The sequence below is a fragment of the Pinus tabuliformis genome, chromosome 7 (genome assembly GCF_031772625.1).
Source record: "Pinus tabuliformis cultivar Carrire ecotype Pingquan chromosome 7, CPIR1, whole genome shotgun sequence".
NCBI classification, from domain to species: Eukaryota; Viridiplantae; Streptophyta; class Pinopsida; order Pinales; family Pinaceae; genus Pinus; species Pinus tabuliformis.
This window is the reverse complement of record NC_142293.1, coordinates 1315228440-1315372618: the sequence shown is the minus strand read 5'-3', so window position 1 is coordinate 1315372618 and position 144179 is coordinate 1315228440. Positions and strand designations below refer to the sequence as shown.

Genomic DNA, 144179 nt, shown 5'->3' with positions numbered 1-144179 from the left:
TGCCAGTGGATAAGAGTGGATGGCTAGAGTAATCTACGAGTTGGCCATCATTATCATCATCAAAAGCTGACAGGATGCATGACAAGTTTAAGGAGATATTTAGTATCTCAAGTTCCATTCCTTCTGTTTCCATGCATAACAACTCTTTTGAAGCGTTCGAGCAACCTACTAAGGGAATATGTATGAAGTTGCTTTCCAAATGGGATATGAAGGTGGAGGTCTTGGAAAAAATGGTCAAGGTATTACCAATCCAATTATGGTTGAGGAAAAACCGAAGTAACAGAGAATGGGACATAACCAAAAGGAGTTTGGAGAGTGCTCCAAACAACTTGAGGTACATCAAACATCTGAGCATGAGATGTCACCACCTTGTGACAACCGTCGAAGCTGTAACTCTAGAGACAAGTATAACTCTTAAGAGTGTTTTCCAATGAATGAATGTTTTGAATACTTGTGGAATCGATACCCTTGTACATTTTGTGATGCTTTTGACCATTGTGTGGTTGTATGTGAACAACGTATTATAATGGTTAAACAAATGAACCAAAATTTTGGCATCAAGCATAATGACTTTCTTTGGCATGAAAAAACTTCTATGTCAGCAAACTAGAAGAAGTTTTTTTGTGCTCATTGCAAAGTGCATGGCCATGACACTAAACGATGTTGGAAGTTGCATATGGAACTTCGTTCAAAGAAAGGTAAAGAGATTATGCTGCATAATGCAAGGGAAATACAAGGTGGCAAATAGAACTCTCCACAATCCTAAGCGACTTTCAAAACAAAGATGGTGCAAGAAGAGAACCCACAAGCCTAGGAGAGGCAAAGTTTGGGTACACTTATTGTAAAGTTGTTTTGTAATATTTTGTAAATACTTGTTGTCATTACCTGTTTAGGTACTTTTGTAAAGTGAACATTATTTTCACTATGTTCAACAAGTAGATGATTTTCATTAATGTATGTATTGACTTGTTATTAGTCCACATGTTAAGGACTTTTATGAATGTACAAGATTGTCATTCAAAGTTGTCTACACATTTTCATATGTTCACTGATACAAGTATTCGATTTGAAACTTGTGTGAACTGAATCTTAGTTTTTAAGATTGCATAAGATGAGTAAGTATTGTAGGCAAGGTCATCATATCATGGAAAATTTTGCAGCAGTGTACTTTTTATTTACAAGCTCAGCTTGAAGACGTTAAAACAAATTTACTTTGTTTATAATTTCTAAGATGGAGTCAAGTTTGTCTTCAACAGTTTAAACTTCAAGATTAAGTGTTTTTGGAGCCATGCAAATATGAAGGTAGATAGAATGTTCATATTCCACTCATCTGTATTTTGTTCCTGCAACAGCGATAAGAATGTGGCTCAATTCTTAACAAGGCAACAAGTCTTCGCGAGGATGATAAGTGAAGTGCCTTGATTGCAGCATGAAGGGAACCAATTGAAAATTTTACATTTTGGATTTAGTTTCTAGGTATTTTTGAGTTCCAGCCTCTTTATATTGACTAGGGAAGTAGACTTTTGGAGTCCTAAAGTTCCTAGTGGGGAGGTGTGATCAGGTGATCAAATTTATGCTCGTAAATGAAAGTGCCCAAAACTTCTTGAAACTAGCGCTAAATCGAAGTTCCAGTTGTTCTGAATCCAATGACGTTCGTTTCACCTCGATCCGACGCCAGATGCTCAAGTTATCGTCCGCTGACCATTTTCTCAAACATGTAAAAAAATGGCAAATTGGGTGTTTGACTATGTTTTTTTGGGTTTTTATGGGCCAATGGCAGGCTACCACTTGGCCTCTCTCCATTGGTTGAATTTTTCCTGTGTTTTGATTGGTGGATTTGTAGCCCAATAACTGGGAGCCACGTGGGCCAATGGATGGCTACAATGTGGCCTCTCAAGGGCATACCAAAATTATGGTCAAGGGTCGGGTGGGCAACATAGGAATCAAACATGAGATCTCCCACTCAACAGTTAAGAGCCTTACCACTAGGCGATGCCATGTTCCTTGTAAACCATAGTGCTAATGCACTATATAATGTTTTTGCACATTACAATAGGGGGAAGGGGCATGGACTAAGCCCTAGCCCCCGACCACCCCACGCCCATGGGACTACAGGAAAGGGGTTCCAAGGGATAGGGCTTAGCCCTGGCCCAAGGTCTCAGGACCCATGACAATACGCCACCAGACCATAAGTCAATGCCCAAGCGTTAAGGAGATGGGTAGAGAAACGAGCCATAACCTCAGGTGTCAGGTACCGCATATCACCAAAGGCAGAGGTCGCAGGTGCTAGGCGGAAGGGGGCCAACCCTTGGTTGTTGAACATGTCACGTGACCACAACATGAAGCTTGGGGCGCTTATGGGCGGTGGCAAGGAAGGGGGCTAGCCCCATGGTCTTATGACCACCAACGAGACCACGTGAGCAGGAGTTTTGGAGCTCTGATGGGTAGGGCGGGTGTTAAGACCTAACCCATGGACCTGTGACCCAATGTAACTGTTCGCTCAGAGTTTAAGGGCTAGGTCGGCTAGGGCGAGCATTAAGGCCCAAACCGTGGCCATATGTGGCTATATGGCCAAAATTTTCAGTCTCAAGGCGTTAGAGGACGGATTAATGGCTCAACAAAATGCACCTACAGAAGATAAAATTGTCGCTCCGTTAGCAATTTTTGGGGTGGATTTGTAGGACAGTTAACGAGAAGGTCCAATTTGTAGGATGGTTAACACTCAAGTTCATGAGAGAGCTTGGAAGCTCATAATTTTTGGATTTTTTAAATCCAAATTGAGCTTAGAAAGAGGTTGCTTAGGGGGTTTTGGATGTTCTAAATCCATTGGTAACCTTTAATTTCTGATTTGAGCACATCGTCAGAGTATTTTTTCAGGTTTGAGACTAAACCTGTATGGATCAGTCATGGTTTGGAAGCAGTTCTGGGAGGTATTTGGGCATGGCAAAGACCTTGTAGGGGTATTCTCACTTCCAGAAGGCTACTACAATAGTTGTAACTTGCAGGGTTCAGTTCAAGTTCAACTTCTCTTATCATGAAGTTTTGATTATATGTTTCAATGTGGAATTGAAGCATGCACATGATGTTTTTAGCTCATTTCAGTTGAAGTATGTCATATTTGAAGGAGATGTTTTGAGTTGTTTCTGTTGTGAGAGTTCTTTGTAGGAGAACATTACCTTGTAGGGGTAATATCCACATATTTCCCTGCAACAAATATTTATGTACTTCATTGATACTGAATATATGAGTGGTCTAGTCATGTTCATAGGCTCATAGATGTAGCCCAAGAGGGGTGAACTCCCTCAACAAACCTTTGTCTTACTCTTCTTCATGCCTTCATGGATTATGTGTGTTGTGTTCATTATGTTAAGTTACATATGAATATTGACTCATGATTTGAAGAGTCATTATTAAACATGTTGTATCAAGACCCTTTTTAAAACTTGCAAAGTGTTGACACAGTCCAAAGTTTTGTTTTATTAGATTTTGGAAAAGAGGAAGAAATCACCTATTCCAATTTTAGATAAATAACCATAATGGAATTAAGTTGTTTCGATGTCCTTGGAAAACTTGTAATGAAATCCATGGAAATGGCCTCCCATTTCCACTTTGAAATCAGAATTAGCTGTAGCAAACCATCTGGGTTCTTACACTCGGCTTTCACCTGCGGAAAATCTAGACATCTAGCAATAAACTCTGTCACTACCTTCTTCAAATTCAGCCAATAGTAGAAGTTCTTAACCATTGTCAATGCCTTCTGATATCCCGGGTGGCCACAATATGGCTTGACATGAAACTCCCTTAAGATAAGCTTCTTGAGCTCATTGTCATTCAACACATAGATCTTGTCCCTAAATCTCACCAAGCCATCTGCCATGAGATGATAATCCACATCCTATTCACTTGTACCGTGTTGTAATATGTGCTTAAGATGTTGGTACCTATCATCCTGTTGTCCTACCTATAAGATATGATCATGTAAATCTGTCCCATAAGAACTCACAGCTGCAACATGGTTTACTTGCACTCTCTCGCTAAGAGCATTTGCAACCCTCTTCACCTTTCATTTAATGTATCTGATCTCGAAGTCAAACTCACCAAGTGTGGCCAACCATCTAGATTTCCTAACATTCATATTAGGTTGGTCAAAGAAATACCTCTATCCACTATGGTCAATCATCAATAAAAACCTCTAGCCAAGAAGATAATGCCTCCACATCTTCAAGGCATCAATGATGGTTGTTAACTCAATATCATGAGTCACATAGTTCTCCTCGTGCTAATTCAATTTTCTTGACTCATCAGGACTACACTGAGTCCTCTCTTGAAAGAATTCACGCACACCACAGACTCTTTATCTGGATCTGCAATCTTTAACATTGGAATATTTGTAAGCAACTACTTCAACTGCTCAAAACTTGTTGCACATTCCTTTATCCATTAAAAATTTCTTTCCTTTCATCTGCAATGATGTATAGAATATGCAATCTATGAGAAGCTCTTGATGAATCACCCGTAGTAATCTGCTAGCCCCATGAATGATCTGATCTCATCCACATTCTTAGGAGTTGCCCACTCCATGATAGCCCTTATCTTTTCTGGATCCATTTTTATGCCTTCCTTGGAAACAACATGTCCCAAGTAATGTACCTCTATCTGAAAGAAGTTGCACTTACTAAGCTTGGCATAAAACTAATTCTCTCTTAGCAATCTCAATACTGCTGCTAAGTGTTTTGCATGCTCTTCCTTATTCTTAGAATATATCAATATATCATCAATGGATACAATCTCAAACTTGTCTATATAAGGACACAACACATTATTAATCAAACACATGAAAGTAGTTGGAGCATTAGTCAAATCGAAAGGAACCACAACAAACTCATAATGTCCATACCTGGTTCAAAAAGTAGTCTTGTAGATGTCCTCTTATTTGATTCGTACTTGATGGTATCCTAATCTCATATCAATCTTCGAGAACACTCTTTCTCCCTTACACGGATCAAACAAATCATTAGTCATTGGCAATGTATACCTATTCTTGATTGTCACCTTGTTCAGTTATCTATAATGAATGCACAACTTGAGAGTACCATCCTTCTTCTTCACAAACAATATCGGTGCACCCCAAGGCGATACACTTGGTCTAATGTATCCCTTATAAAGCATTTACTTCAACTGCAACTTCAATTCCACCAACTCTGGAGTGCTCATCTTGTAATGTGCCTTTGATGTTGGTGTTGTTCTAGGTACCAACTCAATAGAAAATTCCACTTCCCTGTGGGGAGGCAACTCTAAAATCTCTGCTGGAAACACATCTTGAAATTGCTGTAAGACATGGTACCTCTTGAGGATTTCCACATCCTTACCCTTGTCACTAGAAATGTGGACTACAAATAGTACACACCCCTTCCTGCGACTGTGCTTAGCCTGCATAGTTGTAACCATTCCAATTGATGTTGACTTCTTCTTTCCCTGCAAGATTCTCTTTTCCCCATTATTATCCAAGCACTCAATAGCCTTGTCATAACACTCTATTTTGGTCCTAAGGAGGTACAATTAATCCATACCCAAAAGCATACTGTTTTATCCCAATGGAAACACATTTAGATGTGTTGATGTAGGCATACCATTTAGCTCAAATGCATAAGCTCTTACCCAATGATGAGCTCCGTTTTTAGTACCTGTAGCCAACTGCACCAACTAAGACTTTGAATGCACTTCTTTTCTCAAGCCACACTTATCCACCAAGTCAGGATTAACATAATTATAATTCAATCCATGGTCAATCAAAATAGAAACAACTTGATCACAGAGCTTACCTTCCATCTCAATAATGGATGCCTGGTGATATGCCTGCTTGTTTTCCACAACTGCATAAATATGAGGAATGGTATGACTAACATCCCCCACTATTTGCGCCTCCTTAGCACTATAGATCCGAGGCCTTCCACCATGGTGTAATAGACAATCCTTATTGCAATGATATTTGCCATAAATCCAACATTGCAATAGTCCCCTACCATCACCTCTATTTTGTTGCTCTCCAGGTTGCGACCCATGTCCCTTCTCAACTACCTTAAACTTCTTGTAAGGAACAACATTTTCTTTCTCATGTGCAACTTGAGGTCTTCCCTGCATCGGTGGCCACTTCCCTTTAACTTTATCATTCCCCTTTAATTCATGCTTAGGCTCAAGTTTATGCTTTGATTGCTCATAACAATTCTTAAGTTTCCTGATGGCTTCCTCCAATGATCGAGGCTCATTAAACTGAATCCAGCCTCTATATTCTACTAGTATAACAACCCTGGTGAAAATTTCATGTAATAAAATTTAATGAAGGAAAAATAAAACCATGGTTAAGGGACACTTATTCCAAGTTGAATGTTGGGAAAAGATATCCTATTGGGAATCACTCGATGTGGTTTTTGGCTAAGGAAATTGGCAAAGGATAAGGGAAAGGCATTGAAAGGAAAATGACATTTTTTGGTACAATTATTTATGAAAATAAAGGAAATTAGAAGAAAAGTAAGGTGAAAGATCACATGTTGCATGTGAGGAGGAAAATCAAGGAAAATAATGGAAAATGAAGAAAATAGAGGCCTCATTCATAAAAAGGATTTTGAGGATCAGTTGGTAACCTTTTGTTAGCTCAAATTTTGGGAGCTCTCTCATTATTCTCTCACTCACTCTTGGTCACTTAGAGTTTTCTTGGAGCAGTTTAAATTTGGATCAAGGAAGGAAAAGCAAGCAAAGGGAAAGGAAGGAAAGAAAGGATCAAGGAAGGAAGAGCAGGATCAGGCAACTTCAGCAAGAATACTTGCAAGTAACACATTGCATGTGTGATTTCCTCACTAGTTTTGACATGCATGGCTTTACATGTTGGTGTATGGTTCTCTTATTGTCGATGGCATGGTTTTGTCGAGTTAGGACAGTGGTTGTCAGCGTAGCCTTGCATTTTTCTGAATGTCATGGTATGTTGGGATGTTTATCTTGGTCTTGAGCTTTGGTTTAATAGATGGATTTTGGAATCGGGGGCGGAGGTGATCTCAAGGTTAATTCCCAAAGGCCTAGGAATCCCTTGACCAGTTTTGGCGGGATACACGGTAAATCTCGAGGGAGAAGTCTCGGTTTGGGGCCTAGTGATCTCGATTCAGATTGCGGTAAACCCTGAGAGACTGGTCTCTATTTAGGGCCTAGTGATCTGGGTTTGGATTGCGGTAAAGCCTGAGAGACTGGTCTCGGTTTAGGGCCTCGTGATCTGAGATTGGATTGCGGTAAAGCCTGAGAGACTGGTCTCGGTTTAGGGCCTCGTGATCTGAGATTGGATTGCGGTAAAGCCCAAGATACAAGGAGATGGAAAACTCCTCAAGGATGGTGATGGATTACGGATGGCATTCCAAGTTTGGTTCGGTTGTGATTAGAGCACCAGTTTTGGTGTGATCACGGTTTCGTGCGGGTGGAGGTGGTTTAGCATTTGGATTCCCTTGGTTGTTTTTGGATTGGCTTATCCATGAGATCCCACATTCATGCTTGGAATATGGCACGAGGGTGACTGGATTAAAGAAAGATTTGATTCAGCCATGTCTATGGTCGGGTGGTACGTGGAAGTCCCGAACCTAGTCGGATTTGCCTATGATTATTGAAAGTTAATTTCTCTTGCTTTTGCACTTGTTTATATGTGGATTTAATGGATCTTATATCTCTGTTATTTACATGGTTTTATGTTGGTTATAATCATGGTTAATTGACTGGTTCATGTCATGGTTATCTCATGTATTTACTTGTAATTGTTAAATTGATGGATGCAAGACCTAATTGATGTTATAACAATTCAATGGAGAAGGTGGTGATCCTTCTTGTCATGTTTCATAAGTGTTTTTAGTCATTCATGCTCTATCTTGTATCCTAGACCTATAGGTTGCATTGATGCCAAGTGTTTGACAGAATGTCAATCCCGGTTGGGGATGGTCAGGCTTAGTCCTGAGGTTGATTTATGGTTTATTAGCTTTTTCATCATGTCTTTGATGGATTCTGGAAGTTATAACAAGTTCTGGGCAGTGGCTGGAATTTTGGGCTAGAAAAGTGCCATGAATTCAATAGATGCTTGCATAGGTCTACTGGGAAAAGTCCTTGGACATTGGCTTGCAACCCAATGAGAGCGTCTAGAGGTCCCTGGACATTGGCATGCCTATAGCATGAGAGTGTCCAGAGGTTAAGATGCATAAAAGATCAGTGGGACCTAGGGGCAGGATGTTTGAGTGGCTGAGATGTCTCCTGGGGTTGTTGTTGCTGATGTGTAAGGTCTGGTTGATGTGTTTTGTCGATTCCATTTCCTTAAGGTCACCAAGGAGGTTGAATCCCTTGTATTGGCCTCTCTCATCACATGTTCACCTCAGTTGGTCAGTTACTTGGGTAGATGTGGGAGGAGGGTGGTTACAAATTGGTATCAGAGTGTGGTTGAGCTCTCCTTGGGTGAATGTGTTTGTCATGCATTCAAGTCGGTTGCACATGTGTCAGTGATCCTTGAATGTTTGTTGCATATGCATGGTGTTAGTCACGGCTGTAGTGATTTTTCCATGGGGATAAGGATGTCGTTGTGTAAAGCATGTTGTCATGAGTATATGACGGGTTACATGGTGTTATATGTGGCTTACATGTATCATTTTGTATGCTTGGATTACATTCTCGTTTGGTTACATGCTTGCATGCTTGGTTACATGTATCATTCTTGTAGGTTTGGTTACAAGTATCGTCGTTTATGCTTGATTATATGTGTTCATGTGTGTGTGTGGTCGATTACGTATTGCTTATGCATGTTAATGTTTGTATGTGGTCAAGTATACAATGGTGTTATGGGTGTGGTTGTCATGCATGTAGTCATGGTATATGTGTAGTTGATATGTTCATGCATTGATAAATAGTCCCTAGCTAGAGTGATAGACATATGGTTACATGCCTATGTGCTATATTTTATATGTGTTGATAGTGTTGGACCCGCCAACATGTCAAGGGATCTCCCTGGTAAGAAGTCCCAACTAGACCTCAGATCGTTTGGTGTAGGATTCCCAATAGTGGGTCGTACGGTATCGCCTTGACCGCGGTTGCATGCAAAGGCAAGTAAGATTTCCTTGTTGGTAGCAAGGGTGTGACATGCATAGCAAGCCAAGGAAGGAGCATGAATGGTTCTAACACATGGAAGGTGGAATGAGTGTGCCCCTTGGAAACTTGTGTAAACATGCAGCTTGGAAGGGACACACGAGCAAACTTGATACATCACAAACTAGAAGGAAAGTGAACCAACAATCGACAGTGATGGTTAAACCAACAACACATCTCAGTAAGATTCATACATGCATATACAAAAAGAGTCTATACATACATGCGTAAGCAAACAAATACATATATCATTAGAGTAAACAAGTTAACTGAAATAAAATAACAACATATGCATGAAACGTGCTAGCTCTATTATATTAAGAAGTGAAAGCTCCAATCATACAGTACGACCATGTCCAACCACAAGTCCCGATAACAGAACGTTACAGTCACTGCCGCCTGCTCCTCCAAAGAGATGTACTAGCTCTGCACTGTGGAGAAGCCAAAGCTTGTTACAATACTCTCCAAGCTTTCTCTAAGATACTCCTATCAGAAGCTTAGCTGACCAAAAGCCTCTACAATGAGTTATGATGTTCTATAAATAGCAAAGGGTGGGGTGACCCTTGGCATTCCCCTTTGTGACTCTTCACCTACCCTCGTGACTCTTCACCTACTACATGACTGTTACATTCAACTATCGACACTTGGACTTTATCTTTACAAGATGTTACATAAAATTCACACATGTACCCATGTGAGACAAAATAGGCTTGAGCAAGCCATGTAAGCTATCACTAACACTTAGACAGTTGTGGTAAGACCAACTCTTCGACATCCTTGAGATGATCAACAATGGCGAACTGATGCCAAGCTTGGTCATCCATGATGGTGTTCGTGCGCTCAATGGTGACATCCTATAGAAAGCAAACTCTTGCCTCTGTTGCATCCATGTACACTGATATGGCTCCTCTATCCAACTTGTTTGATAACATGCGCATCATCGTATTGAGTGCAGCTAGACCAACAGCATACTGATGCATAGTGTCTGTGCTGATCCCTAAGTGTGTGTCAGTGACCATGCACATAAACTTATCGAAATACATGTTCAATTCCAGTTGGAATTGCTTCTTGTCTTTGCCTCAGTGAGTGTGCCAAATGGGTGGAATCACATGCGTGCGCACAATGTCATCCATGCTCCTGAACACCCTTGCATGCAATCGAAAGCACTGCTCACACTGTCTGCTCCATTCCAGCTGTTGGATGGGTCCATAATGGGTATGGGCGCAGTTTCATCAATCTATGCATGTTGCGCCTCCTGTTGTACCTGTTCCTGCTGCAACTCCTTCTTTCGTTTGTGCAGCTCCTGTTCTTCCTTTAGTTGCCATTTTAGCACGTGCAACTCCTTCTCTGTTTCTCTCTCTGCCTTCGCACGATCCTCTTGACGTGACGTCACCTCATAGCCTCAATCTCCAAAGCTACTTTCATCACAAGTGGATATGCTTGAACTTGAAACTTTGCTCCTTCTCTACGTTGTCAATAACCTTCCTCTTACCTTTGCTGCGCGCAAGTCTGCTACCTTCTGCTACTGCTCATTATGGTGTCGTTGCCATTTCATCTTGATATCCTTGTCTATGAACAGCTTGATGTCTTCGTATATAGGCAAGTTCATAGACACTTGATCGACTACATCCCCAATTGTGCTCTCAACAGTGTCTTTGACTCTGCTCTCCTGGAAGCCAATGTACCTGTGCTACTGTGTGATTGTCTGTGAAGATTAAGTAATTTTCACTGGGAGGCTAGGAGAATGACTACCAAAGCTGCGCAAGGCACAGTCTGGCTAGCCAGGAGGCTAACTAACTGTTGGAACTGCGCAATGCATAGTCCAGCCCGACCTGTTGAGGACTGGAACTGCACAATGTGCCATTTCAGTTAGCAGTGACATGCAAACTAGCAAACTGCATTGCGTAATTTTTGGGGCTAGCAAGGCACTGCCTCCCAAAATTGCAGAATGCAAGCATGGAGGTCAGTGTTGGGCCAGACTTGCACAATTTATGGAGGGAAGGCAGAGCCTTCACTTCCAGAAATATGCAATGCTAGTTGGGCAAGGCAAGGTCCAGGCCAAGACATCCCAAACCCGCTGACGGGCAACTGAAAACATGAGAAGTTTGAATGCATGGTGAAACTAAGTGTAAACAAGAGTGAATGATCATGCATGCCAACAGTAAGTGAAATATATAGAAAACGGTAAAGCATGCATGTGTGTGAAGTGGGTCGCTGCAACGGCAACTGTTGGTGCAAAAACAGTGTGATGCATGTGACAGTAGTGAGATGCAAATGAAAACTAAAACGATCCTTCTACAAGCTAACATACATCAAAATGACAACAAGCGCTCATTGAAATCAAGCAGACAACACTTACACAAAGCGAAACACAAAAAGTGACAGAAACGCAACGAAAGACAAGAGAAGCAGACTTACCCTGAAACAACTAAGTTGAAAGTGCCAAAGACTCTTGTATGCGATGTGGGATGTCAAAGCTGCAAGGTTGATGTGAGGAATGAGCTCTGCAGTGTTTGGTTCATAATTTTTTATAAGATTGAGGTTATGAAGCACATGCCACAAATCTAGGAAAAAACGACACTTGGCGATAGGTTTCTAAAACGATCTTTGAATGTAACCTCCAATTGCTAAAAATAGATCCTTAAATCTAGGAATGCCTTTTGCATCCTGCCCTTTTCTATTTCGAGAAAATCAACCCAAGCATGCAAATCAGTTTTGTTCTATCCTAAAGGGAAACGATCAACCTGAAGGCACATGTAATAGCCTGCAAGACTGGGGGAGGGATTTACGCAGTTTTTGGGTTGAGCTGGGCTGGCTGTCCCTGAGGGATTGTGCAATTTCTGGGGTCAGCAGGTGACTGCTACCCAAAATTGCGCAAATTTTGGGTTGACTTGTAGCGTTGGGCTAGATTGCGCAGTTTTCTCAAGGAAGCTTGTCTGACTGCATTGTGCAATTTTTAAGCTCAACAGACTTCCCAACATATTTGTACAATTTCTGGAGGGAAGGTTGGTTCCCCTCCAAAATTGCACAATTTTATGAGGGAGCTACTCAGCCAACAACTAACTTAAGTTCGAAATGGAAACTTGTGAAGGGAGTGAAGCAAACTGACATGCATAGGCTAGCAAGCCACTGAAAAACTGATAAAGCTTATGTACTTGACAATGCAAGAAAAGTTGCTAGGATGGTTGGTAAGGAGGCTCCAAAACGAAGCTAAGACAAAATTTTGGAGGGTGGTTGTAGTCACTACAACACTATGCTATCATGATTATGTTGTACATGTATCACACTAATCTGATAATCTTACAGATGAGATATCCTCCCCAAACTATGCTAAGGTACATTGATGTATGGTGATTTGGTTTAGCTGACATAGTATGCCTTGCAGTGAAGAGATCAAATGGCTAGCAAGATGGTAGACTACAAAGACTCTCCCTATGAATCGAATGAGCAACGTGGTGTTGGGCTCTCTTCTAATTTGGAATATATCTTGAGAAGCTTGAAGGAAGAAATAAGGAGTTGTAAGGCGGACAATGACAAAATCATGCAGACACGAGAGAAACAAGTAGAGGTTATTGCAATATTACTTCAGAGTTTGTTATAATTGCAACGATAGGGACCACTTCGGATCAACCATGAGTAGGAGGATAGAACTAATGGGGCATATGGCAGCAGGTCTTATGGTGGTCACATGTCGAACATAGATGACACGATCAGAGATGGCATTTTGTTGGACACTCCAGATAGGAGAGGTGATGGACACAGGTATTATTCTAGTCCTGGTTAAGACACACATCATGATCGTCATCGTTATCATCTTTATAGGAGGAGTGATATGGGATACTTACCAGATGAATTTAAGAAAGAAAAACCACCTACCTTTGATGGAGAGATGAAGAACTCACAAGATGCAGAGGCATGGTTGCTTGGTATAAGGAAATTCTTCAGATTGCATGACTATTCAAAAAATATGAAAGCAAAGATAGCCATTTTCAGTCTTAAAGGTAAAGAAAATATTTGGTGGGAATATGTGAAGAATGTTAAAGATATACATGAGGATGATTTGGCTTGACATGAGTTTGAGAGGCTCTTCAAGAAGAAGTATTTGTCAGAGAGATACTTTGATGACAAAGCTAAGGAGTTTTATGAGTTGTAAATGGGTTCCATGACAGATGATGAGTGTACTAGCAAGTTCTTGGAGTTGTTGAGATATGTGCCTTACCTCAAGGAGGAGAAGGCCAAGTTTTAGAGATTCATTAGTGGGCTTCCAGTAGCATACAGAGACCAGATTGAGTTCAATGAGCCTAGATTGTTGGAGGAGGCCATCCGAAAGTTGAAACATTGTTATGAGCAGTTGAAGCACAAATTTGAGCCTACACATGACTTGAAAATAAATGTGAAAGTTAAAGGAAAATGGCCACCAAATCGAGGAAGACCTCAAGATGCAAGTGAGAAAGAAAATGTAGTTCCTCACAAGAGGTTCAATACAACTGAGAAAGGACATGGAGAGAAGTAGGCTAGAGGCGATGGTAAGGAACCATTGCAGTGTTGGATATGTGGTAAGGGTCATAGGAAGAGGGATTGTCCGCGGTATTAGAGTGGTGGTAGACCAAAAATCTATAGTGCTCAGGAGGCGCATGTAGTTGGCTATGTTGGTCATAGCATTCCTCGGATCTATGCAGCTGTGGATAACAGGCAGGCGAATCATCAGGCATCTATCATTGAGATGGACGGTAAGCTTTGTGATCAAGTTGTTTCTATTTTGATTGATCCTGGATCTAACTATAGTTATATTAATCCTGACCTGGTGGATAAGTGTGGTTTGAGAAAAGAAGTGCATGTAGAATCTTGGTTGGTGCAGTTGGCTACAGGTACAAAGAAGAGAGTTCACCATTGGGTGAGAGCTTGTGCATTTGAGTTAAATGGTATGCCTACAATAACACATTTGAATGTATCGCCATTAGGTTTGTATAATATGCTTTTGGGTATGGATTGGTTGTACCTTCACAGGACCAAAGTGGATTGTTTCGACAAGGCCATTGAAAAGAGAACTTTGCAGGGGAAGAAGAAGCCTACATCAATGAGGATGGTTACCACTATGAAGGCTAAGCATAGTTGCATAAAAGGTTGTGTTATGTTTGTAGTGCACATTTCTAGTGACAAAGGTAAGGAAGTTGAGGATGCAGATGTTTTGAGCAGATACCTAATTCTACAACAGTTTTAGGATGTATTTTCTGAGGATATTATAGAGTTGTCACCTCACAGGGAGGTAGAGTTCTCTATTGAGTTTATGCCAAGGGCAGCTCCAGCATCAAAGGCACCTTACCGAATGAGCACACCTGAGTTTGTAGAGTTGAATTTGCAATTAAAGGAGATGCTTAACAAGGGATACATTAGGTTAAATGTATTGCCTTGGGGTGCACCAGTGTTGTTCATAAAGAAGAAAGATGGTACTCTCAGATTGTGTATTGACTATAGGTAACTGAATAAGGTAACGATCAAGAATAGGTACCCATTGTCAAGGATTGATGATTTGTTTGATCAGTTGAAGGGAGCAATAGTGTTCTCTAAGATCGACTTGAGATGGGGATACCATCAGGTACACATCAAAGAAGAGGATATCTTCAATACTGCGTTCAAGACTAGGTATGGGCATTGTGATTTTGTTGTAGTTCCATTCGGTTTGACTAATGATCCAGCTACATTTACATGGATGATGAATAGTATTTTGTTTCCTTATCTGTACAAGTTTGTTATTGTATTCAATGATGACATACTGGTATATTCTAAAAATGAGGAAGAATATGCCGAGCATTTAGCAGCAGTGTTGAGATTGCTAAGAGAGCATCAGTTGTGTGCTAAGCTTAGCAAGTGCAAATTCTTTTAGATTGAGGTACATTACTCAGGGAATGTTGTCTCCAAGGAAGGCATAACAGTATATATAGAAAAGACAAGGGCCATCATGGAGTGGTTAGCTCCTAAGAATGTGGATGAGGTTAGGTCATTTATGGGATTGGCGAGTTAATACAATATGTTCATCAGGAACTTCTCACACATTGCATATCATATCACATCATTGCAGAAGAAAGGTGAGAAGTTCGAATGGACAGAAGAATGTGCAGCTCAAGCAGTTGTTGACACATGGACCAGTACTAAAGATTGCAGATCCGGACAAGGAGTTGCAATGTGTATAGATGTTTGTAAGACAGGACTTGGTGGAGTTCTCATGCAAGAAGGATAGGTATTGTGTTATGAGTCATAGAAACTAAATGAGCATGAGCATAACTATCCGATGCGTGATCTTGAGCTAGCAGCGATCATATATGCATTGAAGATGTGGAGGCACTATCTTCTTAGCAGGACGTTTGTATTGATGAGCGACCATAGTGAGTTGAGGTATTTGTTTAACCAGTCGAAGCTGAATGCCAAGCAAGCTAGATGGTTAGCCACTCTCAGTGAGTTCGACTTCAAGATGAGATACATCAAAGAGAAGGAGTACCAGGTTGCAGATGCTCTCAGAAAGAAGGTATAGGTAAATCATATAGCAGCTATGAGCTCTTATGGGGAAGAGCTACATGATAAGATATTGCAGGCAAGACAACGGGATGACAAGTACATGGAGATCATGCACATGTTACAACAGAGTATAGGTACGTGTGGAGGTACATGTACAGGCATAGGTGTGGGTGTAGACACAAGTACAGGTACAGGTATCGGTGATCAGGATGCAAACTATTGTCTCACGGCAGATGGTTTGGTGAGATTTAGGGACATGATCTATGTGTTGAATTGCAGGAAGCTCAAGAAGCTTAATTACGAGGGAGTTTTATGCCAAGCCATACTTGGGTCCATTGTTGGAAATAACACTAAGAGGGGGGGTGAATCAGTATTATCAGATCAATAATTTAATTTCCCAAACAGATTTGTATACGCTACTTCAGCTAAGTGAACTAGCGTGTATACGCGATTGTACCAGCATATATGTAGAGAACTTTTCATTTACCCAATTTATCATGCATTGAACTTTAACTAATATATCAGAGATTTATTAGAAAGTGCAGTAAAATCAGAATAAAGCATCACACATAAGCAACACACATGAACACCAAGATATAAGGTGGAAACCCAATGTGGGTGAAAACCACTTGCTGTTGTCGTCTTTGTATTCTTTTAATAATAAGAAAATATGTTTACAATCTTGTACTGGTGCAGACCTATACCAGTACGCAGGCTTCTACCTGTAAAAGGTTACAACCTTCTCTCGCTCTCCAGCTTCTACTGGAAGGGAGCTACAACCCCCTAACTCTTGTACTAGCCGATATGTTTACTAGTACGTAGGTGGTGACCTACAGAAGGCTACGACCTTCTTTCTTCCTCCAAGGACCACATTTCATAAATTTTCAGACTTGATCCATCAACAACATCATAACTGCAATTAAATCATCAAATACATCTCCATCAACCAATCTTTGAGACTCAATCATCACTTTCTGAATCAACCACAATCGAATTAGTCAATCACTTTGACAACCCATAAATCTGATCATTCAGAATACTGTCACCAGAATACAGTAACCAGAACCCAAACCACAACCCAGAACTCTGCAACAGCAAACATAAACAACTGAAACATACTTTATAAGGTATATGCTACTTCCATGTGTCGAACCTGCATGTATACGTGCTTTTATCAAAGACAACCAACATATACATCTACAAATATTAATTCACAATTCTACAACCATTCCAAACTTCAGTTATACCCAGATCATAATATTTACAGAATAACACATGCGTCAGTATTCAGATCTAGACTATACATGATCAAACCACATAAAGATAATTCATTTCAAGCCTTAATATCTTGATCCATCATTAGATCTTATCCTTCATCAACCGCTAATCATCCTTGGTTTAGATCAAGCACAACACCATAAGCCAATAACCTGCATACTAGATCTCACACTTCATCAAATATTCGATACTTGCACACTTGGCCCAATGATCTTCTCCTAATTTTATAGTTTTATGCCTTTCTCAATACCATGGACCAAAACCACTTAGGACCAATTCCTTGGACCAAATACCTAGGGCCAATACCTCGAACCAGATACCTTGGGCCAATACCATGGATCAAAATACCATGGACCAAATACCTCTGACTAAAAACTTAGTTTTCCAAGGTATACACGCTTTTCCTTCTGTGAAAGTGCATGTGTACGTATACGTTACTTGTGGTCAGTGAACTTGCTTGTATACGTAGCTTGGTCAAAGTGAACCTGTGTATACCTCTCTTTCTTCATTCTGTGTAGTCTGATCTGTAATTCTTTGTTGTTAACCTGCTGTACTGCGATCTGTCATCTGAGTGAGTTGCCATCAAGGACAACACCTATATTATAATGCCAACAATCTCCCCCTTTGGACTTGATGGAAACAACAACACCAAGTCACTCTCCCCCTTTGACATCAAGGGCAAAGGGTCATGCTCCCCCTTTGACATACATTATGCTGGTCATGCTCCCCCTAAGTACATGCTAAAGTGTACTGATTGAGTCCATGCTCCCCCTGAGCACAAGCAAAGTCTGCAAAAAGATTTTCTAAAAGAATAACATGACTCTATATATACATCACCAATGATCTTCCTATCACCAATGGCTCGTACATACAAACATCTCCCAACCAAGTGGGGATATACCAAATTTGACTCATCCACCCAACCAAGTGGGGATATACCAATTGTTTATACATGACAAAAACAAGAAACATTACATCATCCATCCCGTGTAAAGTGGGGATATAAATTACATCATTTGTCCAAGAGGACCCATTCAAATGTACGAGAAGACATATCACACCCTAGACTTTTACATGACTTGAGCAGCAAATGATATAAATATCTGAAGCCATAGCTAGACTCAGCAACCATAATGCCAACAATGTTGAATGTACGTGAAGGCTAATGCTCCCCCTGAACCAGTGCTACATGTGCATTGTTAACAAGTCAAAGATCAAGGCATCTTTGTTAGTCAGATAAAATTAATGAACAAAGCATATCATCAATATTAGTCAGAGCACCCATATCAGAACTGCCCATTGTTTTTCTTCCCTAAAAAACATATACGCTCCTTGACCCACAGAAACCCGTGTGTGTATGCGACTTCACTTTAGGAAACATGCGTATAATCACCTTCCTCTGAAAAGTTTGATTTAACATGAGGATGATGCAGCAACTACTCCCAGCTTTTGTTTGAGATATTCAAATGTCTCTCTAGGCAATGGTTTAGTGAATATATCAGTAACCTGTTCTTTGGAGGGAACATATTCCAATTTGACCTTTTGTTTGAGCACTTGTTCACGTAGAAAATGGTATTTGATGGGTATGTTCTTGGTATTGGAGTGCATGACTGGATTCTTTGAAATACTTATGGCACTTGTATTATCACATAAAATGGAGATGGGTGGAATGCATGTGATCTGAATGTATTGCAATGTTTGCATCATTCAAAGTAGTTGTGTGCAACAAGATGCGGAAGCCACATATTATGCTTCAGTTGTAGATAACGCAATGGAAAATTATTTCTTGTTGAACCAAGACACTAACCTGGAACCCATATAGAATGCACCACCATTAGTGCTTATTCTGTCATCAACACTTCCTGCCCAATCTGCATCTGTATATGCATGAAGAGTAAGATCTGTATCTCTAGGATACCATAAACCAAAGTTCTGTGTTCCTTGAAGATATTTGAAAATCCTTTTGACTGCCTGAAGGTGTGATTCTTTTGGATTTGCTTGGAATATTCCAACTATTCCTACTGCATGCATGATGTCAGGTCGGGTACCTGTTAGATAAAGCACACTGCCAATCATGGATTTGTAAGTTGGTTGATGTAGTGTTGTTGATTCATCATTTGAGCTGAGATTGCATCCTGTTACCATTGGGGTACATACAGGTTTAGAATCTTCCATGTCGTACTTTTTCAAGATATGTTTGAGATATTTGGTTTGTGAAATAAAAATACCGTCTTTATTTTATTGAACTTGTAGACCAAGAAAATAGGTAAGTTCACCAAGCAAGGACATTTCAAATTCTTACTGCATTACTGAAGCAAAATTCTAACTCATGGATTCTTCATTGCTACCAAAAATGATATCATCAACATAAACAACAATTATTAGCAATTTATCAGTGTCAATCTTTGTATATAGATTGCTATTTGCTGACCCTTTTGAAAAACCCTGTTGGTGTAGATGTTTGTCAAGGCGGTAATACCAGGCCCTTGGAGCTTGTTTTAGACCATAGAGAGCCTTTATAAGTCTACATACAAGTTTTGCATCATTTCCAAGAATGAATCCTTCTGGTTGTTCAATAAAGACTTCTTCTTCTAAATCTCCATTGAGGAAAGCAGATTTTACATCCATTTGGTATACTTTGAATTTCTGAAAGCTAGAAAGAGCAAGAAACGTCCTTATGGCTTCAAGTCTAGCAACAGGTGCAAAAGTTTCTTCAAAATCTATACCTTCTTGTTGAGCATACCCTTTACAAACAAGTCTGGCCTTATTTCTAATAACTTCTCCATTTTCATTCAGCTTGTTTTTGAATATCCATTTAGTTCCTATGATATTTTTATCATGAGGTCTAGGAACTAATTCCCAAGTATTATTCTTTTCAATTTTCTCAAGTTCTTCATTCATGGCCTTGATCCAACATTCATCTTTGCATGCTTCATTTACATTTTGAGGTTCGGTGGAGGATAGTAATGCTAGATAGCTTGAGGTTTCTGTAATAGTTCTTCTTGTCTGTACACCTGCCTCTTTTTCCCCTAAAATTTGAGTTTCTGGATGATTTTTCTGAACATACATGGACGGAGTCTTTTCTTCTACTGTTATCTCTCCTTCTGGTGCTTCATTGGTTTCTTCTTCAGAATCATTGTGTTTTGATGTGGGAAAATAATTCCCATCTTCTTCATTGTCATAATCTTCGATTTTTATCTGTTTTGGATTTTCGCAAGCTTCATCAACTACAACATCAATACTTTCAACAATTTTCCCAAGTCTTTTATTATAACATTTATATCCTTTACTTCGGGAAGAGTAACCAACAAGAATACCTTCGTCTGCCCTGGGCTCAAACTTACCAAGTTTTTCATCAGTCCTTTTGATATAACATTTGCTTCCAAAAACTTTAAAGTGTTTTACAGTAGGAGCCTTACCATAGCAAAGTTCATGTGGAGTTTGAGTGTTGTTTACCAAAACATTTGCTTGGTTGAGAATAGTTATAGTTGCGAATGCAGCTTCACCCCAGAAGGTTGCAAGAGTTCCAGATTCATCTAGCATAGCTCGAGCCATTTGTTGAACAATTATGTTCATTCTTTCTACCACTCCATTTTACTGTGGGGTCCTTGCGGTGGAGAACTGCCTTTTTATTCCATGTTGCTCACAAAAGTCAAAGAATTCATCCGAGGTAAATTCCCCTCCTCAATCAGATCTTAGGCATTTGATTTTGCGATCTGATTCATTTTCAACCAAAGCTTTGAAGGCTTTGAACTTTTCAAATGCTTCATCTTTATGCTTTAGAAGACCTATCCAACACATTCTGGAAAAATCATCAATGAACAAAATAAAGTATTCTTCTCCACGAGGTGACTTTTTCCTTGATGGTCCACATAAATCAGTATGAACAAGTTCAAGAGGCTTACTAGCTGACCCTTCTTTTTCAATGAAGTGAGATCTAGTTTGCTTACTGAATTGACATGGTTTGCATATTGTATTTTTAGGAATGCTGATATCTGGAAGATCACGAACAACCTGGAATCTGCATGCTTTTCTTATTTGAGAAAAGCTTAGATGTCCCAATCTTCTATGCCATAGCCAGTTTTCATCATTTTTGCTTATATATCATTGTTGTTGTCCTCCCTTGAGTATTTATAATTTGTTTGGAGTTCTTGTACCTTTGATCACGGTTTCTCCTGTAGCAAGCTCATGAATAACACATCTGTTTGATCGAAACACCAATTCATTTCCTTGATCACACATTTGACTGGCACTCAACAGGTTATGCTTTAGATCGTCTACATACATAACATTCACAGCTTTAACCTTTTCTTTCGAGAAAACAAAGCCTTTACCTTTAATGACAGCAGGAGTTTCGTTTCCAAATGAGACATTATTTTCCTTTTCTAAGGCATTATATGAGTGAAGTTTTTCTTTGTCACAATCAACAGTGGATGCTCAAAACACATGACAAGTGACAAAGAAAAACTTCACTCATATAGCAAAAATCAAAAGAAGCGAAAATCATAAAGCAACCATGAGATCAAAGGCACACAAACGATTTGATTTCGGAGTTCACCCAATGTGGGCTACATCTCTAGGCCCTGCTCAAAGTGGGGAAGCCTTCTTTCATTAAATGGCAATAAAAATGAATTACAATCAACTTTACATAAATGACCCTTATACCTTCAATCTCGATCATGGACGAAAAATGCAGAGCTAAGATGTAGAAAAAGACATCACCATTGAATTTGTGGTGTGAAATCGTGTAAAAATGACTATAAATTTACCCCGTTCTGACACTAGCACTTATGGACCCCAAAGGAATCTTTTCAACATCAAAAGATACCCCTCTCTAGGATTCCGCCCTCCTGGACTGCTCCTGGTTCTGCTCCACAGACTTCCACTTTGCCCTCCGCCACCCGAATGGATGAAGTTCTGGGTTTAAATAAGAAAATGTCGGTGGACCTACCAATGTTGGGTCATTGGCCCATTGGTGGTGGTGGCAAATATTATGGGAGCGAATCGGGTTCAAAACCCGCCTACCCCAAACTTGGTGTGGAACTGTTTTTTAATACGCGACATACCTTTTAAAATAGTGTTTGCGATTTGGGATTTGATTAGCGGTGTTAAGTTTTGGAGCTACCTGTTGGCAGGTCAGCCCACATGAGTTGGGCGGGTTCGAACCCCACCGACTATAACTTTAAAATATGAAGTTGGATTTGAGTGTCGTTCACATCGTTGGGATCATACGATGAGCACTACGATCTAGTTCTAGTTTCATTTCAATCCGATGACTTTGATTTTTGAGATTTTTCAAGGCCACTTCTATTTCTGGAGCCACCTGGATCAATCATCAAGAAGGTCTAATGCCCTCTCGTAATAGTTATAATAACATATGTTAGGTCATGCATTCATTAACCATTCAATTACCAACCAAAACACGATAAGAGCCATAACTTGAATTTGTCATAAAACTGTGCTTGTAACCAACATATAACCAGAATAATAACAATGATTGAACAACCATTAAAGTCACATCATAACAAGTACATTTACTCATAAAATACAAGAGGAACTTAACTCTTATTAACATATGCAAAAGCCAACCAAGTTAGGGACTTCCACATACCACCTAACCATAGATTGGGTTGAACCAAATCTTTCTTTCAGCCAATCACCCCCATGCCATATTCTGAGCATGAATGAGGGATCTCATGGGATAAATTAATCCATAAACAACCAAGGGAATACATAGGTTAAACCACCTCTACCCTCACCCTACCGTGGTGTCACTTAAACTAGTCTTGAGATCACAAAACCAAACCGAGCTTGGATGCCTCAGTATTCCTTCACCATCCCTTGAGGAATTTTCTAGTCTCCACCCACCTGTTGAGGGCTTCCCGAGAAAACCATCTCCACCCTCAACCCTTGGGATTTTCCTGAGACCACCTCACCCAGATCCAAAACCTTTCGACAATCCAAAGCTCAACCAAGAATGAATCCCATCACACCATGACTATCTGGAAATGGCAAGGCAAGGTTGAAACCACTGTCAAACCAGGAAAAACCCATGTCAGTGACAACAAATGAACCAAATACACACATGCATATACCATGCATGCTAAAACTAGCTAGGAAATCATACATGCAACCTGTTACTTGCAAGTATTCCCGTTGAAATTGCTTGATTATCGCTTTCCTTTGTTTTCCTTTACTTTTATTGTCCTTCCTTTGCTTGCTTGCTTGCTTTCTCCTCTTGGTGCTCTCCTCCTCTATGAAACAAAATCCAAAACTCCATTGAAAAAATAAAAATAAATAAATAAAAATAATAAAATGGAAATAAATAAAACAAAATAAAATAAAACAAAAAAATAAAAATAAAAATAAAAAATAATACATACATATATATAATAAAATAAAAAAAATATAAAATATAAAAGGGCCCCAAACTAATGCTTTGATGTATTTTTATTACTGATGCCTCTAATTTCTTCATTTTTCCTTTAATTTCCTCCTTCACATGCAACCTATGGCCTTTCACCTCCTTTTCTCCCAATTTCCTTTATTTTCATAAAATAAATGTCAATAATGTCTTCTTGCCTTTTCAAAGTCTTTGTCAATGCCTTTGCTAGTTTCCTTAGCCATAATAAACATCAAGTGATGCCCACTAGGATGCTTTCCAAAACATTCAAATTGGAATACATGTCCCATGACCTTGGTCTTAATAAACATCAAGTGATGCCCACTAGGATGCTTTCCCAAACATTCAAATTGGAATACATGTCCCATGACCTTGGTCTTATTTTGCCTTTATTAACTTTTATTACATGAACTTTTAACCCACGATTATTACACTCACGTGCTAGACTCCCTTGACGCTCAAAATCCTTAATTCCTTTTGTAAGGTCTTAAGAATAATCTACAATTATTTGTCCTCCATCCTCCTCTCCTCGATCTAATTTACCGATTTATACTTGCATGCTTGAGGTTGTCTTTAATATTTTTATTCTTCTTAGACAATGTTGGGAATATAAAAAATTAACATTTTTCTTCTTTCTTACACTTTGTTCGGGACACAGACACATAATGCATGTGTATGTGTGTGTAGCGAGAGAGAGAGAGAGAGAGAGAGAGAATTGGTTGAACAATGCCATATAAAACATTAAATTATATTAACAAACTATATTTATAACAAGACTCAATAATAATGGTTCTTAACTTATCTTTAACGTTAAGAACATACAATCTAGAGCGAGTTAAAAGTTTGTCAAACTAAACTTTTTCAATGAGTTTGTTATACACACACAATTTTAATTTTATTTTCTATTTTGAGCCAGGCATAATTCCATCTTGATCCACTATTTTTTTTTAAATTTCGATGATTTGAGTCTTCGCAGATTGAGTTAAAAATCTCCAAGGTAAAGTTCTCATTAATCAAGTTGTTGTATCGACTACAACCACCCTCCAAAAGTTTGCCTATGCTTCGATTTTGGAGCCTTCCTTCTTATCCACAGGAGCTCATCTTTCGCTGATCCAGGTATTCATGCTTCGACTGAGACTTATATTTTTCATTTGTGCTTGCTTGTTTTCATGTTTAGTTGATTCTTCTAAGTCACAAGTTGATCTCCCAACTTTGTATCACAACAGTTTTGGGCTAGCCTCCAAAAAACCATGCAATCCTTGAGGGTAGGCAACCTTTATGATAGGAATTGCGCAGTCCTGACTAGTAGTCAACCTTGAGTTCAGAAACTACATAGTCATGGAAGGAAGCCCAAAAACTACACAACCCTCATTAAACTCAAAAACTACGCAATGCACTGAGCGGAAAAGTTGCCCAGTTCCCCAGAACTATGCAATCTTTCCCAACAGCGTGCATGGCAAGTTCCCTAGGAAAGGAAAGAAAACTAAATGACAAAAAGCATCCCTAAGAAGTAGGCATCTATTATTAGTTTCCCGAAGATGGCACATTGCTATTTTTATAAGTTTTTGCCAAGTGTCACTTTTGTCCTTGATCTCAGGGATGCACGTCATAAAACCTCATTTGATCAAATCTAGTTAATCGACGCCTCTGGAGCTCATTTGAGCATTCGATCTTGGATCTCTAACATTCCCAAAGAGATCATCAAACCTTCGGTGGGGTTATCATCGCTTTTCCGAGTGAGTTTTGCTTTTATCGCCTTTGTTACCTTTTTCTGTCATTTTGCTTTTGTGAGTGTTGTTTGGAATGTTTCTCTACATGGTTGTTGGTTTTTCAACTTGTTTTAACTTGTAGAAGTGTTGTTTCAAGTTGTTGCTTGCCGTGTCGCATCGGTTTTTTTGTTTTTGCACTAATGGTCATCGTTGCGGTGAATCTCCTCACATACTTGATTTTCCTTCTGTTTGATCAGTTTCCGCACTTGATCTATCATGATTCATTCACACTTAGTCAGATCTGTGCTCAAGCTCGCACCATCACTTAGATTTGCTTGTTTTTTACACTTCCGCCAGGCAGATTTGTACTTCCCTTGGCCAAGTGTCGCTTTTGTCCTTGATCTCAGGGATGCGCGTCATAAAACCTCATTTGATCAAATCTAGTTAATCGACGCCTTTGGAGCTCATTTGAGCATTTGATATTGGATATCTAACATTCCCAAAGAGATCAAGAAACCTTCGGTGGGATCATCATCGCTTTTTCAGGTGAGTTTTGCTTTTATCGCCTTTGTCACCTTTTTCTATCATTTTGCTTTTGTGAGTGTTGTTTGGCTTGTTTCTCTACATGGTTGTTGGCATTTCAACTTGTTTTAGCTTGTAGAAGTGTTGTTTCAAGTTATTGATTGCCTTTCACAAGTGTCGCATTGGTTTTTCCGTTTTTGCACTAATGGTCATTATTGCGGTGAATCTCATGACATACTGTATTTTCCTTCTGTTTGATCAGTTTTTGCACTTGATCTATCATGATTCATTCACACTTAGTCAGATCTGTGCTCAAGCTCCCACCATCACTTAGATCTGCTCGTTTTTTACACTTCCACTAGGCAAATTTGTACTTCCCTTGCCTAGATTTTGCCTTGCCCAACTGGGCACTGCGCAATCCTAAGGCTTAAGCCACAAGCTTGGCCTCTGACACTGCACAGTGCACAGTACAAGCTGGCCCCAACTGTGCACAACGCAGTTCCATGGGTTAGCCTATCACCTTGGCCATTGAGACTACAAAACGTGCAGTCTCTCCCAGTCTCTGCCCAGGCTGGGACTGCGCAAGCCTCAAGCTCCATATTTGGTTGCTGAGACTGTGTAGTTACCGCAGGCAACTAGTTCCTCTCACTAATCAAAATTGTGCAATCCTTCCCATCAGATGCCCGACTTGCTGCTTGATCATGCTTTGAAGGTAGATTTGTTGAAGCTAATGTTTGCTTGCCATGATTGTCCCTTTTGTCCTACAGGTACCACACTTGTCAAGCACTTCTCTCCACTAGTCATTGTTACCATGGCACCTAAGAGAGCTGCTTCAAAAGAAACCACTAAAAGCAATACTCGAGAAGAAGTTGAACAAGTGCCAGTTAACTTGCCAATATATGCGGACACTCAATTGTTTATAGAAAAGGAGTCAACACTAACATGGCAGCAAGTCCAACAACAGTAGCAGAAAGCAACAATCCAGTACAATATCAGGGAAAGAGAAAGGCTACTTATATAATATAGGGAGAACAAAGTTGTATAGTGAAAGTGCATTCAATCCTTATGCAAGCAACTTTGGCAACAAAAGTAAAGAGGAAGCAGAGGATACAAATAGCCGAGCGGAGAAAGAGAGAAAAGCGAAGCTTGGAGGGAGCAAAAAGTAGAACAAGAATTTAGGGAAGAATGGGAACAAAGGAGGAAAGAATAGGAGGAGAGGCAGAAGCAAGAAGAAGAATAAAGGTAAGTCGTAGTGTTAGGATAAATAATGTTGATTCAAGTTGAAGAGCAAGAACAAAACCAACGAGCAACAGAGGGGGAGAGCGAATAGATGCAGGATCGAGAGCTTGCTCAACAGATTGAAGACTTGATTGACATTGCGAACATGGAGTTGGAATCAGAACCGCAGGATGAAGATGTTGACCTGATGCCCAGTGCACCACAAGTTACTGTTCAGTCTCCACCAGCCACAGAGTTAGCCTCGAGTGAGGCGGGGGACATAGTTCCTCTTGATGATGATCTGGTAATGGATGTGTAAAATTTGTCATATAATGAACTTTAGAAGAGGATTGTACAAGAATGGAGAGAGCATTTTCTGGATGGTCATGCATCACCTGCATTCATTAGAGAAAGGGTGATAGTGGCAAACACCAACAGGAATATAAATGCCATTGTCGAAGCCAACTTGGCCTTCGTGGGTGCACCAAGATCAAACAATCAGTATTTGATGAGAGAGAGTAAGCAATTGATACAGAATCTACAGGTTGCCCGAAAAGAGATAGAACAGCTATGCAGAGTAGTGCAAAATGCAGCTCCCACGCAAGTCTGCTTGGGGGGAATGAGAGCAATGATACTTGGTGGGGTATCAACACTTGAACAGACCACGCGGGACCTCTATGAGGAGCTCATGACCATACATAAGGCATTTGTCCACTTGCATAGCTTACAACAACATAGCAAGGAATTTGTAAAGGCTCATACGAATGTGCAAAGTGCCATCACTGCCATGTAGGAATGGACAATGATATATAAAGGGGCACCACTTTCTTTGGTAAAGAAGATGAAGCCGTAGGCAGAGTTGGAGAAAGCAAGAGTTCGAATGTTGATTCAAAACAACAAACAACTCGCCTCGTTCATTGGAAACATTTAGGCACCATATGTATGGTTGTACAACAGTTTGAACTTCATGGTGAGAACCCACAAAATCCCATTAGTCAACTCACTCATCGAAGATAAACGCAAACACCAAGTCAAGTAGGAGATTGAAGAGTACTTGGAGCAACTGAGATAGGTTGCCACTAGGAAGGATTTAGAGTTGAACATACAAATCATGCAAAACTACATTGGTGGTCCTGCCCAAATCAGAACCATGTTGCTCCTGCTCGAGAAAGAAGTTAAGATTGGTTCCAAATCATTGTACCCGGATAGTATGGAGGCTAAAGTTCACTTCCAGTGTGACACCATCATGCAATTTGGGGATGTCGTCGCACAATATCAAGCTTGGCATTGATATGTGAACGAGAAGCATCAAGTGGAAGTTGTCAAGCTAGAGTGTTCCTAAACTCAAGCATCATAGTGTCTTGTCTTGTTAGGATTTCAAGTTGTCTCTACCCTATTTTGTCCTATATGGGTATGAGTGTAAAATGTAATATTATTTGTAATTATGTTGTAAGTGAAATTCCAAGTGCCAATATTGGAATATGAAGAGTCATCATGTAATGTAATGTGTCATTTTGTAAATAAGTTGAAGAGTCATGAGGGGAGTCCAAAGGTCACAAAGGGGAGTTGAAGAGTCACCCCTCTTGTTATAAATAGAACCCCATAACTCATGTAAAGTGCTTTTGGGAGCAAAGCTTTTGGCTAGGCTTAGCATAGAAAGAGATTGGGAGTATTGTGAAGAGCCTTGGCTTCTCCGTAGTGTAGAGCGAGTATACTTATTTGGAAGAGAATGTGTTCTTGACTGTAATGTTCCACTATTGGGGATAATGGTCGTCAATGGTGTATTTATAAACGAAACTTTCACTTATTATAATAAAATCAGAGCCAACACGCTTTCATGCATATGTTGTGAATATAGTAGGACTGCTCTTGTTGTATTTGCAATGTATGTTATTTAACTTATGCTTGTGATTATGAACTATTTCGTTTGCATTTGTATGAATCTTGTTGAATGTGTGTTGTTGTATTAGCTCATCACTTTAACTAGTGGACTATTCCGCATCTTAGCTTGTGATGTAATTTCGCTCGTGTGTTCCTTGCAAGCTGCGTACTATTACAGGCTTGTAAGGGGCACACTTCCTTTTTTCCTTCGTGTGTTCGAACCTTCATGCATCGCACTTGACTCTTCGCATGGTCACACACTTGCTCTCACCCAAAGTTATTATACTTCCTTTTGCGTGTTTTCGTAGTCAATAACATTACCACCCACTGCTGGGACTCCTACTGTTATGAACCAGATCACAAAAAGATAGAAAAGATAGATCTATGACTTCAAAATCAGCCTCTTCGAGGGGGCAACCTCCTTTACATTTCATAAATGAACAATTCTTGGATGATACAAATGACTAAACCTCCTTTCTATATATAGGAGTCTAATGAGTCATAATATAATCAAAGATGACATAAGAATAATAATATAAAGGCACAACAATAACAATAGTGGGCTTCTATGGGGCACACTAATAACAATATGGGGACAGTAGGGGCACAATAATAACAATAAGGGCCACAATGACAATAGTAATGGGGGAATCGTTAGTATTATAGGGACCTAACTTGCCCCTCTCCTTCAAAAAAGTGTTGTCCTCAATGCTTGAGTAGTTCTGGATGCTTTTGTATAAAATTCTCATCCTCCCATGTGGAATCTTTAGCTGGTAAGTTCTTCCACTTGATGATATACTCTGAAATTGATCAATTTCATTGTTGCCGAGTTCTTGTTTTTGTGGCTGCTTCAGGTTCCAATATGATTTTTCCTTCCTCGTCAAGATCTGGCAAAATTGTTTGAACTAGGAGCTTGTCACCAATAACCTTCTTTGAACATGAAACATGGAAAATTGGGTGGACTTGGGAAGCTGCAGGAAGCTCCAATTTGTATGCCATAGTACCAAGCTTTTGCAACACCTTGTATGGACCATAATGCTTTGGTGATAATTTATTATCCTTCTTGGCTTGCTTGAGGGACATTTGTTTATATGGTTGTAACCGTAGGAATACCCAGTCACCTACATCAAAACTTATTTCATTGTGATGTGATCATCCACTGCTTGAACCTTAGAATTTTCTCTTAAATGTGATGTGATGGATGGTGGAGATATCCATAAAGTGCCATAAATGGGGACATTTTTGTTGCAGTATGGAAAGAAGTGTTATACCACCATTCAGCCAGAGGCAACCATTTGACCCGTTGTGTCTGTTTATCAAAGACAAAGCAACAAAGATATCCTTCCAAACATTTGTTTTCTATCTCAGTTTGCCCATCAGATTGAGGATGATAAGATGAGCTATGAGCTAACTGAGTATCGAGACAAGAAAATAATTTTGTCCAAAATTTCCGAACGAAAATGGGATCTCTGTCGCTTACAATAATCTTTGGGTTTCCATGTAGCTTTTGAATTGTTTCCACAAATGCAATAGAAACTGTACTGGCTTTAAATGGATGAGATAAGGAACAAAAGTGTGCATACTTGGTAGGTCTGTCAACTGCCACCATGATTCCTTCGGACTTGGGTAAACTTGTGATAAAATCCATTGAAACCTCCTCCCAACATTGGCTTGGAATGGATAAAGGTTGTAATTGACTTGGGATCTTAACTGTTTCAACTTTATTTTGTTGGCAAATCAAACATTCTGCCACAAACTTTTGAATATTCAATTTAAGGTCATCCCAAAAAAATTCCTTCTTAACCTTATGGTAAGTTTTTAAAAATCCTAAGTGCCCTCCTAAGGGAGAAGTGTGCAATTCCATAAGAATCTTTTGTTTGAGTTGGGAATTCTTACATAGGTATAAGCGATCTTTGTACCATAATGAATCATTTTTCCAGTTAAATGTATCATATGTACTGGGATCTTGTTGTATATTTTGAATGAGTGCCCACAGTTCTTCGTCATCCACTCATCCCTTGCTTCGTTTATCCAATCTGGTTGGATAATAGAAATGGCGCAAAACAATGCTTCCACATCCTCATCCTTTCTTGAGAGTGCATCTGCCACAACATTTTGCTTCCCTTTTTTGTAGATGATTTCAAAGTCATAACCCAACATTTTTGTGACCCATTTTTGCTGCTCTTCTGAAGATAATCTTTGTTCTAACAAATATTTAAGAGTATCACGACCCGTTTTTACCTTGAAGTGTCTTCCCATTAGGTAGGGTCACCATTTCTCAAGTGCATGTAGTATTGCCAACATTTCCTTCTCATAAATAGCTTTTTGTAAATACTTTCCTTTGATTGGACGACTTTCGAAAGCAGTGGGTCTTTCTTCTTGCATTAAAACAACACCAATTCCATTTCCTAAGGCATCACATTCCACAATAAAGGTTTTTGTGAAGTTCGACGTAGCTAAGACCGGTGCTTGGCACATTGCCTCTTTAAGATGTTCAAAGGCCTTTGTTGCTTCTATAGTCCATGAAAATGCATCTTTCTTCAATAATGTTGTTAGAGGTGCTGCTATTCTCCCATAATTCTTAACAAACTTGTGATAATACCTTGTCAACCCGAGAAATCCTCGTAGATGCTTTATGGATGTGGGGATTTTCCATTCCTTAATGGCTTTAATTTTGCGAGGGTCTACCTTAACACCTTCATGAGATACAATATGACCCAGATATTCCACCTATTGTACTCCAAAGAAACATTTGGAGCTTTTTGCATATAAATGTTTCTCCTCCAATAGTTTGAGCACCCTGTCAACATGTTGAACATGATCCTTCCAAGACTTGTTGTAGATTAGTATATCATAAAAAAATACTAACAAGTTTTTTCTAAGGAAGGGTTTGAAAATGGAATTCATCAAACCTTGAAATTTAGAAGGTGCATTGGTAAGGCCAAAATGCATGACCAAAAATTCATAATGACCCTCATGAGTTCTAAATTTTATTTTTGTAATGCCTTCAATCTTCATTCTGATTTGATGATATCCTGAACGAAGATTCAACTTGGTGAAGTAAATTGATCCATGCAATTCATGCAATAATTCATCAATGGCAGGAATGAGAATTTTTTCTTTAATAGTGAGCTTGTTGATCTCCCTATAATTCGGACACATGTGCCATGATCCATCCTTCTTGTGCACCAATACTACTGGAGCAAAGAAAGAACTTTGACTAGGTTGAATTATACCATCCTCTAGCATTTCTGCAACCATACGTTCAATTTCACTCTTTTGGGCATAGGGGTATCTATAAGGCTGGATGTTTGGAGGAACACTTCCTGGAATCAAATGTATAGCATGATCATGATCACGAATAGGTGGGAGGCCTTTGGGAGTCTCAAATACCTTGGAATGATTGTCCAAGACTGTTTGGAGATCTGGAGAAATAGATGATTTTGATGTGGGAACCTCTAGCGAACATAATTGTGCAATTACACCGTGTTGTTCTTTCTTTAGAAGATTTATCATTCCGTTAGAGCTGATTATCTTTCCCAGTTTCCTTGCGATACCCCTTAATTCAACTTCCTTTCCTTTTGAACAAAATTTCGTGAAAAGTTCTTGAAAATTAAGAGCTATTGTACCCAAGGACTGTAGCCATTGGACTCCTTGTACAACATCAACACCACCCATTGGAATGGAAAGCATTGGGCTATTCAATACATATTCTCCCATGGATAGCTTGATATTGTGGCACTTCCAGAGCAATTTATGGTTCCAGCACTTGCAACCATCACTTGACACTCTGGTGCTGGATATAGGAAGCAATTCAATTCCTTGGTTATCTTACAATGAATAAAATTATGGGTACTGCCCGAATCAATCAACACTATTACCTTTCTCTTCTTGATATGTCCTTCCATCTTGATAGTTTGAGGAGTGGTAATTCCAGCCAATGTAATACAAGATATGGTCGGATTCATTTATTCTTTCTATAGGGTTTGTTCCTGGTGTATATCCTCTTCTTTTGACGTTTCTTGTTCCTTTTCTTCCTCCTCTTCACAATCTATGTAAAATAATTTATTCTCAACACACTTATAACCTTTAGCGTATTTGCTATCACAACTGTAACAAAGCCTTTTTGCTTTTTTTCCTTCCAATTGTTGTGGTGTCAACCTTGTAGGTTGTGGAAGGCTAGGGGCAACAACACTTCCATCTTTATAGTTGTGAGTGGTAGACTTCCTTATTGCCATAATTTTGCTTTCTAACCTAAATGCCTTCTCCAATGAATTAGGTTCCCAAAGGTGAACCTCATGTTGGATGTTATCCTTTAAAATCCCTATGAACACATCAATCCTATGCTCCTATGGAATATCTTTTACCCTTATATTCAATTTTTGGAAGTCCTGAATGTGCTCCAGCATTGAACCCTTTTGTTTGAGATTTATCAATTGGCTAAAAAAGGTGTTGCTTTTTGTATCCTCATAATGTGCTATCATTTCTTCCGTAAAAATTGCCCAAGTGACAATTTGTTTACGAGAGAAAAGCCATCGATACCATACAAACTGATTTGGTTCCAAATATAAAGTTGCAATGTGTAAATTTTGTGTATTTGCACATTATGGAGATCGAAATATTGCTCCATCAGTAGTATCCATGTTACAGGATCCTTGCCATCAAACTTCCTCATATCGATCTTTGGAACATGGTGGGTCTTCAATCCAACGTTAGAGTCTATGAAATCATGATTAACATTTATTTTGTTCTCATCATGAGTTTCCTTTACTACCCTTTCACCATTAGTAAACATTTATTGTAGCAACTTTGTCAAATCTGTCTTCAAATCTTCCATTTTGCCTTCCATCTTAGCTTCCACGTCATTCATCTTAGCTTCCACGCCTTTCTTTAAACCATCCATCTTAGCTTCTATTACTTTTTGTGAGAGTGAAATTTGTTGCACTTGGTCTCGTAATTTTGATATATCATGTTGCATTTCTTCCTCTTCTTCATGAGTCATGCTAGAGCTTTCAGGTTGCTTCCTAGGTGTTTCCATTTTCTTTCTTCGGGGCATCAATTAATGACAATTACGTTTCACTATTCCCTTAGAATTCCTTCAAACTAAATTTTCAAACCAAACTTATGCAAAATTTAACAAAAAACTACACACCTTTTTTCACTTTGTAGGAGCTTGATATTGAATCTTATTTATCTCTGAAATTTTGGATCTCCAAGTTCTGAAGTTGCGAACTATGGTAGCCCTCTAAGTCTTCTTTCCAACGCTACCAGTTTGATCGAAATTGGATTCTTCAAGAAGGAGTTATGACCAATCTCCCAAGATGACCTGATTATACACTCTTTCAATAGAGCGAACTTGTACGAAGTGCCATGTGTCACCGTTTCAACCTTCGGACCTGAAAATGATGCACAAAACACTACAGTCCGTCCTCTTTCTATAACGTCTTACCAAATTTCAATCTGATACTCAGAGAGAAAGTTATGACGATTTTCCCAAGGTCACCTGTTTGGGATGTAATTCGGGAGCCTCCAGAAACCCTAACTTCCTTAGATTATATATTCGAAAACATAGCGAGACAAGATCTGAAATTTGAAACCGAGATTCATCGAAATTTCGACTCAAATGGGTTTTTGTTTTAGCTTCTGAAACGTTGTAGAAAAAAAGTTATAGACTTGTTTGGAGTAGCGAAACCCTAGAATCCAAAGCTCTGATACCAAATGTTATGAACCAACTCACAGAAAGATAGAAAATATAGATCAAAGACTTCAAAATCAGCCTCTTCGAGGGGGAAACCTCCTTTACATTACACAAATGAACAATTCTTGGATGATACAAATGACTAAACCTCCTTTCTATCTGTAGGGGTCTAAGGGGTCACCATATAATCAAAGCCGACATAACAATAATAATACAAGGGCACAACAATAACAATAGTGGGCTTCTATGGGGCACACTTATAACAATATGGGGACAATAGGGGCACAATAATAACAATAAGGGCTATAATGACAATAGTAATGTGGGAATCACTAGTATTATAGGGACCTAACACCTACTCCAAACGGTGTGAGGTCTAGTTGGGACTTCATATCAGGGAGAGCCCCTGAATGTTGGCAGGTCCAACACCATCAACACAAGTGTAATTATAACTTTACACGGAATTCCTACTAGATTCAAAAAATATTTTCATGAGAAAAGTGGTTGAGTTTGTCAACTATTTAACTTATTTCATACAAGAATCCCCAAAAACCAAGTGTAACTATAACTTTTAGAAAAATTCCTACTAGATTGAAGAATGTATTTCATAAGAAAAGTAGTTGAGTTTGTCAAATTTTGAATTTATTGCATATAATATTATTGTAAAACCCACCAATTCTTATTGTCATGCGACTTTAAACTTCCATAATTACAATTGAAATGAATATTTATGTAGTCTAATTTCTAAGTTAAGAGTTGAGTTAGACACCAAATTGGTGTATGAAACCCTCTTGCTTGTGGGACAAAAGACCCCTCCACACAATGATTTGATTAAATCTTATGGAGGTGTACATACCCTCCATCCCTTATAGTTTTGAATCTATGACCTTGTAAGAAGGAACACATTGTCATAACCATTACCCTTACTCATGATATAAGACTACCTCTTCCATATATACATTAAACCAAAAAAAAAAATTCTTATACACGATATCTACTATATTTTAAATAAACAATATTTAAAAAAACAAAATAATATTTCGAGAGAGAAATATGGATTATTTTTGTTGGGCCTTGGAGTATGACCTAAAATTGTGCCTTCGTGGCTAAGAACTCATCTTTCGAGAGAGAAATATGGATTATTTTTGTTCGGCGTAGTCTAACTTATAGACGAAACGACCTTCTTCACGACATCTTTTCCTGTTAATTTTAACAAAAGTCCAATAGAGATTTTAAAAAACTTGAATTTAAGTTGTTTAATCAGTACAATTCAAGTGCCCCAGGGGTTTTTTCAAGGTGCTGAATCCATTTATGCATTCAAAAATGCACTTTCAACAACAAAAATTCACATTTTTGCTTGAAATTGTTTTGTTCGATTCCGGTGGAAAAGCCTATTTCATCTATAAGTTAGACTACACCTTTTGTTGGGTCTTAGAGTATGACCTAACATTGTATTTGCTTGACTAAAAACTCGTCTTTCTCAAACCCAAAACCTAAAAATGTCAAAAAAAAATAGAAACTTACCCCCTTATAACATTAAATAATTATTCCAAATAATATGATTTCCTTAAATAACTAATCAACTACATTACATAAATAATTAATGATAATTATTTATATTACTAATTTAACAATTAAAATATAATATTTTTTCACTCTTTAAAAGAAATATAATAATTATAAATTTATTAAATTTCAAATTCCTTTTTCATATATCATTATAATATTTTTATTTCAGATTTGGTTCATAATATACATTATGATTTTCTAAATTCAAATTCTTTTCATATATTATTAATTTAAATTCATAATAAGCCCAAAAATCAACAATTTCATACCTCGAATCCGACACAAAATTTCATTTCATCAAACAACCACCACGGGAATTGACAGAACGCTCTCGGTAACCACAAAACCTAACAAAAAAATATCACACTCATCCCAATCGTTCATACTCAAAACTCCAAGAGGGTTTTAGTGACTAAACCCTTTTCCTCAAAGCGTACATTGAGCGTGTCCTTAAAGCCCAGCGGCAGTAGCAGGGTGTGCCCATTTTTGCTCACTGCTTGCTACTGAGCACCATTTTTATTCGTCTCTGAAGCTTTTCAACGCCTTGTTAACAAATGGCCTCAGCTGCGCACGAGGGTGAGAACGGCTTAGGACAGCATTCGGGAGGAGGAGGGCAGTTCAGTTCCAGCCCCAACGCTCCGAGCGGCAACCCTTCAGTGGGCCAAAAGCGAGGTCGCGAGGTCGAGCTCGGGGACGCTCCGGCCGACAAGAAATGGCCCGGATGGCCCGGGGAGACGGTGTTCAGGCTGATTGTTCAGGTGCAAAAGGTGGGGAGTATCATTGGGCGGAAAGGAGAGCTCGTGAAGAAAATGTGCGAGGAGACCAGGGCGCGCATAAAGATTCTCGAGGGTGTTGCAGGGACGACGGATCGTGTGGTATGTATATAACCAGTGGAAAAGGGAAACCAACTCTAGGGTTTATTTTTGTCAGAATAAACACGAAGAATAGTTAGGGTTTATGCTTTTTTCTTTTCTTTTAGCATTGTTGTGTTAGTGGGAAGTTCGGAATACTACATTTGCATTTGAAAACCCCAAGCACGATGCTGTTCGATACTTCTGGTAGAAAAATCCAAATGAGTGGCATCTAGCACGAGTAGCTTTATTTAATCTACTTCGACGTATGGGATAATAGGCAACCTCTGAGAGCTCTGGAGACTGAATTCTGTTGCTGGGCAGATTGGGTGTGGGTGCTTGCGTCTTTTTCCGCCAGAAGCAGTAACCGCAAAGTTGTCTGCATTGGTCTGGAAGCTTCAAGTCTACTGCTTGTCCTAGTAGACCATGTGTTCCATGTTCCATGTCACTTGGACACTTGGGACACGCGTGACCAGAATGTCAGACCTTGCTAGCCTCTTGCAGGTTCCCCCATTTTCTTCCTGGGCCTTTTGGATGGAGAATGGTAGTAACTGCCAATGGAAATATGGACTTGTAACCATAAGTTAGTTAATGAAATTTGATCCCAAGACCGTTGCTAAGTTTTGCACAAAGGCATCTCTCAATCAAGCTGACCCTTAAGGCTTATAGATATACATATTCCAAGGAAGGCCTTCCAGGGAAACCAAAGGAATGCTTCCCCACATTTGTGGATGGCATCTCTAGTAAATCGGTTGGCATATTAAACCTCTTGAGGAAACCGAGAGAAGTGTATTTTAGTTGGGATTTATATTCCAAGGAATACCTTGCAGGGAAACCAAAATGATTCTTCCCCACATTTGTGGATGGCATCCCTATTAAACTCATTGACATAGATTAGTACAACTAGCCCAGGGGATTTGAATTGGCACTTGTCAACACAGAACTGGCCAAATGCCCCACAACATTGACTATTTAGCTAATTCCCTGGTATTTTTTACATAGCCCTACATACTGCAAGCACATATACACTGTGTGCGCATGCATGGATACACACATAACATATTTTTTCAACTATACATACATAATGCATTCACTTCCTTGCATTGGAGAACTATGTCCTTGTGTCACAATGTCAATTGACTTATATTTGAACTTTGGGACAATTTTTTAACTATGCATACATACGACATTTGTGCCTTTGCATTGGTGAACGATGTCCTTGTAGAAAAAAATTGCGAGTCTGGTAGCCTTCCCAGTTTCAAGATTTTTGCATAGTATTTACTATTTAATGCCCACAGTCCAAACAAGTTAGTTGATATGTAAACATTTTAATACAAATTATTTCGAAACATTTTTAGGCCACTTCTACACTTTTTCTTTTCCAGCTGATAAGTGACAATGACAAGCGCACACAGAGAATTTACACAGTGATTTTGGTCAATTTTGACCTGGAAAAACCCACAAGGGGAAAACCAGTGATAAGGACAATTTTAATTTTTGCTTTTCTCAGGAAAATAATTACAGCATAAAATACAGTGTACTTATCTCCCTTGAAAAATGTGCCACAGTCCACTGATATCAGCCTTGGAATGTGTGCCTCAGTCAAACCTTCTCTTCCTCAAATTCTGGGCCACAGTCTGTACTCTGCCTAAATTTTTGGGCCTCTGTACAGCATTAACTTTCTAGAATTTCGATCCACAGATCTGACTGCTTCTTCTTGGGGAATCATGCCACAAATTGACTCTCACTGCCTTGAAACTCAGGCCAGTCAACACAGCAATAAATGCTCTAAATTCCCTTGATTTAAATGATGTGAAACCAGCATTAAATTCCTAGAATTTTGTGCTGCCAATATGACCGTACACCCTCAAAAATTGTGCTGGGAGAAACCCTGACAGATCTGGAAATGTGTCCCTCTGTTTGGAGTTTCTCTGCCATGAAAAGCGTGCTGACAACCTCCCCTTCCTGCATTGAAAACAGTGCTGAAATTTGCTGCCTGCAAATTCTGGAAATTCGTGCCCCTTTTCTCGGCTTGTACTTGGTCTCCTTGGAATTCGAGTTGCTGCTCTCTGCTGTAGGTTCTCTTCTCCTTGGCTTTTCTCCCCCTCTCCTCTTTTCTCTCCTCTCCAACTATTCACAAGTAGAATGAATGAGAGCAACTTCCTTTTTCCCTTTTTGTCTTCTCAAAATGAAAAGAACCCTAACCCTTGAGATCTAATCCCTGAGATTAAATCTCAACACATTAGATCAAGGGTGGAGATCATTCTCTCTCTTGACTCCTTACCTGTGTCCCCTTCGATTAATGAGACTCCTAGCCACTTCTAATGGTTTTGTACCATGTGCACTTTTTCTCTCATAAAGTCATTTTTAAAATATAAAAGCTACTGACAGATCTGGAAATGTGTGCCTCCATTTGGAGTTTCTCTGCCATGAAAAGCGTGCTGACAACCTCCTCTTCCTGCGTTGAAAACTGTGCTGAAGTTTGCTGACTGGAAATTCGTGCCCCTTCTCTCAGCTTGTACTTGGTCTCCTTGGAATTCGAGCTGCTGCTCTCTGCTGTACGTTCTCTTCTCCCTCGCTTTTCTCCCCCTCTCCTCTTTTCTCTCCTTTCCAACTTTTCACAAGTAGAATGAATGAGAGCAACTTCCTTTTTCCCTTTTTGTCTTCTCAAAATGAAAAGAACCCTAACCCTTGAGATCTAATTGCTGAGATTAAATCTCAACTCATTAGATCAAGGGTGGAGATCATTCTCTCTCTTGATTTCTTCTTACACGTGTCTCCTTCAATTAATGAGACTCCTAGCCACTTTTAACGGTTTGTACCATGTGCACTTTTTCTCTCATAAAGTCATTTTTAAAATATAAAAGTCACTTTAATAATAAAGTGTATGTTGTACTCTTCTAATAAAGTCACTTTATGAAAATAGTGACATTAATATTAAAGTACATAGTACATAGCTCACCAAAAGTAACATTCCTCCATGACATTAATATAACTCATAGTGTCACATGACAAAAAGACATTAATGTGTCTTTCTAGGCCAAAAGGATAAATGCACTAAGAAACACCTCCTTGGAACCATCCTAATGTCTATTGACATAGGTTAGAACTTTGAGTCTTAGTGACTAAATACACTTAATCTTTGTGTGCTCACATGCTTGCACACATCCTTGTGGGGTTGGGTGGATGTAGGTTTCATGTATGTATGCATGTGCATGATTCTACCATTTGGTGGAGCTTCATTGGTTTCAGAGTTATTTTTTGAGATACATTTCATAATTTTCCATGAATATTATGTACATTAAGGTCATATAACAAGAAAATAGGTGATAGAGAGGGCATCACCATGGGGTCAAAAAGGGGGTATTAAATCCCTTTAATCTACTGATTTCATTTAAAACCAAAAGGGAGCATTGGATAATAAATCCCTAGCCCTTTGTAAATGTTTGAAACTTTAGTGGATACATATTAGGTATAGTGGTAAGTTACAACCTAAGTCACCTGACACGGGGATTCGGGACACGTAGGATTCGGGATTCGTGGTGTCAGATTCGGGACACGCTGACCCCCGAAACATGACACGTTAGGACACGTTATATATTATTTTATTAAAAAATATATATATATATATATATATATATATATATATATATATATATATATATATATATATATATATATATATATATATATATATATATTAAAAATTAGTTATTAGCATATTTCTTACACAAATTTTAATTAATGATACAAATTTATTGATTTCAAACATAGATCTTCATCTATAGCTATTAGCATGCATAGTACATACAAAAGTCAAATAAATGTCAGTGGTACTGGTCACATAAATGATAAATAGAACTCAAGACAGAGTTTGGATAAGTAGGGAATTTGGATCCCTCTACAGTTCGTATTACAGTGGCAGCAAAGGATATGACAGTTTGGATTGCATCACACTGCACAGTCATACATTTCAGTACTATAAAGGTAACCAGTCCACAGATTCGTTACTATCTCAGGGATTTTGATTCGGTCCTCACAGTGGTAGGAACTATCTCAGATTTGATGATTACAGTATTGTTGTGATAAGGGTTCTATACACTTATAGCAATAGGAATACAGTTAAAACTTACAAGTCATTACATCTATTACAGTGGCATCGTGGCATCAAATGTATACAGTAGCATCGCACAACAGCATCGCTCTATAGTAAAAATAAGTCTCGACTCTCAGCAATGTAGAAGTCTATTGTATAAATGAGTTCTTGTTTCTGCTGCTACAGGGCCGTGATTCGGTGAATGAAACCTTTGCGTCTTTGCCAAATCGCTGTTTCCTTTGCAATTGCCGTCAAATGGGAGAGACAACAACGCATTTAAACCTAGCAGCAGCCCGAAAAACGAATCCGAAACCAGGACTCGATTCCAAAATTCGTGACACGTTATTCATTTTTTGAACACGCCCAGGACACGACGTACCAGAATATGACACGACGAGTCCTTGCAACATGACACGTGTCAGGACAGAATCGTGTCCGATTCGTCCGATTCGGGATTCGTCCAGGGGTTTGGACGAATCCGGTTTCATAGGTTACAACACTTCATACAATAACTTTAATGACAACAAAATTACAATTGCAAGTATAGGCATAGGAACACTTAAGTAAGTAAATGGTGCTTTACAACTTCCCAGTTCCCATCAATAGAGAAGTGTACAAAGCAATAGCCTTGGTATTTGTGCAGATGCGTTGAAGGCACAACTAAGAGCAACACCATCATGGCACAACAATGATGGCAAAGTTCACCTTGAGTTATATGCACAGTCATGGAAGGTTTGAGGCCCACTGTTTATGGGCAACAATAGTAGCAGGAGGTGTAATAGTGGCAGACATGTTGGTAATGTCAGAAGGTGTATTCATGCTTGAGGATGTGTGTGCCATCCTTAGGCTCATTCCAATTTTAATTCGGAGCATCACATTCTTTTCTTTTTCTAAAATAGGTTCTATTTGTGTAATTTCCTTAAAATTCTGATTTGCTAATATGAACAATCTGAAAACAATTTTTCTTTTCACATAGACTTGAAATTTCTCTACCAAATAGTAGCAGAATAGAACAGAAATAAAAGACACAATTTCACACAATAAACAACAAAATTTTTCTAGGGAAGCCAACTGGGAAAACCCTCGCTTACTTTAGAACTTTATTGAGGAAAACCAAGCAATATATCTCATACAAATACAAGCTTGTTTCAATCTGAAAATACAATGATTCTGTTAAAATTGGCAACTAGGGCCAAACTCCAAACGGGTCATCTTATTTATGACAACTGATATTTTTCTCGGATTCCTCTCTCCAAGAGGTGTAGGATTGATCTAGAGATCATCTGATTTCGACATGTACAAATGAAGTTTTGAATTTATTTTGATTATGGACAAATTGTCAAGTTCGGCCAACAAACTTATGTAGGCTCAAATGCCCAACAATCACATCTATTCATCCGCAACGTTTGCTCTAAATACATGATGCCTTAGCCTCATTTGGACGCACTCATCTTCACACTTCTCTCTCTCTCTCCTCATTGATTGGGTGCGGATTTCTGGGCCTCTCCCTCTCCACATGTCCGAAATTTTAGGAGCGAAATTTTAGGAGGTCAAAATTTCAGGAGGCCGAAATTTCAGGAGATCGAATTTTTGGACAGTTGACTTGCGTTGACCAACAATGTTGACATGTTTGACTGCGTTTTTGGGTGAGATATTTCTATTTGGGCACACCGCATTTTTGGGCACAAAAATCAAGGTTAAACATTGACTTTGACCAGCGTTGACTGTAGCCAGGGTTGAGCTTGTTTGACCAAGTTTGTTTGGATTGTTTTGGGTTGTTTTGAGGGCTGATTCATCTTGTTGTTTGGAGGTTGAAGTTGACTGAAGTTGACCAAATTATTGAGGGTCAAATCTGCCCTATTGACCAACGTTGACTTTTTTGGTTAGGGCTCTTTTACCGCTGTTACAAAATATCAGATTTGTAAATTGTACTATCTCTCTCTGCTGAACTATTGAAGACTAAGAAGATTTGATCAAGGGTTCCCCACATTGGGGTTTGTCCTTGGCTAGTGCCACATCTTGTGTCCTCTTGTCTTGGCTTGTCTTCTACTGTTTATATGTATGTTCTATTTGCATTTTACTATCATGTTGATGTGTTTGCTAATTTGAATATTGATACTGGGCTATTAAAGAAATTGCGGTAAAAATTGCTCTAAAGCATAAAACATACCATTTTTGCCTAAAAATAACAGATTCTCATGCCTGTCCTAGGCTTGAAACCCTTGCTTGATCCTTGATCTTCTTCCTCCTTGTATGCGTACTAGAGGCTCCGATTTCCTTGCGCAATTCCTTAGGAAATAGCCTCCTATTTCTTAGTGCAACCCTAGTTCGTATTAAATAGGGAATTTCCCTATTTCTATGAGCACTCCAAGAGGAAATTGGTCTCCAAAATAACTCGCACAAGAAAACTCCTTGGAACCTTTCTTCACAAGCTCACACGAAAATTATATCCAATTGTGTGCCTTCAATCTCCTTATAAGCTCTTCAATTAGCCTATTGTTAGTGAGTTTCTAAATTAGGAAGTCGAACTTGAGCTTTTTAGTTAACTAAAGTCAACACAACTAGTTAATTGGATCCTCCTAAAATTTAGGAGGTTAACTCCACTTGTTCCTTCATTTCCTAATTTAACTCACACTAAAGGATAAATAACTCGATCCTCCACAAATTCACACTAGTCAAATTGCTTCTTGAACGCATCCACATCGCTTGAACTCGTGGATGATTAAGAAGATCAGAAAATCGATTCCTTGAATTAAGGCGCAAATCAAGGAATCCATTCTTACGCTACTTTTCAACACTATTTTTATCGAATTCAAGCTTCTGTGATCCATATCATTGTATATAAAGAGTTTTTCGGAAGAAGTCACATTGAAGATTTGGGTCGACGCGTTTCGAACCAACAAGTGGATGGTAGTTTGGTTTTGGTTAGGGTGTTTTGCGTGTGGAAATGTTCCTAGAATAGATTGGATGTAGATCCTTGGCAGAGATAGATGCATGCATGCATACTTGCACTCTCATTTAGTGTGCACACTTTCTTAGGAATAATTCTTTATGTAGGTTGAGGGTGTTAACCCAAGGTAAAAAATATCTAGTGTTTATTTTGGAAATGGATCTAGTTTTTGATCAAGGTAATTTTTGTAAACCTGAAAGTCTCTTTTTTAGCTCTATAAGAGTGCTTAGGGTAGGGTTTAACCATTTGATTTTTCATTTAGTTCAATATAGAGCAGCGAGTGATTAGAATTAGAATTTGAAGCTTCCAGTATTTCGTGTTGCTTAGAGTAGTAAAATAGTGATATGATATGAGTTTCAAACTGTGTACTTGTTGGGCCAAGAGATGCTCTACAACCCAATATAGGTTAGATGTGTGGGAGTTAGATGTTAGACATTAGACATTAGGTGTTATATGTTAATACTTTTTAAATTCAATTTTTATATTGTAATTTTGTTCTTGTTAATAAAATCAAAATCTTTTTTTAGATAAAAGAAAATATAATATACATATCACATTAAAATATAATAGTAGTTATAAATCAACATTCATTTTACCATATAAATTAAAATAATGATTCTGTAATCATATTTAAATTTAAGCACATAAAAAGTTTAATATTTACCATATTACAAATTAGCCATGAATATTCACCCCATTTTACCATGGACATTATTAACTTCGAAATAGACTTTTTTACAATACCATGGCTTATTAATACCACATACCAAAAAACCATAACCTATTAAAAAAATTATAAATATATTATTTTGATTTTAATTTATAACAATTTTTAAATTAAAACTTAATACTTACAATAAACATTTTACCATGGATATTATTAGCTTGTAAATAGCCTTTGTTATAATACCATGGGTCAATTCCATGGCTTATCAATACCACTTGCCCAAAAACCATAACTCATTTTAAAATCAAAATATTTATAAATATTTTATTTTATTTTTATTTTATAACATATCTGTAACTTAAATCTAAAAGAAAAACGTTACGGGGAGATGTTGTAGTGGTGGGCTCAATTAAAAAATAATAAAAGGCTAAAAAGTGATTGCCTAGAGAGATGCTCTTGAGCCTAGTATGTAGATATATGTAATGTTTTGTAGACATTTTGACTTAGTTAATGTAAAATAAAAATTAAATTTAAATTTAAAAAAATTTAAAAATTAATAATGATAATTATCAATAAAACTAAAAGCAAAATAAAATATAAAATTAATAATTATAATTATAATTAAATATATACCTAATAATAAAATTAGTCTAGATCCTTCTTATGTCTGGATCTACGAAGAGCCCAAAGAGATCAAATCTCTTGAGATGCAAACCTCTTTTAGAGTGGAAAAAAGATTTGATCGCTCTCGGCACTTGCTAGATCCAGAGTTAAGATGGATCTAAGCTGGTCATAATTTTTAGTTTGATGTGTTTTAGTGTTAAGTAAAAATGATATTGTAGTTTTGATAATATTTTTAGTTTTCTATTCATAATTAATATTTTAACTATTGATGTATTTGAAATAATAAATAAGGCATGTTCTTCGTGACCTTGTTAAAAGAGAAAATAGATGACATGTTCTTCATGTCAGTTCTTTAAAATCGAAAATTTGAATCTTTGATGTTTGAATTTTTGGCTACAAAGAAGCCAAGTTGGCCCTTCTCCCATTCAAGTTGGCCCCAGTGTAGAGGCACCCATTCAGCTAGCATGGTCACTATATACATGTGCGATTCGACCTCCTCTTCAAGCAAGGAGCTCCAACCTTTTGAGGCTAAATAAGAAGTCAAATCTAAGGCTAAGAATAAGATGGATTTGAGGCTGAAAAGAAGCTTATATGAGGCACAATTTTTGTTGAAGAAGAAGGACATATCTCTCGTAAAGCATGATTTGTAGGACCAAACTTTTGAAGTATAACCAGGTTGGAGGATCGAAACTTTGGGTGCAGAAGGACGAGTTGGTGGATCGAAACTTTGGGTGTAGAAGGACGAGTTGGAAGACCGAAACTTTGGGTGTAGAAGAAGGTTGAAATTCAGCCCTAGTAGGCAGACCAGATCGAGTTTCTTGTGTAGATGGTTGACTTGACTAGGAAGGAGTTGGACCAGGTTTGACCAAGTCTCTTTGTTGGTTAGTTTGACCATATGGTTGACAAGATGATTTAGGTGTGTCTCTTGTTGAACTAAAGAATTTCTCTTAGGAAAAGGTTGCTAGGTTTTTCCCCTATGTGGGTATTCCCAAGGTACATGTTTGTGTTCTTTTGTAGCTATCTCTTTATGATCCAACTGGAATTTTTGTTCTATTGTTAATATCCTCTATGTAATTGCTTTATGATGAATAAGAATGTATTAACCTAAGAAGAAATCATAAGAAGTAATTATCAGTTTAGAGGATACTTGAAAAATCAACATGGTATCAGAGCTAAGTTCAAGAGTAGCCCTAAAAGAAGCAATCTACTTCGAGGTATTCTCTAGGGTTTATCTTTTCATCAACCCTAGAATCTCCTAGTTCCATTATGAATGTAAGGAGGATGAAAAACATTAATCTGCCCCGTTGCTCACCTAAGGTCAAATTTAAGATCTATTTGAGTTCATGATTGCATCTCTGTTAAAGGGATGAAGAAGACATTAGTCTGTTCTAGGCCAAGGGAGCTTTAGAATTGTTGTAGAGGAGTGAAAAGGTTGCAGGGTCTATTGCAAGGGAGCCGAAATTAATTTTAGAAAAGGAGACCTTAGTCTAAGTTCAGAAGGTCGAATAGTCTTAGAGCTTGTTATAGAAGCCTCAGGAAAATCACAGACAGTAACGAAGGGTTGCCTCAGCCAATGAAAAAAGCTAGTCTACATTTTTTTTTTTGATTATTGAAACATACCTTGTTTATCAAAGAGAAGTCATGAAACATGAGCTTGTCTTGTCCTGACATGATCATAATCTAAGCCTTAGTTCGTATTGCAATAGGGCTGAAGTTACCTCAGAGAATTACAGAGGACTAAGAGCCTCAGAAAGTAAGCGAAGGAGCCTCTGACAACTGCTTCAGAAGGCCAAGGTTGCCTCTGTTTTTGTTGCAAAAAGACCGAAGAGCTAAAGACAAATGGTAAAAGGCCAAAAGGCCTCATAAAGGACCTCAAAGAATCCGAAATATCTAAGGTAAGCTTACAACATGTTTTGCTTTCCTTCATGTGGTTCAATTAGGTATCATATTCGATTGTAATATTGATGAAAGATGCTGAAGTAATCGTGAGTCTGAGTCTCCATGAAGTTCAAGAAGATAAGCCAACAAAGACATCCCTTTTGCACTTGACATGTCTACCAGAACTGATGCTTTAGCATAAATGGTAAGGTTGAAGTGTTAAAGACCTATTATGACCTCCAAGCAAGCATAACTTTGTTTCCATGCAAGCACACTATAGTGAGGTGTTAAACGTTGAAAGAAATCAACGAAATTATAAGTTTGTAGCCTAGTGCTTGGAATGAAAGGCATGCATTTGTCTAAAATGATCTCTTATGGACCACAACTAGACAATGATTTCATTTAGATCAAAGCTCTTGTAGATCGCATCTAGAGGAATTGATCATCTATATGCTTGATAAAAGTCTGTATCAAGATTGGTCATGAAAAATCTGAATAAAATTGTGATCTACCATTTAGACTTGTATCAAAGTTGTTTTTCATGAGAAAGTAGATGGGACTGTGCACTGTTATTCAGTCAGATCATAGGACTATGTATGATCTGTTGATGAGAAATCCTTGAAGAATTCATTGAGGGCAGTTACAAAGAGGTTTCCTCACCTTACAAGTTTATTGATGAGATACACTCTAATTTGTAGCATGAATGCCATATTGATATTTGAAGAAGCTATGACAATTTTTATTATGGCTCAAACCAAGACTTAGACACATAAGGGAAATATGTGACGTTTAGTCATGTACTAAAAGGTTGAGCTATGATTGAACCTGTGCTCCTTTGAGATATATTTATTCAAAAGCAAGATAGGTCATGAACCCTGCGTTGCATATGATTGCTAATAGGATATTTGAAGAATGGTATTATGGATGCTTAGTCTCGAAATATATTCCTTGCACATCAAGGCAAGAAAGGAAAAGGATCTTTGACATGCCTATGCTCAATCTGATATCAAGTGAAAAAGAGGCAGAGTCCCTCTTCAAGTTTAAAAGCTCTCTTAGTAGGTCAAGAACATAAACAAATTAGATTGAAGTTCTTAAATGGATCTATTGTTGCAAAGATCTAATGTCATATATATTGTTGTGGAAAATCTTGCATCTACTGTTATGGGCATTTAAGTGCTGAGATCTATTTTGTGAATGATGAAAGTCTATTATTTGCACAATGAAATAAAGATCAAGCCTCTAAGGACAAAACATTGCTAATTGTGAGAAAGCCAGATTACTTGGTTTGGAGAAATCAAGGATAATTATTGGACTAAAGATCCTTTGATTGATTGATGCCAATAATGGAGTTCATCTTATGTGTAAAAACCATATCGAATCTAGGGTTTTGACATATGGACATTGGAAATATAGGGTTTGAAAACCTTAGCTGGCTAAAAGGGCTTGGATAAGAAAGTCTTATGGTTTATGAACAAAACCCTAGGACTAGACCTAGATTAACGTTTCTATTGAAAGAGGAAACCCTAACTCTAGCAAGGAAGGAATGACATCATGCTGATGATGGAAACGAGGATGATAAAGTTGCATGATGAATGTAAGAAGGCTAAGATCAAAATAAAGTGTTATATAGCTCTCTTCTTTGATTGTTATTGTTGTTATTCTATTATTAGTTAATTTCTTGTCCTTTTATCCTTTGCTGATTGTAATTATTCTTCCATGGCCTCATAATGAGGGTTGCAGGTACATAGTAACAACTTCCAAGGCTCTAGCAATAGATGGAAGAAGTGGAAGAACGAAACAAACCATGTGACAAGAGGACTTTCCCAAAATCGTGATTTGTGTTGAGAGATATTGTACTAGATGAGATCTGAGCTCAGAGGGAGCAGATAGATCAACAAGTTTGAAGTATACTCTAACTGTGCCAAAGAGAAGTCAATGGTGACTTCCCAATGTATCCACAAGATCTAGCATACAACATTTAACAACACAGACAAGTAAAAAGCGAGAGTTGAGAATAAAAGGTTCTCTCTGAAAGAGGGAGAGAATCATGACAAGATGTTTTCCCCAGTCCTAAGGTATACTTATGTTAGAACTATTATCATTTCCTTGAAATTGCACTAGGTGGATGCAGAGATCGTTTTTTCTCAATGAAATAATTGAAGATGAAGAAGTGCACATAGAAGGCTTGGAGGTACATGAGAAGAAGTCTCATGATTGAAGAACGCTTTGTACGATCACAAACAAACATGTTAGGCTTGATATTCTTGGATGGGTGAATATTTGATGAGTCTTGGTTGCTCTTATTATATGATTTGACAAAAGCAGTAGGACTCATAGGGAGCAACTATGGCAGAAATAATTGCTTCTGTAACAGAGGGAGCAATCAAAAAGCTTTGCTTTAGCTTAGAGGGAGTTGACCTCTGAGTTTGAGATAATGGATTGTCATTGACATTGTCTGGTTGGTTAGCTTATATGTTGAAAGGCAACAGTGGCAGAGGGTGTAGACAGGGTTGCTAAAGTAGAATTTGTTTAAGAAAGAACACCTAGTTAGGGTAACCAGAAAACTAGCCTTAGTGATGGTTCCAAGAAAATGGAAGTCGATCAATTTATGGTTGAGCCAACGCATGTGGCCCAAGACGTGTTGAAGTCATAGTTTTAAAACTAGGTCGGTTTGACTATGAATCGACCTGGTTGACCAAAGCATAATCTTGCCAGGACTGACTAGGTCAATTATTTGGTTCGGCGGCCGGTCTGTTACTGTGCCGACTGAGTTGGTCACCGATTTGGTCGGTTCGGTAATAGATTGGGCAAACCAACCGAGCTCGACTTAAACGGTTGGTCTCGGCAGCGGGAAAAAGGATGGGCTGGGCGAACTTGAAATCATTTTTTTTTTTGTTTGTTTAAACTTTTTCTTGGCCACTCTACTCTTCTCCCACACCTATAAAGGTGACCCAACCCCCTCATATTTCCTGACAACAATCTCATTGCATTTTATGTGAGCAGTTGCAGTTGATTTTTGGAGTAGCATTGAGGAGGTTCTTGGGCAATATTTGGAGCAACACTTAGGAGTTGGTTGTTGGAGCAGCATAGGTTATGTGTTTTTGTTATGATCTCTATATATTATATGTATTGGACAATGCACTCAGTGCTATTTTGATATAATAGATATATTCATGAGCATGCTTTGATCAAGTGGTGTCTTCTCTCTATTATTCTAATGCTTTGAGTTTGGAAACATGAATGAAAATCTTTAAAAACATGATTTTTCATTAAAATTAAATATTTAATGTACTTTTTACAAAGACCCAGTCGATATCGAGTCAGAGTTGACCCTCAGCCAGTTTCGAGTTCGAGTTCGAGTTTTAAAACTATGGTTGAAGTACTAGTAACTAGCATGATACAATTAAGACACAATCAATTATGGTTTGAGAGATGTCTCAAACTGTGAAGTACATCTGTAGGGATTCACAAATTCAATTTGGGCAGAGAATGTGGTAGACAGAAAGAGTTCATTAGGATATTGCTTTAGTTTGAGCTCCGTTATGATTTCTTGGATGAGCAGGAAGCAGACATCTGTTGCACCCAATATTGCAAAAGCGGAGTATAATTGCAGCTAGATTGGCAAGTTGAGAAGCAATATGGCTTCAAAGACTACTTGTAGGACTATCTTGATTAGGTGCAAATGATGACCATGATGACAGGTCGAAGGACAATGAGATCTAACATCGAGACATGGCATAAAGGGAAGCAATGTGGCTTCAAGGAGATTGTTGACAAAGCCTTTGTCCCAGGATGAAGTCCATATACTTTAGGGACAAGTTTGGACTTATTGAGAATGTCTCTCAGTGAAAGGGAGTGTTGATAAGATAGCATCATGGATTGACATGGAAACTGCAAGGATAAATTACAAGCTTGAGTTGTGACATGAAGGTATGAGTTTGAACTTTGATCTATGGACTTGGTTAATGACTATGAGGTTTGAGGTTCGATGAGTTTCGCCGAACCTCAATTTTTTTTAAGGTTCACCAAAATTCACTTCAAGGTTAAAGTTCGACAAACCTTGTGACATAGCTCCTAAATATCATTGAAGTGTTAATACACTCCAGCAAACCCCCTTAACAGGAAAATAATATCTAAGATTTTGCCCCCACCCCTAGCAAATGCAAAAGTTCGAATATTACAACTCTTAGTTTTACAGAGAAGTAATTTGACTAAAAATTTAAGACCACATATGGGCCTAGCACTATCCACAAAGGCAGTCTGACAGCTGCTGTGCTTGCTGGTTCTCTAGGATGTTAACCTGGTTATGCGTCATAGCTTGGCTTATCTTGAAGCCAAGATCTGGATCTTCCTCGTTTTGCTAGTAGAAATCCACCAAATCCATCTTGACAATCATTCAACTTTATGTGATTGCTATAACCTTACAATAAAGGCAGGATTCAGTTGGATTCTCCATGATAATATTTCAAATTGAGCATTCCAACTCCTGTAGTCTTTAGTTGATGCCTTTTAGCAGCTACACAAAGCATGTACTCTGTTTTTGGTTCCAGCATATTCAGTTTTATGACATACCACCTCCTTTTTTCTGTCTTACGTTAGATATAACGGAACTATGCAGGTAAACTGAGAGTGTTTCTTGCAGATCTTCTAAAACATTGTGATTATATTTTGGATAAGAAGTATGTTTCAAATGTTCTGACCAACTGTTATCCTGATTTGGGGTTTTTATTGATGTCCTAATTTTATTTCAATTTAGATCTCTATTTCACAGAAAAATTTACAAGAAATGAATACCTCTGAAATCTGGCAAAAACCAGATCTGTGGATTTTTTTTTCAATGGATGTTAGTTAAATTTCCACGAATATTCTGCAATTGCGTAGATGAACAATCTGAAACTTTCTTTCACCGAGACACAGAATTTATTAACATTTATAAGCAGGGGAATTAAACACACATAAAGACAGTCACACCAATTCAACACAATTATTTTTCTTGGGAAACCCAACTGGAAAAACCCTCTTCTTTGTTTTCAGTATTTATTGATAGACTTGAGCAATTGATTCAAATACAAAACAATCTGCTCAACTGAAAATACACTTTTTCTCTGCTATACTAGCCTGAACCACTCTGCAATCACGCTGATCCCTGCTCCTACCTCCTTTGCGCACTTGCTGCCCTATTTACTAGCGCACTAGGACGTCCCTGTGCGCACTTGGGCATCCTATTATTTAGGATGCACCTCCTATTTCTGTGCGCAAATCAGTTCAATAACCTGTGCGTTCTTGCTCCTCAAGCCCACACACACCACAAGCAAAGGGCTCTCACACAAGCATTTGTGCTCTCTTTCACAATCTCATGAGCTTTGTCTTGTCAAAGTCCTTTGTGCACAAAACAACTATGAAACTTTGTGCCTTCGTCCTCCTTTTATTGATTCAATCCATGATAAAATTGGACAAGTTACAAATTTAGAAAATGAGTTGTGATTGACTAGTTAACTGAGTCTAACTGGTTCTCTAATTCGTCCCTGCTTCAATCAAGGACTGAAGTTCACAACTCGTCCTCTTCTAAATTTATAATTGCCATCCGAACCTGTAGTCGATCTGAAGAAGGTCCACCTGATTAGCCCTCCAACACTAATGAATATGCCATCTCCATGAACTCGTCCATGGTCAAAGGAGGACAAATCATGGTCTTTCTGGGTAAAGCACGCACCAGAGAAGACTTTCTTTTGCTACACTTTTCAACAATGTTTGTTCATGCCCAAGCCAATTCTACTGTTTGTTGCACATCGGAAACTTGTGCTATAAGGCCTCTGTCTGATCTGGGTTTCATGATTAGTACTCTGGGTGGTTTAATGGGGTGTGACTGACATTTTAATTTCTTGACAAATCACTCTGAATGCACACTTCTAGTATTAACAACAATTATTTATATTCATGTCTTTAACAGTCTGGAAATGAGATTCCTACATCCATGCTAATTGCAGCAGCATTTGATATTACAATAGTGTTTTCAATCATTATTTTTCAGCAATTATAGCAGCATTTTCTAAGTGTCGCTGTACCCTTAAAACTTGTAAACCCCAGTCAATCCGTGAAATCAAGAATTTCTGATAACCCATGAAATTCTGGAATTTATTCTGATAATTTGCAATCCACGTTTGCAATTTCTGCAACAACTGATAAATTTGTATTTACTAAAGCACGTATCTGCACAAACAGAATAACAAGCCGAATCTGCTGTAAATGCACGCCCAATGTTTTTATATTGCACAAAACAGCATTTTTGTTATGACATATTTCAGCACTAAAAACAACATTTTTTTTTCTCCATTTTTTCATGTCAGGTTTATCAGTTTAACATATTTTAATATCATGTTAAGTTTTTCGATCCTTCAATTGTGGGCACCAAGATATTTCCTGGACATGTTGATGCCTTCCTTTCTTGCTGTTTGGCAAGTTCATGTGGTCTAAAAACCATCTTCTATCGGTCTATAATGACTCATGAGTGTCCTGAAATTCTGTTGTGTGTACAAACAGGCGGCTCATTGTGCACTACGTATAAAATTTATGCACTTACGTTTAATGCCGTTGTCTGTTTCTGTAAGGATGTTGATTTGGTTGGGCAATATCTAGATTAATTGTGAGTGAAATCTTCCCCAAGTCTGTTGAGGGCTCATGTTGCTGTGGAGACTGCTGCCTAGATGTTATGTTGGTCTGTCTACAGTGGCATTTGTCAATCAGAATTCATAATTTTCAGTCAATCCCTTCTTCCATATGATGTTGCGGGCTCTTTACATGCAGTTAGCTCTTCAAATGCAGGTTTTAATTTGTTTTGACAATATGCCCTTTTATTAAATTTTTCAAATAAACCTTTTAAACTTTATAAAGAATAATCTGCTGCTCTAAAATAAATTAAGCAATTAAAGTTCAACTAGATTTTCTAAAATTTACTCACAAAACCTCCCTCTTGTCAACTGTTGAGATTCACTCCTTTATTGGACTTCAAGATTACAGTCACGGGTGTGATATTGCTCTGATGCCATGTCAGAATTAAGGAATGGAGGTGCTGGAAAGAAGATAAAAATTTGACTTTATTCTTAATGCCGCAGCATCAACACATTTTTGCATCATGTCTTATTATAATTTATAGCAACCGTAAGTGATCTAGGTGATTTAGCCACCTCACCTTAATCACAATTTTTAAATGTTACAATGGTCACCTGTCACTAATAAAATGACCCTCACAAACTTTAGTACTCCTAAATATTATTGGAGTGGTGTTTGATTCTATGTTGGAATCTAGTTCAAAATTTAATAGAGTTCCTTAAAACATTCATGCTACTATGCAGATGGCATTAATTTGGGGATTTCGAAGCTTGCGTTTCTTGAAATTATGCATGCAAAGCCTAATTTAATCTCTATGTATACATGCAAAATATATATTTTTAACAGCCTTGTCCATAGATCTGTATTGACAAGGTTGCAGTTATCTTCATAATATAATTGTTAATATCTATCTGTGTAGTCTTCTGCCCACTAATTTACCTTTTGAAATTCTGGTGGACCTTAGTTTCTTAACAAAGGACAGTCAATGAAATGTTTCTTCTTATGGTCCGCTAGTTTGATGGTGTCATTAACTTCATTTTTGTTATTAATAGGGTTTTAGTTAGTCTAAAAGAAATATGCCAAGCTTATTGTGTAGTTTTTTTCTTTTGATATTGAAAGTTTCAGAAAGCGGATGTTGCTAATATGAATTGCTATTGCAATTTTATTTGTTGCTTTAAACTAAAAGGTCAAGGTACTCATGATTTAGCTATAAAAGATGTCTCATGGTTGCATTTAATTTTTGCAGGTTTTGATAACTGCAAGAGAGGAACCAGATGCACCTATATCTCCTGCTATGGATGCTATACTAAGAGTGCACAAGCGTGTCGCAGGAATTCAGGATTCCGAAGGTGATGGTGCCAATCAACCATTAGCAGGCTCTGGAGTAATTACAACTAGACTCCTGGTTGCAGCATCACAAGCAGGAAGTCTAATTGGAAAACAAGGATCAACAATAAAATCGATTCAAGAAGCATCTGCTGCCACTGTGCGGGTGCTACCGGCAGGTTGGTAACTAGTGTCTCTTTTATGAATCTGATTTGATCTGACAGAAATAGCATAATAAATTCAGGCTTGGACTACAATAATAACTTCAACAGTTGCAGTGCCACATATTTTAGATAACGAGTCTGGAACTACAACACAGTATATATGTGAATCCAGATTCAGAACAACAGATAAAATTTAGACACAACAGAAGTACTAGGGTTTCAGCAACACAGATAAGATGACATCAGATAAGTTAATTTTATTATTGTCTAACAAATGACCACAACAGTAGGTCAATGGGATTGAAGCATTCAAGCAGTATGGATACAATGTGGGAGTGCAAGTGCAGCTCCTAAGAATGCCGAAAAGAACATGAAGGAACAAAGAAACCTGCAGTAATACAGCCTCAAAACACATGTATAAACTGTGCCAAAGGTTATGGTGATACAAAATACAAAGTGGACACCACAAGGGCCTGTCGAGAGAGAGAGAGAACCCAATGATGTCATGGTCTTCTGTGTCTTTCCTGAGAAGGTATGGATTTCCTATGCAATACCTGCAAGACCCAAAAATCTACACATCTCATTCTCATTGTACACTCCTATAAACACAAAGGGATATGAGAAACCACTGATGCATAATCTGTTGTTGCTTCTAAAGGAGCCATAACCAGGTTTTTGGTCAACAAGGCTTATCCACGAAATATATAAGATATTTCATATTTGCCTTGAAGGGTAGGTGGTCTTAGATAGGTGGCCATTAATTCTAACAATGCTATCTTATTCTAAGGCAACCTTATGTTTTGCCTATCCAATTTAGCAAAGAATTAGGATTTTGAACTTAATTTCTTCACTGGCGAGCATGATAACATTATTTCTTCTGAGCTGGAAACATAACAACTTCACTTTAAAGTTTATAGTATATACCTTAACATGGACAAAGCACTATAAAAGAGAGTGAAGATTAAATGGCAACAAAATATACCTGTATGTCTGATTGAGTATTACTGCAGTTGCTTTGCTATTCATGGAAAAATTTTAAGAACCCCCCCTAAATTTATAAATATAATAAATGGGCGAATCTCTATGGTATATAGGAAAAATGGAAGGCGATTTTATCAATAACATAATATGTATATATAATTTTTTGGCGAATCTCTCACCAGGCATGGCGAATATTTTACTCAATTATAAAATCTTCTAAGATCTTGGCGAGTCTTTCACTAAATAATAAAACTTTGTAAAGTCCTAGTGAATCTTAGCATAGACTACATATGCTGGTTTAATTCCCCCATTTAAATAGGCTACATTCCAGGTGAATACCATGGGTGAATACCATGTGCCATTTTGGTGAATACCATGGGTCAATACCATGTGCCATTTTTATTTTTATTAATTCTAATATTAGGGTTAATAATGGTTTTTTGCATGGTATTAATAACAATCTAGTCCATGGTATTTGTCCCCTAGTATTTTGGCCATAGGTTTCACCTAAATATAACCCATTTTTTGAGTGTTCGTAAATATAAGGTGACTTATGGAGTAAATATAAAAAAATGTTTTATTTGTTTACCATACCTCTTGTTTATTTATATTTTTATTAATTTACCATACCTCTTTTACAAATATGGTATTTGGCCCATAGGATTTACTTAAATAAAACCTCTTTCTTGAGCCTTCTAAATAGAACGAGGTTTAGGGACTAAATATAAAAAGAGGCTTTATTTATTTTTATTAATTTACCATACCTCTTTTACAAATATGGTATTTGGCCCATAGGATTTACTTAAATAAAACCTCTTTCTTGAGCCTTCTAAATAGAACGAGGTTTATGGACTAAATATAAAAAGAGGTTTTATTTATTTACGATACGTCTAGTTTATTTATATTTTTATTTATTTACCATATCTCCACTTTACTTATATTTTTATTTGTTTACACCCTTACATGTATATAAGGTGACTTATGGAGTAAATATAAAAAATGTTTTATTTATTTACCATACCTCTCATTTATTTATATTTTTATTAATTTACCATACTTCTTTTATAAATATGGTATTTGGCCCATAGGATTCACTTAAATAAAACCTATTCTTGAAAATGGGCGAATGGATTCACTTAAATAAAACCTATTCTTGAAAATAGTCGAATGGAAGGTTGTAAGTCCTAATTTCAAGGGCTAAATTTACCTTTTTTACCCTCCCCTTAAAATAAGGTGGGCTATTTGAGGTGATTTGTAAAAATGTACTATGATACAAAATATTCGCCCACTAAAAATTTAAAATCCCTTAATTTCGCCAAAGGGCGAACATTCGCCCCTAAAATTATCCTTATACCGCATTTCTGATACAATTTTTCTGAAATCTGTTTCTCAAATCTCCATTGTTGTAGAATAAATGGGAATAGTTTGATGGTCATTAGTTAATGTAATGATGACCAGTAATGCTCTTACAAACACGCACACACACTATTCGTGGGTTACTGTGGTGCAATCTGTTCATAAAGAAATCACCTAATTACCAACAAAAGTCATTGTACTGCATTCCTGATACTTTTTCCTGAAATCTGTTTTCTCAAAACTCCATTGTTGTGGAATAATGGGGAATAGTTTGTGACTGTAACTAGTTAATTTTATGATGACCAGTAATGCTTCATCTATATATACCAGTGTTTTACAACCCGGCCGAGTCAACTCGGAAACGGCCGTTTTGAACCGAGCCGGCACCCAGAACTATGACTCGGCCAGCAACCCGGCTCGGTTGACCGAGTCAGCGATGACTCGGCCGAGTCATCCAATGATTCGGCCGAGTCATAGCTGACTTGGTCAACCCGGCCGGGTCCGTATTGACTCGGCCGAGTCAATGAAACCACGGCTGGGCAGCGTAAAACATGATTTTAATTCACTTTTTTGGTGTTTTTTGGTAAAGTTAAATAGGGTTTGTGGATTCCAAAGGGTAATGGTAAATTGTTAAATGCTTTTGGGGTCCATTTCCCCCTCCCAAACTCTATTTAAGACAACCAAATGCTCTCATTTCACTCACAGTAGTCTTATGCATTTGAGTGAGAGTCTTCTTTGAGAGTTAGTGAGCAGTTCTTGAGCTTGTTTTGGAGCAGCAGTGAGGAGTCTTGGAGGAGCATTGTAGCTGGAGTGAGGAGCTTCTTGGGCAGCCATTTGGAGCAGCATTGAGGAGCTGATTCTTGGAGCAAGCTTGAGGAGGTAGTTTGTGCCTGGAGGTATTTTTTTCCACCTCTATAAATCTGTTTTTACTTAGTAAATTTTAGGTGCATATCAAGAAAGGTTAGAGAGTGTTTTTAGTCAAATAAAAACATTGAATCAATTTTTTTATTTTTTTATTTTTTTTTTTTTTTTTTTTTTTTTTTTTTTTTTCATTTTCAGATTGTTTTCCTAGTCAAAAAATGGCACCTAGAGCAATGTTGCACGAAGCGGGAGCGAAGCGGAAGCGCGGAGCGCGGAAGCGTCATTTTCCAAAAATCTAGGGAGCGAAGCGTCCGCGGAAGCGTCTGCTATATATATATATTTTTATATATTTTTTTGCATTTATACTCAAAACAAACATCCCAAATACCAAATTAATTGTAGAAGATTTGGTTATATATAAGCGATCTTATTATTTTCATCATGGTCTATTTTATATAGTTGCAATAAATCAGAAAAGTAAATAATGTTCTTATTATTTTCATCCTGGTCTATTTTATATAGTTGCAATAAATCAGAAAAGTAAATAATGTGATGTTTGAATTTTAATATGCATGAGAACATCATAAGAACAAAGTAAATACTTATATAATTATTTAGAAAAAATGAAATGACTTCCATTTATATTTATACTATAAAATTTAAATAGCTATAATATAATATGATTTTTTTTAAATATTATAAATTAAATATAAAAAAGAGAAGATACAACTTGTAAATTTTATTAATCAAATTATTATATGAAAAAGAAATTTATTATTATTATTTATATAAAAACAAATTATTATTATAACTTATAATTTAAAAATAATCAAAACTTAAATTATTATTATTTATAATTTAATAAAAACATTATAATATAACTTATTTTTATGAAATTAGCTTAATAATTATTTGATATGTTTTTTAATTGATATCTAATAGCCCTTGTCCTCTCATGCAGAAAGTTATTTCTTAGCTTTCTTATTTAAATATGGTACTTTCAACACTCACAATTTACAATTTTATATATCACTACCTTACCCAATAAACTAAAAAGATATAGGATTTAAATTACATTAATATATTTTAAAAACGAGTTTAAGAAATAAATACTTTCTCTAATTTATTATAATTATCTACGTTTTTATTTCATCAATCTTTCGAGCACGAGTATGTCATGATTTTTTTTCGGATGGCAATGGTTCTACATGGCGGACATGTTGAACTACTGGTCAGAATGAAAAGCATCCACTGCACTCTGAAGATTTTCTGATGAAAATAAGCAATCCACGCTGACAGCATTTTCTTCATGAACATTTCACGTCTCATGAAATTTCATGAGATAATAGTGGTAACACGAGTATCTCATGAAATTTTTTAATCTGGCAATGGGGTTACATGGCGGACATGTTCAACTGTTACTCTCATTTAAAAGCATCCAGGAAGCTTTTGGCGATGAAAATAAGCACCCATTCTGACAGGATTTTGTTGATGAACCTATCATTTGAAGGCGTTCACGTGTCAACCGTTCTATTTCTCGATTACGATTTGCATAATTAAAGCTCTACTTCTGCTTTTTAATTATCCATGATAGTGACTTGTATGGCGAGCATATCGGAATAATAAGTTCTTTATATATTACTAAAGCGCGATTCCGGGGGCAACGCAACCGTAATGGCAGGAATCGTCTTTTTAACCCGGAATCGCGCCACCTCAAAAACGGAATCGCGCTTCTTGTGGGGATTCCGGATCGATTCCGTACGATTCGCGATTCTGCCTTTGGATCCGGGGGGGGGCGATTCCTGCAACACTGACCTAGAGCAAAAGATCCTGCTTGGGCATATGTTGAAATGGTTGATAGTCAGATGTGTTGCAAGTTTTGCCATAGGAAAATTAAGGCAGGTCCTGGGGGGATTCATAGGCTGAAACAACACTTGGCAGGGATTAAAGGCCAAATTACCGCATGTCCCTCTGATGAAATTGAGGAGATTAGAAAGAATTTGGTGGAAAGCTTTGAAAAATTTAAAGAAGAAAAGGCTAGGCAAAAAGAGATACAGGCTGAAATTGGGAGGAAGAGGGAGATACAAAGAATGATGGCTACCAACCCCCAATATGATTTTGAGGGTTCTTCCTCTATCCCTCAAACTGATGCATCAAACCCTTTCCGTTATGTTCCTCCCTCTTTTGCTTCCCTTCAAGATAAGGGAAAGGGTAGAATGAAGGGTGATGTGACTATCAAAAGTTATTTCACTCCCTCAGGCTCCTCTCCATCAGATGCACATGGTCCTGAAGTTAGTAAAGGTCTTGCTCAGCCCACTTTAGATGACCATTGGAAGAAAGAATTGAGGGAGACTGCTTGTGACTACATAGCTAGATGGTGGTATGATGCTGATATCCCCTTTAATGCTGCTCGTTCACCATATTATGAGCCTATGTTTGAGGCCATACATGCTGCTGGAAAAGGCTTCAAAGGCCCTACTATGCAAGAGCTAAGGGGGTTTCGTTTGCAGAAAGAAATTCAATCCATTAATGAGTATTTGCAAGAGTTCAAGGAATCATGGGCAAGAACAGGGTGTACCATCATGTTAGATGGATGGACTGATCAAAGAAACCGTACCATCATAAACTTTCTTGTCTTCTGCCCACAGGGAACCATGTTTTTAAAATCAGTTGATGCATCTGATAAGGTAAAAGATGGCCACTTGTTGTTTCAGCTATTGGATGAGGTTATTGAGGATGTGGGGGTGGCTAATGTTGTTCAAATCATCACAGACAATGCCTCTAACTATGTTCTTGCTGGTAAATTGTTAGAGGAAAAACACAAGACCATCTTTTGGACCCCATGCGCTGCACATTGCATAGACCTCATGCTTGAGGATATTGGAAAATTAGATTGGGTCAGAAACATTGTAGATAATGCCAAAAGCATAACAAAATTTATCTACAATCATACACTGGTTTTGAGTCTCATGAGGAAACACACTGGAGGCAAGGATATTATTAGGCCTGCCATCACTAGATTTGCTACACATTTTTTGGCATTGCAATCTATGCTTTCCCAACATAGAAACTTGCAAAAGATGTTTTCCAGTGATGAATGGAATCAAAGCAATTGGTCTAACAAACCAGAAGGCAGATAATTGAAAAGGAAAGTCCATGATGAAACTTTTTGGAGAAAGGCAGCAGAGATTGTGAAGCTTGCTGAGCCACTAGTTAAGGTGTTGCGGTTGGTGGATGGGGAAAGGTTGGCTATGGGCTTCATTTATGAGGCTATGGATCAAGCAAAGGAGCAAGTAAAGACAGCATACAAGGATAGAGTGGCAAAGTATGGGCCCATTTGGGCAATCATTGATGAAAGATGGAACAATCAACTCCATCGCCCTATACATGCAGCTAGGTATTTTTTGAACCCACGATATCATTATAAAGCTAAGGAGTCAGGAGCTTTGAGGGGGGAGGTCAGAGATGGACTGGTTGATTGCATTGAGCGCATGATCCCATCGGAGTCTAATCAGCTGCAGATACATCAACAGGTCACATCCTTCAGCAATGCAACAGGTACCTTTGGGAAGAACCTAGCAAAGATTGCAAGAGAAGCAGATGAGCCAGGTAAACAAAAATTTCAATTTTCAATTTCTTAATGGTTTTACAGTTTTACTTTTTTTATTAAAGACTAAAGTTTGTTAAATCATTTATAATTTGAAAGTTAGATATAATTTGTAATTTTGTTGAGCTTCAGCCTTCATCTAACTCATAATTCTTTACACTCCTATGTTTTTTGCAGCACAATGGTGGGAGGCCTTTGGTGGCCAGTGCCCTGAATTGCAAAGGTTTGCAATTCGTATTTTGAGTCAAACTTGCAGTGCATCTGGGTGTGAGCGCAATTGGTCTGTCTTTGAGAGGATTCACACAAAGAAGAGAAACCGTTTGGAGCAAAAACGGTTGAATGATCTAGTTTTTGTCCAATACAACCTTCGGCTCAGACGGAACCAATTGCTGAACAAAAGACCTGATTCAGATCCCATTGTGTTGGAAGACATTGATCCAACATCAAATTGGGTAGTGGAGAGTCGTCTACTAGAGTTTGATCTTGATGAGGATCTTGATGAACTTGATGTTGAACATCCACTGCAGCCTGTTCAGTTGAATGCAGATCCCAATCCACCAGCCTCAGTCTCACAGCCAGCTAGTAGGACTCCAGTTGTAGGTGCTTCCTCTGCTCAGCCACGACAGAAGCGCAGCCGCCTTTCTACTCTATCTCAGCTTGCATCTGCTGCACAGCCTAGTGGTACTGGCACCACTTCTACAGTTGCAGTTGGAGACGATGATGATGAGGAGGAGCCATGGGGCCCCTTGTCTGACTCTGATGATGATGATCCAGAGATTGGTCGAGATGATCTTGGCTCCTCTGGCAGTAGCTACTAGCCTCCTTGGTTATTTGTATTTTGTTTTGACTCTTGAGTCTTTGATCATGTATGACAGACTACAGTTGACTATGTATTGCCATTGGGTACCATTTTGATATAATGGATTGGTTCATGAGCCTACTTTGATCATATGTTGTCTTCCATCTATATTATAATGCTGTGTGTTTGGAAACATGAATGAAAATCTTTAAAATTATGTTTAAAATATTTAAAATTATGTTTTTTTATAAAATAAATAAATATTTAATGTATTTTTTACAACGACCGAGTCATTGAAATCGAGCCGGCCGAGTCATTACCGAGTCGGAGTCGATCCTCGGCCGAGTCGGAGTCGGAGTCGGAGTTGTAAAACATTGATATATACATATATACCGTCCATCCTATCAATATAAACAAAAGGGAAGTTCCACAATCCAGAGTTTTCCATAGAGATAAAAAAAACTAAGGGCTGATAGCTAATCCCTTGTAAAGGCACTGGCGCCTATAGGCTGTGAGTTGATAACACAAATTCCCCTGTTACTGTTGGATGTAGAATGCATAGTGTTTTCCCTGTTATCTGATTTGTTTTGGATGGCTTTATGTTTTAAGCAGTCTGACGGTTTTCACTAGCCAGTTATGTGTTTGAACTTTGCACATATACAATTCTGGCGCAATTTTCTCACAACACAAAAATGCTGGACAGACAGACAAAAACTAAACTTATTTGCCATAATGTTACCAAGGGAAAAGGATGCCTGTTACAGTCTGGTCTGTGAAGCTGCTAATATGGTCTGGGTGCAAATATAATTTCTCCTCTGTCAGAATCCTGCTTGAGTGATTTGTGAGAACTGTGGGCACAAGAATGTATTCTGGCATGCAATTGTCATGCCCCCTCCTTTAACCTGGCCTAATACTCCTGAATGCTGATCGATCCCACACTGCCTCTCCAGTCTTCTGTTGCACACTGCTGATGTTGTTTCTTTTCGCAGTTGTTACATCAACCTCACACAGCGACTAGGTTGGGCCGACTTGGGTGTCCCAACTCCCTGCGTGTGCATGCAGTCACGTTGATGGGCAATGATGCCTGCACTATCCTCCCAATGGAGAAAAAATTTAAGTGCTGTAGCCCTCCCAGTTTCAATTTATTTTGCGTAAGTTTAATGGCCACAGTCCCAAACTAGTATGGCCTGATATAAAACTCTTGCAAATTCTAAAGGAAACATTTTAGAGCTACCTCTACCATTTTGTTTTCAGTTGATATGAGAAATAAAACAAGCTCACATAAAATTTTCACAGTATTTTTTGGTCCAATGACCCTGGAAAAACCCACAAGGGGAAAACCTGTGAAAGGAGGATTTTTATTGCTTCTTAGGAAAATAAGTACACAGCAAATACTACCATACTGATCTGTATTTTTCTTGCTGATGTCACTGCCCAGGTTTACTTAGGAGTTTGAGACCTAGACAGTCATATAATTCAGCCTGTGATTTGTCTCAATTTCTGTGCATCATGTTACCCAACAGTGCCTCGAGCTCTGTCTGAGACTGAGCAGAACTTTCCATTAAATTTGCGGCTCAGTCCTCTCCTTGCTTGGTGTTCTCGCTGTAGGAACACAAATCTATGTGAGACTGAGCTCCCATGTTCTCGGCCCAGCTGCTGTGGCTTTGACAGATTTGAGCAGCTCCTCTGCTCCATGAAACAAATGCTGAGATCCTCACTCAGCCACCCAACAAGTCAATGCAGACTTCCTCCTAGAGCTTAGGCCTGCTCTCGCTTAAATCTTGGCCTGCTGTAGATCAAACTCGAACTGCTGTAACCTCTCGAAATTCTCGGGCTGTGTGTAGGTGATCTCCAGCTGAAAACTCGGACTGTCTTCTAGCTGTACGCTGCTTCTCCTTCCTTGCAATCTCAACATTCTTCCTTCTCTCCTCTCCTCCTCAATAGCACACATCAGAAATAATGAGAGCCTCTCTCTTTTCCTCTATGCTCTCCTCAGATCCTCATGAGAAGAATCATGCCAATACCCTTTCCTTTTCCTTTTTGTCTTCTAATTAGAAGAGAACCCTAACCATAAAAAGCTAATGTCTGAAATTAAATACAAGGGTAGAGATCATTTCCCTTTCATAAACGCTTTTGTCATGTGGTCCTCCTCACTTAATGAACTCCTGGTGACTTTTTAATGTTTTGTACCATGTGCACTTTTTATCTCATAAAGTCACTTTTAGAATATAAAGGTCACTTTAATATTAAAAGGCAGCTTGTACCTTTTCTACTTAAAGTCACTTTTAGAATATAAAGGTCACTTTAATATTAAAAGGCAGCTTGTACCTTTTCTACTTAAAGTCACATTTAAAACATAAAGTGACCTTATTAAAAGGGTACCTAACACATATACCCATGAAAGTGACTTTGTTCCTGGACATTGATAAAACTCATAATGTCACATGACGAAAAAGTTATTAATGTGTCTTCCTAGGCCAAAAGGATAAAATGCCTAGGAAACACTTGCTACTATTTTCCTCAACACTACCTCTTACAAAGGAAGTTGTTTCTCACCACTCCAACTTTATCTCTAAAGTGGATATGCTCACTCCTTGGCACCATACTGTCACCTATTACTATCGCCACATCACCATCCAACCTCTTTGGTGGTTTACTCTTTCCTCACTCAATCGTGTTTCCTTCAAGGTACCATAAATCTTTATAGTCTTCCTCATCCTCGACGAAGTCTCCTGCACAAGGGTGGGAACGTCATCTCCATTCCTTGACACACGTGGCCTTGATGAAGAAGTCCCTATGGCCTGTAGTGAGCTTGAATTTTGAGATTCTGCTCTTGGTAATCTCGCACTCGGTGATACTAGACTCTGTGAACCTATCACCCTTGAAGTAGGTGATCCTCCTTATGGGAACCTATAACAGTGGACCCTGAAACCTGAAACCTGTAGTGTGCTCCCCCTTGCCCAGGAGCCTGCTCTGTTCTACACGATCAACCTTTTGTGACCTCCTCATGGTCTTGGTCAGCTGAAACATGAGCTTGTAAAGTCTCCCATCATAGACACCTATCACTCTAGTAGATGCCATGCTAGATCCCACAAGATACATCAACACCTGTACATCCCGGAACACCACAACATATCCCCTATCTAATACATAAAAATGATATCAGGTTCCTTCTCAACCTTGGTACATATATGATCGCTTTCACTCTCAAAGGTGGCAATGAATCCCTTTGAAAGGATAGAATCCCCACTCTTGCAGCTTTGACCTTGGTGTTATCTCCAAACACCACATCCTAGTCTACACTCTCTGTAAGAGTTTTAAAGTGCTCCCTCACTCTAGTCATATGGCAAGATACTCCACTGCCTATAAGCTAGACACTCATGGATATAACACTAGTGGGTAAGCTTCTCCACCTCAATTGATGCTGTTGAAACGAACAAGGTTCCTTATAGCAGGTTAAACACTCCAAAAGACTTGGAATATGTAGATTTCCATTAAGGATACAATAATATATATTAAAATATATGAATGAGAATGAGGGCCTGCTCATATTCCCTAGGTAGGTGTCCCTTTATAAATGGTCATGTATTTAAGGACATACCTCTTCATTAACTAATTACTAATTAATCATTTTTTATATTGTGTTATTATTATTTATATTTACATTATTAATATCTATATTTTATTCATAACGTTGCCTTCCTCCTCAAAGCTTGTTGATGAAGAAACTTGATCTCTTTTTCTATTTCAAATGTCTTCTTGTCTCAGAACTGTCATCTTCATTGATACAAGTTGATATGATCATTGGAGAGATATATAAAATTGTCGCACGAAGGAGGGATCTGAGTCATCTGACCATCCTAAATTAATCTTTTGTGGAATCTTTCGATTACTAGAAACTTGTAATGAATTGTTATCACTGGATTGATTTGTGCGCACTTCAGTGTCTTTCTGAACATAAGTTTGTTGTTTATGTTCCTAGTTATATGGATTAATAGATTTATTGAGATGTCTATTCTTGTGATTCAGATGTAGATTATGATTTCTTTTAGTCAGACTTTCCCTTATCAAGTGTGTAGCAATTCCTGATTTACTTCAGGTACTATTGTTGTTGAGTTGGTTGCACAATCATCATTTGGAATGTTCATTATTTGAATTGCAACATGTGAGTGTGTTTTTCCTTCAATTGATTTATCATCTTCTTAAGTTGTGGTATTGACTCGTTCAGTATTCGTTCCTTTATCTTCAACTGGAGTTGTTACGACTAGCGACTTCGATACCTCCTCTTGAATACAATGCTCTAACTTGTGTTTTAACGACTTCTTGTCCTTCTTAAGCTTCTTAGTTTGTGTTAGTAATTTTTCGCTATGGTCTTTAAGTTGAAAGACTTCTTCTTTTCTATCAACAATGATTTTGTCAATTTCACTTCGCATATTTTGTAGTGCTTTTTTACCTTCTCGAAAAATTGTTTTGAAATATCTTGTATGTCTTTTGGTGTTACTAAATTCGACTTTAAGTAACATCTTCTAGTATTATTTTTTTTGCATGAAAATGTCAAAAACTTCTTTTTTGTATTCAAAATGAAGGAACCTGGGTTTCCATCCAGGGTGAACCTAAAATAATGTCACCTTGATTGCTCCATAGGGCTTGAACTGAGAATTGTGATATGAATGTATAATCTCTAATGTTTAATTGTAAAATGGTTGTCATAAGTTTTTGTTGTCATAACAGTCTAATTTTTCAATTATATTTGACTCGGGAATCACTAATTGGTTTGCGATTTTAGGTTTTACATCTTTTCCCACAAAAGACCCTTTAAATTAAATAGCACTGAGACATAGTTATATGAAGTTTCTGGAAATCTTCCTTTTTGCATTTTTGTCTTGGATTCCATTGTGTTTAATTTTTGGAGATGAGCTTAGGGTTATAAAAGTAGCCCCTTTTCTTGGTAAATGACTATCTTAAAACTTCATGTACATACCTCTTCATTAACTAATTACTAATTAATCAATTTTTATATTGTGTTATTATTATTTATATTTACATTATTTATATCTATATTTTATTCATAACATTGCCTTCCTCCTCAAAGCTTGTTGATGAAGAAACTTGATCTCTTTTTCTATTTCAAATGTCTTCTTGTCTCGGAACTGTCATCTTCATTGATACAAGTTGATATGATCATTGGAGAGATATTTAAAATTGTCGCACGAAAGAGGGATCTGACCATCCTAAATTAATCTTTTGTGGAATCTTTCGATTACTAGAAGCTTGTAATGAAATGTTATCACTGGATTGATTTGTGCGCACTTCAGTATCTTTCTGAACATAAGTTTGTTGTTTATGTTCTGAGTTATATGGATTAATAGATTTATTGAGATGTCTATTCTTGTGATTGAGATGTAGATTATGATTTCTTTTAGTCAGACTTTCCCTTATCAAGTGTGTAGCAATTCCTGATTTACTTCAGGTACTGTTGTTGTTGAGTTGGTTACACAATCATCATTTGGAATGTTCATTATTTGAATTGCAACATGTGAGTGTGTTTTTCCGTCAATTGATTTATCATCTTCTTAAGTTGTGGTATTGACTCGTTTAGTATTCGTTCCTTTATCTTCAACTGGAGTTGTGACGACTAGCGACTTCGATATCTCCTCTTGAATACAATGCTCTAACTTGTGTTTTAATGAATTCTTGTCCTTCTTAACCTTCTTAGTTTGTTAGTAATTTTTCGCTATGGTCTTTAAGTTGAAAGACTTCTTCTTTTCTATCAACAATGATTTTGTCAATTTCACTTTGCATATTTTGTAGTGCTTTTTTACCTTGTCGAAAAATTACTTTTGAAATATCTTGTATGTCTTTTGGTGTTACTAAATTCGGCTTTAATGTAACATCTTCTAGTGTTATTTTTTTCTTTTTGCACGAAAATGTCGAAAACTTCTTTTTTGTATTCAAAATGAAAGAACCTGGGTTTCCATCCAGGGTGAACCTAAAATAATGTCACCTTGATTGCTCCATAGGGCTTGAACTGAGAATTGTGATATGAATGTATAATCTCTAATGTTTAATTGTAAAATGGTTGTCATAATTTTTTGTTGTCATAACAATCTAATTTTTCAATTATATTTGACTCGGGAATCACTAATTGGTTTGCGATTTTAGGTTTTACATCTTTTCCCACAAAAAACCCTTTAATTTAAATAGCACTGAGACATAGTTATATGAAGTTTCTGGAAATCTTCCTTTTTGCATTTTTGTCTTGGATTCCATCATGTTTAATTTTTGGAGATGAGCTTAGGGTTATAAAAGTAGCCTCTTTTCTTGGTAAATGACTATCTTAAAACTTCAAATACCTTCTTTTTGTAAATTTTTCATTTTCTTAGAATACCTTGCCACCCTTTAGACCTTCCGTAGTTGGTAATAAAATAATATTTATTAAATAATACTTTTTTTATTCCTTCTTTTAATATACTTGCAATTTTTTTAAATACCTTTTATTTTATTTTTTTATTTATATTTTTTTTTCTTATATATATAGCCTAAAGGCTTGAATGACGACCGCAACAGATTGGAGAACTCCAAAAGTTGTGTAGCGAAATGCTTCAATGACAACAAAGTTGATGAATTTCGATGGCCAAAGACCTGGATTGGAGAACAAGGCTCTATGCAGCGGGTGAACGGCCATAGGATCGAACTACTCTGATACCAATGTAACGAACAAGGTTCGTTATACTCAGAGGAATGCTTTGATACCATTGTAACGAACAAGGTTCGTTATAGCAGGTTAGACACTCCAAAAGACTTGGAATATGTAGATCTCCATTGAGGGTAAAATAATATATATTAAAATGTATGAAAGAAAATGATGTTACAATTGAGAATAAGGGCTTGCATATATACCCTAGGTAGGTGCCCATTTATGAATTGTCTGTTGAAGAATGTAATTACGTTCGGTCTTCATTATTGTATTTGAGTCAAATGTAATATATTTGTAAAGAAAAAATAATTTTATTATTATTAAATTGACTTGTTAAATCATGGGTTTCATGCTTGGGTCAATTATAGGTCAAGCCTCTGTTGTAGGCTTCAGGTTGTTCTCAAAGTAATTTATTGTTTGGTCAAAGACTCTTTCATAAAGTCATCCTCTTCAGCAAAGTCATCAACTTGGCCTCTTCATCAAAGTTTTCAAATAAATTATCCTCATGTCAGTGTTATACAGTTACACATCTATTCATATGGTCATGTCGGCTCATTGAGGACGAAAAATTACTATATATACCAAGCTGAGGTTTTCACATTACATCACCCACACAAGTTCGCATAAAATCATAGTCAAGTAGCTCGCATAAAATCTCTGAAGAAGGTTCAGTGGAATCTTTGTAATTGAAGTTTGAATATCACAGTAAAGTAATGCAGGTTTCGGTGAAATACAGTGAGAAGAATTTGGTGTTACACTAGCGAGAATTTGGTGTTTCATAAAGGATGTTTCAGTATCACAGTAAGGAGCTCGGATTAGGCATGTGGATGATCTCAGTGTTACAACAGTAACCACTGTTCATTGCTATTAGAAGATGGTTTTGATACTGCTACAATGACAAGGCCTAGATGCAGTGAAGAAGGATTTGGTGGTGCTAAAGTGACAAGGAGATGATTTGATTGCTCTCACAAAGATAAGGACCCGATGGTCTCACAATTATAAGGATGATTTGATGAAGGATGTCTTGGGTCTAGATTGTAAAGGTCTTGGTCGTTTCATCTTGAATCTACTGAAGATAGAATTTTGATTGGGTTTTCCCCAAAGAGTGGGGTTTTGCCCTGGCAGAGTGGCTACACGTTGTGTCCTCTTCTATTTGTTGTTTGGCATTAGCCTTGATGATAACAAAAGATAAATCAAAATATTTAATAATAATAAGGAAAAACATCACAAGATAATGTCATAATAAGAGAAATCGTTTAACTCTCTTCGTGGATTTCTCAACATGGTATCAAAGCTATGGTCAAGGTGAAAGGCAGTTTAAAGAAGGGCAATTTTGGGCTAATGAAACCAAAGCATATTAAAAGACACCAAGAAGGAGAAGGAAAAAGCTCGGATTTTTCTGAAGTAAGTTTGAAGATCTCAATTATACACTCGATGCTATTACAAGAGTGAGGACTTCGCATCACCTACGCAGAGGTTTTGTTAAAATTGGCAACTAGCGCCAAACTCCACATGGGTCATCTTATTTATGACAACTGATATTTTTCTAGGATTCTTCTCTCCGAGAGGTGTAGGATTGATCGAAAGATCCTCTGATTCTGACATGTACAAATGAAGTTATGAATTTATTTTGATTATGGTCAAATTGTCAAGGTCAGCGAACAAACTTATGTAGGCTCAGAAGCCCAATAGTCACGTTTATTCATCCTCAATGTTGCATATAAATAGAAGGTGACTTAGCCTCATTTGGACACACTCATCTTCACACTTCTCTCTCTCTTCTCATTGATTGGGTATGGATTTCTTGGCCTCTCTCTCTCCACACGTTCGAAATTTTAGGAGAGCGAAATTTCAGGAGAGCGAATTTCAAGAGGCCGAGAGTGAAATCGCAGGAGACCAAATTTCTGGACAGTTTGACCAAGCGTTGACTGGCATGCGTTGACCTCCTTTGACAACATTTTTGTGAAGGCTATCTTTGATTGGGCAGTTGGCATTTTTGGGCACATAAATCGAGGCTAAATGTTGACTATTGATTGCAGCGAGGGTTGACCGCAGGTGGGTTGTTTGACCAATCTTTGACTAGGTTGAATTTGACTGTTTTGAGGGCTGTTTTATCTTCTTATTTGGAGGCCGAAGTTGACCGATTTGCTGAGGGGCAAATCTGCCTTGTTGACTAACATTGACTTTTCTGGTTAAGGCTCTTTTGCTACTGTTATAAATTATCAGATTTGTAAATTGTACTATCTCTCTCTGCTGAACTATTGAAGACTAAAAGAAGATTTGATCAAGGGTTTCCCCACAATCTTTGACTAGGTTGAATTTGATTGTTTTGAGGGCTGTTTTATCTTCTTGTTTGGAGGCCGAAGTTGGCCGATTCGCTGAGGGGCAAATCTGCCTTGTTGACTAACATTGACTTTTCTGGTTAAGGCTCTTTTGCTACTGTTATAAATTATCAGATTTGTAAATTGTACTATCTCTCTCTGCTGAACTATTGAAGACTAAAAGAAGATTTGATCAAGGGTTTCCCCACATTGGGGTTTGTCCCTGGCTGGTGCCACATTTTGTGTCCTGTTGTCTTGGCTTGTCTTCTACTATTTATGTTTATGTTCTATCCATTGTGTTAAAAAATGGCCGTTTCGATACCGAAACGGTCGAGTTGATCCGAGCCGATACCCTCAGCCATGACTCGGCCTTTGAAACGGTACGTTTGGCCAAGTCAGCCATGACTCGGCCAACTCAGCCGTTTCTGTTATGACTCGGCCGAGTCACAAAAAGCCGGCCTAGAACACGTTAAACAACAATTTAATATTTTTTTAATGGATTTTAAGGTGATTTCTGATTGGTTTGGACTCCAAGGTGTTATATGAATTTGCTAAATGTCATTTGGGGTCCATTCCCCCTCCCAAACCCTATTTAACACACTCAAATGCTCTCACTATTGATATGCTATTCAAATTTCATGGTAATGTTAAATTCTTAAAGTAAAAGTGACATTCTCCTTAATCTTCATTTTCATCCTTCTACTTAAATTTTTAACATTACCATGAAATGACTCAGGATGTTTGAGAGTGGTTTCGGCTTCACTGGATTTCATATGGAGAAAGTAGAATTTTAGATTTCATTCAAAATCCAGCAGACTTATCAGTTTTTCAGGATTTCAGGATTGGAGGATTGCAATGTTTCCATTGAATTTTGTCATGTATTAGGGTATGGAACTCTTATTTAATCAAGAGCACCAATCCCTCTATGTACCTTGATGTTAGTGACATTGGTTGTCGAACTCCTCTGGGATTTGCTACCAAACCAGGAGCTTCTGAAAATGTCGCTCCCGCTCCCATTTTCGCTCCTGCTCCCAAGTAACACAAAGAAGAGAAACCGTTTGGATCAAAAATGGTTAAATGATCTAGTTTATGTCCAATACAACCTTCGGCTCAGACGAAACCATTTGCTGAACAAAAGACCTAATTCAGATCCCATTGTGTTGGAAGACATTGATCCAACATGAGATTGGGTAGTGGAGAGTCGTCCAGCAGAGTTTGATCTTGATGAGGATTTAGATATCGAGACATCAATTGAACTTGAACATGCTGTTCAGTTGAATGCAGATCCCAATCCACCATCCTCAGTCTCACAGCCAGCAAGGACTCCAGTTGTAGGTGTGTTTGGAAACATGAATGAAAATCTCTAAAATTATGTTTAAAATCTTTAAAATTATCTTTTTTTTATTTATTTATAAAAAAATAAATATTTAATGTATTTTTTACAACGACCGAGTCATTGAAATCGAGCCGGCGGAGTCATTACCGTTTCGGAGTCGGAGTCGGAGTCGATCCTCGGCCGAGTCGGAGTCGGAGTCGGAGTCTTAAAACATTGGTTCTATCTGCATTTTACTATCATGTTGATGTGATTGCTAATCTGAATATTGATATTGAGCTAATAAAGAAATTGAAGTAAAATTGCTCTAAAACATAGAGCATAGCATTATTGCCTACAATTAACATGGTATCAGAGGTGAGGTGAAGACAAAGCCCAAGCAAGAGTGAAAGAGCAATCACCAAAGACAGTTGGACAAGGACAAAAGGTTCAATGGTTTCCTCATCCTACTTCCTGACTGAAGACAAGCTCCATGATAAATTTGACTATCATGGATGGAAGATGTCTCTTGATTTGACCTTGGAAGAAAACGAAGTGATAGACTATGTGCAGGGTAAAATCCCTGGACCTCCTTCTAATGAAACGACTGCTGCAAAGACCAAGTACAATAGGGATGAAGTCAAAGCAAAAAAGATTATCAGGGATTCCATTGACAAGCATCTGGTGGCCTACATCTTCGAATTGAAGACCTCCAAGGAGATGTACGACAGGTTGGTTGGCATGTTCAAGGTTAGTAATGCTAATCAAATTCTATCTCTCAAGAATAGGTTGAAGGATATTAAGAAGGGCAATGACGAGGATATTCAATCTTATTTCTTGAGGATTACTGAGATCAAGAATGATCTACTCTCGATTGGAGAAGTCATTCTTGACAGGGAACTTACTATCACCACCATTGGAGGACTCCCACCTAAGTGATATGTATTTAGAACCACTATACTCAACAATGATCGAATTCCAGGGTTTGACTAATTGATGTTGAGATGCATTCAAGAAGAAACAAGAATGGTGGAGCAAGAAATGCCTTCTAATAGAAGCAACCCCATTGCATATTTTGCTCATGCTTAAAGGAGAAATAATGCAGGGTCTAAAGGTCATTTCCATGGAAAGCCTAGATCCAAGGGAGGAAGGAAGGGCAGATGCTTTGTTTGCAATAAGTTTGACCACTATGCAAGGGAGTCTCCAAATAGAAGGAACACATCGCATAATGATGATCACAATCATTCCAGGGGTAACTTCAACAACAACGATCAAAGGAATGGCAGGTCCAATGGCAAAGGAAAAAGGAATGCGAGACATCAAGGAAATGGTCGACCCTCCAAGAAATCAAGGAACTCCAGGTATGAAGAATCAAATGTTGTTAACAATAAGCAAAAAGAGTACTATCTTATATTGGCCCTGTCCATTGCCTCTCCTCCGAACGCCTTGGGAAATTGGTTGATTGATAGTGGTGCCTCAAGGCACTTCACTAGATACAAGGAAGCCCTCTCTAATCTGATAGAAAAGAAGACAAACTTGGAGATCATCCTTAAAGACGATGCCACCTATCTCGTGAAGGGAGTAGGGAATGTTGCCTGTCAATTGAATCAAGTAACACTATTCATTTGCAAAAAGTAATATATGTACCTGATCTCAAGAAGAACCTGATGTACATTTCAGCGATGGAGCACAAAGGATTCAAGGTGGCATTAATCGATGGAAAGGTACGTGTTTGCAAAAGAAATTTTAAAGATGCTTTTAATCTTGGGTTCAGGGTTGACACTTTGTATCAAGTTGGAGGAAGTCCATTGGGAGCCATGTCTTGTAACACATCTCTACAATCAAAACTATGGCATCGAAGGTTTGCCCATCTTCATTATAAGCCCTTACCCGATGTGAGACAGATGGTGACATGTATGCCTGAGTTCAAAGTAGAGCATGAAAGTGTATGTTCGGCATTTGTCGAAGGAAAACTTACAAGGGGACCATTCCCCTCAAGTAATAACAAGGCCACAAATATATTGCAATTTGTCCACTTTGACATATCTGGTATGATGCCCATAAACTCTTTGGGAGGATACTTATATTATCTCACCTTTACAGATGATTAGTCTTGCAAGACCTAGATCTACTTCTTGAAGAAGAAGGATGAAGTGTTCACCTGGTTCCGTCAGTTCAAAGCCTTGATTGTAAACTAATCCGAGAAGAAAATCAAGATATTGAGGATTGATAATGGGATTGAGTACGAATCCAATGAATTCCAAGATTATTGCAGAGAAGCTGGCATTAAGAGGGAGACTACAACGCCATACTCCCTTGAGCATAATGGTATGTTTGAAAGGAAGAATAGCTCTATTGTAGAAGAAGTTCCTATGGGTTGAAGCTGCAAATATCGTCGTGTATGTTCAAAACCAATGCCCTCGTCAAGCATTGGACTCCAAGACTCCTGAAGAAATGTTCACTGGTAAAAAACCCGATGTCTCTCATTTTAGAATTTTTGGAAGTCCCGTATATTTTCACCTGCCGAAGAGAAAAGAAGCAAATTGGGTGCATTTGGGAAGAAAGGAATCTTTGTGGGCTATAGTGAAAATTCTAAGGGATATAGAATTTATGTGGCTGGTGAAAAGGAAGGTGAGATAAGTCATGATGTCACCTTCGACGAAGATATGGCCCTCAGGAAGATCAACAACCTTCCTATCCTAAGGAAGGACAAAGAAGTTGACACCGGAAATTAGGGCGCAAAAGAAGACGAAACAATGCCTGATATTGATGAGCCTATGGTTCCTGTTGGTTCTCCTCCTCATGAGCCCCCCTCCTCCAAAAGAAGATCCTCATGGCTTAGTGAGACTCTCGAAGATGCCGAGAGACACATTGCACCAAGGGGGACTTTCCGTGAAAGAAAGAAGCCGAACAGGTATCAAGGATATTTGACCGCCATGAGCACTATCATTGAAAATGAGCATTCATCATTCGAAGAAGCCGGGAAGCATCAAGTATGGAATGATGGTATGAATGAATAATGCAGGTCAATTATGAAGAATGATGTCTCGGATGTGGTCCCTAAACCCCAGGACAAATTGGTTGTCACCTCTAAGTGGCTCTACAAAATCAAGCATGGCGCTGATTGAAGTGCGTACCTTCTCATTAAAAAATGTAAGAGGGAGTTGGATTTTGAAATTGAGATGAAGGACATAGGACCAAAGCACTATATACAATGTGGATTGGTGCTAGGAATCTTTTGAGATATCTTCGGGGCAGAATCACTCATGGACTGAGATACACTGCTGGAGATGTGAGGTTGCATGGTTATTCTGATGCTGATTGGGCTGGTAGTGTGGTTGATCGCAAGAGCACTTATGGATGCTGCTTTTTCTTTGGGTTTTGCTTTGATATCCTGGATGTGAAGGAAGCAGAAATCGGTTGCCTTGAGCATCGCCGAGGCCGAATACATAGCTGCTAGTATGGTCTCCTGTGAAGCTGTCTGGTTGAGGAAGCTCTTCAGTGAGATGTTTGGACATGTGTTGGATACAATTGTGATCCTTTGCGACAACCAAAGTGGGATTCGATTATCGGTGAATCCCGTGTTTCATGATCGCTCCAAGCATAGATATCAGGGACCACTTTATCCGGGATATGGTACAACGAGGAGCAATAAGGCTCCATCACATTGGGATTGATGTGCAGGTCACTGATATTCTGACAAAGCCCCTGGGGAAGGTCAAGTTCTTGGCCTTTCGAGAACGACTTGGAGTCGTGGAGAGACCCTCTTATGAGGGTCCTATTTGAGATGGACATTGAGCTCTGGGAGCTTTAGGGGGCTTGGGGTACTTCTTGGAGCGATGAGCAACCATAGGGTGAGTGGTTCAACCTTCCCTTGCGATACCCCTTGGGGACATGTAGGCAAGATGAGTGTTTCATCCTTCTCTTGCTGAGATATCCTACCTATGCAGTCTAGGACTCATGGGAAGTACCTCTCATCTCGCTAGTGAGTAGGGAAATGAGGATAGGGAGCATAGTACTACCGATGGACGCATATTGTACCATTGTACTCCCTATGCTAGGATGACCGATATTGATTTGGGATTAATTGGAATTGGCTTCGGGTGAATAAGAATGGTATGAGACATTCTCTTTTGATTGGAATTGACTTCGGGTCAGTAAGAGTGGTATGACACACTCTCCTTTGATTGGGACTCACTATGGGTCAATAGAGAATGGTATGATACATTCTCGATCACTTCTTCACAGTTCAACAGAGCAGAGCAGTGCATTGATGGTAGAGATAGTATAGATTGGCAGATGGATTAGCATATGGAGTTATCTCTAGTTGAGAGGACTGTTAAAATTGGTAACTAGCGACAAAATCCACATATGTCATCTTATTTATGACAGTTGATATTTTTCTAGGATTCCTTTCTCTGAGAGGTGTAGGATTGATCTAAAGATCATTCGATTCTGACATGTACAAATGAAGTTATGAATTTATTTTGATTATGGACAAATTGTCAAGGTCGGCCAATAAACTTATGTAGGCTTATAAGCCCAACAATCACGTTTATTCATCCTGAACGTTGCATATAAATAGAAGGTGACTTAGCCAGAGAGGGCTGAAATTTCAGGACAATTTGACCAAAAGTTGACCAGCGTGCTTTGACCTACTTTAACAATGTTTTTGTGAGGTCTATCTTTGTTTGGGCAGGTGGAATTTCTAGGCACAAAAATCGATGCCAAACGTTGACTGTTGACCAATGTTGACTGCAGCTAGGGCTGATCGCAGGTGGGCTGTGTGTCCAGACATTGACTGGGCGGGATTTGACTGTTTTGAGGGCTGTTTTATCTTGCTGTTTGGACGCCAAAGTTTACTGAAGTTGATCGATTTGCTGAGGGTCAAATTTGCCTTGTTGACCAACGTTGACTTTTCTAGTTAGGGCTCTTTGCTGTTGTTATAAATTATCAAATTTGTAAATTGTACTATCTCTCTCTGTTGAACTATTGCAGACTAAAAGAAGATTTGATCAAGGGTTCCCCACATTGGGGTTTGTCCTTGGTTGGTGCCACATCTTGTGTCCTCCTGTCTTGACTTGTCTTCTACTGTTTATGTTTATGTTCTATCTGCGTTGTACTATCATATTGATGTGATTGCTAATCTAAATATTGATATTGGGCTAATAAATAAATTGAAGTAAAATTGTTCTAAGGCATAGAACATACCATTGTTGCCTAAAATTAACAAGTTCGAACAAGGCATTTCAGAGTTTCAGTGACACTACAAGGATAAGCTTAGATGCTAACCACAATTTGGTGCTACTATAAATTTGGTATTACCATAGTTCAGTACCTCCACCGTTACCAAAATTTCAGTGATATTGCAAGATGACAACACAATGTTATTTCAGTACTACCACAGAGAGGAAGTTTTGATACTCCTATAGTGAGACAAAGATGGTTTCGATGCATCCATAATGACTAAGATCTCGAACTTGGTGCCATTGAAGTGATATGATCTCATGAAGAAGAATAACAGAGATAACTAGTTCAAATAAATCAAATAGAGAATGGGTCAATAGAGAACGGTATAATACATTCTCGATCACTTCTTCACAGTTCAACAGAGCAGAGCAATGCATTGATGGCAAAGATAGTACAAATTGGCAGATGGATTAGCATATGGAGTTATCTCTAGTTGAGAGGACTGTTAAAATTGGCAACTAGGGACAAACTCCACATAGGTCATCTTATTTATGACAGTTGATATTTTTCTAGGATTCCTTTCTCTGAGAGGTGTAGGATTGATCTACAAATCATTCGATTCTGACATGTACAAATGAAGTTATGAATTTATTTTGATTATGGACAAATTTTCAAGGTCGGCCAATAAACTTATGTAGGCTTAAAAGCCCAACAATCACGTCTATTCATCCTGAACATTGCATATAAATAGAAGGTGACTTAGCCTGAGAAGGCCGAAATTTCAGGACAATTTGACCAAACGTTGACCAGCGTGCTTTGACCTCCTTTAACAATGTTTTTGTGAGGTCTATCTCTGTTTGGGCAGGTGGAATTTCTAGGCACAAAAATCGATGCCAAATGTTGACTGTTGACTGTAGCTAGGGCTGATCGCAGGTGGGATGTGTGACTAGACTTTGACTGGGCGGTATTTGATTGTTTTCAGGACCGTTTTATCTTGCTGTTTGGATGCCGAAGTTTACTGAAGTTGACTGATTTGCCGAGGGTCAAATTTGCCTTGTTGACCAACGTTGACTTTTCTAGTTAGGGCTCTTTTGCTGTTGTTATAAATTATCAAATTTGTAAATTGTACTATCTCTCTCTGTTGAACTATTGAAGACTAAAAGAAGATTTGATCAAGGGTTCCCCACATTGGGGTTTGTCCTTGGTTGGTGCCACATCTTGTGTCCTCCTGTCTTGACTTGTCTTCTACTGTTTATGTTTATGTTTTATCTGCATTTTACTATCATGTTTATGTGATTGCTAATCCAAATATTGATATTGGGCTAATAAAGAAATTGAAGTAAAATTGCTCTAAAGCATAGAACATACCATTGTTGCCTAAAATTAATAGGTTCGAACAAGGCATTTCAGAGTTTCAGTGGCACTACAAGGATAAGCTCAGATGCTAACCACAATTTGGTGCTACTATAAATTTGGTATTACCACAGTTCAGTACCTCCACCGTTACCACAATTTCGGTGATATTGCAAGATGACAACACAATGTTATTTCAGTACTACCATAGAGAGGAAGTTTCGATACTCCTATAGTGAGACAAAGATGGTTTCGATGCATCCACAATGACAAAGATCTCGAACTTGGTGCCATTGAAGTGATATGATCTCGTGAAGAAGAATAATAGATATAACTAGTTCAAATAAATCAAATGTTTCGTTGTCATTACAAGGAGCTCGGATAAGGTGGAAAGATGATCTCAATGCTTCCCCAGTACGGTGTAATGCTCCCATGTTCTCACAGTTTACTATTATGCTTCCACATTCGATAGTTTTCTGCCTCAGTTCGGTGCTACTTCAGTTCAGAGTTATCATATTGAAGAAAATTCGGTCATCACAAGAATGAAGATCCAAAATATAAGGCACCTTAGTGAACTATGTCATCACGTAAAAAATCCTAAGTCTGTCCTAAGCAAAATGAAATTGATAGTCCAAGGAACCAACTTGAAGAAAGGACTCTTTGAGGATTTGAGTACAAGGAACCAAGTAAGTATTACAACAAGTCTATAATTTACCAAATTAGAGGTATGTAATCACAAGGTACGTATGTTCTTCTAATATTAAATGATTCTTGCTTATAGTTAGAAGAGGATAAAGATTATAGTTCCCAGATAACTTACATCCTTATCTTATAGGGTTTACATGTAATCTACGATGTCAAATAAAAGGTCCCATTAATGTTTGAAAGATTCCCTCCTCCATGATTATGTAGAAGATCTAACTTAAGAAATTAAATTATGTCCTTGGTATCACATGTTGTACTTGTAAGTATGTACTACATATATAAAAGATGACGACTTAATACAAAGGGAACACCTCAAGGAATCCTTACCAGGTTTGCCAAGGAACCTCTTTAGGTATGTCTTAAACTATACACCTTATTGATTCTCTTAAAGATACATTCATCTTATTTTTGAAGTTTGTGTTACTTTACTAACATCGTCATATCTAGCTGTCCTGAATCATAATGATTCTTGTTCTGGGTGATTAATCACTTGATAAATCTATGTTTCCTCATATTCTTAATTGATTTTATAGAACCCTAGGTTGTTGGGAAATGCTATTTGAAGTTTTGGTTGATGATTTAATGTTTAGGATTTCAATATGATCATGAAGACCTAACTTGTTAGGGTTGGATAAGGCTTGTCTGAGATCCCAAACCTTTGAAGTTTTAGTATAGTAGGGTTACTTTGCTATGAAACCCCATATTTGTAGGGTTTGGTTGGGTCTATAAGCAAAACCCTTGTTACGTATTTAGAGTCCTAGGAATGAAACCCTAGGTATGTGTCCATTTGGTCGAAACCCTAGCCTGTTCTAGGCTAGTATATGTATAACATGTTGCCTGACATATGATATGCTTATCCATGATGATGATTTGACCTGATTATTAATGGTCATAAGTCTTAGGGTTTAATAAGTCCTTGTCTGAATTTGAGGATGGTGTTGAAATAAGAAAATTTAGGGTTTTTAGCTAACCCTAATGGATTCTAGTCATGTTGTTGATTGAAGCTGTGATTGGTTCTTGGTTGTTAAAAGCTTATGAAATCTAGGGTTTGCATGAAATCCTTGTAGGGAGTCTAACATATGAAATTTGGAAATTGTTTGATGTATTAATATAATTTGTTTCTAGGTTTTTCTATATAAAAGATTGTATTACATTGTTGAAAGAATATTGAAACCCTAGATATAATGAGTTTGATATCTTGTTGAGTTGTGGTTGTGATTGAGGGTTTGTAACTGAACCTAGGCAAGAAGTTGAAGTATAGTCTCTTCTTGATTATGTCTAATGCTTATGTTTTTATAAGATTTATGTTATGGTTAACTTCATGCTTCTATAGTTTTGGTTGTACTTGTTGTCTAAGTTATGCAGACACACAATCTTCTAGGTGGTGAAGATGATCGAAAGAAAGGTTGATGTGATAAGCATGAAATGAATGGTGATGATGACTGTGATAAGAAGGATGGAAGCCATGAAAGATTCTCCAATATCGAAAAGAAGACGCTGATAAAAAAGATCTCCCTTAGTTTAAGAGGGAGCATGGACAAAGAAAATCTCTCTAGTTGAGAGGGAGATTATAGTTTTGATTGGAGAATGAAGTTTATGTTGCTGTATGTGAAGTTGAAAAGGAAAGATTCGGTTGATAGGCCTATTGTGTTTGAAAAGCAACACTAGGTAAACACCGAAGGTTTGTGTTTATTTATGAATATGTGAAAGTATATTATTGATTAGGGTTGCGTAAATCTCTCGAATGTTTTGATAGCATGTTGGTTATCGATTAGTTTGATTCGGAGAGATTTGTTGTCCTTGATCTGCTGGATCAAGGGGAGGCTATGTGAGTGAAGCATTGCTTGGGATGACATCTGGCCGACACTTTGTGTTGATATCTAGGTCCCAAAGTAGGGATGGTGGGCTCTGATCATGGATATGCACCTAGGTCCTTGGGTTGATGGTTAGCAAGTAAGTTTGATGGTAACTAGAGAGGTTTAAAGATTGAGCCCATTTTAGTCTCACCTGGATAGATTGCCCCGGTTTGGAATCTAGTTCGTGGCATTGTGGTGCCGAAATTGTTAATCGACCAATGGATAGATTCCCCTGGTCAGGAATCTAGTCCATGGCATTGTGGTGCCTAAACTTCTTCATAGATGATGTGTTTTGAGATCTTCCATGTACCTCTTTGATTATATGTAAATATGAATACCTCCCTAGTTAAGAGGGAGTGTTGAAGAATGTAACTAGGTTCATTCTTCATTATTGTATTTGAGTCAAATGTAATATATTTGTAAAGCAAAAATAATTTTTAATATTAATAAATTGACTTGTTAAAGCATGGGTTTCATTCTTGGGTCAATTATATGTCAAGCCTCCATTGTAGGCTTTAGGTTGTTGTCAAAGTCATTTATTCTTTGGTCAAAGACTCCTCCATCAAATCATCCTCTTTAGCGAAGTCATCAACTTGGCCTCTTCATCAAAATCTTCAAGTCAGCCTCAAAAATCATCTTCATGTCTCCCTTATATAGTGACACATCTATTCATATGGTCATGTCGGCTCATTGAGGACGAACAAACTACTATATTTACCAAGCTGCAATTTTCGCATTACATCATCCACAGAAGCTCGCATAAAATCACAGTCAAGTAGCTCCATAAAATCTCTGAAGAAGGTTAAGTGGAATCTCTGAAATTGAAGTTCGAATACCACAATAAGTTAATGCGGGTTACAGTGAAAATACAGTGAAAAGAATTTGGTGTTACACCAGTGAGAAGGCTTGTTCCTTTGATAATTTCGGTGTCACCACAGTGAGCAGTTTGGTGCAATCTTGTAAAAGGATGTTTCAACATCACAACAAGGAGCTCAGATTAGGCACATGGATGATCTCAGTGTTACCATTGTAACCACTGTTCAATGCTATTAGAAGATGGTTTTGGTATTGCTACAATGACAAGGTCTAGATGTAGTGAAGAAGGTTTGGGTGCTGCCAAAGTGACAATGAGATGATTTCGTTGCTATCACAAAGATAAGGACGCGATGCTCTCACAATTATAAGGATGACTTGATAGAGGATGTCTTGGGTCTAGATTGTAAAGGTCTTGGTCGCCTCATCTTGAATTTATTGAAGGAATAATTTTGACCCAGTTTTCTCCAAAGAGTGGGGTTTTGCCCTGGCAAAGTGGCTACATCTTGTGTCCTCTTCTATTTCCTGTTTATAAGAAAAGATAAATCGAAAGATCTAATAATAATAAAGAAAAACATCACAAGATATGTCATAATAAGAGAAATCATTTAACTATCTCTCCTTGAATTTCTAAACATGGTCATGTCCTTAGGGACATACCTCTTCATTAACTAATTACTAATTTTTCATTATTTATATTGTGTTATTATATTTTTATATTTACATTATTTATATCTATATTTTATTCATAACAATTGCCACATTCTTCTTCTTCCCCTTCTCGGGACATTGAGAAGCATAGTGACCCATCTCCCCACAAGCAAAGCATCTCGCTTTGCTCATGTCCTTCTTGGACTCCTGTTCTCCCTTCTGTTGCTTGGCCCCACTGGTGGACCCCGTTTTCTTCTTCTTGCCCTCTGTCGCCAGGGCAACATTCTCCTCCTCATCTCCCCCACCACTTTGGCTGCCACTGTTGGCACTTTTCTTGGTCTCCTCTTGAATGAAATCATCCGCGTGCTCCTCCAATCTAGAAATTTCGCTCTGGCCATGATGCCATGTATGAATGCATCCCACTGTTGGGTGAAACCATCTAGTGCGATCTTGACCAACTTGTCCTCAGCGTTAACCTCTCCCATTGTAGCCAACTTGTCTGTCACTTGTGTGATCTTAGCGGGGTATAAGGTCACATTGTCAGTCTTGGTCATCTTGGTGTTTCTTAACTTGTGCCTCAATACCATCTTCACGTTCTCATTGGAACTTTGGTGTAGTGTCACATGAGGGAAGAGGTGGTGTCTGAAGGCATCGAGAATGATTTTGTGCTCTTTTACATTCTTCTTGTTGAACTCACTCAACTGAGCAGGTTCTGTAGGAGGTTGCAGGACATTCTCCACAATGCCCCATACCACCAACTCCTCAAACAAATGCATCATCCTCTCCACCCTTATACCAGCCGCATGACCCTCACAACTAACACAAATTCTTAATCTGTAAACCCCAAATCTGCCTCCCTCTCAACCACCAATCTCTGGGCATCTGAAGGTCAGTTTTGGTTGACTGTTTACCGACTCGTAGCAGAAGGTAGCATGCTGGTTTCTCTTAATAGCGGAAGGTTTTTTTCAGATCTAAAGTTTCCTTTGTTAGATCTAGAGCTTTCTAAGCTCTAATACCATGTTGGAAAAAAAAATTAAGTGCTGGTAGTTCGTCTAGTTTCAATTTATTTTGCATAAGTTTAATGCCGACAATCCCAAATTAGTATGGTTTGATATAAAACTTTTGCAAATTCTAAAAGAAACGTTTTAGAGCTATGTCTAGCATTTTGTTTTCACTTGATATGAGAAATAAAACAAGCTCACACACATAAATTATTTACACAGTGATTTTTGGTCCAATGACCCAAGGGGAAAGCAGTGAAAGGAGGATTTTTATTTCTTCTTAGGAAAATAAATACACAACAAATAGCACCAAAATGATATCTTTTTTTCTTGTTGATGTCACTGCCCATGTTTACTTTGAAACTTGAGCCCCACATTGTTGTAGATCTGATACCAAAGATATATGATAATAGAAATAACCCAAGAATAGCAAGATATGAATATAGATAGAAATGATTCACTTTATTGATCAAACCCTTAAGGTAGGGCAACACCATACATTCACTCCTTAAGGAAGGAGAACACTCCACAAGCTATATGCTTGTTCATACAATAATTCTTCTCTTCATCTTCATATCTTCCATGTGGAGTCTCTAGCCTTTATATAGGCTTCATACATACAATACCATGTATCATTACCATGGTTTCGTCATACCATCAACTAATACCATGGGCCCCTTACATTATTATTAACTACTTGTGGTCCCTTACATGACATGGGTTAACCACCTTATTTATTACTATGGCCCATCCCATTATTACATTATTACCTTGGGTACCTCCCTTGGTACCCCATATTATCCCCCCTAGGTACATAACACACATAGTCATATAACTCAGCCCGTGATTTGCCTCAAATTTTGTGCATAATATACCCCAATAGTGCCTCGAAATTTGTGTGAGACTGAGCAGAACTTTCCAGAACATTCGTGGCTCAGTCCTCTCCTTGCTGCCTTGGGGTTCTTGTTGTAAGAGCAACAAATCTGTGTGATTGTCTCCTAGGTTCTTGGTTAGCTGCTGTGGCTTTGATAGATTTGAGCAACTACTCTACTCCACGAAAAACACACTGAGATCCTCACTCAACCACCCAACAAGTCAATGCAGACTTCTCCTAGAGTTTCAACTTGCTCCCCTTAAATCTTAGCCTGCTGTAGCTTAAACTCCAATTGCTTTATCTTCTGGAAATTCTCGGGCTGTGTGTAGGTTATCTCCAGCTGAAAAATTCAGGTTGTCTTGTAATCGTACATTGCTTCTCCTTAGTTGCAATCTTAACGTACTCCTTGTTCCTTACTCTCTTGTCCTCCTCAGTAGCTCACATGAGAAATAATGAGCTGCTCTCTCTTTTCCTCTACGCTCTCTTCAAATCTTCTTCGGAACAATAATGCAAAAACCCTTTCCTTTTCCTTTTTGTCTTTTAATTAGAAGAGAACCCTTACCCTAAAGATCTAATGCATGAGATTAAATTTCAGCTCGTTAGATCAAGGGTAAAGATCATTTCCCTTCCATTACCCCTTTTCTCGTGTGGTCTGCTTCACTTAATAAACTCCTAGTCACTTTTTAATGTCTTTTACCAAGTGCACTTTTTCTCTCGTAAAGTCATTTTTTGAATATAAAAGTCAATTTAATATTAAAAGATAGTTTGTACTTTTTCTTGCCAGAGTCACATTTAAAACATAAAGTGACTTTATTAAAAAGGTACCTAGCATATATCCCCATAAAAGTGACTTTGCTCCATGACATTAATAAAACTCATAATGTCACATGACAAAAAGGTTATTAATGTGTCTTCCTTGGCTAAAAATATAAATGCCTAGGAAACACTTCCTTGGTACCAATTTTCTCAAATCTCAACAATGCCCCCCAGCGACACCTGACTCACATGTGTTGTGCCCTCGGCCTCACACGAAAGACTTCTTGATTGACATTTACTTTGGAACGACCGATGCGAGCTTGTATTCCAATCTCTTCGTGCGCAACTACCCGAGCTTGGCTGTTATGACTTTGTCATGCGTGATGTCACAATCTGGACCCTTGTCTCAAGCCACTTCTACTTGCACATATTTTTAAGTTGCGGTGCGACTCCTGTCTTGGATTCCTATTGTGGCCGGGCCAAATCCTTTCATGCAACCACAAAACCTCTTTGGTAATGCTATCCACAGATAGATCTCAAACCCTTGCTTGGAAGAGCCAATTCAAATATGTTTATGGGATAGTGAGGTCCTCGGTGTTGCCAACTGAGTTCTTCAACGCTGAAATCTAATGAGGGATCATTGTGATCACTCTTTCAATCTGAGTAGGGTGGATGTGCAGTAGAATGCAATTTTTTGACTTGATAGTTACTAATTGTTTTCAAACAATATTTCTCATGTTACTGATATCATTGAATAATTACACAAAAAATATCAACTGTAAATGTAACGAAAACAATAAAGATCATAGAAGGACATCCATGCACATAGACACAATAATTTTACCTTAGGAAACCCAAGTTTGGGAGAAAGCCCAACAATCTTTTCTTGAGGAGAAATTGTCTTTTCAACAAGGTTTACAAATCAGAAATTGTCTAGAAATCTGCGCTCATAATACAAGTTAAATACTAGTCAAACCTCGTCAAAATGTTGAAATCCATTATTGGTCAAATCAGTCAAAAAATCAACTCTGGTCTAATTCTGGCATGTGGTCAACTTGCACGTGATGTTGTGGTCAACTTGCACATGCAGTCAAACTTTGTGATTAAACCTTGGTTAAATAGCCGCGTTCAACCTTAGTCAAACTTGTTCAAAACACTTTATCAACGCTCATACATGCAACTGTCAAAGCTGGTCAAAACTCGGTTGTACGAATCACAAGTGCGACCTCAAAGAGCAAGAATTAAATGATGAAAAGAGATGAAAGATGAACCTTAACATAGTAATTACTCCTTTATTTGAATTTCTCCTCCATTAGAAAAGATTGAATGAGTTCGCTATGCTGATGATTTATATAGAGCTCTAATGAGTGGATACCCAATAAATGGCTCCTCATCACAAGAAACCCCTTCACTTGTGGAGCCTACATTACAAGTCAACATTAGACTAGAATTGTTTATTCCACTAATGGGTTAAAACCCCATTAGATAAACAAATCAAATTTGCTAAGATAAAAATAGATAACTCCACCCCAGAGCAATCAATGTGAGCATTGTGGGCTAATCTGCCCCAACCAAATCAGCATGTCCCCATGGGAGAAAGACTGCCCTTGGGCCATTCACCCCTAGCCAAATCGGCATGGCCCCATGGGGGAATGTATCATTCTCTCCTAGCCAAATCAACATGACCCCATGGGAGAATGTCTGCTCAATGCTGAAAAAACATGAATAGGATGATTGTCCACCGAAGTTAGAATTCTCTTCCAAGGGTTTTCCATCCGAGGAATAAGTGAGATGCTCTGCGCTCTAGTCTTATCTCCACAAAGACAATTTTGCATAATGATGAGAGGAAAATCCATCTTTCCTCTTTTATTCCCCTTTTTTTCATTTTCCCACCTTCCTCCAATTTTAAATTTATTTTCCCTCTCTTTTTAATTTATTTGCTTTTACAATGTTTCCTATCACTTCTATTTTTGTTTTGTCACTTGAGACTTCTCTTTATTAAGTCACATAAACCATGATGCTACCCATGATGCTTTATTTACTAATTGATCCCCTTTATTAATGTTTCTGTTACAACTTTAGCCCTTGGAGTTAGGAATGAGCTAGTGAGATGTCGCATTGCCGATCATTCAAGAAGCGACATTTCAGTCCTCCCTTCTCGAATTTGTTTTTCCTCAAGCAAGTGTAGGTTGGGGGGTTGCAAATTGTCTTTGCTTTTCCATGTTGCATTTTCTGAAGGTAGTCCTCTCCACCTGATGAGGTATTCCTGAATAGTCTTGTTCCTCAATTTTTGCTCCCTTGTTTCCACAATTTCTTCAGGCTCCAACATGAATTACCCTTCCTTAGCCAATGGGGAAGCTCTGTGGAGGAGTTAACATGTTGTCCCAAAGCCTTCTTGAGGCAAGAAACATGAAGTACGTTAAGGATTCTACTTCCCTTTGGCAACTCTAGCTCATATGCCATCTCCCCCACCGTCTTGGATATGCTATATGGACCGAAGAAACAAGGCTTCAAATTTTTAGCTCCACTCTTCTTAAGTGAGGAGCGTCGATATGGCTACAGTCTCAAGAACACCAAGTCCCCCACTTGAAAGCTATGCTCTGTGTTGTGCTTATTTGTGAATGTCTTCTGGTGTTTCTGGGCCACCTGTAGGTTCTCTTTAAGGCTTGTGAGGATGTCTCGATTCTGTTGTATCGAATCCTTGGCTTTGGGTGCCCTATTGTCCCCAAACACTAGTTCCACAAATGATAATGCTTCATACCTATACAAGGCCATGAATGGTGTGATACCTAAGGACATGTGGTACGTGGTGTTATAACAATACCCCCAAGTGCAACCACTTAATCTACGCCTTTTGTTGCTCAAACACATAATTATGCCAACCACTTAATCTATGCCATTTGCTGCTCAAACACATAATTATGTAGATACACTTTCAACCATTTATTTATATTTCCATACACCCGTTTGTCTACGAGTGATAACTGATACTAGGTGCCAACTCTGTGCCAACCAATTGAAGAGCTCTCGCCATAAAGTGTTGAGAAATCAATTGTCTTGATACTGACAATGAATTTTTGTAGACTATGCAACTTGAAACTTCCCTGAAATATAGTTTTGCCACTTGAGACGCTGAATAATATGGCGAGATGGCAAAGAAACATGCAAATTTGGTCAGTCTATCTACCACCACTTAGATGCAATCCATTCCCTATATTTTGGGTAACCCTATAATAAAATCCATAAACACGCTTTCCCACTTTTTCTCTGGGATAAAGGAAGGTTGTAGTAATCTTGTTGGGTGAAGTTGCTTTGTTTTGTTCTTTTGGCACACAAGGCACTCCTTTACATAATTCAATACATCCTCATTGAGGCCCTTCCATGAGAACCTCTCTCTCACCTCCCTGTAAGTTTTGAAATCACTGGGATGCCGTGCTAGAGGTCTGTTTTTAGGCTTGTACTCGAGAACCAAGTAAATCCTCCCTTTGTAGTAGATAATGTCGTCCATTACTGTATAGTGGTTATCTTGTAAAAGCCCATCCATTACCTCACAAGCAAACTGGCTCATTGAGTACTCTACAAAGAGGCTTGCCTTCCAATCTTGTGCAATTGCATCTAGTGAACAAACAATTGGCCTTATGGAAAGGGCGTCAACAACAACATTCTTCTTGCCCTTTATTTACTCTATGTCAAAGTCGAATGCCTATGTTTTACTCACCCACTTTTGTTGGCTTTCATTCAAGTCCTTTGTTCTTGGAAATACTTCAAACTATTATGATCTGTTTTGATTGTGAATTTGCTTCCTGCTAAATACTGTTTGAACTTGATCAAGGCACGCATGATTGCAAGCATTTCCTTGTCTTATATGGAATATAGTCTCTGAGTGTCCCTAAGTTTCTTCATTTGAAAGTTTCTTCCTCTCAAATGCTATCGGGTGCCTGTTCTGCATTAACATTGCCCCTATGTATTCCCCCAATGCATCACACTTCAACACGAAGGGTTGCGAAAAATTTGGTAGAGTAAGTATTGGAAAGGTACTCATTGTTTCCTTTAACCTGCCGAAAGCTATTTGGGCAACTTTCAACCACCGAAATGCCCCTTTCTTTGTGAGCTCTGTCAAAGGCGCTAAATTGTGAAAACCCCTTTACAAAGCGCCTGTAGTAGCTGCATAGCCCATCTTGCAACTCTGTAATGTTCTTGGGAGTAAGCCAATCTAGAAGAGTCCGGATCTTCTCTTGGTGCAACTGGACGCCATGCACACTGATCATATGCCCCAATTACAATCAACTCGAACTCGCGCTTCAAAGCATTGGCATATAAGGATTGATCTTGCGATATCCCCAAAATCTCCTCAAGTGAGCCAAGTACTCGTCCTAAGTATGACTGTAAATGAACATATCATCAAAGAGTACCATTTGATAGACTCTTTAAAGCTACCTAGGAACCTACTCAAAATAACAATGCAAATATCTCTCAAACCCATTTAGGAAACTCAACTCAAGAATTTGAAGAAGCTCAAATAAATAATGTGAGTGAAATAGATGAAGGGTTGGGGGTGCCTTTAAATAGGTTTTATTGGGACCTAGTGTTGTTTTGGACTTGGGCCACGTCACAAGAAAATTGTTTTGTTTGTTTGTTTATTTTTGTCTTTTGAGATTGATTTTTTTTGAGTCCTAAGTCATGCTGTAAGGCAATGTACGGAAACAACCAATATGGAATCAAGTGGTTGGATTTTCGGTTTGTGACCACAGTTTAGACTGTTTTTTTCTTGAAATCGATTGTATTGGCTGGTTTAGTCTAGTTGGGTCCAGTTGTGATAACATTGGTTCAAAGTGGGTTCACATAAACTTTGTGTGGAGATTGATCATCAGATTGACTTGTTTGATAGGTTTTGCAAGTTGTGCGAACTTTGGGAAGTTGAGGTGGAGGAGCATTTCGCCTTGCACTGCCCCATCTACCACGAGATCCATGGGTGGTTCCTTTAAGTGTAGTCTCCCTTTAGTTTCTACAAGTGCCCTGATTAGAGATGCTTGACCTTATACACGCATGAGGCCCTTAAGCTTTGCCCCATGCCCTTCGGCCATATTTCCAATGTTCGATGGGGATGCGTCCCCCATGGTGTTGGGCACATCCCCCACTTTTACCACTCTCCCAGGATGTGTGGATACCTGGGGAAATGTTTCCCCATGCACACCTTTTGAGGAAATATGGGATAACATAAGGAGAAATGTTTCCCTAGGGTGAGGGACAGAATTCCCCGGAAGAGGTGCTTCTCAATGCTCCCACCTAGAAAAATATGTGCTTCTAGGCGTTGTCCCTAGAAAAGGGGTTTCTCTGGCCATTACCCCATGAAAAGGCGACTTTTGGGCCTCCTAGCCAGTTTTTTTTCCTATAAAGGCTTAAAAATGAAAAAAATAAAAATAAAAATCAATATATTCAAAAGCTCTCCCTTACTTTCAATTTTATTTACCTTTCATTCATTTTTGCATCTTGATGCTCATTTTATTTTCAATGTTTATTGTCCAATCGCTTGATACTGATGACATTAGACTGAATCTTTGTCTCCTCACTGTTTATTATTTTTGGGTTTGAGTAATTCAAATTTATTATTTTCAGACCTCAGTATCTACTATCTTTCTTAGTCTAATTACATTCTAGAAGGATGAATATATATATAAATATCTTACTATTTTTTTCTCATTTATTGTTTATCTGAGGTAGAGTACATGGCAGCTAGTCAGGCTAGTTGTGAGGCCATGCTTTGCAAGTTGTTGGTGGGCTTGTTTGGTCAATAGTTGAGGCCCACAGTGATTTATTGCAGTATTGAGAGTCACATAAAACTCATGGATCATCCAGTTTTTGATGACAGGTCAAAACACATAGGGATCAAATTCCACTCATCTGTGACTATGTTTGGAAAGGGGTAGTGCAGCTTGAGTATATATCTACTGATGAGCAAGTAGCTGACATTCTCACAAAGTCATTGCCAAGAGTGTTGCAAACATCCTGATTTTATTGTGAAATTGCAAATTTTTGGCCTAGTCGATGTTTGCCGATTTTTACTGATATTTTGGTGGTATCTGAATGTTATTGATGTTTACGATTTTTTGGTTTTGTAGACCCTTGATGATTTTGTCCCGATGCTGATGTTTGCAACATTGCTTTCCAAGAGGCAAGCATGTCTACTTTAGTGACAAGATGAGAGTGGTGATGAACACTTTCCTTGTTAAGAGGGAGTATTAGAAAAATTGTACCAAGGACAAGTGTTTCCTAAAGCTTGGTGTTTAGCCTAGTTAAAAGTGTCCAACATGACCCCTTGACATGCCTTTATGAGATATCAAGTTAATGTGACTTCAGTAGATATAAAGTCATAAAGTGATTTTTTTGTGAATTAAATGAAAACGTGATTTAGGGGAGAAAGTGACTTTAGTGGGTCAATGAGAGATTAAATCCCAACCCTTCTTGATTTTGATGGCCAAGATCTAATCTCAATGATTGGATCATAGGGTTAGGTCAGTCTTCATTACGAGAGAACAAAAAGGCAAGATAAGGAGAGAAAAGGCACCACTATGCACTCCTCCTCATGCGTTTTGATGAAGAGGAAAGAGAGCAGCAAGGGAGAATTTCACACAGTAGATAAGAGAAGTACAACAACAAGGATGTCATGAATTTCAAGGAGAGAAGGGCATGTTTCTCAAGGCTGAGCAGGATGCAGGAACCGAGGCATTTCCTCAGCAGGCTGTTCACAGCAACAGTGTGATTTTCAAGCGGTCTGACAGTACTGTCAGAGCTGCTACAGCAGTGCAAAACTCGAGGCAGTCTGGGCATGAAATTCGAGGGGTTATCGGGCACAAAAAACAAGGACTGACAGTGCATTAATTGCTGTCTGAAAGTATGGCAGACTCTGCACAAATTTTGAGACAGTCTGTGGCACAAAATTGAGACAGGCTGTGCACAAATTTCAAGGTAGGTGGCACAAAATTTGAGGGTATTGTGCAGCATTTATTGCTATCTGTTTGTACAGCAGGCACAAGTTTGTGAGCAGGGAGGGCACAGAAATTGGGGCAGCAAAGGCTAAGAATTTGAGGAGGAAGTCTGGCACAGGTTTCTAGGAAATATGGGCATGATTTCGAAGAGACAAGTCTGCATGTATTGCTGTAATAATTGTTTTAAAAATTTCTCTGAAGAATAAGAAATTTCCTCTCTCTCACTGGTTTTCCTTTTGGTGTTTTTACAGCGTCTATTGACCAAAAATCTTGTGTAAGATTTTGTGTGATTGCTTGTGTTTTATCTCAGCAAAAGGCAAAGAGTAGCTTAGACTCGTGTTTCAATTTTTTGAAATATTAATATTTATGACAGCAGCAAATAAACATGTGGGTTGGGCATTAAACATGATGAGACTTCACTAAACTTGAAACCGGCTTTCTAAGCAATATTTTCTACAATAACCTTGGGGGAGAGATAAGAGATCAAATGTCTGGCTCATCTCTAGTTGAGCCAACCCTTGGGGCTTTGTCATTTGCAGGATCTATACTGCACACGATTTGGTTTTTTGTCATGGAAACAGCTTGCTTGGATGAGGATTATACGTATACAGTCATGGCTATATGTTGGAGAAATTAAGAGATGTTATTACTAGAAAGGAGCTAGACCTTGAAGAAAAAATCTACAATGTACAATGAAGCCATCTGCACGATTGAGTTTACGAAGAAGAAAAGCCCCAAATAAAGACAAGGAAGTGTTTCAAGGATGTAAGAAAGTCTTGAAAATGTAAATGGATTCTAGAATTGCATTGGATGTCTAGATGGAGTGTGGAGTATTTGTATGTTTCTCTGATTTTAATAAAGATCTGAATGGCATAGATGATAGGAAACATTTGGATCCTTATACCTGGTCCATGGCATGAACTCCAGTTATTTATCAACCCTGGCCACTAGGTTGTTATTGCAGGCTTCTTATTCCTCATCAATTGAGAGGAGTAGAGTACATATAGGTTCATCTATTTGGTGATGAAAAAGAAAGTAGCAACAAAGAATGGTGATGAACTTTTGCATGTTCATTCCAGTGTGCTTTTTCTGTCATATTCCAGTTTAGAGTACAAGAAGGGACCTTCATGGAAAAGTAACCTGTGCCTGTGGTTGAATGGCATGGATTTCCTCAATTTGGTTGAGGAGATTATACCACAAGAACTTTCTTCCATTGGTGCAACTCATGTTGAAACTACCAACATTATTGGCCCAGAGATGAGGAAGACCTATTTGATGATGTCGAGCTTCAATATAGACATGAGGAAGACCTATTTGATGATGTTGTGTTGAAACCTAGAGTCTAGGTAGTTGGTAGTAGTGTGATCATTGATGAGCGTTTCAATTTTTATTGCTTCTTATGGCTAATATTAAGGGAAGCTGGTTTTCTAGTTTTATCCAAAGTTATGCATGGGTTTAATTTTTAAAATGTGAATTTTATTTGTCGTTTCTTCTTTTTGGATCTTAAATTTTCAAAAAAATTTCAGATCCATATTCAAATCTTAGCAACTTTGCCCTTGACCATACAAGGAAATGTTGAAAAGAGGACCCCCAATCTTGAGTGTACCCTTGAATATTTTTGCAGTGTTTAAAAATGCTTCCAAGTGTTTTAGAAGTGTTGTAAGGATGGTATTCAAGGAGATACATTACCTTGTCTGCTCTCCCCCATCTTATGATATTTGTTATTGTGCACCCTCCTTCCCTCCCCCTCTTCTTGTTGACCGTATGACGTATGGATATTGCTTCATATCCTCTGAATCCATACCAGATGCATTTGTTATGGAATTCCATTATCTAATAAAGACATGAAAAAAGGGACATAACGAGACAACCCTAACAATAGAAGTTCAACTATAAATGAAGATCTTGTGTCTCATTTCTTGCTATACTTGAAGTGTATCGCTTATATTAAATCTTTTTGGTTATGCTTCAGGTATTTTTTATGATTCACGGTGTTTGTTTTGCGTGTGCACACTCGCGCACAGCTATATATATAATGCTGTATCCAATGTCTTGTACTGAAATTTTCTAAAAATTTGCTGTACCTAAATTTTGTATCTTATCCATATCCCTACCCTGGTAACTTTGTTTAGAACTCTCTATTAGTATTGGCTATCTCTACTTTTCCTTCCCAGTGATGAAAGTCAAAATTATTGATAAACGGATTGCTGTCTTATTTGGGAAATCAGTAGTTTCATGATTGATACATCCTGCTAATTGTGTTTGTAAACACAATAATCTTGTTGTTGGAACCAACCTTAGACCAGGGCTTTATTCTGTGATAGTTAATCTATTAAAGCCTTTTTAACGTTTCTATTTTATTGAAGCTGGATATTAACAGAGCATTCACTGCAACAACTTGCAAGCATGTATAGTGTACTGTTGGTTTACACTTTCATATTTTCGTGTGTGTGCATATATATATATATATATAAATTGGATGTTACATTTTTAGACGATTCTCTTAACAATGTGCAGTCTTTCTGTGGGACTATTGTTATGCAATGTTTTGGTTTTGCTAACATGGCTTTCTTCCTTCGCAAGTGATTGTCAGAACTCATGGCTAACTTTTTGGGGAATTATTACATTTTATTATAAGAACATATAAGTCTCGTTATGTCTACATCATTTTCTTTCTTCGTCAGAGATTGCAGTGCATAAACAAATCTAACGGGTTGTTTCTCTTTTCCATTCAATTAGAACTGCCAGGAAGCCATTTCTGTTTAAATTGCCTTTATTTGTCTTTGTTGTGAGTGTGTTGTTGTTGTTCAGTGTTCCCCCATGCCAGTTTTAAATAAACTTTTATATTTCCATTTGAACTCTATTTTATTGGTGTTTTTGTGCAGATGAATTGTCACATTGTTCCTTGCCTGAAGATCGAATTGTAGAAATCCAGGGTGAAGCACCCAAGGTTCAGAAAGCACTGGAGATGGTTGCTGGTCACCTTCGCAAGTTTTTGGTTGATCGCAGCATTCTTCCATTGTTTGAACAGAACGTGAGTAAATTATTCTTCAAATGGTTGTCTTTATCTTTGGAAACATAGACGATATATTTAAGTTGCAACGTTCTTCAACTTGAGAGTCAAAATTATATTTGAGATTGTCATGAGTTTCACACATGTAATCTTTATTATCCTAAAAAGTTATGTTAATGGATACTGAATTTGAAATTGTCAGTTTAAGTGCTCAGTGCTCAGAGTATTTCAGTTTATTTGTGGAAAGGGTTTATATAGCAAGCTATTTGACAGTTAGGAATGTGTATTACTAATATCATTTAAAAATCAATTAGCAGCCACATTCAGCGAATGATGCACAAGATTTGGCACCAACCTGGGGAAAGACAACAGTGCCAGCTCTTTCCACTACATCTCAGCCTGGACTGGGTGGACTGGGTGGTCTGGGAGCAGGCTTGACTTCAACATTCAAGCATGATTCATTTTATCCTCCTAGGGATACTCAGATTGAGTCACAGCCTCATCACCGTGGCTTGTCTATTTATGGAAAAGATCCAGGACCAGTGGGATTGAGATCTTCTCTACATGCACCTGCAGCTGCACCAGTCATCACTCAGGTATAAATTTTGCTTTAATCAATATAGGTGATTTAGCTACTCTCAGTTTTTGATCATGATAGAATGCATAATGATATGCTTGGTCACTGGTGGTCATGGAAAATATGCTCTAATATATATTTTAAATATTTTTTTCTATATCACATTTTGAAAGAAATGGGTCAACAAATTTCCCTGGAGGTATCTTCTTTAACCTCTCTTAACACGAGAGTCAGCCAAAAGGAGTATTGGAATTTTCCGATGACATAGAAATTTGAAGTGTGCTTTTGAATGCGAGCAAAACATTTTTATCCAATGAAGATGACATTAAAACCTGAGTCGATGTAAATCATGGATAAGAATCTAGTTGATTTCTGACACAGTATAACAGTGGTTTCCTATATATGAGAGTGCAAGAGTGCAATTCGAATTTATAAGTGTTATGATTTATGTATGTATGAAAACCAATTTGGGCGGTTGCTGTTGTGAAATCTGAGGGCTCATGGTTCTAGGATATTTATCAGATACTTTTTCTCATCCGAATCAATTAAGTTGAGAACATGAATGCTCAACTTACAATTTTGAACTCATTATTGCATGGCCAAATTTCTGTTCTGGTTTCGTTTGCTAGATGGACTGCATAAAAATTAAAATTCTAAATCTAAGTGAAATAATGCAAGGCAGAAGTAAAAGTATGTGATTTTATGAACTCCATTCTTAATTTGAAGAATATTTCATATGTAACGCACATTTTTAGTTTGAAATGTTCTATATCGAGATGAGATACTTTGATATTTTTTAGTTTTAGCCTATATTTGTATCCTATATTTGTATGTAGGGTTGCTGTTTAGTATGTACACAAAGACTATGTATTTGGAGATTATATGCATAGTCTTTACTTATTTTTGCTGCCGCGTATGTGTGTTTGTGTTTATTTATTTCTTTACTTAAATAAATACATCTTATAATAACATAGAAATATTTCTAGAAGAAAAGGGGTGGAAGGGTGTAATCAATAATAAATCATATCTACTACCTCAGTGCTATTAGAACAACAATGCTATGTTACCAGGATTTGGATACGGATATGGATCCATATCCACTAGTTTTTTGAAAATCCACGATCCGGATACGACAAGGATACGTCACGTACAGAAATAAAATATAATTATTTTTTAAATTAAAAAAAAACACTTTAGAGTTCAAAAATCAAATACCCCATGAAAGCATCAAACACTTTTAGAACTGAAACCATTAGATATATTATAAATATGAAGACTGAAACACTGAAATGATGCATCCTCCCTCATACAAAGTAACAAAAATGATCATAATATCATAAATGATAATAGTAAATACATTTACATATCCTCAAATGAATCTATATCTTTTGCACGTTGCAACTCTACGTCATGAATAGATGACAGGGGTCCTGGAATGTAAGGAGTTGCATCAGTAGGTTGGACTGGTGGTGGAACAATATCCTCAAGTAGGTTGAGGTGAGTCATGGCATTCAGTATCAGGTTCAAGTCAGATATCTCAAGCTCCACATCCCACATCTTGCTCGGACCTTTTTTATACTCTGGGTCAACATGTGATAGAAGATGGAGGTTGGAATGAACATAAACCAGATCCTCAGCCTTTGTCGCTCCCAGCCTGTTTCACTTCACTGAGTGGATGAAGCCATATGTACTCCAATTCCTTTCAACTGATGAAAAACTAGCAACCTGTGATAACAACCTGGTGGCTAGAGTGGAGAGATTAATGCTATCCCCACCATGGAAGCCCCACCAAGTAATAGGATCAAGATGCCTTTGATCATCCATAGCTACTGGATCTGAAAAGGTACCAGTAGATTGTACAAATCCTCCAAATTCTTGGCGTACTTCCATTGCAACTCCCATATCTCTATAAATTTTCTTCAATGTTGTCTTGTATTTTGTACCACTTCAGAATCCTTGTTTGCGATGTTCTACCAGGTAAAGACAAAATTTTGGAATGATAGTATTTAGGGTGCAATGCATATTCCAAAGGGTGTAATGGTGTGGTCATTTTATTCCACCTTTCTGTAACTATGTCCTTCACTAAATAATAGAATGTTTCATAAGGGTCATTTTCACTTGCCCTGATAATTTCCCTTATCCTCTCTAACATACTATCAATGTTTTCATAAACTTCCCCCAAGCAAGGTGTATCTATATCAAATGCCCTGATCAAGGTCCAGATTGGTTCAGTGAACCGTAGAAGGAATTGGATTTCGTCCTACCATGCATCATCAAGAATGATGGACTTGATTTTTTGCCCTCTATCAGAAGTGAAAGTACTCAATGATTCCCAAAGAGGGTCAATGACCATTGCTTTTAATGCTTGTCTCACCTCCACAAACCTCTTTATGACAAGAGTGTGGGAGGCAAAACGAGTTTCAACAACCTACAAGTTTTAAAAAGTCAAATCTCAAATGAGAAATCATATATAAATTTGTAATTAAAAATAAGAATTTCCAATACAGATAAGATTGATTAAAAAAAGTACCTTTAATAGCTCCAACTTTGGAAAACCTTTATATATGGCCTGGAACATTGAGTGATTAGTTATGAACATTTGGATTTCCTTTGTTGCTACATATATTTCATTAATCCATTCAATCCGACCAATCTTGGCAATCATAAGGTTCAATGAATGTATTGCACATGGAGTCCAAAAGATGTGATCATATCGACCCTCCACAATCAAACCTGCAACTTTACAAACCTGTGCGTTGTCCGTAATGACTTGGACAACATTATGTGGCCCCACACTTTCTATTGCATCAATAAGTATTGTGGATGTGAAAGATGCATATTTTTCTATTCCACTGCAATCAACAACTTTCAAAAACATTGCCCCTTGGGGGCATACTGCAACAACATTAATTAATGGATGGTTTCTTTGGTCCTTCCATCTATCAGAAATGATGGACACCTCTGTTTCTGTCCATGTATCCTGGATTGCTTGTAGCTGTCTATCCATGGATTGCCTCATTGATGCCAACAAAGTAGTGTAGACCTTTTTAGATCCAGGGCTTTTGTACCTTTTTGGCGCTTCATTAACTGCCTTAATCATTTGTTGCCAATAAGGGGAACACATCAAATTGAATGCTAGCCCATTTGCATAGATGCAACGAGCTACATGTTCATTGACTATGTCTCTACCTTGATTATTGAAAGCTGCTTCAAGAGGGCCTAGAGTGGGCCTTTTATTAGTTGTGGCAGTAGGCCTAGATGGCAATGGAGGCCTAGTTGTAGAGCTTTGCACATGGTGTTTTCCCTTAGCAAGCTTCCTATTAGCAATTTCTTGCAAAGATGCATAGAATTTCATTTTTCCAAGACTCAAACCTTTGCTAGGTTTTCCATTTGCATCTTTTGGCCCAGTGCATACTTGCACTCATGTGTTAGTTTGACCAGTGAGATGGGCCTTCACTCTAGTATATGAGCCATTTTTTATATCTTGGCATTCATTGCACTTCCATTTAAATGAACCACCTCTGGGATTTTTTTTCAAATAATCTCCACATAGTGCCATAGAAGAGATTTTGGGTTTGTTTTGATGATTTCCCCTTCACTCTGCTGATGCTATGATGGTTCCATAATGGTCTATAGGTTACCTTACTCAACATTGCATATAAAATTCAAATTATAATATATTAAAATTTAATAATTATCAATACACAATTAAATAATAGCAAAATCCATGACCAAGTGGAATAACAAAAACTAAAATAAAACAACATTAATTTTAGATTGCCAACATTGGCAACTTGCTAAGGACAACACCTACAAGAAAGAAAGGTTATAATAAAGGGGAAAACGTTGGGAATGAAAAAGATTCAAACATAAACTTATATGATTATATCCTATATGATTATATCATATAATCATACCTTATCAAATTAATTAAGTGGAAAATGAAATTACATATGGGATTAAAAAAGGGGGTCTGATTTAAAATATATATTGAGAGGTGATTTCTGGGATAAGAGCATATTGGCTTGTAGCTTATTGAGTTATAAACCATGACTGAAAACAAAAGATCCGTCACTAAAAACAAGCGAATTGATGGAACTCAGAAACTGCATACAAAGGCCAGATCGAGCCCAAAGGGAGCCAACCTCCTACTCAAGTTGTCAACACAAGCTACACACACAAGAGACCTCAACTACCAAAAAAACAATTGTCACCGTCATTGTGGGCCGATTGCAGTAGGAAGATCTTTAAGACACATGAGATCTAAATTAATTACTTTAACCTATGGACCATTTCTATTGCCAAAAGAATGCCACACCATAAAGGAATAGATCAACGGAAAAATAATTTGAAGGAAACACATCTTATAAATGATGGTGATGTGTGTTGATGGTTCTAATAAACGAGACAAGCTTAAGCCTTAGTCATGAGAGACAAGCACGAATTTAAACCATTAAATTTAAAAGACCAGAGATATTTTATCTATTGTGTAATGCTTGTCTTAAAAAATTGCGGGGGTGGTGACTTGAGGGCGGAAAGATTTCAGCCAAATAGACAAATGGCTGTTTAATAAAAAATACCTTACGGCGTGACTTGGTCCAGCTGATGTGAATAACGACAAACATTGAAACTTGAATTCCCGAACACTGAAAATTGAATAACGATAAACCCTGGGCCTTGAAGAAATGAATAATGCCAAACGCCGAAAGCTTGAATAAACGGCGTCTGTTTCGCCTGTTGGGTGCACTGCCGACAAAGAGGGACCACACTAACTTTAACTAAAGTCAAAGATGAAAACCCTAAACTCCACTACATTTTAATTTTTAACTTTTGCGGATTTCAACTTTTGGACAAAATTCTTCAGGGTCTGGCTTTTCAATCGAGATGCATTTCTGGTGAGGAGGATCCGTTTCCCAAAATTAAAGATCCACCACCTGCCATATTTTGTACGTATTCTTGTGGATGCGGATTAGATCCAAGGATACAGAGATCTTGGCCCCTCTGCTGCCAGATCCGGTAACGTAGCAGTAATGAAATCAATATAAGTTGACACATTAGTTCTTTAATATCTTTAATCTGAAGAAAGACTTCAGCAAACAATTGCATTCATACCTCCTCTCGACATATATAACCAAAAGACTGAAATGAACTGATCTCTTGAGCTAAAACATGCTTGCAAGTTAATAACATCAGTATAAGTTGACACATCTATGTCTTTAGCATATCTAATCTGAAGAAAGCCATTAGCAAATAATTGTATTCATACCTCCTCTCAGCGTATATAACAAAAAAACTGAAATGAACTGTTCTCATTAGCAAAAACATGCTTGCACCTTATATTCAAAATTCAAATAGTGAATAATGTGGTGACTTGGAGGCAGCACGAAATTCGTAAAAAGGAAGAAAGCACTAGATATTGACAATATTTAAAAAGTGCAGCCCTCCAATGCACCTTTCTTTGAAACAAAGCTGATTGATGTGCTCTGTGTGATGACAAGAGTGCTTGACAAATCTGCAATCCCAAAATATGTGTTTAAATGTCTCTAGCTTGCCATAAACTAAAAGAACCCTCTCTTTCAGCCCACTTTCTGCCAATTGGGACTTGGTAGCCAACACTCAATAAAGGACGATCCATGCAAAATGATCCACAAAATGTGGCTTCTTTGGGGCTTTTGTTGGTGTGTAGACTCATCTCAAGCTTTGGCATCAATATGCAAACTAGGCGATTCCATTTTTCATGATCCTTTTCGAATTACAAAGACCTGTATTTTTTAGTTGAAGGAAATTGATCATATGTTGTGCAATCAATGGATCTGCTTGTCTTATGTGTTGGAAGAAGTCCAACAACCGTTTAGAAAAGGTGCAAGGACATGCTTAAGATGGAGCAAAACTTTTAGGAATCATATTGTTGGATTTGATTATTAGATACTCAGCCACAATCTCTATTTAGCAGTGTTATCGGAACTGGTGGAACCTGCCAGTCCGACCGGTGTGGAGATCACACTGGTCTGGTTCGAGGTTGGAAATAGAAATGGCCTGTTTGGTACCAAACTGACTTTTTTTCATTGGTTCAATTGGTTTTGTAATGAACCGGCTGATTTCGTACAGTTTGACCAAACATGTTCCAAACGCAATTTAAAAAATAACAAGAATTTTTTAGTGGCGCAGCCTAATATTCAAGCCTATGCCCCTAGTATTGCTATGTAACTCATGGTAATGTCAAATTCATAAAGTAAAAGTGACATTCTCCTTTCTCTTTCATTTTCATCTTTTTACTTAAATATTTAACATTACCATGAAACGACTCATGATTTTTGAGAGTGGTTCTGATCTAATTGGATTTCATATGGAGAAAGTAGAACTTTTGATCTACTCAAAATCCAATAGACTTAATAGCTTTCCAGAATTTGAGGACTGGGGGGATTGCGAAATTTCCATTGGATTTTGTCATGTACGAGGGTATGGAACTAGTATTTAATTAAGAGCACCAAGCTCTTTATGTATCTGAATGTTAGTGGCATTGGTTGTCAAACTCCTTTATCATGGCCCTACTAAAAATGTACCCATGACTCAGATAAAATCTTGACTCGACACACTATGTTTTTTCTATCCTATTTTAATGCTTAGAGGGTGATATTGATGAAGATCCCAATATAGGCAATGATTTTGATGATCTGTAGGGTATTTGTTGTAGCATGATTTTTTATGGATTCTAGAGGCCATCTAGATTTTGTTTGTTGTTGTTGTATTTGCAGTTCGGATATGGATTGCACTTAATGCAATTTTGGTTATGTGCACACTTACATTCTATATAAATGTGAACTTTTGCCTATTTGTGTATAAATGGTTTGGATTCATATGGATGCAGCTGAATATATATGTTTTATTCTCATTTCAATTTTGAAAATTTTAAGAGTTTTTGTTTGATCGGTTTTTTGGTCTGATTTTTTTATTGGTTCCAATCGGTTCTTGGTTCGAAGGGTTTTCGATTTGTTTGTCGGTTCGGTTTTGGTAACACTTCTCTATAGAGGGCCTTGCATATCAATGTTCAAGTGAGCACATCATGGAGAGAATTCAATGCACTGATATCCTTGATAACAAGCTTGTTGGAAGAAAGAGTTGAGAACTATAGCTTGATAGGAAGTTCTGCACATGTTTAGTTTTTGTGGACACTTAATCTGTTAGGGTTAGGGTAATGGCCATCGATATTGTATTATATGTTTATCAACTTAATGAAAATATATTAAAGCTTATCTTTCATTCTAGTTTGTACAGTCCAACAATGGTATTAGAGCAAGCCAACCCTGGGCATTTTCCACAACATATCAACTCTGCATCTGCCATTTCTTTGCTTTGCATGGAGTACATAAACGCTCCCCTTCTAAGAACTCTTGAGTGTTCCACTTCGACTTGATTATTCAACATCTCAAAATACCTGTACGCAACTTGAACATGTGAAATTTCGTATAGAAACGCTAGGGCTTGAGTTGCATTGAACACTATCTTCACTCCAAAAGACTTTCTAACGATGTGTGGTAGAGCTTTCCAAATCCTTCTAGAGACACCAAATCACTTGCTACCCCTCACATCGCTCTAGGATGTCATGGACATGACGCTTGGCTATGAATTGGAATTCAAGTCATTGGTGCCACGACTAAAACCTCTACTATTGAAGGCAGAGGATAAAATTGCGACATACTTTTTTGAGTGGAGCGAGAAGGCACTAGACTTTTGCAACGCCATTTGTGACGACAAAGACTAGGGGTGCCTCTAGTAGAAGCATGCATGACGAGATCGTGCTCTGTGCCTTGGACATGCGTCAATGGTCTTTTGGCAAACCCCAATTTTGCCGCGCACAGAAATCCCTTGATGACCTTAAGTTGGCTATGGCCACTGTTGTCGATGACTAAGATTCACTTGCTGGGGTTGTCGGGGTTGCCACTGCTCTCTAGCCAGAACTGCTCATTTGGGCTCCCAAGCCAATGTGGCGGTGATATGCCTTCACACTTTCGTTCAATCCCCTAGAGCGTTTTACATTCGTGGTCAACCAACCGCTAGTGGCAGGCCACAGGTTCAAATCTCATGTCTCCAAAGAGCACTAAAGTGGTAGCCATGAATGGATGAGCTACTACGACATACACAATGAACTTCACCTTGTTTTCCTTGTGGGGACTCATGGTGGTGATATCTAGCTAATACCTTGGTCTGTAAACGCATTTTTGTGTTGCAAAATTTCGTATGGGCTGGCCCACTTCTTTCAATTCACGATAAGTGTAGAAGAAGGCTCAGGTTGAGTTTGTAGTGGAGCACGACCATAACGTGAAGGATTCAAGCATACCAAAATTGTCATACCTTCGAACGGTGGTGAAGGAGGTGCTGCAAATGCATCTTACTTGGACTACTCGTATCATGGGTTCTAGTGATGATGTTGACATGGTTGACGAAATGTGTGTTCTGGCGGGCACATAGAGTAGAACACAATATACATGTGCCAATTCACAACCTTTGCTCTCTCTAGCTTTGTCTGAGCACTAGGGTATGATGACAATCAATGTTTACATATATTGTTATCGACAATTTATTGCCAGGTGTACAAAATTTAAATTATCGGCAATATCGGGGAAGATATTGGAAATAGTCATTTTTCTATCAATTTTTTATTCTTTTATAGCAACATCAACATCAAAATAACACATTGTCACGCAAATATGAAGATAAAACTACAATATAAAATGTATAAGATGTCCAGAGGTACATCAATCATTCGTAGATACATAAGATTTGTCAGTGAGTCATAAGTTCTAACAAGATAATACAAAATCCATTAAAACAAAAATAAAGTATCTCATGAGATGATCATAATGAGGCATCTATATACTATAATGATAATCCAATAATAATAATGCACTAAGAAGGTTTTCATCTCCCTTGAGAAGCTTGTGGTTATCGTGCAATTCCTTAGTTCTAACCTCTAATCTCTCCTTCTAGCAGTATTAAGATTTGAGTTCTTTGCAATAAGGATAATCTTTGGGGTAGTGATGGGGCAAATATCCACTTCATTCTCTGGGATTTTGGCAAGGTGGTATTTCAAGTGGGTGATTCTTCCAAACATTTCCATTTGACATAGCTTGCAACTTAGCTTTGCCCTTATTATTAGTACCCTCACCCTTAGAGCTCAATCTCAACATGAGAATGAAAATGACCGTAATAAAACCCAAACGAGAACTTTATATCGCCTTTTCTAGCAGGAGGGCAATAATTTTCGTTAGACTTGTGATAATTTTGATTGGGCAAATTATCACGATAATTTGTGTCATAATATTGACGAGTCTAGTTTTGGCGATAATATTGCAATAATTCGGATATTATTGTGATGTGCAACTGTGTTTACAAAGCAATTGATAGGATTCGATAGAAGAAGAAAATAGAACTTGATTTTGCCATAAATATTTACCAAGGTCCATTTTATGCCAATGTCTCATAAAATTAGGTGACAAGCAACTATTTTGTAAGGTTGCATCATGGAAAATTTTAAGGGCTAATATCTGTAGGTGGGCTAATTTTCCATGATTTTTCCAAAAAAAAAGATTCACCAATTTCCACTTTTTATAAAAATGATTTGCCGAAATTGTACAATGTAAAATTATTTTACCTTAAAAATTGCCAACATTATAATAAGAGTTTATATATAAAATCATTATAAATTTGAATAATTTTACAAATACATCAATAAACATCTTATAGTTTGCATGTTAGGGACTAGTGAGATTCACCAACGTTTTTAAACTCTAAAGGTGATTTTCCATAAATTTTTCCCTAAATTGCATTACGGGGCACTTAACAATGAATTTTATCCTCCCTTTTTTGCATCGCGTTTTTTTTAATATCAATAAAAATGATATTTTGATCTCTCGTGAAGCGAGAAAGGTGTTTGGTAATGCGGAAAAAGAAGAAAAAGGAGAAATATTCTCCCAATATTGTATGGTTCATTAACTACCCTCCAAAAAGCAATGTGATAAACCATAAGAGGATTTTTTCACTTCCAATCAACAAAAGACAACAACTTTTTGCTACATTTGGAAATGTTCCAAGAATCTACGAGCCTTGGAGTCATGTTATAATAGTGTAAGGTCAACTTCAAACCACCATTTCATTTGTTTGTGGTGATCTTTAAATCATGATCAAGGAGCACGTTCACGTCGTAGAAGACTTCAATTTCTAGCCAAATTCAGAATTGTTCTAGGTACTGCTTCAAGCCATGTTCTAGAATTCTTGGCCAGCATTAACTCACCACCAATAGAAGACTTCGGCTTTCACTCTCTCTTTTGGTTTGTGGTCTTCCTTAAACCACTATTTCAGAGAGCACATACAACCATTGGTTGCCACACACTTTTGTATTTCGACTCTCTTATTGGACTCACATACACCTGTTTGGATTAAGGGGGGAAATGTTGGGCACCTAATCTGTTAGGGTTATGGTGTGGAATGTGAACCGTCACAGGGAGTCCAAGAGACCTTTGAAGTTGAATCCAATGATCATGGACATTCTATTTATATGTCTATCAACTTAATGCAAATATATTCATGCGTATCTTTCATCTTGGTTTGCCCAATCTGACAAGTTCGAATGTGTGTGAAGTAGTTTGTGATATTTTTGAGAAATATATTAAAATAGTAGTTCTATTTTGTAATTCACTTTAGTAAAAAAGCAAGTTTTATATTTAGCAGCAGAGTCTAAAATTGTATCTTATGCATGCCCTATACAAGTAGTTATTTTAAAATTAGATTCTCCATTAAAATTTTGAAGACATGATAAGGTAGAAGCTTTCAACACATGAGTTATTGAGCAAGTTGAGGTACTTTGAGAGGTAGAAAGCATAGGTGTTAGATTTTGCATGCCCCCAGGTCTGGACTATGCCTTAACTAGAAACGTAAACAAAATAATAGTGCCCAACTTTGAAAACATTTGCACAGTGGAAATTGTAGTAACAATCGGATAAATGATAGCACTCAAGAATAAATGTGCCCAAACTTGTTTCTTATCAGTGCTTTAATAAGAAAACCATAGGGCTCTCATACCACAGAAAGTGGCCCTTTACAATCCTAGTACAATATTTGAAAATTAGGTTTGCGCTTTGACTAATACACCTAGGGATGTGGCCTAGTCCATTAAGCTCTCATCTGCAGAAACAAAACATATTAAGACAATACTTTGCTTAACAAATCAGTTTGCTTGCTATCCTTTGAGGTCAACCTCTTTACCTTGCAGTTAGTTTTTCTTGTCTGCAACAACCACTAACGATCTTCTTTTGGCACTAGGTTTTCTCCCTCAGACCTCTGCCTCCATCGACACATGCAACCAACACCTATTTCCCTTGCTGTAGCAACGCTTATAACTTATTGCGTACTCTCCTCAGCACCTAACAACCTTCAAACTCTTGAAGGAAATGTAACTAGGCTAGGTCTTCATAAATGTAATTTTGATATTTGTATTTATTCAAGAAAAGAGAAATTATTTTTGTAATATTTGTCAATGAGTTTCTTGCTCATTGAAAATAGGTCAAGCACATTTTTGTGCTTCTAGAAAGTCAAAGTCAAAATGTAATTATGATAAGACCCTTTGAGGGCATGTTACATCAAGTAAGTCAATGTACAAGGTCATGGGAACACCTCCAAGATAAGTCAAATCCTCTCCTAGCATCAACGAAGTATCCAAGCAGCAAAACGATGGATAAAAGTTGAATTATAGTGCAAATTGTAAGTCGGCCTAATGGACAGTCAAGTTGGCCTAAAAGAGGAGGGACAAACCTCTATTTATAGAGGTTGTGTCCACTCATTTGATATACTTCACTCTGAAATCCGCAAGCAAGAAAGAGGATGAAGTAGGACGAGAACAAGCCAAGGTAAAGGGTTACAAGGGCATCGTAATGAGAAGACAGATCAACGAAGGTAAGAAGGATATTTCTGAAGCAACTACAGTCACACGTGCGAGGTCAAGGAAGATCTGATTGTGGCCATAGCAGCAGAAAAGTATAGGTCAACATATCTCACTGTTTTGGGTACAAACAAGGTCTACAAGACCTCTCTCTACAAGCGAAGGAGAAGCCCTCATAAACGAAGGAAGAAGGACCAAGATCGAAGTTGCAGGGATTGTTTTCTAGGGCAGAAAACAGTGACACGTGCGAGAATAAGAACTCTATATGCAGTCATAACAACCCTACATTCAAGTTAGTTGATTGATGGAAAGTAGAAAGGAATCATCATAAGAAGAAGGGTCTCATCAATAGTGTCTTCTCTAGAGCAAGTGCTACAAGGTGGAAGAAGAACGAAGAACTGGAAGGAGGAGGACGAAGTGCCGGAAGACAGAGATATATGTGCCGGAAGTTACAATGCTAAAAGAGGAAGGATTTGACTTATGCTTGGAGGATATCCTAGTCAAGGTTATAGGGTTTTGCAGTTGTTCAAATAAGAAGCTTCAATAAGAGAAAACTTACAAAGGCTTTTCCTTTGAAGAGTGGAGAGGTTCCCTGGTAGAGAGCCAAACTTTGTGTTTTTGTTATTTTGTTTTGGTAGTAATTTGATGAAGTACACACATGCGCACTAATAAAAGAAGAAGAAGCATAAGCTAACACGAAAAGTAAAAAGACTCCACAAATTGTTATCAAGTAACGAAGAATCATCACAACACTACTTTGCCCTAGATTCTTCAGCACAAACCTCCTTTATCTTGTTCTTGCAAACAGTATATAGACCTTGGCCTATCTTGTTTGCACTCAGCTAGCCTGTAACAACCTTGCGACAATTGTTAATTGGTTGTAGCTAGGCTTATTTACCGCAACAGACCTTTGGCCAAGCTGCTCTGCACTGCATCCCTTAGTGGTGTTGTTGACCCCTATGGCTGGTAAACAATCCCCAAACTTGTTGGCCCTCGTTCAACATACTCAACTACTTCTTACTGCTTCAACTCTTCTTCTAGCTAATTGTGACTCCTCCTTTAGCGCTCTCCAAACACTCCATAAGATGAATGTCCTTCTCACTTGTGCTTTTGCCTATCCTTTGGCCTTCAATATATACTTTTCCTTAAGGTGACTTGGGAGCCCTCTTTGTCCTTCAAGAGACCCCAACTTCTCAACTCAACATTAACTGAGAATATTAAATTCACTTCTTGGGCACAAAACCCAAGCCCTTTTGGTTCCAAGCCCATAACCTTGGGTCAAGGACGCTAGACTTTAGGTGCAATGCCCACACATCACATTTGTGGGTTTTCTCTCTCACAAGCCAAGCACCAAAGGCTTGTGGGAGTACCACTCAATGCTACCTAATTTTAACACTCTCTCTTGGCGAGGGATGTACTTCCTTTCCCTAGAGCCTTTCCCAGAGGTCTCTTTGCTTCTTGTGTTAGAACACAATCCTCATGTGCGGTTTCCTTCCAACAATCATCATATGCTTCATTTTCCACCATAGAAGCATAACTTGTAGTATGAACAATATCCTTCTTGGAAGTGTCATGGCTACTAGAGGCCTTTTGCCTCTTCAATTCCTATAGGCATTTAAGCCATTCCATGATTCCTTCCTCTTAGATATAAAAGTCTCCTTCAATGTGCTCTTATGGGGTTGCAAATTCTCGCTTTGAGTCTTGGAAACCTTCTTCTTTCTTTGGTATATAGGCTTGCCCTTTAGCATGTACAAACCATTCTCTCAGACTTTAAGAAACACTCGGGTAGAGTTAGAACCACTGGGCTTGAGTATCACTTTTCCTTCTCGAAATATAACATCAAACCTGTTGTACCTTGGAAGACGACCTCTAGTTGAGGAGAGGTTAGTGCCCAAGACATTTGTTAAGAACTGTGATGAAATAAGGTTGTTGTCCCATTGTTTTAAAACCCCAAAAGTTATAATTATAAAGATAGTGCTTGTTAGTCTTCTATGGGAAAAAGAGCCTTTCAAAGTGGCCTTCTGATGCTGAATACAATTTTAATGGTAGTAGAGTGAGAAAGGATAATGGAAAGTCTTTAACAACAGACTGCTTAATGCTGAATCTTTTGTCTTCAACTTTAGAAGAAATATGTAGGTAACATGGAATGAAATATAGAAAAGAGGAGCGCATAATTAAGGTTCTTTTAACTTCAACTCACAGGAATAAGATTTTTCAGAATTGTAAAATTAAAGGCCAACAACTTCATTACTCTCTTCTATAGAAAAAAACATAAGATGAAAGATAATAGGAAACACATATCATACTCAACAAGTGTCTAGAATCACTTTGAAATCTTTATTGCAATCCACATGAAGATTGAGAATACAAGTAGCTTCTGCTTTTGAGGTCCAAAAATCGTAACCCTCACTTCTTCTGAACCGATTTTTATTCAAAATTTGAAAAAGGGACAATTATGAAAGCCAAAACTGCTAACCTCCTAAACTACTTTGGAATTCCTTGTTCTTTTGAACATTACATTCTTAAAACATAAATACATCATTTCATAAATATTGAAAAAGATCGCTACACTACAGGTGGCATTGGTTTACTAAGTAAGTTGGGACTTTGGTGTAGTTGAAGGTCCAACTTCTGCACTTGTAGCTGTTGGTGACATCCATTCCCTGCATTTCTTCCATATAGCTGTGTCTGAACTTGGACTCTTGACAAACCTAGTATGTGCCATTTTGAAGCTTGTTGGCTTGTCAACAAAAAGGGTTCTTATTAACCATAATAGATGGAAATCTCTGTGTAAATAGTTCACAATCGTTGCTCCCTTGAGCACTGTTGTTCTCTCATGAGTGGAACTGATTTTGCTCTTGGTCTCCACCAGTAAAGTCTCATCTGTATCCCAGGTTAATAAATTTCCCTGCTGGCCCCAACATGAAGGCAAACCTACTCTAGTTCTCTTATCAAAATCAATATTGAATTTCATTACAACTTCTTTAACCTCTGTCAATTTTGTCTCTGCTGTTTTCTTGTATAAGTTTTTCACAATCATTTTATTTATCTCTAAGACATACTCAATTCTGTCTTCAACTCCCAATTCCCTTAAGTGCTATGAAGATCTAGAGTTAAGGAAATCAATCATTTTCTTAGCAAGCTGAGTTCGCAGCTATAATTTTTGCTTGTTAGTAGTAATTAAATTTTCCAGGTCTCTGATAATGATTTTCTCCTCTTCAACTATAGATAAGGATTCCCAAATATTCTTTATAGTATGAATTATATCATTCCACAAAATCTCTCTTGCTTGAATAAGGGACATATTTCCCTTCATTTTTTCCTTCAGTTCTTTGATTTCTTTTGATTGTTCTTCTTTTATAGCTTGCCTATTATTTACAATAAAAGGTCCCATTGTCCTTGCAATGTAAATAAATGCCCCTCCTTTGCTGGAACAAAATGTACTTGATCAACATTCAAACTCCGCGTAATAAATTCTAATGAAAACAACCTCATAGGCATAAATATGGGGAGCCTGCAGGGGGCAACTTCTGCTCCATATAATCTGATTTTTGCATAATCCTCAAATAAAAACTTAGTGAGCGGAAGAAAAGACTGGGCCTTTGGTAGTATGCAAGGTGAAGGAGAGCTGTTTATGATTGAATAAGCAACTGATAAAAAAGGAAGTGGTGAAATACATCAAACCCTCATTATTTGCATTACTTCTTTCCACATTTGTCCAAAACACCGCTGATTGATTGTTCTTGCAAGGATCCATGATTTTCAATCCTAGATGCATAAATCTTTCCACATGAGTATGTAAGAAGAGATGTAATTAAAGAAGGAAATCAGAAACATCCAGTGAGGGAATTGGGAAATGACCATCTTTTCCCAGAAAGCAGGGATGTCAAAAACTGTTTCAGGATTCTTCATCAACCTAAACATTCTCAGGATAGCTCTGTCAATCATAATTGTATCTCCCCTTCCCATAATCTTGGCCAAAATTTGAAGAAAAGGCTTGACCTCCTCAACAAAAGTATCCAAAGGGAAATGAGTGGGTTCCAAAGGAAATGCTTCCCAGTGGGCTTTAAAAAGAAAGTTAATTGAGCATAATTTGACCTAGACAGATTTTGAAAGGTAGACAATAGGATTTCATCTGAGAAAGTAGTATAGGAATTCGAACAAGGAAAACACATTATTTGCTGAATCAAAAGGGTAGACGCTTGGAAGATATTTTCCCCCAATTTGTTCATGAGAAAACATTTCTGTGGATACAAGGCAAAGACTAGGCAATAAACTAATTCTAGAAAAACATATGTTTGAGGAATCATTGCAGCTAAAACACTAGAGTTAACAATAATAGCGTATATAGGAGACTCAGCTTGGTTGAGTAGGACATGCGGGTGAAATTCTATGAAGCCAATGGAGCAAATTGGGTCAAATACATCCCTTTCGGTGTCCATTAATGGAATATGAGAAGAAGAACTTGCTAGAATGGTTTTCTTGGACATTTTGACAGTTAGGCTGCAAAAGATATCATGCAAGTACACGATTAGTGACGAGTGATGTTGACTAGAGCTATGATTGTACAATTTCAATCCACGAAAGCAAGAACAAGGAACAATGATAAATGGAATGAGCAGGAGTAACGAGATTTATGGAAAGAAAGAAAAAACGGAATTAAATGCGAACATGGGGTGTTTGAATTGATGACATGGGGACAAGATGGATGAGGTGACAAGTGACATGGTTGATGAGGTGGCAGAGGAGTAATGGTGACAAGACGATGACGAAGCAATGACAAAACGGATAGATAACAATTGTGCTCGCTTGCGGACGTATTGCGGGGGCACACTCCTGTATGAGGGAAATTCGATGGAGTCCTCACGTAACGCATATGCACTGTTGATCTGCGAAAATGTTTAAGAAGGCACTTGGTGGGCTAACCTTTGAGCATATAGTGCCATCGGGTTTGCTCCATCTGTACTCTCTATCGCGCCCAACAATTTAAACGACATTTAAGCGCCGTTGACTTTAGTGAATGGGGACCCACCATAATCTGCTTAACCTTAAGTCTGCATTAGAATTTGATCAGTGCCGCTTAATCCACCATTACAAATTAATTAAAATTAAAATTCGAAATTAAAATTTTTGCCTTCAATTTTTATTTTATTTTGTTTTTTGGGTACATATATATATATTCTTTTGAATACGAGGAGAAAAGTAAAACGAGCTACAACAAAACCCCTTTGCATCAATTGTTGGCACTGAAAGCATGTTGACTCTTATCACCAATCTTCACATGTAACTTAGAGTCCCACTCATTTAGGCTCTCAAATACTTCTCGTGATCTTGTCATATGCTCTGATGATCTGCTATCTATGAACCAAGCACCCTCACAAATGATGTTTCCTGAGAAGTGAGAGATCAAAGAAAGCTCTTTGTCGAATCTGTTAAATTTCCGTGAAACTCTGCAACTACTTAGATGAATAACTGGAAGTTGAACCTAGTTTACTTTCACCAAGATACAAAGTTTCTTAACAATTCATAAGTAGCAGAATAAAATACATAGACATAAAAACACATGCACAAATTGACAAACCTGTTTTCTTAGGAAACCCATTAGGGAAAACCTTCCTCCTTGATGTGGCTATTTAATTGGTTGTTCTTGAGCACTTGGATCTATTATAAAGAAATATGTCTTTTGGAGAAAGTGTTTTGCTTCTCTCACAAATATCTGTTGATACAATTGATCTTGGCTGGCCTTGATTCTGCTTGATCTCGACCCTGTGGCACATAATTGTTCCTTTGTTGCCTCCTTGACTTGCTCTGCAAAACCTAATCTCTTCTTCTTGTTCTTTGTGCATTAGAGAGCCTTATTCCTTGCGCAGATTACCTATTTCCTGGCGCACTTCAGGTCCTATTTTCTAGCGCACTTATGCCCTATTTCTTAGTGCACTTCAACCACCTATTTCTGAGGAACCAAGCTCCTCTTCTTTGCGCACAATTGTTTCCTAAATCCTTGTGCACCTGTTCCTCTTATTTCTTAGGAAACAATTCATGCGCTCTCCACAAACAGGGTTCCTCTCACAAACTCGTGAGCTATGTCTTGCAAGACAAACCTTAGTGCCCATAACTTTTAATTTCTTGTGCCTTTGTCCTCTTCTTTATAGAACCAATTTGAACATGCAAGGAGGCCTAAGTCTATTTTAGAACTCGAGTTCTAATTGACAAGTTAACTGAAAGTAACACTCGTTCTCTCTCCAATCAACACTGGGGGTTCTTAACTCGTTCTCTATCTAATCAACACTGGAGACTAACTCACTCTTCCTTCAATCAAGACTGAAAACTAACTCGCTCTAACTGAACTTGCAACTGCCACCTCGTTCTTAGTCAAACTGATAAAGATTCCACTTAACTGAAGCTCTGACTCTATGCATGCTAACTTGATGGTTATTTCAGTAAACTAGAGAGAACTCATCCTAACCGAAGTCTAACTCACGAGCTTGCACTCCTATTGGGAGAAGGGCAATTTGAGGCCTTGAGGACCTTGCTCACTACATTTTCAACATCTTCGCGAAATAATCCATGTCGACTGTCACTGGAGCAACCACTGTCATCTCAGGCTTCTTCTCTTTTGCTCCTCCTTCTTATGCGGACACTTGCTCGCATAATGACCAAACTCTTCACATGCAAAGCGTTTCACTTTGCTTAGGTCCTTAATGATGAACTTCTCTTTGCTCTTCTTCATCTTACTAGCGAGGGCAATGTTTTCTTCATAAATGTTTTGCTGAAGCTCAGGTTTGCCCTTTGACCAATACATCTAGGGCTTAGGCCTAGTCCATTAGGCTATCATTTGCCTAAACAAAACATATTAAGATAGTCCTTTGCTTAACAAATCAATTTGCTTACCTGTTGTCCTTTGAGGTCAACGTCTTTACCTTGCTGGTAGTGTTCCTTGCCTACAACAACCACTAATAGTCTTCTTTTAGCACTAGGTCTACTCGCTTGGACCTCTGGCTCCATCAACACATGCAACCAACAGTTTTTTCCCTTGCTATAGCAGTGGTCAAACATTGCTGCTTACTCTCCTAGGTACCTAACAACCTTCAAATTTCCTTTATCTAATTGCTGCAAACTTTATATAGACCTCTGCCTATTTTGTTTGCACTCAACCAACTTGTATCTGGCATACGACACTTCTTAATTGTTTGCGGCTAGGGTTATTTACCCCAATAGACCTTTGGGCAAACTGCTTTTCCTTGCAGCCCTTGGCCCCGGGGCCTTGCGACTCTCGTCACTATTGCCCTCAACCCTGTTATTGATACTCGTAGTTGGTAAACAATCCCCAAACTTTTTGACCTCCTTCAATATACTCGACTACTTCTTACTGCTTTGGATTTCCTCCTAGCTAACTGCGGTGCCTCCTTTAGCTCTCTACACACTCCACAAGATGAATGGCCTTCTCACTTGTGCTTTTGTCTATCCTTTTGCCTTCAATATATACCTATCCTTGAGGTGAATTGGGGGCCCTCTTTGTCGTTCAGGAGACCCCACTTCTAGACTCAACAATAAATTATAATATTAAATTCACTTCTTGGGCACATACCCCATTGCTTTGTGTTCTGTGTCCACAACCTTACAACCTTGTGTCTAAGACCCCATACTTCAGGTGCAATGCCCACACATCACATTTGTGGGTTTTCTCTCTCACAAGCCAAGAGTCGAAGGCTTGTGGGGGTACTTCCCAATGCTACCTAATTTCAACACTCCCTCTTAGGGAGGGAGGTACTTCCTTTGTCCGGAGGTCTCTCTACTTCCTACGTCAAAACACAATCCTCTTCCATGGCTGCCCTCCAAAAATCGTCGTATGCTTCATTTTTCACTTGTATAACTTGCAGTATGAACAATATCATTCTTGGAAGTTCTCTGGCTATTAGAAGCCTTCTGCCTCTTCAATTCGATATAGAACTTATTATATTCAATGGCTCCTTTGTCTTAGATACAAAACTGTGCTTCATTGTGCTCGTCTAGTTTTGATGATTCTCCCTCCGAGTATGGAAACTCCCTTTGGAACTTGACTCCCTCTGGGTCTCAAAAACCTTCTTTCCTTGGTCTATAGGTTTCCCCTTTAACCTGTACAAACCATTCTCTCTGGCTCCAAGAACCACTCCTTGAGTAGAGTTAGAACTATTGGGCTTGACTATCACTTTTTGTTCCCGGAATGTAACATAAACCCCTCTGCCTCAATTGTTGAGACTCAAAGCATGCTGCACTTGAGCTCCAGAATCCAAAGTACATCGTGGACTCACAACAATCCACCTGATTCTTGTTGAGAATTCAATAGGGCAGTAAATAAGTTAATTCTCTTTAACTTGATAACTGTTTGGGTTAACCTTTTTCCTTATTAGCTTTGTTCCTTATAATTACAATGTGAGATACATCAAACAACTACCAAAACACTAAAAACAGTAACACAGTATATTGGCTGCAAGCCAGGGCCAAAACCCCTCCTCTTGAGGGGAATACCCTTAAATCTCTTCTCTTCTTATAGATTCTTCAATTGACGAATACCATGACCTAATGACTCAGATAAATACCCTCCACGATCAAGATCGACTCGGCCTCCTACAGGAATGACTTCGACCTCCCATAGTAGATCCGAATATTGTCTCTCGGCAATTGCCGCTGCTCCTTTGAGAGACTTCGATCTCCCTCGTATAGCCTCTTCTTCCCTTCACTTGCCTTTCCTTAAGACTTAGGGATAATGATATGCCTTAAGTGACGTTCGCTTGCCTTTCCTTCAAGGTCGAACTAGAGATAGTCCCAGCGCAGAAACCCTAACTTCAACTTTCGTAAGAGAGAGAGAACTAGCCCAAGCACTTCTACTTCCTCTTCATACCTTTTTCTTCGACCTTTCTTCTTCCTCTTTGCATAGAGATGAGATGAGTGAGTGTGTCTAATGGAGGACGAGTTCCTCTCTTTATATTGGCTCTTGCAAGGGTAGACGTGGCTCTTCATGTAGGCCGACTTGACAACTCCTTAGGCTGACTTGATCTTGGAGGTATTTCGACACTTTAAAGACAAAAATAATTTTTCTTTACAAGATACAATGTGCCCATTGGGCCTTCAATATGTGACGATGACTCTTAAACCAAGGACAAACCCTATAAGGACTCAATGGGTGCTTGACCTATAAAATAAAAGAACTTGAGCATGAAATCCATGCTCCAATAATAATTTCTTTTCATCTTATGTATAGGAGTACATTTCATATTTATGAAGACCGAACCTAGTTACACATTTTCCAACACTCCCTCTTAACTAGGGAGGTATTCATAAGAGGTACATGGTCATTCCCAATCTGAAGAGATCTCATAAAAAGAGTTGGATTGGTAGCCCATATGTTTAGCATCATATCAATAAGCATTGTCATATAGCAAGGCATTGACTAAGAACTCTTTCCACATGATCAAAGCACAATGTTGGTGAGACCAATGATTTATAGACACCATAATCACGGTCTTCGTACATACTCCACCTGAGTGTTCACTGAGTATGACCTTCCTTTGGACTATTCTTGTCTTGGATAGCTAGTCCTCAAAGAATACCGGTCCACGACTACTCTTGTCTTGAATGCCCTTCCACATTTTCAAAGAGTATCGAATGCCAGATGGTTACCTAATGCTCCATTTTTCTTCCCAAATGAAGACAAGAACGTAGTGTCTATCTCTCCCTCTCAATTAGGGAGGATATATCAACAAAACCAAGCTTATCTCTCAAATATACAAGCTTCTTGTTTGAAAGTGACTTTGTTAATATACCAACTACCTGTTCATCAGTGGAGATATACTGTAGCTGCAGTACACCATTTTGTACCAACTCTCAAATATAGTGATACTTGTTGTTTGTATGCTTTGTCTATCCATGAAACATTGAATTTTCAGACAAATGTATACAACTGGTGCTATCACATAGTATCACTGTAGGGTTCATTGGTCTTTCAAATAGGTCGGATAACAACTTCCTCAACCATACTACCTCTCTGCTTACTTCACAGGCTGCGAATATATAGCCTCAGCACTACTCAAAGCAACTGTGTCTTTCTTTCTGCTCATCCATGAGATGATGGAAGAGAAGATCCCAAACTAAAACATCCTCTTGTAGTTCTCCTTCCATCTTGCTCAATGCCTCCCCAATCAGAATCCATATATCCAATCAATTGGACATCATTCCTTCTATCATACTTTAGACAGTAGTGGTTGGTTCCTCACAGATATCTCAGAATATGTTTTGTTGCTACCCAATGATCATGCTTCGACCCCACTTGGAATTGACTGAGAATGTTTACTGCAAAGCATATGTCTAGTCGAGTGTTTACCAAGTACATGAATGAGTCAATAAGTTTCCTATACTTGGAAGGATCCACAGAGCTAGATTCAGAACTTGTTAGTCTCTTCAAGTTTGTGATCATCAAAGTGGTCATAGGTTTGCAATCCATCATGTCAAACCATTTCAGTATCTCGATCATGTACTGCCCTTGACCCAAATGAATTTCATCAGGTCCTTCCCAGACTTATAGTCCCAAATAGTAATGCATCAACCCAAGATCCTTCATGTCAAATTCTGTTGCAAGTTGCTTCTTACATTCTTCAATTCGACCTTCTACACCTGGCAAGAGAAGGTCATCTACATACAAGACTGATTACAGGTTCACCATCTACAACCTTAATATAAAGGTTTGAATCAACAAAACTTTTTGTTTAGCCTATCCTTTGTAGGTATGCATCCATTCTAGCATACCATGCCCTTGGAGTTTGCTTGAGGCCATATAATTCTTTCTTCAATTTGCAAACATATGCCTTCCTGTCTTTAACTTCAAATCCCAAGGGTTGCTCTATATAGACTTCTTCATCTATTGTGCCATTCAGAAATGCAATGTTGACATCGATTTGGTGGATGTTCCATCCCATCGATGCTGCCAGAGAGACCAACGAAGAAATCATTGTATCTCTTGTTGTTGGAGCAAATGTCTCTTCATAGTCGATGCCTTCTTGTTGAGAGAAGCCCCTAGCCACAAATATTTCCTGATACTTATCTATACTTCCATCTACCGCATGTTTGATCTTATAGATCCACTTGGAAGTTACCACAGATTTGTCTTTGGCTCTAGGTACGATCTCCCAAACTCCATTCCTCATTATTGATTGATACTCTTCATTCATGTCATCCTTCCATTCTTTATTACTTACAACCTCTTCAAAGGAGGATGGTTATGCTTCTATTAGTTTTGTCATGTATGCAACATATCTAGAATATCTCTTGGCTCTCTTGCTTTCTCTGAATGAGCCTGTCGCGACTCCATGACCTTCTGCATCAAGTAGTGTAGATTTCAATCAATTAGATCTTTTCCTTCTTTCAGGGATGTCCGAAGGTTGAATAGGTTCACATGGAATTTCTTCTTCATGGTGTGAGTCTTCTTTTGCTTGGTCAACTTCTTCCTCAAATATCTGAAGTTATTCATCATCAAAGTCTATGGAAAGTTCCTTTGATTTCTTGAATGCCATGCTCTCATCAAATATGACATCCCCACTGACTTCTATGTGATGTCCATCTCTTATGTAGATCCTATAAGCTTTTGATGAGTTGCTATACCCAACAAATGTTCCCTTCATGCTGAAAGGACCCAACTTCTTTCTTTTATCCTTTGGTATATAGATATATATGGGACATCCAAAGATCCGGATATGATCTACAAATGGCTTCTTTCCGGTGAACACTTCTTTCGAAGTTTTGTTGTCTAGAGATCTGTGGGGACTTCAATTCTGAATGTAGACAACTGTCTTCGTGGCTTCTCCCCACAAAAACTTGGTAGATCTTGATCGCGTAACATTGCTTTTACACTTTCTTTGATTGATCTATTCTTTCTTTCTGCAACTCCATTTTGTTCAGGATTATATGGGACTATCAACTCCCTCTTAATCCTAGACTCCTTACAGAATGTTATAATCTCTTTAGATGTATATTCTCCTCCATTATTAGATGTTAGTATCTTGATTCTTCTTTCTTTAAGGTTCTCCACTTCAAATTTGAATTCTTGAAACTTTGTAAATACTTCGTCCTTGGTTTTCATTAAGTAAACCCATGTCTTTCTTGAATGATTATCTATAAATGTGACATAATAAAGATGTCCTCCAAGTGATTTTGGAGTCATAGGACCACACATATCAGAGTGAATAAGATCCAAGATTTCTTTGACGGTGAAGCACTACTTCCAAATGGTCTCTTGGTATTCTTGCCCAATGCACATCCCTTGCAGACACCTTCATGATCCTCCTTCAGATTAGGAATTCCATTTACTATGGAACTTAGAGTTGGAAGGATTCTGAAATGTAGATCACCAAATCTTCGATACCACAATTCACATAGGCTAATTTCAATGTGAACAAGGGCTTGGGCCACAAGAGATATCAGTCTTCTCGATTGCCAATAACTTTGGCTTGATGTATACTTGAGTCCTGTCCCCAAACAACAACCTTTCCATCAATGAAGGCTATTCTATCACTCTTGTCTTCTAGACTTGAAATAGAAAGTAAATTTTTGTGCAAACTTGGAACAAATAGAATGTTGCTTCCATCTTCCAGTGTTATGGAGGTTGATCCACTGCCTTTCACGGGATAGCTCTATCGTCTCCAAGTTCCACTGAATAAGCAAACTTTCCTTTTGATAAGGTCTTCAATCGATTGGAATGGTTTGTCATGTGTCTTGATGCACCACTGTCAATTACCCAAATGTCTTCATCTTGAAATGTGCCATAGTGAGCCGAGAAGAGACCTTCATCCCTTTCTTTGATTGATGCCTTCTTTGTAGAAAATAAGAAATTCCATGCTTCTTTAATAAGTTAATACCCTTCTTGAGATGGCTTGCAATCGTCTTGATGAACTTCTTCCCTGTAGAGGAGATCTTCATGATGCGCTTAGATAACCATAACTCCGATACCATGTTGAGAATTCAATAGGGTAGTAAATAAGTTAATTCTCTTTAACTTGATAACTGTTTGTGTTACCATTTTTCCTTATTAGCTTTGTTCCTATTTATTACAAGTGTGAGATACATCAAACAACTACCAAAATATTAAAAACAATGACACAGTATATAGGTTGCAAGCCAGGGCCAAAGCCCCTCCTCTTGAGGGCAAAAACCCTTAAATCTCTTCTCTTCTTATAGATTCTTCAATTGACGAATACCATGACCTGATGACTCAGACAAGTACCCTCCAAGATCAAAATCAACTCGGCCTCTTGTTGCAATGACTTCGACCTCCCACAGTAGATCCGAAATTCTGTCTCCCAGCGACTGCTGCTGCTCCTCTGAGAGACTTCGATCTCCCTCGTATAGCCTCCTCTTCCCTTCGTTTGCCTTTCCTTGAGACTTAGGGCTAATGATATGCCCTAAGTTACGTTCACATGCCTTTCCTTCTATCTTTCCTTCAAGATCAAACCAGAGATAGTCCAAGCGCAGAAAACCTAACTTCGACTTTCGCAAGAGAGAGAGAACTAGACCAAGTACTTTGACTTCTTCGAATTCCTCTTCGCACCTTTTTCTTCGACCTTTCTTCTTCCTCTTCTTCCATAGAGATGGGATGAGTGAGTGTGTCTAATGGAGGGCGAGTTCCTCTCTATATATAGGCTCTTCCAAGGGTGGATGTGGCTCTTCATGTAGGTCGACTTGACAACTCCTTAGGCTGACTTGATCTTGGAGGTATTTCGACACTTTAAAGACAAAAATAATTTTTCTTTATAAGATACCATGTGCACATAGGGTCTTCAATATATGACAATGACTCTTAAACCTAGGACAAACCCTATAAGCCCTCAATGGGTGTTGACCTATAAAATAAAAGAACTTGAACATGAAACCCATGCTCCAATAATAATTTCTTTTCATTTTATTTAGAAGAGTGCATTTCATACTTATGAAAACCGAACCTAGTTACACATTTTTCAACAATTCCATCTTGGATGATGTAGTCCCTGTTCTGTTGATTGCATGCTAACTCTTATCACCAATCTTCATATGCAACTCAGAGTCCCACTCTATTAGGCTCTCAAATACTTCTCGTGATCCTGTCAGATGCTTCGACGCTCCGTTCTCTATGAACTAAGCACCCTGATGAATGGTGCTCCCTGAGAATTGAGAGATCAGGGTAAACTCGTTATTGAATCTTTTCGCGAAATCATCCATGTCAACTATAGTTGCAACAACCATTGCCATCTTAGGCTTGTCTTTCCGTCCATTCTTCTCCTTCCGTGGACACTTTCTTGCATAAAGATCAATCTCCTCACATGCAATACATTTCGCTTTGCCTAGGTTGTTCTTCTTGATGAAGAACTTATCTTTGCCCTTCTTCAACTTACTAGCGAGGACTACGTTTTCTTCATCAGTCTTCTACTAAAGCTGTTCGTCCCGACGTTCCTCTTTGATGAAATCATCCCACAACTTGTTCGAATTTGGAAGTTTTCCCCATATGACTACTTGGATGAATGGCTTCTACTGATCAGCGGAGCAACCCTTAATCACAGTTCTCACCAACTCTGATTCTTCCACATCGCCCCCTATAGCTGCAAGCTTATCACAAACTTTCGAAATGCTTGTGAGATATGAAGTCACCTTCTCTAAACTTCCCTTCTTAATGTCTTTGAGCTTCTCCCTCAACACCACCTTCTGGTTTTCGTTCTTCTTCGTGAGATGAGATATACTGTCTTCTTTCTGGTGAGATGAGGTGTCAAGTGATCCTTGACTCGATCAAGAATGATCAACTTGGCTTTGGCCTCTGCTAGGTTATGCAATGCCAAATTTTCCACATTCATTGGTTTCACAACCTTGGTGGCGACGTGATTCCACCGACCATTCACTAACAACGCTAGATTGATCTTTTCCATCCATGGACTATTATTGGAACGCCTTTACAACCAGTCCTTAAACCTCAAGCGAGAGACCATCTTGACCAACTGTCCTTCCTTCAAGAACATGATAACTTCAGCGACCTTGTAGAGCTGATCCCTATGCACACTTCTGACCCAACTGTTGTAAAGTAGCTCTGGTACCATGTTAGAATTTCCATGCACCTCAGGTCTGGTCTATGCCTTGACTAGAAACATAAACACAGTAACAGTGCCTAACTTAAATTTCCTTTGTACAGTGGAAATTACACCAACAATCAGGTCAATGATAATACACAAGAATTAATGTGGTCAAACCTGTTTCTTATCAGTCCATTAACAAGAAAACCACAGGGCTCCTGTGCTAGGGAATGTGGCCCTTTACAATCCTAGTACAATACCCAAAATCAGGTCTATCCTTTGACCAATATGCCTAGGGTTGAGGCCTTCTCCGTTAGGCTCCCATTTCCTGAAACAAAGCATATTCAGACAATCCTTTGCTTAACAAATCAGTTTGCTTACATGTTGTCCTTTGAGGTAAGCTTGTTTACCTTGCTGTTATTTTTCCTTGCCTGCAGCAACCAATACCAGTCTTCTTTTGGCACTAGGTCTGCTCCCTTAGACCTCTGTCTCCATCAACACATGCAACCAACACCTTTTTCCCTTTGTGTAACAATGCTCAGACCTTGCTGCCTACTGTCTTGGGCATCTAACAACCTTTAGACCTTTATTTTGCTGCTGCAAACCTTATACAGACCTTGGCCTATTTTGTTTGCACTCAGCCAGCCTGTAACAAGCCTGTGACACTTAACTGGTTGCGGCTAGGGTTTTTTACCCCAACAAACCTTTGGTCAGGTTGCTCGGCCCTGGAGTCCTCGGCCTTACTGTTGATCTTTGCAGCTGGTAAACAGTCCCTAAACCTCCGGACCCGCGTTGAATAGGCTTGGCTAATTGTTATTGCTTCGAATCTCCTTCTGGATGACTGCGGCTCCTCTAGCTCTCCACATGCTCCACAATCTAAATGTCTTTCTCACTTGTGCTTTAGCCTTCAATATATACCTTTCCTTACGGTCACTTGGGAGCAACTTCTCAACTAAACATAACATAGAATATTAAATTCACTCCTTGGGCACAAAACCCTATCACTTTGGCTTTTAAGCCCACAACCTTGTGTTTGAGACCCCAAACTTTCGGTGCAATGCCCACACATCACATTTGTGGGTTTTCTCTCGCAAGGCAAGCACGAAAGGCTTGTGGGAGTGTGTCCTGATGCTACTACCTAATTTGCCAGGGAAGAGGTGTTTTTTGGGCAGCTCGCAGTCCCTTACATTTAATAGAACAGCCTGTACAATCATACAAACAATATTGAACAGATCTAGATCCAAATACAACTGTACAAAATCTGTACAAGAATGCAGTATAGCAATTGTATGGGCTATACGACAGGTTGTACAAGAGGGAACTGTTGTTTTTGTTTTTTTCAGTTGTTGACCTCTCAAGTAGTCTATAAAAGCTCAAGTTCGAGGTGGTTTTTGTAATCACGCAACACTGTTTATTGGGAAACGCATGGAGGTCCCTTTATATGTTTTTCAAAAGAATGAATAGATGATTTGAAGAGGAAATTACCAATAAATATTTTTCCGTAGATTTATTTATTTGTTTTGAATTTTCATTGTTTTAGATGCTGCTAGAGTGGTGTGGATGGCCCTTACAATTAAACGCTTCCATGGTTTGTCAGCTCCTTTTCGTGATTACTTTTACTTTATGGGTATGAGATTGATCTTTGATTGTGTGGAAAAGCTGTAACGAATAAGGTTCGTTATAGCACGTTAAACACTCCAAAAGACTTGGAATATGTAGATCTCTATTAAAGATACAAGAATATATATTAGAATGTATTAATGAGAATGATGGTTACAAATGAGGGTGAAGGCCTGTTTATATACCCTAGGAAAGTGTCCCTTTATGAACGGTCATGTCTTTAGGGACATACTTCTTCATTAACTAATTACTTAATTAATCATTATTTATGATGTTTTATTATTATTTATATTTACATCATTTATATCTATATTTTCTTCATAACATTGCCTTCCTCTTCAAAACGCTGTCCTCAAAGCTTACTAATGAAAGGGTTTGATCTCAAAACTTCCATCTTCGTCGATACAAGATGATATGATCCTTGGAGTGATATATAAAATTGTCGCACGGAAGAAGGATCTGACCATCCTAAATTAATCTTTTGTGGAATCTTTCGATTACTGGAAACTTGTGATGAATTGTTATCACTGGATTGAGTTGTGCGCACTTCAGTGTTCTTCGGAACATAAGTTTGTTGTTTATGTTCTGAGTGATACAGATTCGTAGATTGATTGAGATGTTTGTTCTTGTGATTCAGATGTAGATAAGGAGTTCTTTTGGTTTGTCTTTCCCTTATCATGTGTGTGGCAAGATTCTGATTTACTTCAGGTTTTGATGTCGTCGAGTTGGATACATAATCTTCACTTGGGTTTTTCATTGTTTGAACTGCAACTTCTGAATAATTTTTTCCTTGCAACTGGGTCGTTATCTTCTTGAGTTCTAATATTGACTAGCTCGATATTCGTTCATTTTTCTTCAACTTGGATGGTTACATCTGAAGATTTCGATATGTCTTTCATGTTGAGTTTTTCTAGTTTGTTTTTCAAGGATTTCTTGTCATTTTAAAGTTTTTTAATTTATGTGCAAGCCCTGAAAGTGATGATTGACACTATGTGATTTATTTCACTAGTTTCAATCGCACTTCTTCACCCCTGTGAACATCACTCGATGCAATGAGTGCTAAGTGGACTACTCAAAAATCATGAGAAATTAGTCAGTTACGACTACCTCTCATGGAAATGGTCAATAGATGAATGACTTACTTAATGCAGTTGAATCCAAAAAAATGATATCTAATATAATGCACTGCGAAAACCCAATACTTAATTCAAAAGAGTGAAGGGAACTCTACTTGAATGGTTCATGAGGCACAGTACTTGCTAAGGTTTTGCAAATGGAGTAGCACGCTAAGTGGGCTTGATTGTGGGAAAAGCCCACAATTAAGAGCGCTTGAGCCAGAGGCGATGTGGGATGGGTGACCTCCTGGGAAATCCTGGTTACTGGGTGCAAGCCTCGGAAGTGATGATTGACGCTATGTGATTTATTTCACTAGTTTCAATCACATTTCTTCACCCTTGTGAGCATCACCCGATGCAATGAGTGCTAAGTGGACTATTCAAAAATCATGAGATTTTAGTTAGTTATGACTTCCTCTCATGGAAATGGTCATAGATGAATGACTTAGTTAACACAGTTGAATCCAAAAAAATGATATCTAATATAATGCAGTGCGAAAACCCAATACTTAATTCAAAAGAGTGAAAGGAACTTTACTTGAATGGTTCATGAGGCACAATACTTGCTAAGGTTTTGCAAATGGGGGGTAGCAAGCTAAGTGGGCTTGATTGTGGGGAAAACTCCACAGTTAAGCGCGCTTGAGCCAGAGGCGATTTGGGATGGGTGACCTCTTGGGAAGTTCTGGTTATTGGGTGCAAGCCCCATAAGTGATGATTAATGCTATGTGATTTATTTCATTAGTTTCAATCGCACTTCTTCACCAGCTAGAGGCGATCTGGGATGGGTGACCTCTCGGGAAGTCCTGGTTACCGAGTGCAAGCCCCAGAAGTGATGATTGACGCTATGTGATTTATTTCACTAGTTTCAATTGCACTTCTTCACTCCTGTGAGCATCACCCGATGCAACGAGTGCTAAGTGGACTAGTCAAAAATCATGAGAAATTAGTCAGTTACGACTACCTTTCATGGGAAATGGTCATAGATGAATGACTTAACGCAGTGGAATCCCAAAAAATGATATCTAATATAATGCATTGCGAAAACCCAATACTTAAGTCTTCATTTTTGTCAGCGGTGATTTTGTCAACTTCCCTTTGCATATTTTGCATCGCTTTTTTACTTTATTGAAGAATTACTTTTGAGATTTCTTGTATGTCTTTTGACAATATTGAATCTGGCTTTAAAGTAACATCTTGTAGAGTTATTTTTTCCCTTTTGTGGGAAAATGTAAAAAAACTTCTTTTTCGTATTTAGGATGAAGTCCCTAGAGTTTCCATCCAAGGTGAACCCAAAACAATGTCATTATCGTCAAAAAATAAGGTTTTCATGTTGAATTGTGAGATAAAAGTATAATCCCCAATACTTAGTTGTAGATTGCTTATGTCATATTGTTTGTCACTTGTGTCAAGAAAAAATGTTTCAATTATATTCGATTCAGGAATCACTAATTGGTTAGCACATTTAGGACTAACATAAATACTATCTTCAATTATATTCGATTCAGGAATAACTAATTGGTTAGCACATTTAGGACTAACATAAGCACTATCTTCAATTGGATTGATAGAGATTGTGATATCTCTTTTTGCGAGTGATTCTTTGATTTTAAATAGTGTACTAACACATTTACTAAAGGTTTTAAGAAATCTTTCATTAGTGGTCTCCATTTTTCTTTTTCGGTATGAGCTTTAGGGTTAAAACAATTATTCCCCCTTTATACTTCTTAATTACTTTATTTTCTCAAACAAAGAACTTCAAATAATAAAAAGTACTTTTCTACAAGGATATAATTAATTTTTCCTCTATACTTCCAAACTTATTAGGTCTTGAACACCTTTTAATGAAAATCTTAAATGACCTCTATAATTACTTCAATAATCACTTGACCTCTATAATTCTACTTTTTTCATCAACTTCTAAAGCACTTTATTTATATATTTAATATAAAATAAGGTAGTTGGTATTTTTATTCTTAATTATTCAGTCCTTAATACGACTCTAGTCAATTCTGTTTATAGTTCTTGTGTATCAATTGGTTCCCTTAACTTTAATAATTAATTAAATAGTGATTCAACTTGGCCTTATTTCTTCTTTGTAATATTGTAATATCCGTACTTTGTATGGATCTAGATATTGGGACAATCTTCACCTTTAGAAGGTCATATATATATATATATATATCCTTTTTTTTTTTAATAAAACTGTTTTAGACTTTGTTTTTTTTTCCAATTTCCTTTTTCTTCATAATTTTTTGTTGTTGTTGTTGCTTATATAACTCTATTTTTATTACTATTTTTTTTCTTCACTCTTTTATCTTTTTTTTTAATATTTTTTTTCTCAATATTTTTTTTTCTTTTTATTTTTCTTTATGTATAGATTTTCTATTTTATTTTTTTTGTTATTGCCTTTTTTATTTTTTATTTTTATTGATTTTTATATTTATATTTTTATTTAATAAATTTATTTTTTTAATGGCCAAAGGCCTAATTATAAATATAGTGATGGCCAAAGACCATATCAAATTAGTTCTTTTTGTAGTAGTTAAGCAACCAGAGGGTCGAACAACTTTGATACCAATACCGATGTAACGAACAAGTTTCGTTATCACAGGTTAAACACTCCAAAAGACTTGGAATATATAGATCTCCATTGAAGATACAATAATATATATTAAAATGTATGATTCGTTATAGCAGGTTAAACACTCCAAAAGACTTGGAATATATAGATCTCCATTGGATACAAGAATATATATTAAAATGTATGAATGAGAATTGATGATTACAAATGAGGGTGAGGGCCTGCTTATATACCCTAGGCAGGGGTCCCTTTATGAACGGTCATGTCCTTAGGGCCAGACCTCTTCATTAACTAATTACTTAATTAATCATTATTTATGATGTTTTATTATTAGTTATATTATCATTATTTATATCTATATTTTATTCATAACAAAAGCATTCCTCAACACGGTTTAAACACCTCTTTCCTTTTGGGGGAGAACCTCTTTACTCGGGGAGTTCTCATGCCAAGCATGGTACTTGACATAAACCCTAGATTCTTTAGGGCACAACGTAGGTCAACTACTAATGAATAGATGATATATAACTGATTAACAATTGTCTCACTAAGAGCAATCATGTCATGGAGTGGGGTTTCAAACCAGGTGAAACAAATTTCCTGACAACCACTTGAGCTACACTCAATTGACAAATATACGAGTTTATATAAAACTGGATACCCATATTTTATTTTTGAAGTGTGTAAAAACGTTTACCAAAGACGAACACAGACAATTAAACCTCTGAGTAGTTGATTACTTGTTTATTGCATTTTTAGTTGATTTCAACCAAATTGTGGCTTGAGAGCCATTGCTTATGTTTTCATTAAAGAGTAATATGAGTTTTCCATTATAGTGACTGTTACTGTTATATTGACTACTCCCCAGCCTCAGCGGAATAGCCAAAGACTTATCCAGAGCTTCTGTCCTTTGGCCTTGGATGCTAGGAGTATCCTTTGCTCTTACATCCCCTCTAGGCTTGTCCAGCCAGACACCTCTTTGGATTCAGAGGACTCTGATAGTGAGCCAGTGCATTGTTGCCTTCCTTGCCGTCGGCTATCAGACTCGGACACTCTTGACATCGTCAATCTCCAGCTCTGGACTTATTCACTTAATATTCTGCATCACAGGGGACCTTTGATCCAGTTATATACATGTTTTTGAGGCTGTCCTGTTGTTGTATCCTTCTTTACTTCATTTTACCCTAGATTTAGCTTTGAAATTTTCTAAGAGTTGGGTTTGCACTCCGACATTGTATGCGCACTGGATGTATCCTTCAGTCCCATTGACCTACTTTTGTGGTCTTTTGTTGGACATTACTAAAATTCTCGTATCTTAATGATGCTATACTCACTGGGAAGACAATCAGGACAAAACAAATTGCGTGCAGATCAGCTATTGAATTTTGGAAGAACCGAGCATATAGCTTGATAGACTGGAAGAAGTTAGTATGGTAGGTTATTTTCTAATGCAAGATTGAATCTCATTTGATTACATGATTCTGCAGGTGATACAAAAAATGCAGATACCCCTCTCGTATGCAGATGATGTAATTGGCGTTGAGGGAACAAATATTGGGTACATGCGTCGTGTGAGTGGAGCTACAATCACTATTCAGGAAACTAGAGGTGTACCTAGTGAGATCACAGTAGAAATCAAGGGAACTAATACCCAAGTTCAAACAGCCCAACAACTTATTCAGGTACTGTAAATTGAGGTTTGTTGAGTATTGGTCATGTTTTAATAAGAAAAATGAAGTGAGTACTTTGTTCCGACTTTATTAGTTGTTTTATTGTACGTACTATATTGAATATTGATTCATTCTGACACAGAATTTCATGGCGGGAGGTCATAAGAAAGTTACACACAATGTTGATGCTGGTTATGGTTCTTATGCCCAAAATTCAAATTCTTTTTATCCTTCATCCACTGTGAGTAGTCACCCGGTTGGTGGATATGGATCCTCCTATGGTACAGGATATGGTTATTGATATCGCTGGATGTATATTTTCGCAATAATATGTTTTTGGCCGACTCCTGTTTCTATTGCAATTGACATAGTCTAGTTTTTAAATGCATTACTTAGGAGCAATCGCTGACCTTTTGTAGAGTAGTAAATGTTGCTTCTAAGATGTGTCAAATTAGTCAGGTAACTGGAAGAGGGGGCATGCCATGTAATGCTGTCTTGTAGTAATGGAAAACATTTGGCATTTTCAACAAAAATTAAGCTAGCTAACAAATGTAGTGACTGTGTTAATAGTTCAATATGTATTTTTAGGTGTTCACGTTTTTAGATGGCTTACAAAGTTTTAAATAAATTAGTTGTAATTTTTAATAGCAAATCATGTATGTTTTTATTTCTCAGAAGAATCCACGTTATTGCCATTATAAAAATTCACATGTATTTTTCTGTAGTTCTTATTATCAATGCTAGGTTGTTTAAAATGATCCAGCCTAAAACTAGGATAAAGGAAACACCATGTAAGGCTGTTGCATGGTTGTTGAAGTGGCATATTAATTGTTTAAGATTTAAATCCCTGTTAATATACCCAATATGACTACTCTGTATCATATTGGGTAGCTAGAAAAGAATCTCTATTCAACATTCATCGTTATACATTTGAGAACTTGATCTTAGTAATAAAAGATAATTTATGCTATGTCCAGTTTCAGAATATCAATTTTGTGTAATGATTTATTGTTTGAACAAACCTAAATTCGCTTTTGTTTCAAATATATATCAAGTTTATTTGAGCTTTCTTTAATGTAAATTTGAACCTTATTAATTGGGTATTATGAATTGGGTAAAGGTCTAACAGGCTAGCTTGAGTGGTTGATTGTTTTGAATCTTAAATAGGAGACCTTGGGGTTGGTTCTCCTAGCTGGATATTTTTGTTGTGTGCCTAAATCAATATCCATGTTGAATCAGGTGCTGTGATCAGTATCAACAGGTTTACATTGAGTATTATCAATAAGTGTGGCAAGTGCCCAAAAGTTTCTCCACAAAATATTCGTTTGATTTTTTTTGTTTTGTTAAATTAGATAAAGGGATATCGGATTTCTATTTTAAGAGGCATCTTCCATTACAACGGATAAAAACGACTTCCAACAATGCATTTCTCAACGTGGTCAGGACGTCCCATACACTAAAGACCTCCATAGATGCATACCATTTCTGCCCCGTCTCTAAGTGGCAGCCATAATTTTGGGGCCTCTGAGTGGCACATATGATTTTGTGACATGTACATTTGGGATTTGGTATTTGATTTTATGACATGTACATTTGGGATTTGATATTTGATTTGATGACATGTACACTTGGGTTTTTTGGTATTTTAAGTTAGCGCAGTTAAATTGTTTTATGTTGTGTTTCATTTGGTATTATTTTTCGGTCATTTGTTTTCCTGAAATAAAGCAGGTCTATTTTTGCTGAAATAAAGAAAAGATATGTTGGTATTTTAAGTTTGAGTTGTGTAGTCTGCACAATTTATAATGTCTCAATTTTCAGGACATTAAGTCTATTTATGCATTTAAAAACACAATTTCATCATTAAAAAATTACAATCTTGCCCACAATTATATTGGTAAATTCCAATAACCAATACCATACTCGATACTGCATGATATAAGTTTGTCAACATATTCGACATTACTTGATATTGTTCGTATACGATTTTCTTGGGCCATCATAAGCATATTGTTGCAAACTGCTTTGACTTTTCGTCTATACTACTATTCTAGTATTCCATAGTCACCGAGGGCCTAGAGTGCACGGTAATGTTCTGACTTTTACCGGGAGCATCACGTCATGGTCACAGGAACCTATGGAATATCTGTTGGTTGGCTATCTCACTCCAACAAAGAGGTTTTATTGACGTCACTGTCTCTGCATTTCTAGATTTTATGCTATTTTCATATTTATTTGTCAGAATAATTGTGCCTTTAAATTTTAATCGCATCTCTTGTTTCGGGTTAATGTTTCCCAGTCTGTTACTGTCGGCTTTTTCGATTAGAGTCTGGTATGATCTTATTATGCAGCTTTATTGGATAACTGGTGAAGCCATGAAGCGGCATTTTGTTTTTCCATGATTGTCTGGGAATAATGTGTACCTCTGTACCGATTAAAAGATGAATGTTAGTATTTCACCACTCTATTTTTTTTTTTTCTAAGTTATCTGGGATTATGTTCTTAGTATCAAAGAAGTGTGTAATTGTTGCCAGGAAAGAGCTAAAATTTATAGAGAATATTTTTATTCTTTGTTTTGTTTCTAGTTTTCTGTACTCTATTGTGCAAGGAAATTTTTTATTTTTGTTCTTCGAAAGGAATTTTGAGTTATCAGATTTTGTAATCTTTTGTTCTTAGTGATCTCCTAATATGTGTTTTCTTTCCTTGTACTGCCATTACAGGACTATTCATCTTTACCTTAAAATCTTTAGAGAATATTCTGTCTTGTTTCTAGATTCTGTACTCGTGTATGAATTTTTTTTATTTTGTTCTTCAAAATGAATTGTGTTTTTAGATTTTATAATCTTTTGTGCCTAGTAGTCTCCTAATGTGTGTTTTTTTCCCTTGTACTGCCATTGCAGTTCTATTCATCTTTACCTATTTAATATTCAAGTGAAGATTTTTGGACTTGACTTCACGCTTCTTGAAGTTGTGCTTAGTGTTTTTCATGCTGAGTATTTCCATTATATCTTGTGATGTGTTAATAGTTCAATATTCATTGCAATCTTGATACCGATATTTTGAAAATGACGTGGATATTATTATTTTATGTTTTGTTAATGGGCAAAGAGAAAATATGTTATTGAACTTTTTTTGTTTTTTGTTTTACCATTTTTGTCTAAATTGTCTTGGATCATGTTCTTATCATTCAATAATTATGTACTTGATGACCAGGAAAGAGCTAAAGATCTTGCTTTTATCGGGAGTTTAATTCTTTATTTTGAGGTTTTGTTATCTTTTGCGTAAGAAGATTTCTATTTTGTTTTTCTCCAAAGATTAATTCTTGCTTTCCAAATTTTGTAATTTTGAGTGGGCAGATTCCTTTGAAATTTTGTCTTTTTAATCTTTGTGCTTTGTTCCCCTGGTGCTTCCATGTGCATTCTATAGGGGAATTCAAAAAAATTGCTATTTCAGTTGTCTTTTTTGCCTAATTAGTATTTGTGTGACGATTTGTAGACCTGACCTTGCACTTTTTCAAGTTGTGCCAAGTGTTTTTAATACCATCTAGTTTCATAATATCTTGGTATATTGCTAATAGGTCAATATTCATTGTTATCTTGATATTGAAATTTTGGAAATGATATGCACATTGCTCCTTTCTATCCATTTTTAAATTTGTTAATACTCGAAAACAAAATATTTTATTGAACAGTTTGTTTTATATATTGTTGCCGAAAATGGCAACCATTTACCAAAAACCTGTGAATCGACTGCAATCCTGATTTGCTTCTTTATTGACCATTTTGTTAGTTTGTACAATTTTGATAAATTCCAAATTCATGTAGCCTTGTCATTTAGCTTCTAATTTTCAAATTAGTTTCTGCATTTTGATGTTTTTTGAATCGACTGCAATCCTGATTTGCTTCTTTATTGACCATTTTGTTAGTTTGTACAATTTTGATAAATTCCAAATTCATGTAGCCTTGTCATTTAGCTTCTAATTTCCAAATTAGTTTCTGCATTTTGATGTTTTTTTGAATCTTTTGGACAGTGCTAGTTTTCTCTTTGAAGATGCATGAATATACATGTTTCAGTTTTAGAGGAACTCTCAGACAAGGCTCGAAACCATTACGAGGATTTACTCATTATGAGATCCACATATTGCATGCCAGAATTGAACTTGGGTGGAGAGGATAACAACATTCCCACCCATCCACTTGAGTTATGTCAATTAACACAATGTGTGCTAGTTGTTCTAGCCTTTAAACTATTAACGCATCAACTCTGTTCTATAATTTACTTTCATAGTTGTTGACTGTCATATGATCTGATATGATTAGTGCCATTGGACCAATTTCCAATTCTCAAAGAGTTAGCGACTTGGGCGACAGCTAGTGTGGGGGTTCCAGTAAGTTTGTATATCTGTACCCAGGAAGGCAAGAAAGAATGGAGACTGCCAAATGGACAATGCTGTTGGTCATTTATTATTTACGTAATTATGCATAACGACCCCTGACTGGCTATGAGACTGTTGCTTATGGGATATGACTTGAGGTTCTAGCAATGAGAAAGATAGCGTGATTACACATATATAGATGGGATTGTAGCGACGTCAATGCAAGTCATGAGTCAAGTTATATAACTCATTAGGGGCATACTGCTTACCAAGTTAGGCATACATATCAACAGGGGCATACTTCCCACAAGCTACGTGGGTATCTTATCTATATGGGATGGGTTCCCTACCTGCATGCCTTATTCCCGCAATAACTTATTCCGCCCCTGCCAGCCACCTACCTTGGATGTTCAAGTCCATGTTGATCAACCACCTTCCTTTCTCGATGTTAGTGATCAAATCTCTGTTGAAATTTGATTAAACAATCTAAAGAATCGCTGTGTTTTATTTATTTGAATATTTTTGGTGAAGCTTTTTGAATGCGTCATTTGATGAATTGCTTCTGCAAACCAAATGTTTTTGAAATATGTCATCCGTTTTTGAAATATGTCAGTTTTGATGATAGCTCATCTCTTTTTAATAGTTATTTGTAATTTTAAATGATACTAAAAATCATGTCATAAATAAAAAAAAATTAAAATAAGAAAATGAATTTCAATTTTTATTAATAATATTTACTTCTCTCTCAACCCCGAGGGTTAACTCAATTTGTCAAGCCTCCAGCGGTAAAATACTTTAAAATGCCTTTGCTATTGAGAGGTTACAGGTTCAATTCTCTCGACACTCTCGACACTGTCGGGATCAGGGTCTACTGGTTGAGCTGGTAAGAAGTGATCCCTTTTGGTGGATCTGCCTGGTACAAATATTTTGTGGATGTAGTGGCACTGATAACTGGTGTCCCTGAACCACATTAAAAAAAAATCTTTACTTTTCTCTCCTATAATTTCATTTGGAAGTGTTATCATAATTTCATTAAAATATTTTCCATGTGCTTGAATTTGTATATACATATTTAGTGTTTCATGTGCTTGAATATGTATCTATGTATGTAAAGCGTTTCCATGTGCGTGCTTGCTTGCTTATTCATATATCCATGGTACTAATAGTGAAACTTTGAAAATGATAATTATTATTATTATTATTATTTTAAGAAAGACTACTACCAAACTAAATCTTTGTAAAAATATTTAAATAATTTAATTTAGTTATATTATTCTTTTATATATATATATATAGATATTATTCAAATGTAAAAAATTTAGAATTTAAAGTTAAATATATATTTTTGGGAAATTTATTACAAATTAATGAATATGTAAAAATTTTAGAATTTAAAGTTAAATATATATTTTTTGGAAATTTATTACAAATTAATGAATATTTAAACTTTTTTTTGATAAAAATAATATTAGAGTGATAAATTATATTTCAAAATATGTTGTACTATGTTATACTATATAATAGGGTAATGCATTTTTTTTTGAAATATAATAATTTATGAGGATCTTGACACTTATTACTAAGTGTTTTAAATTAAATTGCATTACTTTTGTCAATTTAATGTTTTTATATAACCATGAATAAGGTTTGCATGATGTGTTGTGTAAACAAGTTTTATTAGGGAGGTACATGTGTAAGTTGTGGGCGGAAACACTTAAAGTGCTAAAGCGCCTCCTTAAGATAAAAGATGAAGGGAATTAGTGAAGTTATGGTAATTAGACACTCCCATCTACTATATAGCTAGACTATGCCCAATGAGTTATCATTGTAGTAGAGCAATTTAACACGATTGAATTCTATCATGTCTTTTGCACACTCAACTTGGAGCTGGAAAAACAAGCTCATGTGGGGGCCACTTTGGGTGAATGTGTTTTATGCACAAGAAGTACGAGTTGTGTGTCATCATTACCATGTATACCTCACCTTGAGTGGCATTAAAGAGACGACACACCTTTATGATATGTATATTAGCATGTAATTAACAAGAAGAAACACTTTCATATAACATCATGTTACACTTGATGCTATTAACTTTTTGGCGATATTGAGAGTGGTATGGTAGCAATAAATTTGAGGCGGGATGAATTGTAGTTTTGAGGGATTATTAAGATTGATTAGAGACCATTGTTTGCATGTCAGGGATGAGTTTGGATCTCTTATTAGGTATATCTTCATATAAGACAGTCTCGAGCAATGTGTTTATTCATCCATGGTGCATAACTATTGTTGCAATTGTTGATGTATCATATGCCACTTGAGAGATATTCAAAATTTTTTCAATCAATTTAAGTGTTAGTAGTGTTGGAATTGATGTCAAATGGTTATGAAGGCTAGCACATGTAATTGGTGGCTTCAATATGGACTTAGATTTAAGTAGTGACGTGGCAACGATTTAAACTCAGGCCAACAATGTTTCATAAGCAATGTTTGTGATGTTGTTTGTTTCATATATATTTTTTGGAAATTTACTACAAATTAATGAATATTTAAGCTATTTTTTTGATAAAAAGAATATTAGAGAGATAAATTATATTTCAAAATATGTTGTACTCTATAATAGAGTAATACAATTTTTTATTATCCATCTTTAATTATAATAATTTATGAGGATCTTGACACCTATTACTAAGTGTTTTAATTTTTTTATTTGTAAGCTTAGGTAGGACCCTCTCATGTTCGAGTTTTTACATGTCCATTATTCACCCCATTTCTAGGGAGGGTAGCACAAGAATTGAACCCAAGATCTCCGGTTCGGTGAGACTTCATTTCCACGGCCATTGCCACTTGAGCTACCCTTTGCGGACTTTTTTTTTTGGTAGGTAAGCACCCACAGGGGATTTGAACCAATGACCTATTGCAAGGAGTGCCTGAACAGTGCACCCATTCACCGTCAATCCAAAGCCCCATGGGCACTAAGCCTTTTAAATTAAATTGCATTACTTTTGTCATTTTAATGTTTTTATATAACCATGAATAAGGTTTGCATGATGTGTTGAGTGTAAACAAGTTTTAGTAGGGAGGTACATGTGTAAGTTGTGGGCGGAAACACTTAAAGTGCTAAAGGGCCTCCTTAAGATGAAAGATGAAGGGAATTAGTGAAGTTATGGTAATTAGACACTCCCATCTAGTATATAGCTAGACTATGCCCAATGAGTTATCATTGCAGTAGAGCAGTTTAACACGATTGAATTCTATCATTTGTTTTGCACACTCAACTTGGAGCTAGAAAAACAAGCTCATGGGGGGGCCACTCTTGGTGAATGTGTTTTATGTACAAGAAGTACGAGTTGCGTGTCATCATTACCATGTATACCTCACCATGAGTGGCATTAAAGAGACGACACACTTTTATGATATGTATATTAGCATGTAATTAACAAGAAGAAACACTTTCATATGACATCATGTTATACTTGATGCTATTAACTTTTTGGCGATATTGAGAGTGGTATGGTGGCAATAAATTTGGGGTGGGATGAATTATAGTTTTGAGGGATTATTAAGATTGATTAGAGAACATTGTTTGCATGTCAGGGATGAGTTTGGATCTCCTATTAGGTATATTTTCATATAACACAGTCTTAGCAATGTGTTTATTCATCCATGGTGCATAGCTATTGTTGCAATTGTTGATGTATCATATGCGATTTGAGAGATATTCAATTTTTTTTCAATCAATGTGAGTGTTAGTAGTGTTGGAATTGATGTCAAATGGTTATGAAGGCTAGCACATGTAATTGGTGGCTTCAATTTGGACTTAGATTTAAGTAGTGATGTGGCAACAATTTAAACTGTGGCCAACAATGTTTCATAAGCAATGTTTGTGATGTTGTTTGTTTCATAAACAAAGTAAATACATGGCATACAAGATCTAGAGAATTTTATATTTCCATTGAACATGAATATTATCATCAATTTACAATGTTATATGCTAACTTGACATATCCAAGAAGTGCACTCTCTTGGCTTATATCCAAGCCATGAACTCTCTAATTAGTATCCAACCTGCAATCGAATTCACATAATCACGTCATTGGTGTTGAAGGTGCTGCAGAGGTGCTTGAAGTTGTGAGAAAATGGTTGTAAATTTGGGAGAAGGTTTTCCCTAATTTAAAGAATAGATGCAATTTCATCATAGGCAACTTACATTTGTAGCCTAGATTTCTAGTGGGCAATTAACGTCTGCAACCCAGATTACCAATGGGTAATCAATGTCCATGTCCTACAACATGGATAAAGAAAATTCTGGGCCTCGGCTTATGCAATCATAGTTGTTGGCATATATAAATCTAAATTTTTGAATATTTTGAGGTTCATTTGTCTTGACTTGATCTTTAAAATTTTTGAAGAATGTGAATTGAATTGGTGGACCACTAGATCAATTCAAATCTCTGCATTGGAAGACAAATAGTTGGTTAGTGATGTATATAAAAATATGTATTTTTGGATGGCAGAGTTGTGAGTGAATTAAATTCTATGAGAACTAGTTCATGAATTGCCTCACAAAGAGAGAAAGAGGAAGATGAGCAAAGGTGAAGAAGAATTGAGGAAGAGGAGCATATGAGATAAGGAATTGAAAAGGGGACAAAGACACAATTCAAAACAAAGACAAAAAGAAAGAACTCAAAATTCAAAGATCTGTTAAACCAACAAAGTAAATTTGTAATATTTTTATGGGATTGGTGTCTCCTTTCAGGTAGTAGCCTGAAAAAGAACATGTTGGAGTCTGTATGAAGAGGGAGTGGGTGCTCCCAACAAGTTGTAGCTTTCAGAAGAAAATAGAGGTTGAAGCCTCTTATAGGTAGAAGCCTGCAAATATTGATGTAAAAGAGGGAGTGGGTGCTTGCCTTTATGGGTTTCCAACTATATATGGTGTCTAGTTTAAATCTTAGATATTCAACAATTGGTATCAACGCAGGATCCTTCTGTATCAGCCTAACTGCTGGAAGGAAGATTTAAGTCATAAAAATGGCCACTCAGGAAGGGTGTTCTACAAACAAAGGTCCTTTCTTTAATGGTACTAATTATACCTTTTGGAAAGTAAGAATGAGGACATGTCCAATGTCCATTGGTGCAATGTGTAGGGTGCAATGGAGAGTGGCTATGAAGAGCCACCTGCTAACTAAGATGACAAACTTGAATTTTCATTCAATGCCAAAGCCACAAATGCTCTCCTTAGTGGGTTAGCTGAGTCAGAAATTGTAAAAGTAATGCATTGTAAGAATGCTAAGAAATGTAGGACAAAGTAAAGGAGCCGATAAAGTGAAATTGACCAATTACAAGTTTCCAGAATGCAGATTGAGTCCTTGAGAATGAATGAGAATAAAGATATAACTAAGTTCTTTCTTCGAGTTTATGAAATTGTTAATGTTATGAAGGGTTTGGGTGAAAAAATTAGAGTCTATAATAGTCCAAAAAATGTTGAGATCACTCCTTGCCAAGTTTAATTCTGAAGTATCAACTACTGAAGAAATGTCTAACATTACCTTTACAATGGATCAATTGCTTGGCTCCCTAACAACATATGAAATGAGAATTACAAAAGTAAATTTCACATCAAGGGATGCAACATTTAAGGCAGATAAGAAATCCACAGAAGACCAAGAAGGCTTGAGTTTAGGCTTAGATGAAGAATAACAAAATTTATGAGAACACTGAAGAAATAGATTGGTAAGTATAAAGGCAAACTTCCTTTTAAGTGTTTTAATTGGGGAAGAGTGGGGCATTATGCCTCAAAATGTCCATTTAAAAAGGAAGAAAATAAGTGAAAAGGTAAAGATAAAAGCAAATACAATAGAGTGAAAAATGAGAAAAGATATATCTTTTATACACAACAAGATACAATTCTTGTGACGCAAATGAATCTTCTGATGAAGAGGGAATTAGTGAATATATGCTTATGGCCCTAGAGTCTGAGACTGAAAACATAATGAGTGAGTTGAGTGAAGAAGAAGGTAAAGTTGACCTTGACGGAGAGCTAATTAGTGCTCTAGAAGAAATTGACACACTAACAAAAGAACAGAAAAACAAAAGGAAATTTTAATGAAATATGTTAAAGAAGTGCTAAGTGCGAAGAGCTTCTATAGTTAAAAGATGAATTAAAAGAGGCCAAAAAAGTTGAAGACATCCTATTACAATAATTAAACGAGAAAGACAAAGAATATGAGAAGTTGAAAGAAGTAATTTATTTGAGAAAGAAGCTAGAGAAAACATCGGTCGAGTTAAATATGAACCTTAAACGCGTTAAGGGGTCTGGAAATTTGAATGAGATACTAAATGCTCAAAGATCTCCTCTGATGAAAGATGGTTTGGGTTATGAAGGAGAAACTGGTAAACATAACACAAAGGATAAAAAGACCATTAACTTCATTAAAATCGTCACATGAGATATGCCGACAATCAACGGTTAAAGAATAAGGATGTCAACATCACACCTCAACAACAACAATGTAATAGTGCATCTCAACAATAAAAATGAATAATAATCCCACTCATCAGCAACAAGAGATTAACCCCACTCAAAAGCAACAAAGGACTAATCCTACTCAACAATAGTAGGCAAGGAGATTTGACAAGCAAGGACTAAGCTACCATAAACCCTATTTCTTCAAATGAAAAAATTATCAGATGCCAAGAAGATCATATTCACAAGCACCAAATTATCACAATCATTGTAAAGGTTAGGTCCTTTATCTCTGCATCACAAAGCATATCTCCTCTCAGACCTATTTGGATCTCTATGCTAGACATTAAGTGTAAAAGTAGTTTCAATACTATGTTAATATAGTTCTTGAAGAGAATTGGTAGGTATGTCTTAAGTTGTTTTTATTCTAGGGAAAGGAAGAACAAGGTCTGGTAAGTCTGTCTGGGTTTGTTTCAAGTCTCGTTAGGGCAGTGAAAGGAAGTTTTGTTCACTTGCAAATATCAATATATGACGATGATTATCACAATAAAACAATGGCAGTAATATCAGCGTATAAGTGAAAACCCTCCGGTAACAAATGAACTAAGCCAATCATTAACCTCTCTACATCTATAAACCAAAGCACAGTGACAAATGATCATCATGACATAAGACTAACATTTACCATGACATAAGGTTGTAGTAAAATTGTGAGACAGTGACCTGATATATAAATAGACTTGACAATGTTATTGTTCATGTAATGTGACATGGAACAATAAGAGTAAACTTGACTGTGAGATAAAGACCTAGTTAAAATAGTGGCATGAATTTTATGATACCTATTCTAACCATAAATTTATAAGTGACCTTATGTTAGTAACAATGCTTGACTCATTGATATAATAACTCTATTGTATAACCATATTGTAACAAGACAAAGTCTAGTGATCTAAATTGGTAAATCATTTTAATTTGGTGTTTGATCCTTGAGTTGACTTAGTTAAATAAGGTTGGTAGTTCATATGGTGTAACACTCAAACTATGACTTGTAAATAAAATGACATAAGCTTGACTAGGGTCCTTTGTGTGAAGATTGTAGATTACATTGATATTGACTATGACACAGATTTGAAAAGCTTGTGACTATCCTAAGTGTAGTAGTATAACAGTGTCATTATGATGCCTTGGTTTGATGTGACAAGCATAGATGAATGAGATTGATAATAGCAATGAATAACATCAACAATGATATTACTCATGTGATGTAGAAGTAACTTGAATGGACTATCTATGACACATATGTAACAACTAGGAGTTATGCTAAGTACATGCAGTATGGTCATAAACCTTGATTGGCCTTACTAGTAACTTGTTATGGAAATGTAATTTGATACTCATGATAACTGTAGTATTGGAGTTCATTAATAAGATGGTGGAGACTTGACATATAGAGTTGACATGTACACCTGACCTATAGATTATAGTTCCCATAGTCATATATACCTATAAATTACTTGACATATTTAATGACTTGGCACGTAGACTTAACACACATAATAACCTTGTTGTACAACTTATTGACATGGGATATGGACAACAATATTTGATTTGTGACCAGCAATAGAAGTGAAAAGACATATGTTGATATCCCTCCTTGGGCGAAGTTTGAGATCTTTGCAAGAAGGTCATAGGGATGACTTGACGCACATTGGTTTGAATTATCATCACTCTTCAATGCCTCACACATGCAGCAGTATAGGAATTTTGGGACAGTGATATTGGTAGCCAACTTTGTGATCTCTTGAATTGTTGGGCGCAGCCCAAGTTGGTCCAAGTTTTGGGTCAAAGACTCCGCATTTTGAGGAGCAGAGCCAACGAATCTATATTCATCGAATGGTTTTTTAGGGGCTTTAGGGTGGGTCAAAGCCCCTTATTTTGTAACAAGTATTGGGTTTTAGTAATTATTTTGTCGAATCCATAGTATGTGGACCACTGTTTTGTAGTATCGAAACCTATATAAGGAGATGTAATACTTTGTCGAATGATATAGAAGAAATAAGCATAGATTGTTCGTATCCTCCGTCTCGAGTCTGTATTTCTAGGGAAGGCACCACAGTTGAGTGCACGAAGGCCTTGAAGAGTCTATAGATGAGTGCACATACCACCTGCAATTGGGTGCGCAGGTCAGGGAAGAGCATGTATTGAATATCCTTATTAATAAAGAAGAAGTTTTGGAGAAGTATTTCATATCTTTATGTGTTTATTCTCTATTGTTGTTGATATCGTTATGCATGCTTTTTACTGAATTATGCGAAATAATACATGTTATACTATTTCATGTTATTTCTATGCGTTAAGTACCAATCTGCAAGATTAATCATCAGCGTGAAGCTGTAGGAATATAAGACATAAGTAAATACACAGATGCAACAGCGTGTATATCCCTCTGGCTGCAGAAACCTGGTTCTGCAACCTCCCATAACCTCTTCAGGTGAGACTGTGATCCTTGCAGGTCATTGCCGAAAGGGCCAATG

At 37.6% G+C, this 144179-nt stretch overlaps 1 protein-coding gene and 1 pseudogene across 2 annotated transcripts; both read left to right on the top strand.

The window, feature by feature from the left end:
* The first annotated feature begins 36301 nt into the window (after nt 1–36301).
* Nucleotides 36302–131410, top strand: LOC149252389 (flowering locus K homology domain-like). Of its 2 annotated transcripts, none has more exons than XM_089459679.1 (6): nt 36302–36825; nt 54872–55130; nt 96120–96268; nt 96562–96843; nt 130625–130819; nt 130950–131410. In XM_089459679.1, exons 1-6 carry the CDS (start codon nt 36505–36507, stop codon nt 131106–131108), a joined length of 1365 nt encoding a protein of 454 aa, XP_089315805.1. In that variant the 5' UTR covers nt 36302–36504; the 3' UTR covers nt 131109–131410. The 2 variants fall into 2 exon arrangements, with proteins under 2 accessions (XP_089315805.1, XP_089315806.1); XM_089459680.1 differs by having other exon boundaries at nt 36307–36825; nt 96565–96843.
* On the top strand, nt 104353–105126 carry LOC149252390 (protein BYPASS1-LIKE-like; annotated as a pseudogene).
* Nucleotides 131411–144179: the final 12769 nt, after the last annotated feature.

What these genes read in the sequence shown, in the direction of transcription:
- LOC149252389 (XM_089459679.1), top strand. Translation starts at nt 36,505, where the DNA reads ATGGCCTCAGCTGCGCACGAGGGTGAGAACGGCTTAGGACAGCATTCG. An exon ending in CAGGGACGACGGATCGTGTG is followed by an intron (nt 36,826 to 54,871) that starts GTATGTATATAA and finishes TAATTTTTGCAG; the next exon opens with GTTTTGATAACTGCAAGAGA. An exon ending in CAGCCCAACAACTTATTCAG is followed by an intron (nt 130,820 to 130,949) that starts GTACTGTAAATT and finishes ATTCTGACACAG; the next exon opens with AATTTCATGGCGGGAGGTCA.